The sequence below is a fragment of the Mytilus galloprovincialis genome, chromosome 4 (assembly GCF_965363235.1).
Source record: "Mytilus galloprovincialis chromosome 4, xbMytGall1.hap1.1, whole genome shotgun sequence".
NCBI classification, from domain to species: domain Eukaryota; kingdom Metazoa; phylum Mollusca; class Bivalvia; order Mytilida; family Mytilidae; genus Mytilus; species Mytilus galloprovincialis.
The window spans coordinates 78,362,311-78,506,125 of record NC_134841.1 but is presented as its reverse complement, the minus strand read 5'-3'; the positions used below and the strand labels follow the sequence as shown (position 1 = coordinate 78,506,125).

The window sequence follows — 143,815 nt, the reverse complement described above, 5'->3', positions numbered from 1 at the left end:
TAAAAGGGTTTCTTTGTTGTAGACCAAGTAAATTTGACATTTTCCATCTCTTATTCGTCTATTTTTTTTTTGCTGCTTCTTTAACAGGGACGTTAGAAAGAACCAATGGAGCACATCTTTAGTTTGGCTGCATCATTTTCCTATGTGGGTTGCTTCCCAAAAAATGAAACCAGATAATCTCCAGAAAACTTCAGCATGACATCTCAAAGTCCCCTTCTACAGGCATGGGCAGAAAGCCTGTAGCTGTCGTAGGCCGCTAGCGAACATCCGAGGCCGCCTGTCCTCGCGAGTCAACGACGTGGGCCATTCTCAACATTCATGACTGTCGTCCCATTTGGAGGTAACCAGCTACTTTCAGGAAACGCCACAAGCAGCAAAATCACTTAATCCTACTTACATTGCCTATATTTCTTCTAGTCTTTCACTGTAGGCTGCTAATCTTCTGTCCTCCTTGGTAGAATTGGAAATAAAAGAAAGTCATTATTATTCAGATTAATGTACACAAATCAAAATATTTTTATACACAAATTTTTTTTTTACTTAAACATTTTCTCATTGTTGAAGGACTGGTCTGTGAACTTGAATATGAAGAACAGCAATAAAATAAAAGGGTTTCTTTGTTGTAGACCAAGTAAATTTGACATTTTCCATCTCTTATTCGTCTATTTTTTTTTTGCTGCTTCTTTAACAGGGACGTTAGAAAGAACCAATGGAGCACATCTTTAGTTTGGCTGCATCATTTTACTATGTGGGTTGCTTCCCAAAAAATGAAACCAGATAATCTCCAGAAAACTTCAGCATGACATCTCAAAGTCCCCTTCTACAGGCATGGGCAGAAAGCCTGTAGCTGTCGTAGGCCGCTAGCGAACATCCAAGGCCGCCCGTCCTCGCGAGTCAACGACGTGGGCCATTCTCAACATTCATGACTGTCGTCCCATTTGGAGGTAACCAGCTACTTCCAGGAAACGCCACAAGCAGCAAAATCACTTAATCCTACTTACATTGCCTATATTTCTTCTAGTCTTTCACTGTAGGCTGCTAATCTTCTGTCCTCCTTGGTAGAATTGGAAATAAAAGAAAGTCATTATTATTCAGATTAATGTACATAAATCAAAACATTTTTATACACAAACAAAATATTTATTTAAACATTTTCTCATTGTTGAAGGACTGGTCTGTGAACTTGAATATGAAGAACAGCAATAAAATAAAAGGGTTTCTTTGTTGTAGACCAAGTAAATTTGACATTTTCCATCTCTTATTCGTCTATTTTTTTTTTGCTGCTTCTTTAACAGGGACGTTAGAAAGAACCAATGGAGCACATCTTTAGTTTGGCTGCATCCTTTTCCTATGTGGACTGCTTCCCAAAAAATGAAACCAGATAATCTCCAGAAAACTTCAGCATGACATCTCAAAGTCCCCTTCTACAGGCATGGGCAGAAAGCCTGTAGCTGTCGTAGGCCGCTAGCGAACATCCGAGGCCGCCCGTCCTCGCGAGTCAACGACGTGGGCCATTCTCAACATTCATGACTGTCGTCCCATTTGGAGGTAACCAGCTACTTCCAGGAAACGCCACAAGCAGCAAAATCACTTAATCCTACTTACATTGCCTATATTTCTTCTAGTCTTTCACTGTAGGCTGCTAATCTTCTGTCCTCCTTGGTAGAATTGGAAATAAAAGAAAGTCATTATTATTCAGATTAATGTACATAAATCAAAACATTTTTATACACAAACAAAATATTTATCTAAACATTTTCTCATTGTTGAAGGACTGGTCTGTGAACTTGAATATGAAGAACAGCAATAAAATAAAAGGGTTTCTTTGTTGTAGACCAAGTAAATTTGACATTTTCCATCTCTTATTCGTGTATTTTTTTTTTTGCTGCTTCTTTAACAGGGACGTTAGAAAGAACCAATGGAGCACATCTTTAGTTTGGCTGCATCATTTGCCTATGTGGACTGCTTCCCAAAAAATGAAACCAGATAATCTCCAGAAAACTTCAGCATGACATCTCAAAGTCCCCTTCTACAGGCATGGGCAGAAAGCCTGTAGCTGTTGTAGGCCGCTAGCGAACATCCGAGGCCGCCCATCCTCGCGAGTCAACGACGTGGGCCATTCTCAACATTCATGACTGTCGTCCCATTTGGAGGTAAGCAGCTACTTCCAGGAAACGCCACAAGCAGCAAAATCACTTAATCCTACTTACATTGCCTATATTTCTTCTAGTCTTTCACTGTAGGCTGCTAATCTTCTGTCCTCCTTGGTAGAATTGGAAATAAAAGAAAGTCATTATTATTCAGATTAATGTACACTAATCAAAACATTTTTATACACAAACAAAATATTTATTTTAACATTTTCTCATTGTTGAAGGACTGGTCTGTGAACTTGAATATGAAGAACAGCAATAAAATAAAAGGGTTTCTTTGTTGTAGACCAAGTAAATTTGACATTTTCCATCTCTTATTCGTCTATTTTTTTTTTGCTGCTTCTTTAACAGGGACGTTAGAAAGAACCAATGGAGCACATCTTTAGTTTGGCTGCATCATTTTCCTATGTGGACTGCTTCCCAAAAAATGAAACCAGATAATCTCCAGAAAACTTCAGCATGACATCTCAAAGTCCCCTTCTACAGGCATGGGCAGAAAGCCTGTAGCTGTCGTAGGCCGCTAGCGAACATCCGAGGCCGCCCGTCCTCGCGAGTCAACGACGTGGGCCATTCTCAACATTCATGACTGTCGTCCCATTTGGAGGTAACCAGCTACTTCCAGGAAACGCCACAAGCAGCAAAATCACTTAATCCTACTTACATTGCCTATATTTCTTCTAGTCTTTCACTGTAGGCTGCTAATCTTCTGTCCTCCTTGGTAGAATTGGAAATAAAAGAAAGTCATTATTATTCAGATTAATGTACACAAATCAAAACATTTTTATACACAAATTTTTTTTTTTATTTAAACATTTTCTCATTGTTGAAGGACTGGTCTGTGAACTTGAATATGAAGAACAGCAATAAAATAAAACGCTTTCTTAGTTGTAGACCAAGTAAATTTGATATTTTCCATCTCTTATTCGTCTAATTTTTTTTTTGCTGCTTCTTTAACAGGGACGTTAGAAAGAACTAATGGAGCACATCTTTAGTTTGGCTGCATCATTTTCCTATGTGGACTGCTTCCTTAAAAATGAAACCAGATAATCTCCAGAAAACTTCAGCATGACATCTCACAGTCCCCTTCTACAGGCATGGGCAGAAAGCCTGTAGCTGTCGTAGGCCGCTAGCGAACATCCGAGGCCGCCCGTCCTCACGAGTCAACGACGTGGGCCATTCTCAACATTCATGACTGTCGTCCCATTTGGAGGTAACCAGCTACTTCCAGGAAACGCCACAAGCAGCAAAATCACTTAATCCTACTTACATTGCCTATATTTCTTCTAGTCTTTCACTGTAGGCTGCTAATCTTCTGTCCTCCTTGGTAGAATTGGAAATAAAAGAAAGTCATTATTATTCAGATTAATGTTCACAAATCAAAACATTTTTATACAGAAATTTTTTTTTTTATTTAAACATTTTCTCATTGTTGAAGGACTGGTCTGTGAACTTGAATATGAAGAACAGCAATAAAATAAAAGGGTTTCTTTGTTGTAGACCAAGTAAATTTGACATTTCCCATCTCTTATTCGTCTATTTTTTTTTTGCTGCTTCTTTAACAGGGACGTTAGAAAGAACCAATGGAGCACATCTTTAGTTTGGCTGCATCATTTTCCTATGTGGACTGCTTCCCAAAAAATGAAACCAGATAATCTCCAGAAAACTTCAGCATGACATCTCAAAGTCCCCTTCTACAGGCATGGGCAGAAAGCCTGTAGCTATCGTAGGCCGCTAGCGAACATCCGAGGCCGCCTGTCCTCGCGAGTCAACGACGTGGGCCATTCTCAACATTCATGACTGTCGTCCCATTTGGAGGTAACCAGCTACTTCCAGGAAACGCCACAAGCAGCAAAATCACTTAATCCTACTTACATTGCCTATATTTCTTCTAGTCTTTCACTGTAGGCTGCTAATCTTCTGTCCTCCTTGGTAGAATTGGAAATAAAAGAAAGTCATTATTATTCAGATTAATGTACACAAATCAAAACATTTTTATACACAAATTTTTTTTTTATTTAAACATTTTCTCATTGTTGAAGGACTGGTCTGTGAACTTGAATATGAAGAACAGCAATAAAATAAAAGGGTTTCTTTGTTGTAGACCAAGTAAATTTGACATTTTCCATCTCTTATTCGTCTATTTTTTTTTTGCTGCTTCTTTAACAGGGACGTTAGAAAGAACCAATGGAGCACATCTTTAGTTTGGCTGCATCATTTTCCTATGTGGGTTGCTTCCCAAAAAATGAAACCAGATAATCTCCAGAAAACTTCAGCATGACATCTCAAAGTCCCCTTCTACAGGCATGGGCAGAAAGCCTGTAGCTGTCGTAGGCCGCTAGCGAACATCCGAGGCCGCCCGTCCTCACGAGTCAACGACGTGGGCCATTCTCAACATTCATGACTGTCGTCCCATTTGGAGGTAACCAGCTACTTCCAGGAAACGCCACAAGCAGCAAAATCACTTAATCCTACTTACATTGCCTATATTTCTTCTAGTCTTTCACTGTAGGCTGCTAATCTTCTGTCCTCCTTGGTAGAATTGGAAATAAAAGAAAGTCATTATTATTCAGATTAATGTACACAAATCAAAACATTTTTATACACAAATTTTTTTTTTTATTTAAACATTTTCTCATTGTTGAAGGACTGGTCTGTGAACTTGAATATGAAGAACAGCAATAAAATAAAAGGGTTTCTTTGTTGTAGACCAAGTAAATTTGACATTTTCCATCTCTTATTCGTCTAATTTTTTTTTTGCTGCTTCTTTAACAGGGACGTTAGAAAGAACCAATGGAGCACATCTTTAGTTTGGCTGCATCATTTTCCTATGTGGACTGCTTCCCAAAAAATGAAACCAGATAATCTCCAGAAAACTTCAGCACGACATCTCAAAGTCCCCTTCTACAGGCATGGGCAGAAAGCCTGTAGCTGTCGTAGGCTGCTAGCGAACATCCGAGGCCGCCTGTCCTCGCGAGTCAACGACGTGGGCCATTCTCAACATTCATGACTGTCGTCCCATTTGGAGGTAACCAGCTACTTTCAGGAAACGCCACAAGCAGCAAAATCACTTAATCCTACTTACATTGCCTATATTTCTTCTAGTCTTTCACTGTAGGCTGCTAATCTTCTGTCCTCCTTGGTAGAATTGGAAATAAAAGAAAGTCATTATTATTCAGATTAATGTACACAAATCAAAACATTTTTATACACAAATTTTTTTTTTATTTAAACATTTTCTCATTGTTGAAGGACTGGTCTGTGAACTTGAATATGAAGAACAGCAATAAAATAAAAGGGTTTCTTTGTTGTAGACCAAGTAAATTTGACATTTTCCATCTCTTATTCGTCTATTTTTTTTTTGCTGCTTCTTTAACAGGGACGTTAGAAAGAACCAATGGAGCACATCTTTAGTTTGGCTGCATCATTTTCCTATGTGGGTTGCTTCCCAAAAAATGAAACCAGATAATCTCCAGAAAACTTCAGCATGACATCTCAAAGTCCCCTTCTACAGGCATGGGCAGAAAGCCTGTAGCTGTCGTAGGCCGCTAGCGAACATCCGAGGCCGCCCGTCCTCGCGAGTCAACGACGTGGGCCATTCTCAACATTCATGACTGTCGTCCCATTTGGAGGTAAGCAGCTACTTCCAGGAAACGCCACAAGCAGCAAAATCACTTAATCCTACTTACATTGCCTATATTTCTTCTAGTCTTTCACTGTAGGCTGCTAATCTTCTGTCCTCCTTGGTAGAATTGGAAATAAAAGAAAGTCATTATTATTCAGATTAATGTACACAAATCAAAACATTTTTATACACAAATTTTTTTTTTATTTAAACATTTTCTCATTGTTGAAGGACTGGTCTGTGAACTTGAATATGAAGAACAGCAATAAAATAAAAGGGTTTCTTTGTTGTAGACCAAGTAAATTTGACATTTTCCATCTCTTATTCGTCTATTTTTTTTTTGCTGCTTCCTTAACAGGGACGTTAGAAAGAACCAATGGAGCACATCTTTAGTTTGGCTGCATCATTTTCCTATGTGGGTTGCTTCCCAAAAAATGAAACCAGATAATCTCCAGAAAACTAACTTCAGCATGACATCTCAAAGTCCCCTTCTACAGGCATGGGCAGAAAGCCTGTAGCTGTCGTAGGCCGCTAGCGAACATCCAAGGCCGCCTGTCCTCGCGAGTCAACGACGTGGGCCATTCTCAACATTCATGACTGTCGTCCCATTTGGAGGTAACCAGCTACTTTCAGGAAACGCCACAAGCAGCAAAATCACTTAATCCTACTTACATTGCCTATATTTCTTCTAGTCTTTCACTGTAGGCTGCTAATCTTCTGTCCTCCTTGGTAGAATTGGAAATAAAAGAAAGTCATTATTATTCAGATTAATGTACATAAATCAAAACATTTTAATACACAAACAAAATATTTATTTAAACATTTTCTCATTGTTGAAGGACTGGTCTGTGAACTTGAATATGAAGAACAGCAATAAAATAAAAGGGTTTCTTTGTTGTAGACCAAGTAAATTTGACATTTTCCATCTCTTATTCGTCTATTTTTTTTTTGCTGCTTCTTTAACAGGGACGTTAGAAAGAACCAATGGAGCACATCTTTAGTTTGGCTGCATCATTTTCCTATGTGGGTTGCTTCCCAAAAAATGAAACCAGATAATCTCCAGAAAACTTCAGCATGACATCTCAAAGTCCCCTTCTACAGGCATGGGCAGAAAGCCTGTAGCTGTCGTAGGCCGCTAGCGAACATCCAAGGCCGCCCGTCCTCGCGAGTCAACGACGTGGGCCATTCTCAACATTCATGACTGTCGTCCCATTTGGAGGTAACCAGCTACTTCCAGGAAACGCCACAAGCAGCAAAATCACTTAATCCTACTTACATTGCCTATATTTCTTCTAGTCTTTCACTGTAGGCTGCTAATCTTCTGTCCTCCTTGGTAGAATTGGAAATAAAAGAAAGTCATTATTATTCAGATTAATGTACATAAATCAAAACATTTTAATACACAAACAAAATATTTATTTAAACATTTTCTCATTGTTGAAGGACTGGTCTGTGAACTTGAATATGAAGAACAGCAATAAAATAAAAGGGTTTCTTTGTTGTAGACCAAGTAAATTTGACATTTTCCATCTCTTATTCGTCTATTTTTTTTTTGCTGCTTCTTTAACAGGAACGTTAGAAAGAACCAATGGAGCACATCTTTAGTTTGGCTGCATCATTTTCCTATGTGGGTTGCTTCCCAAAAAATGAAACCAGATAATCTCCAGAAAACTTCAGCATGACATCTCAAAGTCCCCTTCTACAGGCATGGGCAGAAAGCCTGTAGCTGTCGTAGGCCGCTAGCGAACATCCAAGGCCGCCCGTCCTCGCGAGTCAACGACGTGGGCCATTCTCAACATTCATGACTGTCGTCCCATTTGGAGGTAACCAGCTACTTCCAGGAAACGCCACAAGCAGCAAAATCACTTAATCCTACTTACATTGCCTATATTTCTTCTAGTCTTTCACTGTAGGCTGCTAATCTTCTGTCCTCCTTGGTAGAATTGGAAATAAAAGAAAGTCATTATTATTCAGATTAATGTACACAAATCAAAACATTTTTATACACAAATTTTTTTTTTATTTAAACATTTTCTCATTGTTGAAGGACTGGTCTGTGAACTTGAATATGAAGAACAGCAATAAAATAAAAGGGTTTCTTTGTTGTAGACCAAGTAAATTTGACATTTTCCATCTCTTATTCGTCTATTTTTTTTTTGCTGCTTCTTTAACAGGGACGTTAGAAAGAACCAATGGAGCACATCTTTAGTTTGGCTGCATCATTTTCCTATGTGGACTGCTTCCCAAAAAATGAAACCAGATAATCTCCAGAAAACTTCAGCATGACATCTCAAAGTCCCCTTCTACAGGCATGGGCAGAAAGCCTGTAGCTGTCGTAGGCCGCTAGCGAACATCCGAGGCCGCCCGTCCTCGCGAGTCAACGACGTGGGCCATTCTCAACATTCATGACTGTCGTCCCATTTGGAGGTAACCAGCTACTTCCAGGAAACGCCACAAGCAGCAAAATCACTTAATCCTACTTACATTGCCTATATTTCTTCTAGTCTTTCACTGTAGGCTGCTAATCTTCTGTCCTCCTTGGTAGAATTGGAAATAAAAGAAAGTCATTATTATTCAGATTAATGTACACAAATCAAAACATTTTTATACACAAATTTTTTTTTTTATTTAAACATTTTCTCATTGTTGAAGGACTGGTCTGTGAACTTGAATATGAAGAACAGCAATAAAATAAAACGCTTTCTTAGTTGTAGACCAAGTAAATTTGATATTTTCCATCTCTTATTCGTCTAATTTTTTTTTTGCTGCTTCTTTAATAGGGACGTTAGAAAGAACTAATGGAGCACATCTTTAGTTTGGCTGCATCATTTTCCTATGTGGACTGCTTCCTTAAAAATGAAACCAGATAATCTCCAGAAAACTTCAGCATGACATCTCAAAGTCCCCTTCTACAGGCATGGGCAGAAAGCCTGTAGCTGTCGTAGGCCGCTAGCGAACATCCGAGGCCGCCCGTCCTCGCGAGTCAACGACGTGGGCCATTCTCAACATTCATGACTGTCGTCCCATTTGGAGGTAACCAGCTACTTCCAGGAAACGCCACAAGCAGCAAAATCACTTAATCCTACTTACATTGCCTATATTTCTTCTAGTCTTTCACTGTAGGCTGCTAATCTTCTGTCCTCCTTGGTAGAATTGGAAATAAAAGAAAGTCATTATTATTCAGATTAATGTTCACAAATCAAAACATTTTTATACAGAAATTTTTTTTTTTATTTAAACATTTTCTCATTGTTGAAGGACTGGTCTGTGAACTTGAATATGAAGAACAGCAATAAAATAAAAGGGTTTCTTTGTTGTAGACCAAGTAAATTTGACATTTCCCATCTCTTATTCGTCTATTTTTTTTTTGCTGCTTCTTTAACAGGGACGTTAGAAAGAACCAATGGAGCACATCTTTAGTTTGGCTGCATCATTTTCCTATGTGGACTGCTTCCCAAAAAATGAAACCAGATAATCTCCAGAAAACTTCAGCATGACATCTCAAAGTCCCCTTCTACAGGCATGGGCAGAAAGCCTGTAGCTATCGTAGGCCGCTAGCGAACATCCGAGGCCGCCTGTCCTCGCGAGTCAACGACGTGGGCCATTCTCAACATTCATGACTGTCGTCCCATTTGGAGGTAACCAGCTACTTCCAGGAAACGCCACAAGCAGCAAAATCACTTAATCCTACTTACATTGCCTATATTTCTTCTAGTCTTTCACTGTAGGCTGCTAATCTTCTGTCCTCCTTGGTAGAATTGGAAATAAAAGAAAGTCATTATTATTCAGATTAATGTACACAAATCAAAACATTTTTATACACAAAATATTTTTTTTATTTAAACATTTTCTCATTGTTGAAGGACTGGTCTGTGAACTTGAATATGAAGAACAGCAATAAAATAAAAGGGTTTCTTTGTTGTAGACCAAGTAAATTTGACATTTTCCATCTCTTATTCGTCTATTTTTTTTTTTTGCTGCTTCTTTAACAGGGACGTTAGAAAGAACCAATGGAGCACATCTTTAGTTTGGCTGCATCATTTTCCTATGTGGACTGCTTCCCAAAAAATGAAACCAGATAATCTCCAGAAAACTTCAGCATGACATCTCAAAGTCCCCTTCTACAGGCATGGGCAGAAAGCCTGTAGCTGTCGTAGGCCGCTAGCGAACATCCGAGGCCGCCCGTCCTCGCGAGTCAACGACGTGGGCCATTCTCAACATTCATGACTGTCGTCCCATTTGGAGGTAACCAGCTACTTCCAGGAAACGCCACAAGCAGCAAAATCACTTAATCCTACTTACATTGCCTATATTTCTTCTAGTCTTTCACTGTAGGCTGCTAATCTTCTGTCCTCCTTGGTAGAATTGGAAATAAAAGAAAGTCATTATTATTCAGATTAATGTACATAAATCAAAACATTTTAATACACAAACAAAATATTTATTTAAACATTTTCTCATTGTTGAAGGACTGGTCTGTGAACTTGAATATGAAGAACAGCAATAAAATAAAAGGGTTTCTTTGTTGTAGACCAAGTAAATTTGACATTTTCCATCTCTTATTCGTCTATTTTTTTTTTGCTGCTTCTTTAACAGGAACGTTAGAAAGAACCAATGGAGCACATCTTTAGTTTGGCTGCATCATTTTCCTATGTGGGTTGCTTCCCAAAAAATGAAACCAGATAATCTCCAGAAAACTTCAGCATGACATCTCAAAGTCCCCTTCTACAGGCATGGGCAGAAAGCCTGTAGCTGTCGTAGGCCGCTAGCGAACATCCAAGGCCGCCCGTCCTCGCGAGTCAACGACGTGGGCCATTCTCAACATTCATGACTGTCGTCCCATTTGGAGGTAACCAGCTACTTCCAGGAAACGCCACAAGCAGCAAAATCACTTAATCCTACTTACATTGCCTATATTTCTTCTAGTCTTTCACTGTAGGCTGCTAATCTTCTGTCCTCCTTGGTAGAATTGGAAATAAAAGAAAGTCATTATTATTCAGATTAATGTACACAAATCAAAACATTTTTATACACAAATTTTTTTTTTATTTAAACATTTTCTCATTGTTGAAGGACTGGTCTGTGAACTTGAATATGAAGAACAGCAATAAAATAAAAGGGTTTCTTTGTTGTAGACCAAGTAAATTTGACATTTTCCATCTCTTATTCGTCTATTTTTTTTTTGCTGCTTCTTTAACAGGGACGTTAGAAAGAACCAATGGAGCACATCTTTAGTTTGGCTGCATCATTTTCCTATGTGGGTTGCTTCCCAAAAAATGAAACCAGATAATCTCCAGAAAACTTCAGCATGACATCTCAAAGTCCCCTTCTACAGGCATGGGCAGAAAGCCTGTAGCTGTCGTAGGCCGCTAGCGAACATCCAAGGCCGCTCGTCCTCGCGAGTCAACGACGTGGGCCATTCTCAACATTCATGACTATCGTCCCATTTGGAGGTAACCAGCTACTTCCAGGAAACGCCACAAGCAGCAAAATCACTTAATCCTACTTACATTGCCTATATTTCTTCTAGTCTTTCACTGTAGGCTGCTAATCTTCTGTCCTCCTTGGTAGAATTGGAAATAAAAGAAAGTCATTATTATTCAGATTAATGTACACAAATCAAAACATTTTTATACACAAAATATTTTTTTTATTTAAACATTTTCTCATTGTTGAAGGACTGGTCTGTGAACTTGAATATGAAGAACAGCAATAAAATAAAAGGGTTTCTTTGTTGTAGACCAAGTAAATTTGACATTTTCCATCTCTAATTCGTCTATTTTTTTTTTGCTGCTTCCTTCACAGGGACGTTAGAAAGAACCAATGGAGCACATCTTTAGTTTGGCTGCATCATTTTCCTATGTGGGTTGCTTCCCAAAAAATGAAACCAGATAATCTCCAGAAAACTTCAGCATGACATCTCAAAGTCCCCTTCTACAGGCATGGGCAGAAAGCCTGTAGCTGTCGTAGGCCGCTAGCGAACATCCAAGGCCGCTCGTCCTCGCGAGTCAACGACGTGGGCCATTCTCAACATTCATGACTGTCGTCCCATTTGGAGGTAACCAGCTACTTCCAGGAAACGCCACAAGCAGCAAAATCACTTAATCCTACTTACATTGCCTATATTTCTTCTAGTCTTTCACTGTAGGCTGCTAATCTTCTGTCCTCCTTGGTAGAATTGGAAATAAAAGAAAGTCATTATTATTCAGATTAATGTACACAAATCAAAACATTTTTATACACAAAATATTTTTTTTATTTAAACATTTTCTCATTGTTGAAGGACTGGTCTGTGAACTTGAATATGAAGAACAGCAATAAAATAAAAGGGTTTCTTTGTTGTAGACCAAGTAAATTTGACATTTTCCATCTCTTATTCGTCTATTTTTTTTTTTGCTGCTTCCTTAACAGGGACGTTAGAAAGAACCAATGGAGCACATCTTTAGTTTGGCTGCATCATTTTCCTATGTGGACTGCTTCCCAAAAAATGAAACCAGATAATCTCCAGAAAACTTCAGCATGACATCTCAGTCCCCTTCTACAGGCATGGGCAGAAAGCCTGTAGCTGTCGTAGGCCGCTAGCGAACATCCGAGGCCGCCCGTCCTCGCGAGTCAACGACGTGGGCCATTCTCAACATTCATGACTGTCGTCCCATTTGGAGGTAACCAGCTACTTCCAGGAAACGCCACAAGCAGCAAAATCACTTAATCCTACTTACATTGCCTATATTTCTTCTAGTCTTTCACTGTAGGCTGCTAATCTTCTGTCCTCCTTGGTAGAATTGGAAATAAAAGAAAGTCATTATTATTCAGATTAATGTACACAAATCAAAACATTTTTATACACAAAATATTTTTTTTATTTAAACATTTTCTCATTGTTGAAGGACTGGTCTGTGAACTTGAATATGAAGAACAGCAATAAAATAAAAGGGTTTCTTTGTTGTAGACCAAGTAAATTTGACATTTTCCATCTCTTATTCGTCTATTTTTTTTTTGCTGCTTCTTTAACAGGGACGTTAGAAAGAACCAATGGAGCACATCTTTAGTTTGGCTGCATCATTTTCCTATGTGGACTGCTTCCCAAAAAATGAAACCAGATAATCTCCAGAAAACTTCAGCATGACATCTCAAAGTCCCCTTCTACAGGCATGGGCAGAAAGCCTGTAGCTGTCGTAGGCCGCTAGTGAACATCCGAGGCCGCCCGTCCTCGCGAGTCAACGACGTGGGCCATTCTCAACATTCATGACTGTCGTCCCATTTGGAGGTAACCAGCTACTTCCAGGAAACGCCACAAGCAGCAAAATCACTTAATCCTACTTACATTGCCTATATTTCTTCTAGTCTTTCACTGTAGGCTGCTAATCTTCTGTCCTCCTTGGTAGAATTGGAAATAAAAGAAAGTCATTATTATTCAGATTAATGTACACAAATCAAAACATTTTTATACACAAATTTTTTTTTTTATTTAAACATTTTCTCATTGTTGAAGGACTGGTCTGTGAACTTGAATATGAAGAACAGCAATAAAATAAAACGCTTTCTTAGTTGTAGACCAAGTAAATTTGATATTTTCCATCTCTTATTCGTCTAATTTTTTTTTTGCTGCTTCTTTAATAGGGACGTTAGAAAGAACTAATGGAGCACATCTTTAGTTTGGCTGCATCATTTTCCTATGTGGACTGCTTCCTTAAAAATGAAACCAGATAATCTCCAGAAAACTTCAGCATGACATCTCAAAGTCCCCTTCTACAGGCATGGGCAGAAAGCCTGTAGCTGTCGTAGGCCGCTAGCGAACATCCGAGGCCGCCCGTCCTCGCGAGTCAACGACGTGGGCCATTCTCAACATTCATGACTGTCGTCCCATTTGGAGGTAACCAGCTACTTCCAGGAAACGCCACAAGCAGCAAAATCACTTAATCCTACTTACATTGCCTATATTTCTTCTAGTCTTTCACTGTAGGCTGCTAATCTTCTGTCCTCCTTGGTAGAATTGGAAATAAAAGAAAGTCATTATTATTCAGATTAATGTTCACAAATCAAAACATTTTTATACAGAAATTTTTTTTTTTATTTAAACATTTTCTCATTGTTGAAGGACTGGTCTGTGAACTTGAATATGAAGAACAGCAATAAAATAAAAGGGTTTCTTTGTTGTAGACCAAGTAAATTTGACATTTCCCATCTCTTATTCGTCTATTTTTTTTTTGCTGCTTCTTTAACAGGGACGTTAGAAAGAACCAATGGAGCACATCTTTAGTTTGGCTGCATCATTTTCCTATGTGGACTGCTTCCCAAAAAATGAAACCAGATAATCTCCAGAAAACTTCAGCATGACATCTCAAAGTCCCCTTCTACAGGCATGGGCAGAAAGCCTGTAGCTATCGTAGGCCGCTAGCGAACATCCGAGGCCGCCTGTCCTCGCGAGTCAACGACGTGGGCCATTCTCAACATTCATGACTGTCGTCCCATTTGGAGGTAACCAGCTACTTCCAGGAAACGCCACAAGCAGCAAAATCACTTAATCCTACTTACATTGCCTATATTTCTTCTAGTCTTTCACTGTAGGCTGCTAATCTTCTGTCCTCCTTGGTAGAATTGGAAATAAAAGAAAGTCATTATTATTCAGATTAATGTACACAAATCAAAACATTTTTATACACAAAATATTTTTTTTATTTAAACATTTTCTCATTGTTGAAGGACTGGTCTGTGAACTTGAATATGAAGAACAGCAATAAAATAAAAGGGTTTCTTTGTTGTAGACCAAGTAAATTTGACATTTTCCATCTCTTATTCGTCTATTTTTTTTTTTTGCTGCTTCTTTAACAGGGACGTTAGAAAGAACCAATGGAGCACATCTTTAGTTTGGCTGCATCATTTTCCTATGTGGACTGCTTCCCAAAAAATGAAACCAGATAATCTCCAGAAAACTTCAGCATGACATCTCAAAGTCCCCTTCTACAGGCATGGGCAGAAAGCCTGTAGCTGTCGTAGGCCGCTAGCGAACATCCGAGGCCGCCCGTCCTCGCGAGTCAACGACGTGGGCCATTCTCAACATTCATGACTGTCGTCCCATTTGGAGGTAACCAGCTACTTCCAGGAAACGCCACAAGCAGCAAAATCACTTAATCCTACTTACATTGCCTATATTTCTTCTAGTCTTTCACTGTAGGCTGCTAATCTTCTGTCCTCCTTGGTAGAATTGGAAATAAAAGAAAGTCATTATTATTCAGATTAATGTACACAAATCAAAACATTTTTATACACAAATTTTTTTTTTATTTAAACATTTTCTCATTGTTGAAGGACTGGTCTGTGAACTTGAATATGAAGAACAGCAATAAAATAAAAGGGTTTCTTTGTTGTAGACCAAGTAAATTTGACATTTTCCATCTCTTATTCGTCTATTTTTTTTTTGCTGCTTCTTTAACAGGGACGTTAGAAAGAACCAATGGAGCACATCTTTAGTTTGGCTGCATCATTTTCCTATGTGGACTGCTTCCTTAAAAATGAAACCAGATAATCTCCAGAAAACTTCAGCATGACATCTCAAAGTCCCCTTCTACAGGCATGGGCAGAAAGCCTGTAGCTGTCGTAGGCCGCTAGCGAACATCCGAGGCCGCCTGTCCTCGCGAGTCAACGACGTGGGCCATTCTCAACATTCATGACTGTCGTCCCATTTGGAGGTAACCAGCTACTTCCAGGAAACGCCACAAGCAGCAAAATCACTTAATCCTACTTACATTGCCTATATTTCTTCTAGTCTTTCACTGTAGGCTGCTAATCTTCTGTCCTCCTTGGTAGAATTGGAAATAAAAGAAAGTCATTATTATTCAGATTAATGTTCACAAATCAAAACATTTTTATACAGAAATTTTTTTTTTTATTTAAACATTTTCTCATTGTTGAAGGACTGGTCTGTGAACTTGAATATGAAGAACAGCAATAAAATAAAAGGGTTTCTTTGTTGTAGACCAAGTAAATTTGACATTTCCCATCTCTTATTCGTCTATTTTTTTTTTGCTGCTTCTTTAACAGGGACGTTAGAAAGAACCAATGGAGCACATCTTTAGTTTGGCTGCATCATTTTCCTATGTGGACTGCTTCCCAAAAAATGAAACCAGATAATCTCCAGAAAACTTCAGCATGACATCTCAAAGTCCCCTTCTACAGGCATGGGCAGAAAGCCTGTAGCTATCGTAGGCCGCTAGCGAACATCCGAGGCCGCCTGTCCTCGCGAGTCAACGACGTGGGCCATTCTCAACATTCATGACTGTCGTCCCATTTGGAGGTAACCAGCTACTTCCAGGAAACGCCACAAGCAGCAAAATCACTTAATCCTACTTACATTGCCTATATTTCTTCTAGTCTTTCACTGTAGGCTGCTAATCTTCTGTCCTCCTTGGTAGAATTGGAAATAAAAGAAAGTCATTATTATTCAGATTAATGTACACAAATCAAAACATTTTTATACACAAATTTTTTTTTTATTTAAACATTTTCTCATTGTTGAAGGACTGGTCTGTGAACTTGAATATGAAGAACAGCAATAAAATAAAAGGGTTTCTTTGTTGTAGACCAAGTAAATTTGACATTTTCCATCTCTTATTCGTCTATTTTTTTTTTGCTGCTTCTTTAACAGGGACGTTAGAAAGAACCAATGGAGCACATCTTTAGTTTGGCTGCATCATTTTCCTATGTGGGTTGCTTCCCAAAAAATGAAACCAGATAATCTCCAGAAAACTTCAGCATGACATCTCAAAGTCCCCTTCTACAGGCATGGGCAGAAAGCCTGTAGCTGTCGTAGGCCGCTAGCGAACATCCGAGGCCGCCCGTCCTCGCGAGTCAACGACGTGGGCCATTCTCAACATTCATGACCGTCGTCCCATTTGGAGGTAACCAGCTACTTCCAGGAAACGCCACAAGCAGCAAAATCACTTAATCCTACTTACATTGCCTATATTTCTTCTAGTCTTTCACTGTAGGCTGCTAATCTTCTGTCCTCCTTGGTAGAATTGGAAATAAAAGAAAGTCATTATTATTCAGATTAATGTACACAAATCAAAACATTTTTATACACAATTTTTTTTTTTTATTTAAACATTTTCTCATTGTTGAAGGACTGGTCTGTGAACTTGAATATGAAGAACAGCAATAAAATAAAAGGGTTTCTTTGTTGTAGACCAAGTAAATTTGACATTTTCCATCTCTTATTCGTCTAATTTTTTTTTTGCTGCTTCTTTAACAGGGACGTTAGAAAGAACCAATGGAGCACATCTTTAGTTTGGCTGCATCATTTTCCTATGTGGACTGCTTCCCAAAAAATGAAACCAGATAATCTCCAGAAAACTTCAGCACGACATCTCAAAGTCCCCTTCTACAGGCATGGGCAGAAAGCCTGTAGCTGTCGTAGGCTGCTAGCGAACATCCGAGGCCGCCTGTCCTTGCGAGTCAACGACGTGGGCCATTCTCAACATTCATGACTGTCGTCCCATTTGGAGGTAACCAGCTACTTTCAGGAAACGCCACAAGCAGCAAAATCACTTAATCCTACTTACATTGCCTATATTTCTTCTAGTCTTTCACTGTAGGCTGCTAATCTTCTGTCCTCCTTGGTAGAATTGGAAATAAAAGAAAGTCATTATTATTCAGATTAATGTACACAAATCAAAACATTTTTATACACAAATTTTTTTTTTATTTAAACATTTTCTCATTGTTGAAGGACTGGTCTGTGAACTTGAATATGAAGAACAGCAATAAAATAAAAGGGTTTCTTTGTTGTAGACCAAGTAAATTTGACATTTTCCATCTCTTATTCGTCTATTTTTTTTTTGCTGCTTCTTTAACAGGGACGTTAGAAAGAACCAATGGAGCACATCTTTAGTTTGGCTGCATCATTTTCCTATGTGGGTTGCTTCCCAAAAAATGAAACCAGATAATCTCCAGAAAACTTCAGCATGACATCTCAAAGTCCCCTTCTACAGGCATGGGCAGAAAGCCTGTAGCTGTCGTAGGCCGCTAGCGAACATCCGAGGCCGCCCGTCCTCGCGAGTCAACGACGTGGGCCATTCTCAACATTCATGACTGTCGTCCCATTTGGAGGTAACCAGCTACTTCCAGGAAACGCCACAAGCAGCAAAATCACTTAATCCTACTTACATTGCCTATATTTCTTCTAGTCTTTCACTGTAGGCTGCTAATCTTCTGTCCTCCTTGGTAGAATTGGAAATAAAAGAAAGTCATTATTATTCAGATTAATGTACACAAATCAAAACATTTTTATACACAAATTTTTTTTTTATTTAAACATTTTCTCATTGTTGAAGGACTGGTCTGTGAACTTGAATATGAAGAACAGCAATAAAATAAAAGGGTTTCTTTGTTGTAGACCAAGTAAATTTGACATTTTCCATCTCTTATTCGTCTATTTTTTTTTTGCTGCTTCCTTAACAGGGACGTTAGAAAGAACCAATGGAGCACATCTTTAGTTTGGCTGCATCATTTTCCTATGTGGGTTGCTTCCCAAAAAATGAAACCAGATAATCTCCAGAAAACTAACTTCAGCATGACATCTCAAAGTCCCCTTCTACAGGCATGGGCAGAAAGCCTGTAGCTGTCGTAGGCCGCTAGCGAACATCCAAGGCCGCCCGTCCTCGCGAGTCAACGACGTGGGCCATTCTCAACATTCATGACTGTCGTCCCATTTGGAGGTAAGCAGCTACTTCCAGGAAACGCCACAAGCAGCAAAATCACTTAATCCTACTTACATTGCCTATATTTCTTCTAGTCTTTCACTGTAGGCTGCTAATCTTCTGTCCTCCTTGGTAGAATTGGAAATAAAAGAAAGTCATTATTATTCAGATTAATGTACATAAATCAAAACATTTTAATACACAAACAAAATATTTATTTAAACATTTTCTCATTGTTGAAGGACTGGTCTGTGAACTTGAATATGAAGAACAGCAATAAAATAAAAGGGTTTCTTTGTTGTAGACCAAGTAAATTTGACATTTTCCATCTCTTATTCGTCTATTTTTTTTTTGCTGCTTCTTTAACAGGGACGTTAGAAAGAACCAATGGAGCACATCTTTAGTTTGGCTGCATCATTTTCCTATGTGGGTTGCTTCCCAAAAAATGAAACCAGATAATCTCCAGAAAACTTCAGCATGACATCTCAAAGTCCCCTTCTACAGGCATGGGCAGAAAGCCTGTAGCTGTCGTAGGCCGCTAGCGAACATCCAAGGCCGCCCGTCCTCGCGAGTCAACGACGTGGGCCATTCTCAACATTCATGACTGTCGTCCCATTTGGAGGTAACCAGCTACTTCCAGGAAACGCCACAAGCAGCAAAATCACTTAATCCTACTTACATTGCCTATATTTCTTCTAGTCTTTCACTGTAGGCTGCTAATGGTAGAATTGGAAATAAAAGAAAGTCATTATTATTCAGATTAATGTACATAAATCAAAACATTTTAATACACAAACAAAATATTTATTTAAACATTTTCTCATTGTTGAAGGACTGGTCTGTGAACTTGAATATGAAGAACAGCAATAAAATAAAAGGGTTTCTTTGTTGTAGACCAAGTAAATTTGACATTTTCCATCTCTTATTCGTCTATTTTTTTTTTGCTGCTTCTTTAACAGGGACGTTAGAAAGAACCAATGGAGCACATCTTTAGTTTGGCTGCATCATTTTCCTATGTGGGTTGCTTCCCAAAAAATGAAACCAGATAATCTCCAGAAAACTTCAGCATGACATCTCAAAGTCCCCTTCTACAGGCATGGGCAGAAAGCCTGTAGCTGTCGTAGGCCGCTAGCGAACATCCAAGGCCGCCCGTCCTCGCGAGTCAACGACGTGGGCCATTCTCAACATTCATGACTGTCGTCCCATTTGGAGGTAACCAGCTACTTCCAGGAAACGCCACAAGCAGCAAAATCACTTAATCCTACTTACATTGCCTATATTTCTTCTAGTCTTTCACTGTAGGCTGCTAATCTTCTGTCCTCCTTGGTAGAATTGGAAATAAAAGAAAGTCATTATTATTCAGATTAATGTACACAAATCAAAACATTTTTATACACAAATTTTTTTTTTATTTAAACATTTTCTCATTGTTGAAGGACTGGTCTGTGAACTTGAATATGAAGAACAGCAATAAAATAAAAGGGTTTCTTTGTTGTAGACCAAGTAAATTTGACATTTTCCATCTCTTATTCGTCTATTTTTTTTTTGCTGCTTCTTTAACAGGGACGTTAGAAAGAACCAATGGAGCACATCTTTAGTTTGGCTGCATCATTTTCCTATGTGGGTTGCTTCCCAAAAAATGAAACCAGATAATCTCCAGAAAACTTCAGCATGACATCTCAAAGTCCCCTTCTACAGGCATGGGCAGAAAGCCTGTAGCTGTCGTAGGCCGCTAGCGAACATCCAAGACCGCTCGTCCTTGCGAGTCAACGACGTGGGCCATTCTCAACATTCATGACTGTCGTCCCATTTGGAGGTAACCAGCTACTTCCAGGAAACGCCACAAGCAGCAAAATCACTTAATCCTACTTACATTGCCTATATTTCTTCTAGTCTTTCACTGTAGGCTGCTAATCTTCTGTCCTCCTTGGTAGAATTGGAAATAAAAGAAAGTCATTATTATTCAGATTAATGTACACAAATCAAAACATTTTTATACACAAAATATTTTTTTTATTTAAACATTTTCTCATTGTTGAAGGACTGGTCTGTGAACTTGAATATGAAGAACAGCAATAAAATAAAAGGGTTTCTTTGTTGTAGACCAAGTAAATTTGACATTTTCCATCTCTTATTCGTCTATTTTTTTTTTTGCTGCTTCTTTAACAGGGACGTTAGAAAGAACCAATGGAGCACATCTTTAGTTTGGCTGCATCATTTTCCTATGTGGACTGCTTCCCAAAAAATGAAACCAGATAATCTCCAGAAAACTTCAGCATGACATCTCAGTCCCCTTCTACAGGCATGGGCAGAAAGCCTGTAGCTGTCGTAGGCCGCTAGCGAACATCCGAGGCCGCCCGTCCTCGCGAGTCAACGACGTGGGCCATTCTCAACATTCATGACTGTCGTCCCATTTGGAGGTAACCAGCTACTTCCAGGAAACGCCACAAGCAGCAAAATCACTTAATCCTACTTACATTGCCTATATTTCTTCTAGTCTTTCACTGTAGGCTGCTAATCTTCTGTCCTCCTTGGTAGAATTGGAAATAAAAGAAAGTCATTATTATTCAGATTAATGTACACAAATCAAAACATTTTTATACACAAAATATTTTTTTTATTTAAACATTTTCTCATTGTTGAAGGACTGGTCTGTGAACTTGAATATGAAGAACAGCAATAAAATAAAAGGGTTTCTTTGTTGTAGACCAAGTAAATTTGACATTTTCCATCTCTTATTCGTCTATTTTTTTTTTTTGCTGCTTCTTTAACAGGGACGTTAGAAAGAACCAATGGAGCACATCTTTAGTTTGGCTGCATCATTTTCCTATGTGGACTGCTTCCCAAAAAATGAAACCAGATAATCTCCAGAAAACTTCAGCATGACATCTCAAAGTCCCCTTCTACAGGCATGGGCAGAAAGCCTGTAGCTGTCGTAGGCCGCTAGCGAACATCCGAGGCCGCCCGTCCTCGCGAGTCAACGACGTGGGCCATTCTCAACATTCATGACTGTCGTCCCATTTGGAGGTAACCAGCTACTTCCAGGAAACGCCACAAGCAGCAAAATCACTTAATCCTACTTACATTGCCTATATTTCTTCTAGTCTTTCACTGTAGGCTGCTAATCTTCTGTCCTCCTTGGTAGAATTGGAAATAAAAGAAAGTCATTATTATTCAGATTAATGTACACAAATCAAAACATTTTTATACACAAATTTTTTTTTTATTTAAACATTTTCTCATTGTTGAAGGACTGGTCTGTGAACTTGAATATGAAGAACAGCAATAAAATAAAAGGGTTTCTTTGTTGTAGACCAAGTAAATTTGACATTTTCCATCTCTTATTCGTCTATTTTTTTTTTGCTGCTTCCTTAACAGGGACGTTAGAAAGAACCAATGGAGCACATCTTTAGTTTGGCTGCATCATTTTCCTATGTGGGTTGCTTCCCAAAAAATGAAACCAGATAATCTCCAGAAAACTAACTTCAGCATGACATCTCAAAGTCCCCTTCTACAGGCATGGGCAGAAAGCCTGTAGCTGTCGTAGGCCGCTAGCGAACATCCAAGGCCGCCCGTCCTCGCGAGTCAACGACGTGGGCCATTCTCAACATTCATGACTGTCGTCCCATTTGGAGGTAACCAGCTACTTCCAGGAAACGCCACAAGCAGCAAAATCACTTAATCCTACTTACATTGCCTATATTTCTTCTAGTCTTTCACTGTAGGCTGCTAATCTTCTGTCCTCCTTGGTAGAATTGGAAATAAAAGAAAGTCATTATTATTCAGATTAATGTACATAAATCAAAACATTTTAATACACAAACAAAATATTTATTTAAACATTTTCTCATTGTTGAAGGACTGGTCTGTGAACTTGAATATGAAGAACAGCAATAAAATAAAAGGGTTTCTTTGTTGTAGACCAAGTAAATTTGACATTTTCCATCTCTTATTCGTCTATTTTTTTTTTGCTGCTTCTTTAACAGGGACGTTAGAAAGAACCAATGGAGCACATCTTTAGTTTGGCTGCATCATTTTCCTATGTGGACTGCTTCCCAAAAAATGAAACCAGATAATCTCCAGAAAACTTCAGCATGACATCTCCAAGTCCCCTTCTACAGGCATGGGCAGAAAGCCTGTAGCTGTCGTAGGCCGCTAGCGAACATCCGAGGCCGCCCGTCCTCGCGAGTCAACGACGTGGGCCATTCTCAACATTCATGACTGTCGTCCCATTTGGAGGTAACCAGCTACTTCCAGGAAACGCCACAAGCAGCAAAATCACTTAATCCTACTTACATTGCCTATATTTCTTCTAGTCTTTCACTGTAGGCTGCTAATCTTCTGTCCTCCTTGGTAGAATTGGAAATAAAAGAAAGTCATTATTATTCAGATTAATGTACACAAATCAAAACATTTTTATACACAAACAAAATATTTATTTTAACATTTTCTCATTGTTGAAGGACTGGTCTGTGAACTTGAATATGAAGAACAGCAATAAAATAAAAGGGTTTCTTTGTTGTAGACCAAGTAAATTTGACATTTTCCATCTCTTATTCGTCTATTTTTTTTTTTGCTGCTTCCTTAACAGGGACGTTAGAAAGAACCAATGGAGCACATCTTTAGTTTGGCTGCATCATTTTCCTATGTGGACTGCTTCCCAAAAAATGAAACCAGATAATCTCCAGAAAACTTCAGCATGACATCTCAAAGTCCCCTTCTACAGGCATGGGCAGAAAGCCTGTAGCTGTCGTAGGCCGCTAGCGAACATCCGAGGCCGCCCGTCCTCGCGAGTCAACGACGTGGGCCATTCTCAACATTCATGACTGTCGTCCCATTTGGAGGTAACCAGCTACTTCCAGGAAACGCCACAAGCAGCAAAATCACTTAATCCTACTTACATTGCCTATATTTCTTCTAGTCTTTCACTGTAGGCTGCTAATCTTCTGTCCTCCTTGGTAGAATTGGAAATAAAAGAAAGTCATTATTATTCAGATTAATGTACACAAATCAAAACATTTTTATACACAAAATATTTTTTTTATTTAAACATTTTCTCATTGTTGAAGGACTGGTCTGTGAACTTGAATATGAAGAACAGCAATAAAATAAAAGGGTTTCTTTGTTGTAGACCAAGTAAATTTGACATTTTCCATCTCTTATTCGTCTATTTTTTTTTTTGCTGCTTCTTTAACAGGGACGTTAGAAAGAACCAATGGAGCACATCTTTAGTTTGGCTTCATCATTTTCCTATGTGGACTGCTTCCCAAAAAATGAAACCAGATAATCTCCAGAAAACTTCAGCATGACATCTCAAAGTCCCCTTCTACAGGCATGGGCAGAAAGCCTGTAGCTGTCGTAGGCCGCTAGCGAACATCCGAGGCCGCCCGTCCTCGCGAGTCAACGACGTGGGCCATTCTCAACATTCATGACTGTCGTCCCATTTGGAGGTAACCAGCTACTTCCAGGAAACGCCACAAGCAGCAAAATCACTTAATCCTACTTACATTGCCTATATTTCTTCTAGTCTTTCACTGTAGGCTGCTAATCTTCTGTCCTCCTTGGTAGAATTGGAAATAAAAGAAAGTCATTATTATTCAGATTAATGTACACAAATCAAAACATTTTTATACACAAAATATTTTTTTTATTTAAACATTTTCTCATTGTTGAAGGACTGGTCTGTGAACTTGAATATGAAGAACAGCAATAAAATAAAAGGGTTTCTTTGTTGTAGACCAAGTAAATTTGACATTTTCCATCTCTTATTCGTCTATTTTTTTTTTTGCTGCTTCTTTAACAGGGACGTTAGAAAGAACCAATGGAGCACATCTTTAGTTTGGCTGCATCATTTTCCTATGTGGACTGCTTCCCAAAAAATGAAACCAGATAATCTCCAGAAAACTTCAGCATGACATCTCAAAGTCCCCTTCTACAGGCATGGGCAGAAAGCCTGTAGCTGTCGTAGGCCGCTAGCGAACATCCGAGGCCGCCCGTCCTCGCGAGTCAACGACGTGGGCCATTCTCAACATTCATGACTGTCGTCCCATTTGGAGGTAACCAGCTACTTCCAGGAAACGCCACAAGCAGCAAAATCACTTAATCCTACTTACATTGCCTATATTTCTTCTAGTCTTTCACTGTAGGCTGCTAATCTTCTGTCCTCCTTGGTAGAATTGGAAATAAAAGAAAGTCATTATTATTCAGATTAATGTACACAAATCAAAACATTTTTATACACAAACAAAATATTTATTTTAACATTTTCTCATTGTTGAAGGACTGGTCTGTGAACTTGAATATGAAGAACAGCAATAAAATAAAAGGGTTTCTTTGTTGTAGACCAAGTAAATTTGACATTTTCCATCTCTTATTCGTCTATTTTTTTTTTGCTGCTTCTTTAACAGGGACGTTAGAAAGAACCAATGGAGCACATCTTTAGTTTGGCTGCATCATTTTCCTATGTGGGTTGCTTCCCAAAAAATGAAACCAGATAATCTCCAGAAAACTTCAGCATGACATCTCAAAGTCCCCTTCTACAGGCATGGGCAGAAAGCCTGTAGCTGTCGTAGGCCGCTAGCGAACATCCAAGGCCGCCCGTCCTCGCGAGTCAACGACGTGGGCCATTCTCAACATTCATGACTGTCGTCCCATTTGGAGGTAACCAGCTACTTCCAGGAAACGCCACAAGCAGCAAAATCACTTAATCCTACTTACATTGCCTATATTTCTTCTAGTCTTTCACTGTAGGCTGCTAATCTTCTGTCCTCCTTGGTAGAATTGGAAATAAAAGAAAGTCATTATTATTCAGATTAATGTACACAAATCAAAACATTTTTATACAAAAATTTTTTTTTTATTTAAACATTTTCTCATTGTTGAAGGACTGGTCTGTGAACTTGAATATGAAGAACAGCAATAAAATAAAAGGGTTTCTTTGTTGTAGATGAAGTAAATTTGACATTAAATAGGAATACCCTTAAAATTATTAATTCCAATATGAATAATGACATTGCCTATTGTTTTCAAAAAAAAATTAAGAAAATTACCAGCCTTTAACATGGATATTGGAGAAATTGTTGCAAACAGTGAAACTTTAAAATTTCAATCCTCACTTTTTAAAACATAAATGGTTTTTTTCTTGGAATTTTTAATTTTAATGATTGGTTATGTCACATTTTTCAACATATACAATGTTAGATTTTGATTCAAATTTTTTTTTTAAATCTTTATTTTGAAAATTATAAACTATTTTTACAAAATTAAAAGCTTAATTAAGGGGGTGGTAGCCAACACCTTCACTAAACCTAAGTTGGCTCGTTGAATTTTCATAAAGTTTTGACAAAGTATTTACTTTGACCCTTTGACAAAAAATATAAAAATTCTTTAAATTTCAATCAAGTTGTAATATGTTTATAGTACCCTTATTGCCTTTCTATTTGAATGAAAATAAAATATTTGAACCAACCTTTTTCAAACATGGTGATGGACTGTGAAATTCAGGTCAGGAGATTAGGAAATTTTGGTCAGATTAGGACTCAGATCAGGAGGTTTTTTATGGACATAAATTTTGTCGTAAATGTAACTGTATGATGTAGAAATTGTGTTTTTTCTTCAAATTTCCATCAAATTGTAATATGTTTATAGTACCCTTATTGCCTTTCTATTTGAATGAAAATAAAATATTACGAAGAATCTGTTTGTTGTTTTGTTTTGTTTTTGATAATTGATTGTTCACTGCTTGCAAATAAATCATTATATTTATTTATCTTATCTGTATTGATGTCTCCATCTCCATCATTGGTAACTGTATAGACAAATAAGAAAGAAATATGCTATACATGTATATTTGCAACATGATAAATTAATTAAAAAATAACAAACACTAACAATAGTACTGCATGGTTTTTAAGTATTATGAAAGTCATATTTCTACAAAACTTAAAGACTCAAACAGTGTAAAATGTTTTGCTATCTTTAGCATGTTTAGCTAAATCAATAAAATCTTATATACCTACATAAACAATCATTGATCCCAAGGTTTTAGTAGGAATTAAACTACCTAGGATTTATTCAGTCTTATTTTTCTATATCCAATGGCAGCAGTCCTCAAATAAATAGACAGACTTATTATATAAACTTCAATTTAATACTTGAAAAGAAGTCTAGATTGATAAAATAATTTATAACTTTTATATTTTTTTATTTGTCCCAAAACATTTAAATTCATTTAACTACCATCCTTTGATGATTATTTGATTGAAATATTCATTTATAGTCTTTTTTACAATTTACATTTTTAAAAGCAAAATAACTTAAAACAGGATAATTCAAAGGGACGTAACAATAATGTATTTCAATTATTTCCAATACACATAGTTTTTATTACACAACGAGAGTTATCCAGAGGTAAAAATCGTTGATTACCAGTATGTTTGACACCCAAGCTGTCAAGTGAAGCCATATAATTATACATCTTCTTTGATTTACAGGTAAAATTTAACACAGGTGTCAATTACACCCATATGGTAGTAAGAATTTATCAAATATTGCGGCTGAATATTTTCATTCATGAAATATTTCATACACGGGAGTTTTTTTCACCTAAACGGGAGGACGGGAGGAGACCCCTGAAAACGGGATTATTGTACTCCCCTCGGGAGGTTCACATGTATGCTTTTAATCAGAAAAATTACATTGGTTATATAGCAGCTTGACGAACACTTATTTTGATCATTGAGAAGCTTAATATTCCCTTAACAAGACAACATCATTAAAACATTTAGCTGATTTTACAGAGTTATCTCCCTCTAGTGTTAGGTACCACCTTATGCACTATAATATTTGGTCTTTTCAATTTCAATTACTATCAAATATCAAATGTATATCATTTCAAAATTACATAAAAAGATCCCTCTGAATAACACACACCACATCCTGAAAAACAAGATACCACTGAACTATCCATAGAACAAAAGCAAGAAACAGACAATAAAACCTGACCAATCAGAACTAGCTCAGAAAACAACTATGTTAATTGTTAATTGTTAGAAAAGACTTTGCTCTTGAAGCACAATGTATTTCTGAAATGATCATTTGATATTTGTTCTGTCAATGGCAAATTGTTTTCAAATTAAGATAAATATTCTGTTGCAAAATTCTACTATTAAGGTGGTACATCTGACCTTAGAAACAGAGGTACTCTAAAAATAACCCCTGGTTTTCTGGAAATCTTAAATTAGTATACTATGGAGCACATTAATGCTAAATTTAATGCAAACTGATGAACAAGTGAATTTTGGCTCAAATTGGTCGAAATATATTTCTCTTTCACCAAAAGTTTCATTTCTGAAATTTGTTGGTCAAATTAAGTAAACAATGACATCAAAACCACTATTTTGTGTTAGAGTAGGCCTTCTTTTACATATGTTCTAAATTTGAGGGAGTAACTAGTGGTCTGACGCCTACATTACACTTAGGAGATAACTCTGTAAAAAACAGCTGGACGTTTTAATCACATTCTTTAGTTACGGAAATATTAAGCTTGTCAATGATAAAAAGTCTTTGTCAAACTGCTATATATCAAATGTATTTTTTTCTGATAAAGTGTGTGGCTTAAGTTTTTTGAGATTTTTATATTTTTGTCAAAGAGTCGAAGTAAATATTTTGTCAAAATTTTATGAAAATTAAAAGAACAAAATTTATTTTATTCAAGCTCTTTAAATCAGTTTCAATTAATTGTTTTACAATCTATCACGATGCACTCAATATACCAAAATCTGAAAAGAATTCGAATATATTTGCTCTGTGTTGATTTTAAATATTAAATAAAACACTGCAAATATGTACTCATTTTACAAACCGAATAAACCCATTTTAACTTATAAAAAAAGCCAACCAAACATATCTCTATTAAATCAGTTTACTTACATTGCCTTTATTTCTTCCAAGTCTTTAGCTGCTTCTTCTGTCCTCCTTGGTATTGTTGGAATAAAAAAACTAGAGGCTCTAAAGAGCCTGTGTCGCTAACCTTGGTCTATGTGAATATTAAACAAAGGACACAAGATGGATCCAAGACAAAATTGTGGTTTAGTGATGGTGATGTGTTTGTAGATCTTACTTTTCTAAACATTCTTGCTGCTTACAATTATCTCTATCTATAATGAACTTGGCCCAGTAGTTACAGTGGAAAATTTTGAGAAAATTGTTAAAAAATGACTATATAAAGGGCAATAACTCCTTAGGGGGTCAATTGACCATTTTGGTCATGTTGACTTCTTTTAAGGTCTTACTTTGCTGTACTTTATTGCTGTTTACAGTTTATCTATAATAATATTCAAGATACATGTAATAACCAATAACAGCAAAATGTCCTTAAATTACCAATTCAGGGGAAGCAACCCAACAAAGGGTTGTCCGATTGGTCTGTAAATTTCAGGGCAGATAGATCTTGACCTGATTAACAATTTTACACCTGTCAGATTTGCTGTAAAAGCTTTGGATTTTGAGTTATAACCCAAAAACTGCATTTTACCCCTATGTTCTATTTTTAGCCATGTCGGCCATCTTGGTTGGTAGGCCGAGTCACCGGACAATTGTTTTAAACTACATACCCCAAAGATGATTTTGGCCAAGTTTGGATTAATTTGGCCCATTAATTTCAGAGAAGATTTTTGTAGAAGATTACTAAGATTTAGGAAAAATGGTTAGAAATTGACTATAAAGGGCAATAACTCCTAAAGGGATCAACTTACCATTTCGGACGACGGATGCAGAGTGATGGGAAAAGCTCACCTGGCCCGAAGAAAACCTTTGTGCATTTGACATTTTCCCTCTTCTATTTTTTCATGCATGTTGTTTTCAACATCCATGACTGATGTCTCATTTGCTCATGGCACAACAGTGATTTTACCATGATTTTAACAGGAGAAAAATTCATTATATTTGGAACAATTTTTCTAAAAGAGGGGTCAAATTATTTTTAATAATAAAGAACATACGAGTCAAGGAATTTTACAAAATTCTTGCACATGTTTTGACCATATAATACCAGATAGCTGTATAAATAACAGTGGTGGATCCAGCCATTTCAAAAAGGAGGGGGTCCCAACCCAGGACAAAGGGGGGGGGGGTACAACTATATGTCCCCATTCAAATGCATTGATCATCCTAACGGACCATGTAATACTCACAGAATGTTTGTTTATATAAAAAATTTGCTGAAGTCTTCAGCTAATATAAATTGCAATTTGTATTGCTCAGTTGATTATAAAAATAATTATTCTACAAACTAACAGAGTGAAGTGATTTTATTTCTTACAATTATTTACCCTTATCGATTTAAATGCACTTTAAAATTCTAAAATCAGCATTCACATGTATAGCGGTCTACTCGATTCCCATATAGTAGCTCATTTAAATATGTTAACTTTAAATTTCGCATATTTGATCATTTAACTTTCATTTACAGGAGATATGACTTGATATGAATATCTGGAAGACTGGTAAAAAAGATATAATCTAGCCATAAAAAGGAGGTATGTCATACAAATTTTTACTTGTTCTCGTCATTCAACCTAAACATTCATAAATTAATATCGGTTAACATTAAATTACACAGTAACAGGGGCATTTTGTGTCATTAGAGAAAGAATAACACTTACCTGTCTGATAATATAATGAATTTCCAGCCACAAAGTCAAGTTATCAAATCGTAAATAGGAGTTTTAGATTTTCTTGCGTTCCAGTGTTTATAGATCATGACTTCCGGTTTCGACAGAAATTACCCGCCAAATACATTAACCAATAAATGGACAGCGGCTTAATGGACCGTGAACAGGGAAATGCGTACGGTGAAACCAAACAAAAAAACAGGATTCTATCGATGTGTTGAGTTTTTTGGTGCACAGTGGCGGATCCAGAGGGGGGGAGGGGTGCGTAGAGGGCGTTTGCCCCCCCCCTTTGCTCTGACTTTTTTTTTTGGTGAAATGATTAATCAGACTAGACTTCGTGAACTTTGCCATTTTCCATGTACTGTAGTATTTTAAAATTTTTATGCGACAATTCTTTACTTATAAAGATATTTTTTGCTGGAATTTACTGATTGCCAAAGTCATGTAATTCTCTATGGTGGAGTTGAACAGTGCGTCGAAAAAAACGTCGCTTAGTCATTTTGAAATTCAAATTACAACAACACATTGCTTAAGCTGAGGATGACAATCATGACACCTTCAAAGCGACACAGGATTGAGCAAGAACTTATTAACTTCTACTTCACTATTCCACCAAACAATCTATAGACTATAACACTCACATGAAAAAAAGTTCCATGGCAATATTATTTACCTACGAAAACATGTTTAACTCCAAACGCCCCAGCCAATTTTGAAATAACATAGCTGAATAATGATCCCCAGTCAGTATAAGCTCTAGATATATTTAAAGTCTAAGGAACGAACCATTTGATTTGAGGAGACAGTCTGAGATATTTGAGAGAAAAAAATAACTTTGATTTTTGCCTTGAATTCTGGCTGTATCTGGATTGACAACAATAATCATGTCCACTGTTTTTGCTATTAGAATCAAAAATTTCCAACAGAATGATTTAGCATTAAATGAACATGATGAATAAAAACGGTCATTTTTTTTTTTGGTAGCAGGGGTTTGCATGTCTGAACGGAATGTCCTGTGTACCCGAACTGATATATCAAATACTTTTTTCAAGACCAGACTGCAACCTGCCTAATCGGTGTGGCCTTTATGTCTCCATTTGTCCACCGTCATTCATAAATTCGTTGTCATTTCAGACTCATTCTTAGCCTTTGGTTGATTTGGAACCCCTCACTTCCCTTAATTTTGTTGGGTGAAACATATCAACCAAACATTTGGATAAGAAATTGCTTGTTTGTCTTTTTTAACTTGTGCCGGCCGTATTGTAAATTTCATTGAATACCCCGGCGTATATCTTGTTTACAACAAGAAATCTGTGAAGTTCAGTATGATAACTTAACTAACAACAAAACAACGAGAATTTTCCAGGTCTATTTTCTATTGACAAGTCCCACATCAAATTTATCAGTTCATAGCTTTGGATCCATACTATCATTTTATGATAGACAATTAATAGAGAGAATATAGCAACGAAAATATCCAACCCTTACACTTTAGAGCAACTACAAAATATATATGCCCCACGCCAGTAATCGTTTGAAAAGTGCATATTACACTTATTTTATGTTTTTAACCCCAAAAAGGTCCCAAACATAAAACTTCGCCCCCTTTCCAAAATCCTGGACCCGCCCCTCACGGGTGCATGACGATAAAATGTGCATGTTCTTTTAGACGATAAAATAATCGAATTATTTTGACGAATCACGTTATTTTTTTTTACAAAATACACAGTAACGATAATCATTTGAGACCTCTGACGAATCACGGTAAAATTTTAATCAATTTGATGCTAACGGTAGCCGAAAATGAACGTTTGACGCCTGTCGGTAAAGGGCATTACTACCCTCATATATGCCTGTCTTGACAGGTGCGTCTCCATGATTTTGGGCCTCAGTGATACTCAAATGTTGGGAGTGATACATTTACTTGTAAAAAAAATTAATAGTATGCTTTTAAGACCCATCTAATTAATTATAGGAATCAAAACAAATCTTTATAGTGAAAAAAACATAGCTTGACTGATGAAGGCATGACTTGAAATCATATAATCACAGCCTACTTCTTTCCTATATAAGCATACAGAATATGGCGAGATTAACATGTTAGCAGGCACCCAACCCTCCCCTCTCAACCAACAATCAGCCAGTACGTACGCGTGTCATTAACACATAAAGGGGTCTAGAAATTGTTCAGTACCAACTTTGAAAAGTCTCATTTTTTATTGATTACTATAAAGACATGCAAGATGCAACAAAGCAAATGTCTAAGGTAAGGTAATCTTGATGATTGATGCTTTGCTCAACCGTATAATTTACCGATAACGCCAAGGGTAACAGCTGTGGAATATAAATATGGTCCCTTAAAGTTTGGTCTTCTCCGAAATAAGTCAAAATTTCAATGAAATGCATATGGATGGGTATAGACTTTTTAAAGATGCTTAAAATAACAAAACTGACCAATTAGTTAGATTTTGGCATTACATTAGAAAGACTGAATTGTTCGAGGAAATTAAAAAAAAAACCTAATCGAAGAAAGCAAACCAGTTTACATTAAGAATTATCTTTTCATCTCCATATCTCCACGTTAAAGAAACTTTATTACTTATCAACGGTGGCTATATAAATTACATGTTCATTGTATACACATACTCTTAAGTCTTAATGTAACTCTATTGTAATCCATGACCCCCTTGGACTCGCCTCTGCTATTCAGGCCAAAAGCCTACAATCCATTGATTATTTTTGATTGCTGTCTATATCAAAAAGATTTGTTTTTAATACAACTCTTCACAAGATACCAAAAGACACAAAAATGAACAACTATAGGTCAACATACGGCCTTCAACAATGCGCAAAGCCCATACCGCATAGTCAGTTATGCAACACACCGAAATGACAAATGTAAAACACTTCAAACGAGAAAACTAACGGTAAAATTTAAAATAGTGAACAAAAAAATATATATAACCACTGAACTTCTGGCTTCGGACAGGCACATACAGAATATGGCGAGATTAACATGTTAGAAGGCACCCAACCCTCCCTTAACCGGGGACAGTGGTGTATCCGTACATTGAATGTCGTATGGTAAATACTTTAAAAAAAATGATATCAAATAAGAAATCGGACCTGTGTATCTGTATGCTCAGTCAGTGGTATTTGCATCTCGAGTAATTGTGCTTTCCTACCAATTTACACTTTCGTATACATAAGGATTTTTTTTTTTACATGTACAAAATACCTCCAAGAGTGTTTTGACAATACAATGGATATTATGGGTTGCTGTCTGCATGTTATGGTGGTAAATTATTTTTTCAAAACTTTCAAAACATGTATATTGGTTAAAATCATATTAAAGCATAATTTCATACATGCAAAATTCATTGCAAACGCAATATTGTCGCAACGAAGCGTACAGTACAAAAAGGTGTTATGACAACGAAGCGTACACAACATGAAAATGAAGAGACTTTTAAACTTGTATTTTTTTTTTGTTTCTAGATACAACATAAACCAACGATCTTTATAAGTTTGTTAATTTTAAATTATGAAATTTTCAAAAATGTATGTTTTAAAACTATTAGGCACGAGAAACATTAAGTTTTGAAAATTTTAAAAATACCAAGGACGTTTTATCATCAATATTGTCGTGCGTTTTGCGATGTTTGTGTACAAAAATGTCACAAATTTCAAAAACCTTGGATTAAGTAATGAGAATGATGGCAAAGAATATATTGAAGCAGAATATGCAAAGAATAGATATTGGATTTTAGTTTAAAATATTAATTCCTTACTGTCTGAACTCAGTGTTACACGGTGTGTTCGATTTGAACGCGTCAACGTCCGGTTTCATCTGTATCGGGGTTATACAGGGTGCTAAAGGTTGGATGAAATGTCAATATACTATCCTATATAGTTACAAAAAGCAATTACAGGTCACTGAACGGCGGCGTTTAGCAATGAACAAACATAACAAACTGTAAATAAAATTGAGAATGGAAATGGGGAATGTGTCAAAGAGACAACAACCCGACCAAATAAAAAACAACAACAGCAGAGGGTCACCAACAGGTCTTCAATGTAGCGAGAAATTCCCGCACCCGGAGGCGTCCTTCAGCTGGCCCCTAAACAAATATATACTAGTCCAGTGATAATGAACGCCATACTAATTTCCAAATTGTACACAAGAAACTAAAATTAAAATAATACAAGACTAACAAAGGCCAGAGGCTCCTGACTTGGGACAGGCGCAAAAATGCGGCGGGGTTAAACATGTTTGTGAGATCTCAACCCTCCCCCTATACCTCTAACCAATGTAGTAAAGTAAACGCATAAGTACAATACGCACATTAAAATTCAGTTCAAGAGAAATCCGAGTCTGATGTCAGAAGATGTAACCAAAGAAAATAAACAAAATGACAATAATACATAAATAACAACAGACTACTAGCAACATATTTAACAAAGGGGGAGAGTTGATTAATGACAAAACGGAAAACAGATGTAACAATTTAACAGCAAGCAACCATACAGACTTGTGACATGCATGCAAATTATTTGGCATGGTTTAATGTTTGTGAGCGCTCAACCTCTCTTTATTAAATAAATTTAAAAAAATGGTATATCCAACAGAGCGCCAATAAAAAAAAGTATATAAACATTTTAAAACAATCATTCGTAAAAATATTGTATTGATTCTTACTCTTGTTTTTAGTGACGGATCCAATTTTTTTTTAAAAGGTGGGGGTGCTGACCTAAGAGGGGGTCCGCTCCAGTCAAGCTTCAGTGCTTCCCTATATAACCAACCAAAATTTTCCCACAAAAGTGGGAATGGCTGGATTCGCCTATGGTTTTAGATGGTTTATATTAGAGTCTAAACAAATGTGTGTCCTATGACCCCCCCCCCCTCCCCCCCCCGCCCCATGTAAGATTTTTCATTTTCACTAAAAGTAAGGGACTGATTATTCATTTTCACAAACTATATTTTTGATATTCGAAAACATACAATCAATGAACAAAAGACAAATAAATAAGAAACATTGATCCCAAAAAATCAGGGCTATAAGTGTGAGGGAAAGCAGAACTTTCTTCTTGCAAGGCCGTGAACACAATTTGATATGGAGACAAGCGTTCGGTTTTGAAATTTCCTACATGTAGTTACGGCCCTGTTAAAATAAAAGTGAGGTAAGGTTCCTGAGACAATATACCTCAGTTAAATAAAACCAATTTTCAGACATTTCAAGTATATTTAAATAATATTTATACTTTTGTTATTAAAAAATTTGGGAAGTGATTTTTTTGGGGAAAAAATGTGAATTTATGAAGAATCTGGTGCCATCTCATACTTTCGATTAGACCTGCTGAGTTATTTATTTTCCATACATTGCAAGTCAGGTAATTTATTTTCAAACTCCCACAGAACAAACCATTTATTTTTGTGATTATCAAGGCTTAGTTATTTATTTTCAAAATCCTCCTGGCCCCCAGAAAATCAAATGGTCGTCTCCTAATGTATGTCTTCAAATAAACATCTTGTTTATATTTACGTGTTTTACGTAGTTTGTCCAATATCCCTGAACTTGGGTAGACAACGGGGATATATATGATATCTGATGAATGGACAACAGGAGACATTTTAGTCCAAATAATTATGACGTCTTGAAAGGCTATTATAATTTTTTTTTACACCTTACTTCGACGTTAGGCGTCAAAGAAAAAAATTATAATAGCCTATATTTTAGAAGGTGGAAGACCTGGATGCTTCATACTCTGTATATAGATGCCTCATGTTACGAACTTGTTTCCATCTATCACATGTCCATTTTCCTTGACCTCATTTTCATGATTCAGCGACTACCGTGAAAAAAAGTTTGCACTGGACCTGACCTCAACCTCATTTCATGCATCAGTGAACAAGGTTCAGTTTTGGTGGTCAAGCACATATCTCAGATACTATCATCAATAGGTGTAGTATATTCGGTGTATGGATGGACTTTAAAGTGTACATGTCCAACTGACCTTGACCTCATTTTCATGGGTCAGTGGTTATAGTTAAGATATTGTGTTTTGGTCTGTTTTACTTATACTTTAAGCAACAGTCCTACTATATTTGGTGCACGAAATGATTGTAAGGTGTACATGTCTAGCTGACAGATGTCATCTGACCATGACCTCATTTTCATTGTCCATTTGTCAAAGTTAAGTTTTTGAGTGTTGGTCTTTTTTCCAATACTATATTTAGTAGGTAAACTATATTTAGTGTATGGAAATATTTTATGATGTACATGTCAGTCTCACAGGTTTTATTTGACCCTGAACTCATTTTCATGGTTCATTGCTCAGTTTTAAGTTTTGTTTTTGTCTCTTTTTCTTAAACTATAATCAATAGTTCAACTTTATTTGTTATATGGAAGAATTGTAAGTCTTACATGGCTTCCTGGTATGATTCATCTGACCTTGACCTCATTTTCATGTTTCATTGGTCAATGTTAAGTGTTCTTGGTTAAGTCTGTTTCAAAGAAACTAAGCAATAGGTCAACTATATTCAGTGAATTGAATGAATGTAAGGTGTACATGTATTCTAGTTTGGTTTATATGACCTTGACCTCATTTTCTTGGATCATGTTAAGTTTGTGTGATATGTGTAGTTAAGCTTTATATTTAGGACTATCAACATAATATCAATGATTAGTAATGTCCGCGTCACACTGTCCCAATTTTTATATACGATGGACACCTGAATGCGAAAATTGTAAGTTTGTACGAAGTTGATCCCAATCTCGTTAAAATACCAAAAAGTGACCGAAGCAAGTAAGATGAATTACGAAGTCTATACGATGGTGCCGAAATTAAATACAATAGCAAAAGTTGGACATACGAAGGTTAACTGAAGACGGGTATTTAAGCTTCATATCTCAGCCGAAGCCTACACGATGGATCACGAAGGCTACACGATGGATTACAATGATCAGTGTTCATATTTGTCCCCAATATGTTACATACGAGGGGATGCCACAGTCGGCATTGCCTTGTTCGAACTGTAAAATGTGTGCACTAGTCTGAATAATCACCCATAATTATGCCCATGTTAACTGATCTATCTTAAATGTAAGGTAATGGGTTCGTTGATCCCTTTTCGTGTGACTACAACTCAGACGATACATAAAAAATCAGAATAATGAAGAAAAAGTTGGTTTCCTTATATACGTGTACCTGCAGTGTTGGTGTACGAGGCGCGTTTATGATTTTCATTATGTTACTTGATATGAAAAATTGACAAAAAATAATATTTTTCTTGTAAAAGTAAATCCTGAGCCTGTAATAGCTGCTTTTCTTATTCCATTTGAATTAATAGAAACAAGGCTGTCGCCTTTCTTGTTCTCATAGAATCATATGATATGAGCTCCTTGTTTTTAGAACTTCTTTCTTAACTGTCGTATTAGACTGACCAGTGCATATCGCGCATGGCACTTTAAATGTATTTTAGCGTGAAAATTAACTTACATTTAGCTGGATTTATTGCCGTCGTAGTTCAATCTTGTCGCCTTCGTACTTTTATTGGATGGCAACACGATGGGACTACGAGGTCTTCATGAAGTCGTGTTGCCATTGTAAGACCTTCGTGATTCATTCGTGTAGACATGGTAATGTCAAAACTGCCTGATGGAAACGATGGAAACACAAATGCATTCCCAGTGACATTACGATGGTGAGGATGGTGATACGAACTCAATACGAACCCTCAACATCGGACGCACCTTCGGGGATTTTTTAACATGTTAAAAAATTTAGAACCCTTCCCGAAGTTGTCCATGAAGTCTAGAAAAAGTGGCCAATGGTTCTACAATGGTGAAAGATGGCACTACAAATAGCTCGGTCAGGAAAGTATCTGTCCCGATTTTGAAAATTTCCATAATCGTGTTGCCATTGGCATAAAAATTGGGACAGTGTGACGCGGGCATAAAAAAGGCAAGACATGTTAGTGTGTGCACTCTTGTTTTTTGTTGGCAACAGTTGATGATGTATATCATATTGCTTTTTCTTCTATTGTTTTGTACATATAGCAGGTTGTTAGTTTTCTCATTTGAAATGTTTACATTTGTCATTTCAGGGCTACAGCGCTTGGTCTTGGGTTCAGAGTTATCTCATTGGCAATCATGCCACATCTAGCTATCTTTATATTTATAATCTATGTGTTAGTGTGTACACACACCAAAAGTTTACATTGTTTAAAACATTAACACATGTAGAAAGGAGGGCTAAAATATAATTAAATATAGTTACTCAACCTGTAACAATAGTTTTCAATCACACATTGTGCAATCTTTACCCTCTCCCCCCCTTTTGCCTCCCCTAAAACTTAATCATATCTTTAGCACCTGGTCCTCTGGAAAGGGGTTAATCTTCTGTACTTTTCTGTTTAACTACTGTTTAACTACTGTTTAACTACTGTTTAACTACTGTTTAACTACTGTTTTCATATACATTACATGTAACAATTTAATGTTTGGAGCATACATTGAAGTTTTTGTTTAATAAGTTATTCTTTTATGTCATGCTATGTGCCCATTTTACATTGGTAGGCATTATGTTTGTCAAGATCTTTATACCAAGTGTTAGACTTTTATATAACAAAAGCTAAACATAAATAAGGGGGTTGAGTATTTTAGTATCAGAGTTCAGTATGGCATTCATTTTACTGAAGTAGCATACATAATGGTTAAGGGGCTACCAGGTGAAGGATTTTATCACGATGTTGAAGAATCATTGGTGGCAGTGGGCTGTTGTCTGCTCTTTGGTCCGGTTGTTGTGTCTTCGACACTTTCCCTGTTTACATTATCTATTCTATCTGTGGAATTCATACATAACTTGTCTATTTTTAAATTGGTTTAAATGTATTGTTGTGACATTACTTCTTAAGACTATATTTTACCTCCATACTTCTTTTTCTTAATGTCAGACACCAACAACACGTGACATTAAAACAGCAATTCTAAATATTTCAAAATAAAAAAAACGGCATTTTGATAAAAAACACAACTACTTTCAGGATAAAAAAAGAGAAGTTTAATTCCAATAAATAATAGACTTCTACACTTACTATAAAAAAAAGCAATGGAATAGAAAAATCATTATTGTTTGCAAACAAAACAAAATAACCTTCAAAACAGATATTTTCTACAATTCCCTTAGATAGGATTACTACAAAAAAATTGTAGATTTGTTAATATGGCCACTATTTCTACATATCACATACAGATTTATAGGGTATAATTGTTATAACAAAAAATGGATCGAAAACAAATGCTTCCTTTATAAATTATGAAGAAGCTTTTTTTGGGGCATCAAAATGAGTAAATTTCACTTTTAAAATGACTGTTATACAAATATGTATCCAAAGAAAGTATTCAGTTTATTGCTCCCAAAATCATTTTTTTGTTTCCTTTTTTGTTTCTTCTTTTGCAACATCAAAAAGTCAGGTTTCTTTTTAAGAATGGGGAGCTCATTATAAACATTTGGTTTTTAATTGATATTAAAAGTCAGGTTTCTTTTTAAGAATGGGGAGCTCATTATAAACATTTGGTTTTTAATTGATATTATCAGCCTTTTAATGAAATGATGCCTTGAGATAGACAGCATGAGAATTGTTATAACTTGTATCTTGGTTTTGTCGAATGGAAGAAAAGCATTACTTTATACATATATATATACAAACAAGAACTACTAACAAATAAAAATGGAAAAAATTGTATTTGTATGGTTGAGGTATGAAAAAAACCCACTTTTTAATGCTTTCTATTTACCCTGAATGTTCTCCTTACATCTCTGAAAAAAATCTAAATACTTGCTTTATTTTAAAAGTAATTTCCTGCCAATGTGAAAAATTAGGTTTAATGTCTGCTTTACTCCTTAAGTGTTTCAGCCAATTCTAAAAGAGCAATTTCTTATTCCATGAAAACTAGTAAAATATTCAGCAGCCAACCTTTGATTTTATTTTAAAGTTTAATTATTTGTGGCCTTTATTCAATTGGTAGTAGGAATCAAGCTTTTTGAGAGATACACCTACATCTCATACAAACATCTTTTTAAAATGTTAGACTGAAACATTGTGTTATGGATGATTTAGTCTTTTAAATTTATTTTGAAAAAGGATGGTATCTGTGCATACAAGGTTTTGTAATGCCCTTTATTTGCTGCCAAATACATACTTAATTGATACACATACATGTAAATAAAAAGAAGTTAAAAAGTAAAAACAAAGTCAAGTGTGTAAAAATAATAATTCTTATCCCCGGCTTAGTATATATCCAGGATTTTGATTGGTTAACGCACGTCGTTACAAAACCCATAGCCCCTGGGTGTTGCTAACCCATATCCCCGGACGTTGCTAACCATTATTCCGGGGAACTTCACGCAAGTTTTCCTTAGTTCCATGATTGCTCCTTGTGAAATATTGAATTCTGTAGATTATCCATAATGTTTGTAATTAAATATTTGATTCATTAACGATTTTGTCCTATTATGCCGATTATTTACATTCATTTCATTAAATGCATCACTTGACTGCAACATATTCAAGGAATGGGACTACTGACCTAGCTATGCAAATGACCCACGTTGACGTCACACCATCTATGGCGTAACGCTCACAACATTGAGCGCCAAATTTGACTCTATCCAGTTTCTCTGTCTCCGTATTAAAAACGACTTATATTTGACTACCTGTAGGGTTCTACCAAAGGTAGTACCCTACAACCCGTAAAAAATATGTAAAATTTCCAAATTTCAATAAAACTTTTTTAGATAATGAAAAAAACGTTGTTTTCGCGTTACAGTTTGTACCCGAATTTCCATAAAACTCGCCCGATTCGGACTAAGACCGGGGATAAATTCGTTATCTACGTTCATATCCGTAGATATGGATATTTTAACACCCTTCAGTACCCTGTACACCCTTCGGCTACGCCTCATGGTGTACTGGGGTACTTCATGGTGTTAAAATATCCATATCTACGGATATGAACGTAGATAACTTATAATGTTGGATCATATCTTTGTTCCTAAGTTGTTCTTCTTTTAACTGCATGATTTTTTCTGAAACTATGCAGATCCATTTGTATGTGGTGAATATAACAAAATGTTTGATAACTATGGGCAGTGATCAGAATGAGTATTTGTTCAATTAACAGATACAAGTAATTGTACAGTAGATCATATATCTAATGCTATCCAATGAGTGTGTAGGTAAAGGTAATCTCTTTGATCAGCTTGCTTGTAAGCTGAACCGTGGAGTAATTTTTAGGCATGGTATACTACCCTCCTTTTGAAGTAGCGTAGTCCAAAAGACAGATAGATTGACTTCCTGATGAACTAGTCTACTCTTAAAGGAAGGTTGTTTTACTAACCTAATAATGACTTCATGTTTCAGCTAAAAAGCAAGCTAATGAAAGATATTACCTTAACCTACACAATAACATATCTCTTAACTGTTTTTATTTTTATTTTTTATAAAATAAATAATATTTAAGTGCAGAGATTTGGACCAGAGATTCTACTAAAAGTTTTGAATAGTCAGACATGCTGTTATATTGGTTGTCAAACTAGGCACCGTTCAATTTTCAAGATGTTTTTTTTTTTATGGGACAATGTTCTATGATAAAGGCTTCTTCTTTTTAAATATTATAAAGTCCTGAATTTATAAATATAAGTCATCCAAGAATATTCTTACAAATATTCTATGATTGTCATTTTGTAACTTTGATTATACATATTATAAACTTGTTCAGACATAACAGACATTGCAAGCAATTAACAAAAAATATAATTTAAAGCATAAAATTGTTTTTGATAAATATGGCTATATATAAGTCCAAATAATTATGACATTTTGACACAATATAAATGTATAAACAAAATAGATTTATGTTGGGTTTAACAATACAAGGTAACATATTTACACTAAAAACTGAACAAATACTTAATGATATGGTGATGTTTAAAGCTGTAAAAATTATATAGAAATTATATATAAAATTTTAAAGGACATCTTAAAACAATACAATTACAATTGAGTTCAAAGAGGTCATATTTATCAGTCATGATCTAAATTGAGACCAAAAATGAGTGAGATAATATTCAGAATTATGAAGACAATCATGTTGTTAGTTATTCATCTATAAGAAATGAAAAGAATCAACTAGTTAGCTATTTAAAAACCTGTCTGGCAATAAAATAACTTGAAAATATAATGCAATACACATATGGTTCCTTAACAAAATGAAACAGGAATGTATATTTCTTGGTAGCAAAAATCACAGTACATGTAATTGAGAAAATATTTGATACTGATATTTCAGAAAGTCTAAGGGACAAAACCACACCATTCATATTTTGCAGACATCTTAAATGTAAAAATTATATCACTCATATTTTCAAAAATCTTTGTATTCAAAATGGTTGTCCAAGTTTCAGAGAAGATGGCATACTGACCCTTTGGGCTATGTGGGCTAAGAATGAAAAAGAAAAAGTAATAAAATTGAGATATTTCTTAAAGTCAACATGTAATTCAAATAAGGATATTTCTAGAAACATACAGGCTTGAGTCTGAACAAGCCAGTGCTTATACTTGACAAAAATGAACACAAAGACAAATGTACCTGTATTAGGGACAAAAAAGTGCCAGCACAAGTAAGCTATAAAAGGAATGACTTATTTTTATACACAATCATAATGTTTCTCTCTAGTCTATTACCACTATTTCACCATAACAACAAAACTTTAAAGGACAATTCATTCAACAAAAATGGCAACATGTTCTTGAAAACCTGATATAAAACCATTGGCTTAAAATCAAAATGCAATTAAAAGGAAAACACTGCGTAGCAACACACATCTACTAGATCACATGGGCTTAATTACTGAAAATTCAGAAATTGTGTGCATTTATTATTGTGATTTTGTTAATTTTGACTAAAATGAGATTTTAAATTTTGCAATATTCCGAAAATCCTGTGAAATTCCTATTAAAAAAATCAAAATGCCAGTTTAAATTTTTGCGATTTTAACCCTGCCGCATTTTTCGCAATAATAAAATCATTGCAATAATTTCTGAATTTTACAGTATACTAAATTTTAAAAATATGAAATTCTAATTCAACCACTAACCACTAAGCTAATAAATATATGATATGATACATCACCTAATAATACAACTTAATTAAGGTGGTACCTAACACTACAGGGAGATAACTCTGTAAAAACAGCTAAACGTTTTAATTACGTTGTGTTGTTAAGGGATTATCAAGCTTCTCAATGATCAAAATAAGTGTTTGTCAAACTGCTATATAACCAGTGTAATTTTTCTGATAAAACGGTTGGTTCAAATTTTTTGAAATTTTTATATTTTTGTAAAAGGGTCAAAGTAAATACTTTGTCAAAATTTTAAGAAAATTAAACGAGCCAAATTAATTTTAGTTAAAGTGTTGGGTACCACCTTAAGAAAACAAACAATGCATAAGCCTTTTTTTTTCTAAATCTTTGGTCCCTTATGACGAGGTAGAAAAACTGTATTTAGCAAGTTCTTAAAATTGAAGTTATACTTAAAAAAGCTTTATAAATATTTTATCTATACCTTAGTTATGATTCAGTTCAAAAACATGAAACCTACCCGACATTTTATAAATGCAGCGCTCAATCAAAATGTCTTCTTTTAATCATTTTTTTCCCATTTGATAGAGGAATGTATTAAAGATAACAATGTGAAAACTGGATATCTTAGATGAAACATTTACTTTAAAATGAAAGCATCTGCATTCCTTGCTGTACTTTAAAATAACAAAATATTTCAACATACAGCTATGATTAATGCAGCTTCAAAGCTATATTTTTTAGATTTTTGAAAAATTATTCAAATTATTAATAGAAAAAAACATAAATTTCAATATAACAACATGTTGTATGATTTGTAACAAGGGAGGTAATAACATAACAAAATAAACTTCAATTAACCAATGGTACGGTATTTCAGTCAATATGATGTTGGCATTTCATAAAAATATTTATAAATAACAAAAAACAATTGGATTTAAACATGAAAAAATAAGTTAAGACATTTAAGAAAATATATAATTGTATATAATTTTAATTAACAACTTTCTTTTTTGTAAATGCTTATGGCATGTATGATTATTTATCTAAATAAATACATAGCTTTTTCTGAAGTTCTATCTTTTTTCCCAGTTTTTTTTTAATATAAAACGTCATTCATTGTCTTCCAAAACCTGAAGCCAGATAGCAAATCAATACAATATTCTGCAACTCGCATCATAGCAATATAACAAGATAATACAATATAAAGGTAAGCTTCATAAGGATATTGGTATATATGTAACAAAAAATATATTGGTAAATAATATTATGCTATAAATAAATAAAACATACATCAATTTAAATATGTAAAAGTATAGCACATTTAACATAATATGTATTTGTAAACATCATGAGAATGTGATCTTTGTACAATATCTGGAAATATTGAGGAAGCTGAGATTGGTATAATGATATGTTTCACATTGAATTATACTGGAGATACCTATATTTTGCCAACCTATATTTTGCCAAAATGGCTTTGGAAGAAAAAAAAACAGGGTTTCCCTAATCTAATCTACCTCTAATATTATCGTTTTTCTCTCAGATTTTTTGTTTTAATCTGATAAGCTCTCTTCATCATCCATAATTTGTGTAAGCTGGTGAGGTGTGTTTGCATACAGATGAGGTACAGTACTATCTGATCTATGTAGTCTCTTCCTCCTTTCTTCAGCCTGTTTGAAGTCTCTGGAGCGACTGGCCATCACCTCTGCTTCTTCTGGTAATCTGTCTTCATGTCGTACTGTTGACTCATGAGGCATCTATATAAGATACATCAAAAATACAGATACAAATGACTTTTCAAAAGAATGCTCAATGGCAATTGTTTTTAGAATGGTTTAAAATAAAAATAAATAAATTTTTCTGTTGTAAGAAAAGCTTTTGTCTTAAAAAGCATTTCTACAGTAAATTATAGTGTGTTTTTAAGCTGACACAAAATTTACTTATTTTAGCTGGTACAATTTTAAGGGTTAATTTCTTTTTCAGCATATTTTATGTAAAAAAAAAATAGGGCTTAAATTCTCTGTTTGAATTTTTCAATGTATTTTGCAGGGAAAATATCAACTCTTTGTGAGATTCTAATTTATAGTTTTTCATTTGAAAGAAGATCCTAAGAAATTAATTCACCAGTAAATAATTGACAGCACACATATTACATACCAACATAGCAGGTGACCTAAATACATATGAAAATGGATAATGAAGTAAATTGAGGAAAGAAGCAGCATACAGATCAGCATATCTCATCACTTGGTTACCAAAAAATGTCTGTCGAGAACCTAGAAAATCAAACATTAATTAATCTAACAGAGATATAAATTGTGCATTTTTAAGAAATGAATAAGCACTGTTCAAGGCTAAATGTTAAGGTACAATGTGTAATATCACAGATTTTATGTAAGTTTTTATATCATACTGATTATCAAAAAATTTGTAAATAAACTTGTTTTCTTTTTAAAGTTCTAGCTTCAAAACATTTAAAAGGTCTAGCCAGACAATCCATGTACCCTATACATAATTCCCCAACATTTTATTGTGGCAGCATTTAAAAATCAAGGTGCTTGTAAGCGCTGAAAGATTGCTTCAATTTATCAGCATTGTCAATTATAATTCTAGACAATGGGAGATAACTTCAATTAAAAAAAAAGATTACTTTAACAATGACATCATTTATATTTTTAGAACAGATATTAGATTCCTGCACATTGCAAAAGTTATGTAATTTTCTTGACAAGTGTAAAAACCTTGTTTTGTGACTTTAATATCTGGGCATATATTTACATTGATAAATTCTATAAATGTTCATGGGTAGGATGTACAAAGTGTTTTGATCTATGCACTATATTTTGTGTATCAAAAAGGTAGTGATAAGCCTTAGAAGATTCAGATATCAAGTCAGTGACATAGGGTTTTGATTGCAATTCATGCAATCTTTACCCAAAAAGCATATACATTGTGTAGCAGGAAAAGGAAAGTTGTCTTTTTTTTTTTTAAATTATTTAGTTTAGTTTAACAAATCTAAATTGTATGCATAATCAGAACGTAAACTGACAGACACTTCCTTCATTCAAACCAATACAAACTTCAAGCTATAATTTCGGATATTGCAAGTCACAGACTTTTCAAGCCAGTTCGCATTGGAAAAGATGAAAAAGAGAAAAGATCTTTTCTAAATCTTTCCTTTGCCAACAAAGGTCTCGATGGCGTCAACCTAGGCAATATCCTTCATCATAAATTAGTTCAATCGAAAATACCTCCTTATTTCAAAGACCAGTCTGCACCAATAATTTCTTATACCTATACCAAACCTATTGCAACTAAAATTTTCAATTACAAACGCGTTTTGCAGAATCTCGATATTGACGACTTCAAGTCTAAACCTCCTGATTGCACTTGTGCTAATTCCCAATTCATATATAATCCTGCTGGCCACGTTATTACCGGTGACCTTAACATTGTTAATAACACTTCTCTACGAAATGTGTTATCGAAAGGTCCGAAATATCGTGAGCCTAAATCCATCAATTGGAAATACAACTTTAAAATTTTGATGGACTCAGTCGAGGATTATGCCAGGCAATGGGCTAAACGTGAAAAGGAAGACGTAGACACTCTATCCGAATGGATTAAGGCAGTGAGGTCGTTAATACAAATCAGAATCAAGAAACTGAATGGGTCCATCAATGCCCATGCTACGTCAATCTTTAAAGACCCAAATGTTGCTAAACACTTATCCGACCTCCATGATAAATATGTTGTTGTCCCCGCAGACAAAGCCCCAAATAACATCGTTTTTGTCTGTAAAAGTCACTACATTAATTGCTTTATAAACGAATTAGGTATAGACAATTCACTTGGAAACTCAACATATACCCTCACGACACTTACAAAAGAGGAAATCCTGGATAATCATAGGTCTGTTATTTGTTCCTTTGGTATTTCAACCAAAACTGAAGAACTGGATCTTCCATCACTGTATTGGATACCTAAACTACATAAGTGTCCTTACAAACAACGGTATATTGCTGGGTCTTCCAAGTGCTCCACGAAACCTCTTTCTAAATTATTAACATCTATTTTATCAGCAATCAAAGACGGGCTTCAAAGTTATTGTGAAACTGCCTATTCAAGAGGTGGCGTGAATCAGATGTGGATACTTAAAAATTCCAAAGATCTTTTAGAGTACATACAATCTAACTCTCTTTCATCTTGTAACAGCATTAAAACATTTGACTTTTCTACTCTTTATACAAGTATTCCACATTCCAAACTAAAAGACAAATTGAAAGAGTTGGTATTACTTTGCTTTATAAAAAAGAATGGCCAACGTAGATACAAGTATCTTGTCTTAGGGAGGGATAAATCATACTTTGTAAAGAATCACTCTGATTCAAACAAAAAATTCTCTGAAACCGATATTATCAAGATGCTTGATTTCTTGATTGACAACATATTTGTAACGTTCGGAGGACGTGTTTTTCAACAGACTGTCGGCATCCCAATGGGAACAAACTGTGCCCCTCTACTTGCCGACTTGTTTCTTTATTATTATGAGGCTGACTTCATGCAGGAACTTCTTAGGAAGAAAGATAAGAAGTTAGCAATATCCTTTAACTCTACTTTCCACTATATAGATGACGTTCTTTCACTAAACAATTCAAAATTTGGTGACTATGTGGAACGCATCTATCCCATCGAATTGGAGATAAAGGATACTACAGATACAGTTAAGTCGGCTTCATATCTTGACTTACATCTAGAAATTGACAATGAGGGTCGGTTGAAAACAAAACTTTACGACAAAAGAGATGATTTCAGCTTTCCAATTGTGAACTTTCCATTTCTAAGTAGCAACATTCCAGCAGCACCTGCATACGGGGTATATATCTCCCAATTGATACGATATTCCCGTGCTTGCATTTCCTATCATGATTTTCTTGATAGAGGGTTACTGCTCACAAGGAAGCTATTAAACCAAGAGTTCCAAATGGTGAAGTTGAAATCATCCCTTCGTAAATTTTACGGACGCATCACGAGTTGGTTGACCGTTATGGAATAACCGTTTCACAAATGATATCGGATATGTTCCTTACGTCGTAACTACAATTCCCTTCCCTTTCCTGAATATGACCTACCGAATTAGACTATTTACCGGATTTGTAATCACATAAGCAACACGACGGGTGCCACATGTGGAGCAGGATCTGCTTACCCTTCCGGAGCACCTGAGATCACCCCTAGTTTTTGGTGGGGTTCGTGTTGTTTATTCTTTAGTTTTCTATGTTGTGTCATGTGTACTATTGTTTTTCTATTTGTCTTTTTCATTTTTAGCCATGGCGTTGTCAGTTTGTTTTAGACTTATGAGTTTGACTGTCCCTTTGGTATCTTTCGTCCCTCTTTTCTTTTCCAACCATGCCAAAGCGCATGCTCATATTCTACAAACTTACCACTTCTAAAGAGACTTCCAAGCATGCCATAGGCCATGTCCATGTGATGAGTTACATCCTAGAAAGTATGATTAAAAATAGTATGTATAAAAATCTATATTGACCACTTGCAAGAAAGTAAATAAAAAGAATGTATGACCTCTGCTGTAGAAATATACACGAATTAAAAATAAATGAGAATAAAACTTATTTCATTTTATCTTAACTTAATTTGTTCTAATTTCTATTTGTTTACAGATAAAAAAAAGTTAAATAAAGACTAAAAAGTACAAATGACTCTACTATTGATAAGAGCCTTACCCTAATAGCTTTCTGAATATTACTGATGTCAGGCTTTTTATTGGAACTGCTATCTAAATTTCTGAAAAGTTAAAACATATTTGATATAAAACAGTGTAATTTCAAAATAACTTAACAGTTGTCAAAAGCTACTATATTTACTGAAGATTTGGACTGCTTTAGAAAATAAAAGGAAATAAAAAGAACCTGAAATAGCATTTTTCCACAGCCTACCATGTAAATTGCAACCAAGATCAAGAGTAAAAAGGCAAGCTCACAGTTAAATAATTTTATGCTTTATTTATATATACTAGAAGATGCCTGCAAAATCACAGTACAATACTGGGCAAGTAGTGAAACAAAAGAGTTTGTAAATTTTGCAGGAAGTACATCGACTGAGCATGAGCTAAAGCATATAATGGTATCCCAAATAGGATATTTTCTCAAAATGTGGCGTTTACTGTGAAAATGACTGTTTCAAAGAACTAAAAAGCCTGTGTCGCTCACCTTGGTCTATGTGCATATTAAACAAAGACACAGATGGATTCATGACAAAATTGTGTTTTGGTGATAGTGATGTGTTTGTAGATCTTACTTAACTGAACATTCTTGCTTCTTACAATTATCTCAATTTATAATGAATTTGGCCCATTAGTAAAAGAGGAAAATATTTTGTTAAAATTTACAAAATTATTAAAAAATTGACTATAAAGGGCAATAACAGCCTTCCTTTTGTGGTCATAAACCTTGTGTTTAAATATCATTGATTTCTATTTACTTATACTAAAGTAATAGTGCGAAAACCAAGAAAATGCTTATTTGGGCCCTTTTTGGCCCCTAATTCCTAAAATGTTGGGACCAAAACTCCCAAAATCAATCCCAACCTTCCTTTTGTGGTCATAAACCTTGTGTTAAAATTTGATAGATTTCTATTCACTTTTACTGAAGTTATAGTGCGAAAACCAAGAAAATGCTTATTTGGGCCCTTTTTGGCTCCTAATTCCTAAAATGATGGGACCAAAACTCCCAAAATCAATCCCAACCTTCCTTTTGTGGTCATAAACCTTGTGTTAAAATTTCATAGATTTCTATTCACTTTTACTAAAGTTAGAGTGCTAAAACTAAAAGTATTCGGACAACGACGATGACGACAACGACGACGACAACGCCAACGTGATACCAATATACGACCAAAAAATTTTCAATTTTTGCAGTTGTATAAAAACACTAAAAATGGGTAATAAACAGCTGCGCCATGAGCGCATGATACGCCCGACGTCTTGTGTGGAAGTTTTATGCAATAATCATAAATAGTTTCTGAGAAAGTTTTCAGCCATATATTGTTTTTGAGACACGGCGGGACATGTGAAACCCCCAACCCTGTTTTTTTTTTTACAAAAAACTAAATATCACTAAAATAAAATTTTGAATCAAAACCAAAAAGTATACAGATCTTTAGATTAATATAACAAAGAAGTGTGTAAAGTTTTAAGCAATAATCATAAATTATTTTTGAGATACGGCGCGACATGTAAAAAAACCCTCCCCTGTTTAACAAAATACTCAATAACTCCAGATAAAGTTTTGAATCATCACCAAAAAGTATACAGATCTTTAGATTAATATAACAAAGAAGTGTGTAAAGTTTTAAGCAATAATCATAAATTGTTTTTGAGATATGGCACAACATGTAAAAAAAAAACCTCCCCCTTTTTTTACAAAATTCTCAATAACTCAAAAATGAAATTTTGAATCATCACCAAAAAGTATACAGATCTTCAGATTAATATAACAAAGACATGTGTAAAGTTTTAAGCAATAATCATAAATCGTTTTTGAGATATGGTGCGACATGTAAAAAAACCCTCCCCCTTTTTTACAAAATACTCAATAACTCAAAAATAAAATTTTGAATCATCACCAAAAAGTATACAGATATTAAGATTAATATAATTAAGAAGTGTTTAAAGTTTTAAGCCATAATCAAGAATCGTTTTTGAGATACGGTGCCACATGTGAAAAAAACACACCCCTGTTTTACTTACAAAGTGCCGTAACTCAAAACGTTTTAATCTTATTTTCACCAAAAAGTGTACAGATCATTTGACTATCATAAGAAACAACTATGTTAAGTTTCATGAAATTTGGATAAGTCGTTCTCAAGTTACGGTGCGACATGTTTACGCAAGACAGACAGATGGACGGACAGACAGACGGAGGGACGGACAGACGGACGGACACCGGACATTTGTATACCATAATACGTCCCGTCAAAATTTTGACGGGCGTATAAAAATTGTCATTAAAGAGTACAATAAGAGGTCTTCTGACAGTTTTGATGAAAGGGAAAATCCTATATTTCAACATTTTCAACATTTAGCTTTCTCATATCTTTTTTTTTACTATTGATAGTACTTTTCAAAATTATAGACAAAATTTGTATTTTAACCCTTTGTTGCTGTTTTTTGGCCATGTGGGCCATGTTAGTTGGCTGTAAGGGTCATTCCAATACTATTTAAACAAAATAACCCAAATGATGATTGTGGCCAAGTTTGAATAGATTGGCCAAGCAGTTTCAGAGGAGAAGATTTCTATAAAAGTTAATTAGCAACAACAACAGAAAACGGTTGCCAAGTGATGAGAAAAGCTCAATTTGCCCTGTGGGCCAGATGAGCTTTAAGGAAAAAAAACTCTATTACTTGTCTGATTACTTTGGGCCAAAATGAACAGGTCAATATATTTCCTGTCAAGCATGCAAGAACTTTTTCTATAGTAGACAGTAAACCATATAACACAAGTTATGATTGTAAGTTGTATGGTAAATCATCAATGAAGGATTGAAATGTTAAGTTCACAGTGACCTATTAATTGTGTTAAGAATACTGCTTTATCTCTTTGTTCATTCATGAATTAAGTAATGTAACTTATAAATCTTACAGTTATAATCTTCCAAATAAACTAAGATGTTAAATTTAGGTAGACAATATAGCAATGGTGTACTGACATAAGAGGTCTCTAAACACATCGGTTTGGTTAGTAGCCATATTAATTATATGTATCAGCGGGGAAAATTGAAAGCATAGAAATATAGTATTTGTCAATACACAAGCTGTTGGCATATACTACCTTGTGGATTCATTTAATTTTGTATGTATCAATTTTCGTGGATTGCTGAACACTTGCACATTCAAGGATATTTGAATTTGTGGTCTTGCCTATCTCTATATATATGGCCTATTGAAAATATGTTATTCTTTGAACATTTGAATTCGTGGTTCATCTGTTCCCACGAAACCCACGAAAATTGGTATTCAACTAATAATAATGAATCCACAGTATCTGATGTCATATTTAGCAAAGACAATGAATGACAAGATGTTCAAAGAATGATTGACCTATTTTGGTGCAAGGTTATAATCCCCCTTGGATGAATATATTCTTCAGGTTATGTGTAATGTGTACGAGGACATTATATAATTGGATCCAGACTTTATATATGTTATTGAAGAATATGCATGCAATAGGTCATTTTTCAGACTCACACATTAAATAAACACATTTATATATCAAAACCAAAACATATGGTGAGGGTTTGTGAAGTATAAAATTTAAGTGCCAAGGAAAGAAAAGTGTTTTTCCACCTCAAAATTAAACATAAAATAATATAGTCTAATTCCCTGAAATGTAGTCCAGAGTGACTAAAGTTGGTAGGTAGATGACATATCTTTAATATACCAAAAAAAATGACATGGATGTTCAACAGTATTCAATTTGCCCTCCTTAACTCTGTTCAGAGTGACGTATATCAAATAATGCATTTTTTCGCTAAACTAATAACCTTCATATGATATTAATAAATGTATAAACATACGGTCTTTGAAAAACATTTAGAAAAAGAGGGTTTTACATATCATTATTTGACCCTAACATACTTCAATTAAAACCAAGTTTTTGTTAAGTTACATTAATATCAGATTATTTACAATGATTAAAAGGGGTTCTATAGGAATACCTGTAAACATACCTTTTATTTGGCATAACAAAGTATTACTCTATCAAGTCACACTTTAAAAAATTGCTAGTCATCTAGCGTTTTGCATTTGTACAGGTACGGATAATATCATAATCATGTTACAAAGTTTAACATTTAAGAACAATAACTTTTTTCACTTCATCTTCAATAGAAAAAAGTATAAGATTCATTTCCTTTGTTGCTCAATTAAGATACATAATTCTTTTGCTAAGGAAGAATAGTTTTATTATCAAGAAGAACTTTAAACTGTTTACACTACTGTAATAAACTTGATCAAGATATGATACCTTAAATTGTATAGGGTACATTTAAATTTATATACTTTATATACCTGGCAAGGTTTATTTGGTTGTCACCTGGATACAAACCAGGAAATAGAATAGCTTCAATAATGGCGTTTTCTAAATCAGTAATTAGAAGCCAAATGCCCATTAACTGTAATTTATGTGAAACTGAGAAGAATATCAAATGGAAATGCTTGACCTGTGGAGTTCTAATGTGCAGTACATGTAAAGATAAAATACATCTGAGAATAGCTAAGGATCATAAGGTAGTAGACATAAAGAATGTGGGGCTGCCTGTTGAAGAATTGGATTTTACCAATATCAAATGTAAAGATCATTCAGAACAATCGTCTTGCCTTTTTTGTACAAATTGTGACAAACTCGTTTGCCCTACTTGCATTGCTAAGGTTCACAAGAAACATGATCTAACCGAAATAAGTGATGCATATAACTTAAAGATAGAAAGACTGAAGAATAGACAAAGTAAACTGAAAAAGGAAACAAATGAAATCATTGCGACCAAGGATCAATTGAACGAGTTTCAAAAAGCTGAGAATTCAAATTATGCCAAAGTAAGCACAGAAATTCTTAACCATGAGAGAGATTTGAAAAAAGCAATTGAAAAACATATCGCAAAACTAAGAAATGAGTTAGACCAAAACCACAAAGCATGTACCAAAGCAAATGAAGAAAGTATCAATGCAATTTCTAAGAGTGAGGGACAAATAGAGGAAAAGTATAGGGATGTTCAGGATTTCATTGATACCATCAACATTTCTAAATTTTTCCAAGGTGTCAACAAAATTGAGAAATCAACAGAATTATCTGTTCCAAAACCTGAAATATCACGAAGAAAAACACTTCAATTTCATCCAGGAGAGATAACTCAGTCTAACATTGGAGTTCTACAAAGTGTAAACATACCATTACCTGAGTTAAAGGTTTCTCTGAGTGTAGTTAATCAATATCAGACTAATCTTTCTATGGTTGCTCATTTATCTCCATGTCCTGATGATTCACTATGGGTAGCTTGTCCCATTGATGAAGTGTTACAGAAAATAAAACCTGAAGGAACCGATCTGAAGACAATATCAACCTTCAACATCAAGGTCTATGGTATGGCAATACTTGCATCTGATGATCTACTTATGTCAACAGGGAAATCCAGACTACAAATGATCAGCAGTACCAGTGGTAAAGTAACAGACAGTGTGTATGACATTAGTCCTCTCCTTCCTACAGCAGTTCATATCACCAGTGGAGGTCAGGTCATTGTAGGAGGTTATAAGGAAGAAGGAAGAGGAGCAGTGTTTGTAATAAATAAGAAAGGAGACCATGAAGCTGTGTATGAACATGACAAACATAATCAACCTATATTTGATTATCCATACAAAATTACTACAATCAGTAATGGTAATATACATGTGGCAGACTATTGTCCAGGTGAATACAGTGGTAAAGTGGTAGTGTTAGGTAAGGGAGGTGATGTGATAAATATATATAAAGGGGATACAGAAATCAACAATAAGAAACCATTCAGACCAGAAGGAATAGTGACAACACCAAGAGACAACGTCATTGTAACTGATATGAATACTGATACCCTCCACATCCTAAACAACTCTGGACACCTGATTACATACATAAAGACAACAGACAATGGAATAGAACGTCCTTGTTCCCTTGCTTTCACTCCGACAGGACAGCTCTATATAGGATGTACTGCACCTGAAGACAGTGCAGCCAAGGATGCCAAGCTATACAAAGTGAATATATCAGGGTGCTGAAGTAATCCATAAACAATAAATTGGAACACTCATATGTCAACTTTGGGTCAACCCAATTCAGTAACTTTATATCCCCAAAAAGAAAAAGGAAAAGGTTCTTATTTTATTCATCTGTTGAAATACTGACTAATCAGACTGATCATCAAATCAATACTTGAATGCATTCTAAAAACAAAATCTCTTTGATCACATTAAGAGCCTGTGTCGCTCACCTTGGTCTATGTGCATATTAAACAAAGACACAGATGGATTCATGACAAAATTGTGTTTTGGTGATGGTGTTGTGTTTGTAGATCTTACTTAACTGAACATTCTTGCTTCTTACAATTATCTCATTTTTTAATGAACTTGGCCCATTAGTAAAAGAAGAAAATATTTTGTTGAAATTTACAAAAATTTATAAAATGTACAAAATTATTAAAAATTGACTATAAAGGGCAATAACTCCTTAAGGGGTCAACTGACCTTTTTTGGTCATGTTGACTTATTTGTGGATCGTACTTTGCTGAACATTATTGCTGTTAACAGTTTATCTCTATCTATAATAATATTCAAGATAATAACCAAAAACAGCAAAATATCCTTCAAAATTTTCAATTCAGGGGCAGCAACCCAACAAACAGTTGTTGGATTCATTTGAAAATTTCAGGGCAGATAGATCTTGACTTGCGAAACAATTTATCCGTGTCTGAATTACTCTAAATGCTTTGGTTTCAGAGTTATAAGCCAAAATCTACATTTTACCCCTATGTTCTATTTTTAGCCATGGCGGCCATCTTGGTTGGTTGGCTGGGTCACTGCACACAGTTTTTTAAACTAAATACCTCAATGATGATTAAGGCCAAGTATGGTTAAATTTGGAACAGTAGTTTTAGAGGAGAAGATTTTTGTAAAAGATTAGAAAAAATTACGAAAAATTGGTAAAAAATGACTATAAAGGGCAATAACTCCTTTTAAAAGGGGTCAACTGACCATTTTAGTTATATTAACTTATTTGTAGATCTTACTTTGCTGAACATTATTGCTGTTTACAGTTTATCTCTATCTATAATAATATTCAAGATAATAGCCAAAAAACGGTATAATTTCCTTAAAATTGCCAATTCAGGGGCAGGAACCCAACAACCGGTTGTCCGATTCGTCTGAAAATTTCAGGACAGATAGATCTTGACCTAATAAACAATTTTCCCCCAGTCAGATTAGCTCTAAATGCTTTGGTTTCAGAGTTATATGCCAAATTCTACATTTTACCCCTATGTTCTATTTTTAACCATGGCGGCCATCTTGGTTTGTTGGCAAGGTCATGCCACACATTTTTTAAACCAGATACCCCAATGATGATTGTGGCCAAGTTTGGTTTAATTTGGCGGAGTAGTTCCAGAAGAGAATATTTTTGTAAAAGCTAACGACGACGGACGAAGGACGCAAAGTGATGAGAAAAGCTCACTTGGCCCTTCGGGCCAGGTGAGCTTGAAATTTAGGAACTACAAAACATAATATCCATAAATCATATCACAAATATGTCTGATTTTGTTTGGTTTCAGACGGGTTGTGGCTCAAAGAAATCAGTCACTTTCTTTAGTAGTATAGATACTTAATAAAACTTGAAATTATTCCAGTGTTTTACCTGTTATTATACATAAACACTTATGTTAATGTTTGATGTCATTTTCATATTTCTCCGCCTGATATGAGGCCTTTTTGAAAGGGGATTTTCCCCTAATATTCAAATCAAATAAATAACATTAACACATTAAACAACAAGTGAAAATGTGTTTTTCTAGATTAAAGTATAAAGACAATAACAGTGCATTGACTTGACATATCAACAATATAAGGATTGGGCCCGAAACGGGGAAAAAGCTTGGAAGAGTCTTGCATTTGCCCATTTCTAAGCCTCATCCTTATATCATTGATATGTCAAGTCAATGCACTATTATTGTCTATTTATTGGATTACAAGCCTTTTACCTTTCAAATGAACTGTATAGTATCAAGATAAGACATACCTATATATCTCGCCTATATTAGCATCAAAATCTTCTAGTTGTGTGAAGAAGTCCTGTTTTTCTGTCCATACTCTTAGTTCATGTGCTAATTCTGGTACAATAAGGAATGTTCTCCAACCTCTCATTTTCTTTGATTTCAAAATGTCACCAAATATATGGTCTCCAATATAAAGAACTTCCTTGTCTAAAACTCCCATGATATCAGAGAACACATCAACAGAACCTAAAATGAACACAAACTTGAAATTTAAAGCAAAGTTTTAAGTCGTGTAACACATAAACAACACAGGTTTGCAAACAACAACTGCTTGTCAATTTTATCACTTTGCTTCAAAGCAACTAAAAAGTCTTTTGTGGACTGTAAAAAAACACATATTCAAAATTTGAAAGGCAAGGGAGATAAGTAAAAATTGTGTGATAAAAAATTTCAAACATTTTTTTTTTAAATCAACATTCTAAAATGCTACATGAAGTATTGCTGCTAATAAATTAATTAAATTTTGCAGTATAAACTACCAAAACTTAAAACATGGGATCATTTTTGTTCAATATACAGGCCAATTACAATACACTTCAGTTAGAACTAGATGCATTACTTAAGCTCTGTTGTGTTTTGTAGTAGACACTTAAGGAAAAGATACATATCATTAAAAGAGAATTTTACCTCCAGAATAGATCTTTCCAGATTTAATTGGTCCTGTATGTGAACCTATCTGTAGTTTTCCAGTGTCCTGAAAAATAAAAGTTTGAATGTTATTGCTATCATATACAATTTTATGAATAAGTTTTGTGGTTGGGTGAAAAAAATCCCATATAGTCAAAACAGTGTTTAATTTCTAATGTATTTTGCTATGCATAATTATGTCTATGATCTTAAACAGATTCTGTCCAAGTTTACAAAAATATTCAGAAAGGTTTGCCAAAGCCTTTGATGTCTGATAATCTTTAACCTTAGACTGTATCTTATATTAAGCATACTACTGGTCTTTTTAAGTAAATATATCCTTCTAAGAATCTTATTGTCTATAAAAATAATGATGTACATTATATTAATTTTCTTATTTTTGCCACTTTGAAACAGTTACAATGGCTAATTTGTACTTTAAAAAGAGTTCTATTACAACAGATCCTTTTCCCCAATACAATTCTTAATGTTCAATTATATATATATGAGAAAATGAGATGTAAGGTAAACATCATCAAAACAGCAAAAATACAACCCCCTAAAAAAGCTAAACATAAAATACAAATGATGCAGCTACTTAAATGTTCAAAATGTGCAATGACACAAAAGACACACAAAAAAGAATGAAATAAAACAGTTATCTTACCCTAACTACTTCACGTAGAATAGTTCCTCCTTCAAAGAATAAAGGTTTTCTAGCATCGACCACAATGTAATCAAAATAATCTGTCCAATCTCTCTGAAATAACAAAAAATAAATATTTTATATTAAACGACAGGCTTATTATAGTCTGAAGTGCTCACCAGTCAAAAATATATCTTGTATAGCTGACAATTTATACTGTTTAAAGTTTCCATCTACCCCATTATTAGGATTAACATTTTACATAGGGGTAAACTAGTGTACACTTATAAGATTGAAACAGAAAATAAGAACTTTGCTTCCATTACATTCAATCACATGAATAAGTTAGAAATAAAATGTAAGAATAATGCTCCCTGATTACAAATTCTTACTCTTACCTTTTTATCATAATCAAGAAGATAATTCATCACTTTCTGAAATAAAAAATATTTTTTTTAAATTTTTACTGGTAATATAATATAAAATATGACACAGATGATGCCCAAGCTTTCATATAATGTTATAAAGGGACATAACTCAAGAAAGGTATAGGCCATAACTTTAGAACAGTAAAAGTGATGCCAAAATTCTTATTCCATGTTTTGTTGGAATAAGCATTTAATTGTGTATAAGTTTCATAACATTTGGTAAAGGCAAACTAGAAACCAATTTTGGGATGTACATAATTCGTTATGTGTTTAATACACTAAGACAGTCAAAAATTTAAAACTTCTAACTGTTGACAGTTAAGAAAAATTAACCACTAGTTGATGAATGAAGAAATGAGATAAAACAAACAACACCTTTATTAATAAATTAAAAAAACAATTCGCAGGCGAAACAAAAAAAAAAGTAGGTACAAAAATCAAGTTCAGATTGTTTGTGTGTATTGTGGCTGTGTTATATTCCTATTTTGTTTTATAATCCATTTGATTTTTAGTAAAAGAACTTTTTTACCTTTTTATATATACTTACATTTGTGTATGTGTAATCACTATTTGTTGCTAGAAAGACTTTAGATCCATGTAGTCTCATTCTAAATATAAAACAGGAAAATAAAATATGTAAACCAATGTTCCAATACCCCTCATCATGGAACATATTATATTTATCCAAGGGCAACAACTCCAATAATTTTCCTTTCAACTGCAAAGTTCATTCAGGTTTCAAAGATTTTGCTCATATAAACCTTTAATAACAGTTAAATATAACAAGAAACAATGACATGTGGCCACTGTTGTATGTCAGCTTGGTATGGTCAGGACGTTTGGTAAAGTTAACATACTTTTATGAGAGTTATCTCTCCTTAACCAGTCTTTGGTGTATTGATATGCGGATTGCATTCCGTATTTGTATTATATGTTAGGTTGATTTGTTCTCTTGATTTATTGTTACCATTCCATGTAGATGTGTTTTGAAGAATAGAAGGATTATTAATTTGAACTGTACTTTAATTACTTATACCAAGTAAAGCATAAAACTACTAACAAACACAATATTCCATATAGTTTCTTTGGTAAAAAATAGTTGCTGATTTTCCGACTTGTAAATTCAGAAATTTTTGCGAGGTTTTATCATGGCGAAAACCACCACAGAGTTGTAAACGCAATAATTTAAACTCGCATTTTGAAATATTTTATGTGAATTAAACAGGATTTTTTCTCAAAATCATAAAAATTAAAATCGCATTAAAGTATAAATTGACAAAATCGCAATAATACATGCACGCAATAATTTCTGAATTTACAGTATAATTAAAATTAAAAGTCACAACACGATGATTTAAAGCTGGTAGCTTCCTCTGTATATCTGTGTAAGTCTAGTATCACGCTAAACCACATCTAGTCTGTAAGCAACCTCTTGTTCCAAATTACCTGCTTTGTCATTGTAAGTGCACAAAACAGTTTTTTCCTCCATCTTATTCCATCAGACAGTTGTGGACAATTTATTACAATGGTTTATAAATGCATCTCAAACAGAACAATTTAAATATAAGCAATCTGCATATTCTCACCTGTCTAAAAGAACTGGTAATCTGTCATCTTTAATAACATATTTCTCTAAATTTTTTGCCGTTTCTGTTTTCAGAGGGCCCTGAAAAAAATATATTCTTACAAAGTCTATCCAAATTATTTTTGCAAAGAGTTCCACTTAAGCTGGTGCTAGGGGTCATCTAAAACTTGCAGTGAGGTGAGAGTTTTTTTTTCTCCGTGTTGAGGCCTCACTGTGACTTTGAGATGAAGAACAGCAATAAAAGTGCTGTTCAATTGCATTGTTTTTTTGTTGTGCATGTTCTGATATTGTGTCATGGATGGATACCCACATCCTTTGATATTCTGATTAATTTTTCTATTACAAATAACAGATGCAGACAAAGAATGGCAAAGTAATGTTAAATTTTCATAACAAATTAGAGTTATCTTCCTTTGGTTGCAATTTTGTAAATATCAATTATTTTGGATCCAAAGTTTTGTAGGTAAAAGTTTTTTAAATGACTCTTTTATTCACAAAATAAACATCCACTTAGTGTCACAACTTGACATTTTTGTTAAAAGTGGTACTGAAATCAAATGGGAGTCAAAAGATCTATTTGTTTTATATCAAAATAATCTTTAGGAAGTACTATTGTGACTGTAAAAAGTTTAAAATACTTTAATAAAATGAATCTGACACTGACTTATTGGCTGACTTAGTTGGGGGGACTCCTAATGATTCAAGGTAAGTAGTCCTGCAAGGAAATAATTGGCCCTTCAACATGTCAATTTGCAATTCATCTTAATTTAAACAGTGATAAGGAGTACCTTTATACAAAATCAGATATGAAGTGTTGAACCATGTTCTTTTTGTTTAATTGCAATCAATATAAATAAAGGCATTCACATAACATATACCCTATATTTTTTTCTTTTCAATCACTACTTTAAATTTCAACTGCCTCCTCATTTCTATTTTTCCAAATTCAGTCCGCTGTTCTTAATACATTATACAACTGATCATGATGGTTACAACAAAAATTGGTTATACATAATACTGCTTTGTTTTGTTTGATTGCCATATATCTTACATTGTCATGTATAATCGTAGTTTTCTCATAGATAAAGCATGTCACAGTAAACATTATTTCCAGATAAAAGCATAACAAGGGATGACTGCTTTCTAGTAAACATGTCTAATACCTAAATTGCAACAATATTACACTTAAAAATATTTATAACAAGAATGTGTCCATAGTACACAGATGCCCCACTCACACTTTCATTTTCTTTATTTTGTGGACCTGAAATTAAGGGTAAAAACTCTAATTTGGCATCAAGATTAGAAAGATCATATTATAGGGAACATGTATACTAAGTTTCAAGTTGATTGGACTTCAAATTCATCAAAAACTACCTTTACCAAAAACTTTAACCGAAAATTTGCACTATCATTTTCTATGTTCAGTGAACAGTTAAATTTGGGTCAAAACTCAAATTTGGCATTAAAATAAGAAATATCATATCATAGGAAACATGCGTACTAAGTTTCAAGTTGATTGGACTACAACTTCATCAAAAACTACCTTGACCAAAAACTTTAACCTGAAGCAGGACAGACGGATGAACGGACAGTACGACGGAAGGATGGACGGATGGACGAACAAACGGACCCACACCCAGAAAACATAATGGCCCTCTACTATTGTAGATCGTAGGTGGCGCATAAAAATAAGGAAGATGTTGTATGATTGCAATAAAATAATTTAATTATCATACTGAGCTCAAACAAGTCATAGACTTGCTTCTAAAATCACAAGCAAGTTTACATTCCCAAGCCTATATATCTGATGTTCAGTCGCATAACTCTCAAATGAAGTATTTTTCTTTAATCAACCACTGTGTTATTTTTACCAATTCCAATAATTATGTGAAGATTCCAGTTAGTCAATCCAATCAAACATAGGTTATGGTAACACAAGTGAAATATTAACTTAAAAACTCCTAAAAAAAAGTCCTATTCTCTAAATGACAAACAAGAAAATGGACAAAAATGGATACAGAGCTTTCATCTGTCAATCTTAATGTTGCATTAAAATAACATGAGAATGAAAACTACGTTTTTTTTATGAGTGATTATTGAACCATGTTACAGTGAGTTGACTGTTAGTGTTGCTCTCCACCAATTGCAACTCATTCAAAATTTTGACCCAATTACAATTTGTTTTTTAAAATCAAATTGTTCAACTGGTCAGAAATTTGAACCAACTGCTGTAGAAAACCACAGCCAAGTCATGAAAGTGCAAGGTGATAAAATAAAATATACTTACAATCCTATAAGACTTTAACTCTACTTTAATGATGTTGTGACTAAATTAGTTTATCAGTTTGTATAGTTATATTATATTCATTTCCATGCTGAAGGGGAACTGTTTATTTTGAATTGCTATTAAATTGTCCAAACTAAGCTTTCATATAGTTTTTCTTTCTAAAAGTATTCTATATTTATAAGAATCAGATATCATTTTAAATAAAACATCATATATTCAGTAAAATATGTGTGAAATAACAATATGCTATTGATAAATTTTCAGGGGAGATAACCTAAAATATTATTCTTTTGAATAAAGACTTTTTGAAAGAAAAGTTATTATCTCCCCCATGGAAACTTCCTACAAACATAAATTGCAATTTTACACATATTTTACTGAATATGAAATGTTTTAATTCACATAATATCTGATTCTTATAAATACTAGAACACACCCGTCAACAGCATTGTCCTATATTAGTCATAAATAAAGTTGAATTCTTTGATTCGCTGTTTTACGTCATGCCCGCTAACAAATTGAAAACTGTACCTATACGCCTTATTTTAGTCCAGATTTTTAGTATTCGTATTGTTATCTTAGAAAGTGTAACTGATTAAAATACTACAATAGGTAACAATTTGACAATTAAGTAGTGTCAACCATGTGATTATGACCTGTGTAATACAATATAACATATTAATCCTGAATACACCGTTTGGTGGTGCGCCTGTCGGATGCGGAACGTACAGATAAGGTAATCGGTAACAGGTGAATATACTATTGGTATCGGTATCGGACTCGACCCGGAACTTCTTAATTATTGGCAATATTAATTACGTGGAAAACAAAAGGGCCTGGAGTGGTGTAATTTTTAATCTACACCTTTGTACTATATTAGTTATATATAAAGTTGAATTTTTTTATTCGTCGTTTTTACGTGATGACGGCTGACAAATTGGACCTCGTAATTTTAGTATTATAGATAGAATACTTTTAGAAAGAAGAACTATATGAAAGCTTAGTTTGGACAATTTAATAGCAATTCAAAAAAGTATTCTATATTTATAAGAATCAGACATCATGTGAATTAAAACATTTCATATTTAGTAAAATATGTGTAAAATTGCAATATATGTTTGTAGGAAGTTTCCATGGGGGAGATAATAACTTTTCTTTCAAAAAGTCTTTATTCAAAAGAATAATATTTTAGGTTATCTCCCCTGAAAATTTATCAATAGCATATTGTTATTTCACACATATTTTACTGAATATATGATGTTTTATTTTAAATGATATCTGATTCTTATAAATATAGAATACTTTTAGAAAGAAAAAACTATATGAAAGCTTAGTTTGGACAATTTAATAGCAATTCAAAATAAACAGTTCCCCTTCAGCATGGAAATGAATATAATATAACTATACAAACTGATAAACTCATTTTTGTCACAATATCATTAAAGTGGAGTTAAAGTCTTATAGGATTGTAAGTATATTTTATTTTATCACCTTGCACTTTCACATTTTGACTGAACAATTTGTTCAATTTTCTGACCAGTTGAACAATTTGGTTTAATAAATCAAATTGCAATTTGGTCAAAATTTTGAATGAGTTGCAATTGGTGGAGAGCAACACTAACAGTCAACTCACTGTAGTTCAAGGACATAAACAGACATATGCCAGATGAAACCTCAAGACCTGAAGGAATCTGTATACATTGTACCAGGTTTGTTTTCAGCTCTTTTACAACCTAAAATATGAAGCTTTAAACAAAACTTTCAGATTGCCCAAACGGATGAGCATCCTTTTTTCTTCTTTTTCTGACATTAGTTTCAGGTGAGGAAAATCGGTTAATCACTGCTGGTATCAGACAACTTTATACTTTGGGAAAATAGCAGGGCCAGAAAAATGCCCTGAATATGCAAACAAATACATACTGTTTTTGTATGGACATAATCTGTAGCAGCTAGTACATCTTGGTATATAGACATGTAAGTCATAGTTATGTCCCCTGATTTCACACCATTGTCAACTCTGAAATACATAAACAGAATAAAATTTACATAAAGGGTTAAGCATTGAAATACCACTGCTCTATTATAATTGATTTCTGAGAACATTAAGTGCACTTTAAAAACAAGGTCATAGTTATATCTTATGATTGCACACCATTGTCAACTCTGAAAAATAAATTCTTTATACTTAAACAGAACAAAACTTACATATGTCATGAAAGGGATGTAGCATAGACAATACCACTGCTATATCAAAATGGATTCTAAGAACTTTAAGTGCACTTTAAAAACAAGGTCATAGTTATGTTTTATGATTCCACATCATCCTAAACTCTGAAAAGATATTTATCATATATAAACAGAATAGAATTTACATAATATGCACATGACAGGGCTGTATCATTGAACTACCACTGCTATATCATAATGGATTTCTGAGAACTTTTGGTGCACTTTAAAAACAAAGCTTTATAATTAACTGCAACAGACAGATGGACACATTTAGATCTTAAATCCTGGAATAAGACCAAAACACATGTGGATTATATAAACTATTTTTGGCGATCCAAATCAAAAATGAAAACGTTTTGCGCCATGTTCCATCCGATAAACATCTTGATTAATTCTGAAATGGACACCATTAATGATGTTCTTTTCTTTCCATTGATGTAATTTGCTCAAACAGATTTGCTTACAGCCTTCTTATCTAAGACTGATTTTATTTGATTAGAGATATTTTAATTTAATAGATATTAACCTCTATTTATGATGTAACATTCTTTTTCTGTTTCTCTGGGATAAAATTTATCTCAAATTTTTCTGCTGCAGAAAAAAAGCTAATGTTTTTAATACTGAAATGACAAAGGTTTGATTATAACTTAATTATTGAACTATTTATAATAATGCATTCTTGCAAATCATTAAAGAATATCAGTGCTATTTTTAGGAATTAGTCAAAGAATAAATGAATTTGCATTGTCTGTTCAAAGTCTCATGTAGCACTTTTTTAATTTATATTTTTCATGACATCTCACATGCACCCTAACAAATGACTTTATCAAAGTCATTCACTAGTGAATTATAGGTCAGTGGTCAAATAGTCTAAGGAGTCGAACTACTGTATCACAGGAGTTTCAAGTCTGAAGTTGTGAGTTCAAATCCTGCACTTTGAAGGTGCACTCAACTCCAATCTTAATTGACAAGGATTGTAAATTTTCTTCCTAAATGTCTGTGTGGTTCTCATCTTGCAAATCGGCTGACTCCACACACAAAAAAAACTGACCACAACAAAATGGCACAATACTAATAGTGTTGAAAATGGCTTTAAAACTCCAATCAATCAATCAACTATAGTGACCCTATTTTCACAGAAATGCTTTGTAACTTACACACAGGAGTGTATAATCTAATCATGTAGATTTGTAAATTATTATTTGACAAGAAAATACACAGTACTAAAAAGATTAATAAATTTCATTATTTTCCCTTCTATCTATCTATCTATCTTATGATTTATTTATCTATTCTTAGAATCATCTATATTGTTTTAAAAAATTGATCATGACCAAATCCATATCCTGTCCGCCCAGACCCCCCCCCCCCCCCCCCCCCCCCTTTATTTGAATAAACGTTTTTCACACAAGGCAAATGTCCCTATCATTTCATAATATATAATGCTTTAAATATTAAAGTGATTTTTCAAAAATGTCAAAGTTTAGACATCTGATAATGGTAGAGATCAACAAGTTTTATCTAATATTCTTTCCATGAGAAGGCAGATTTATCAAAATATAAACTGTTTTATCAGTTATATCACGCCATCATATCTTAGGAAATACTCCAGGTTAGCTTCATCTTCAGATAGCAACTAATACGCAAATTTATAGATTCTTTTAAAATAGTGATTTCAAAAAATTCAAAATGAAATTATAGGGAATTATAAGCTTGCAATACTAAGCCCACATAATCAGTTTATCAAATACATTACACTTCAGACTAAAAAGACCACACCAATAGCAAAGATCATAAAAAAGATTTACTTTAAAAGAAAAGATATTCTGAATAATATTAAACTGAATTTCACAATACTACTTTATGAAATGATTTCCTATTATTACCATAGTATACATAAGTGTAGGAGTCAAATTTGGTAAAACTTCAATGTGAAATGTCTAGTAAAACATAGCTTGGTCCAGTACAGACTAATTAATCACTTGAAAAAATTAGCAGATACAAATTAGAGACATTTCTTAAACACTCCCTTGATTGTCAGAAATTGAAAATTGCACATTCCCAATTTCCATTCTCAATTTATTTATGTTTACTTTTTGGGAAATTGAAATCAATAATTTTTGCCTTTATATGTTATTCAAACAAAAGCAATATACAGACAGTTTTTATAAGACAGTTCAACTTGATCTACAAAGACAATAGTCTGAGATTGATTTTGCATAACTCTGTTAGTCTTTGTGCTTGTATCAGGCTATGTGAACCATATGTTGTGTGTTTTAGCCTGCATCTATTCAGGCTAACTGGACACATGTTGTTTATTTTTGTGTCTGTATCAATTCAGGCTATAAGGACCATGTGTTGATTGTTTACCTCCCTGTTTTTATTCAGGCTATGGCTATAAGGACCATGTGTTGTTTGTTTACCTCCCTGTTTTTATTTAGGTTATGGCTATAAGGACCATGTGTTGTTTGTTTACCTCCCCGTTTTAATTCAGGCTATAAGGACCATGTGTTGTTTGTTTACCTCCCTGTTCTTATTCAGGCTATGGCTATAAGGACCATGTGTTGTTTGTATACGTCCCTGTTTTTATTCAGGCTATAATGACCTTGTGTTGTTTGTATACGTCCCTGTTTTTATTCAGGCTATAAGGACCATGTGTTGTTTGTTTACCTCCCTGTTTTTATTCAGGCTATTGCTATAAGGACCATGTGTTGTTTGTTTACCTCCCTGTTCTTATTTAGGTTATGGCTATAAGGACCATGTGTTGTTTGTTTACCTCCCTGTTTTAATTCAGGCTATAAGGACCATGTGTTGTTTGTTTATCTCCCTGATCTTATTCAGGCTATGGCTATAAGGACCATGTGTTGTTTGTTTACCTCCCTGTTTTCATGCAGGCTATGGCTATAAGGACCATGTGTTGTTTGTTTACCTCCCTGTTCTTATGCAGGATATAAGGACCATGTGTTGTTTGTTTACCTCCCTGTTTTTATTCAGGCTATAAGGACCATGTGTTGTTTGTTTACCTCCCTGTTTTTATTCAGTTATAAGGACTATGTGTTGTTTTGTTTATGTGCCTGTATCAATTCATGCTATCTGGACCATGTGTTTTTAGAAATTTGTGCCTGTATCAATTCTGACTACCTTGATCCAGTTTTGTTTGTTTTTGTGCCTATATTAATTCAGACTATCTGGACCTGGTTTTTGTATCAATTCAGGCTATCTTGATCTGTGTTTGTATCAATTCAGGCTATCTGGACCTGGTGTTTGTATCAATTCAGGCTGACCTGGAGTTTGTATCCATTCAGGCTATCTGGACCTGGTTTTTGTATCAATTCAGACTCTCTGGACCTGGAGTTTGTATCCATTCAGACTATCTGGACCTGGTGTTTGTATCCATTCAGACTCTCTGGACCTAGTTTTTGTATTGATTCAAGTTATCTGGACCTGGTGTTTGTATCAATTCAGACTCTCTGGACCTCGTTTTTGTATCAATTCAGGCTATCTGGACCTGGTGTTTGTATCAATTCAGGCTATCTGGACCTGGAGTTTGTATCAATTCAGGCTATCTGGACCTGGTGTTTGTATCAATTCAGACTCTCTGGACCTGGTTTTTGTATCAATTCAGGCTATCTGGACCTGGTGTTTGTATCCATTCAGACTATCTGGACCTGGTGTTTGTATCAATTCAGGCTATCTGGACCTGGTTTTTGTATCAATTTAGGCTCTCTGGACCTGGTGTTTGTATCAATTCAGGCTATCTGGACCTGGAGTTTGTATCCATTCAGGCTATCTGGACCAGGTTTTTGTATCAATTCAGGCTATGATAACCATGTGTTGTTTTTGTTTGTAAATCTATTCTATCAGAGGAATTTGGTGTTGTTGGTTGGTGAGATATTTTTGGTAATGCCTTTTATATACTTTGGCCTCTGGCCTCTGGCCTTTGTTAGTCTTGTATTATTTTAATTTTAGTTTCTTGTGTACAATTTGGAAATTAGTATGGCGTTCATTATCACTGGACTAGTATATATTTGTTCAGGGGCCAGCTGAAGGACGCCTCCGGGTGCGGGAATTTCTCGCTACATTGAAGACCTGTTGGTGACCCTCTGCTGTTGTTTTTTATTTGGTCGGGTTGTTGTCTCTTTGACACATTCCCCATTTCCATTCTCAATTTTATTTGAAAGTATAAATTATAAATCGTTTGGTGTTATTGGTTGCTCTTAGTATACACTGATCTTGATGGTAATCCTTAACCTTCAAATTATGTAGGACAAATAAAAACATGCATTCTAACCACAAGTAACATGAAAATAAAACACCTAAGAACAAGATGTTACATAACTGTTTTATTGTTTTCTAGATTGAGATAAAGTGAGAATTTCTGCAAAAATAATACAATTATCACCTAGAGACCAAATTATTTTGGAAATATGTTTAATAAATCAAAAATTAACAACAAACCACTGGGATGATAAATCCTATCATCTATTTCAACCCAATCCATTACCATTTAGAAACCATCAAATTTAATATGTTTGTAGATATAGATAAGACTATTATCTATTTTTGATGGATAGAGCTCCCATTGGGATTCCAGGATAAAGTAGTAAGCATTATCATATTATGATATAGCTGTTGTATTTTTGACATTTGATATTTTTTGTATTTAAAAAAATCTATTTTATGTATGTTTCAAATCTAAGCATTCACACTGATGTAATAGCTATTATGCAACTTCGTAACCAACTGAAGCACAAAATTCAAGACAGACTGTTTATGCTTTTATTATCCTTGTCACTGTACAAAGGTGCCTATGACATATTAAAAAAAACAGTCTATAAAAAAAAATTGAAGTTGATCTTTTTGAACTTTGAAATAGATTTTCATAGTTACAGGGTTGTGAAAGCACTGATCAATCACATGTTTTAGTATGTTGTTCTTCTGTACAATGATCTGAATGAACCTCAGCAATATCTCAATACTTCAATAAAAATACAGAACATGTATCAAATTTTTCAATGAAGAAGTACTGTTACTCATACTTTTTAAATGTTTTTGGTATTTTAGCCATATATTAAAAAAAGAATAAGATGTGGTTTAATTGCCAATGAGACAACTCTGTTGAAAAGACCAATAGACACAGAAATTAATAGCTTGATGTGCATAGATAACCCATAATCCACTCAGTTTTTACTTTTTAACCTGAAATGCACACTAAATCGTACTTACTTTTTAAAATCTTCATGGTTGGAAAAGAAATCTACTATACAGGCAAGTATATAAATACCTGAAAATACAGAGAAAAGATGGCATCAGTAATCTAATATTCTTAAAGAAAGTGAGCCATTGATATACCTGTACTGAGGAAACATCTACTATAGTAATGTGACCACAGAGGGCCCTGCTACGTGTCAATGAATAATTGAGATCTAATTCTCAAAACTCCTGTAAAATCTTATCAAAATGATGGTAAAATATTGTCAAAATGAGGGTACAATATGGTCAACTACACTTGATGTTAAACAATCTTATAACATATGAGAACTTTTTGTCCAACAATCTCAGAGGAGTTGTATTCACTAGGCGGCATTATTGTTGGTGGCAGAAGTATTGACTGAATACTACAGGCCTAGCTTCCACTGATTGATTATGGAGCCCCAAATCAATTAGGGAACTTTAAGCAGAAACATACACAGCACAAAGACCAATAAAGACTAAACTTTTTTTGTAATCAATCCCCCTGAATTTATGTTACTAATCCCCTTCTCCCCTTCAAACTCTAAGTTGGAAGATTTCTTTTTATTTAGATTAATTATACTACTACTTTTCTCTCTCTCCTGGACGAATAACAATCAACAACCAGAGTCCCAAAATAATATTTGAACTGAAAGAGTCTATAAACTGCTAAAATAATTTCACAATAAAGACTGTCTTTATTGTCTGAGAAAGGTAGATACTAACTACTGGTACTATCTACAAGTCAGATTTAATTATCCTTTTTTTAGAAATAAAGTAAGTGGCTTTCAACTTGTGGCATCAATTTACCTAATAAAGGTGATGAACTTGAGATATCTTTACCTGACATGCTGACAAACCTATCTCTACCACTTGACCAGAGGTCTAAAAACAACTGATACTGGGTTATATTGTCAAGGATAAAAATTCTGGTTAGTATCACATTTTACAATGCACTAATAAAAGTGCACACATTACATCAATATCATTTACTAAATTGTGTTTTCAACATAAAAAAATCTGGGTGTTGCTTTTCAATTTGCATTCCAATATATTTATTAGTAATGAAGCAAAAAATGGACTAAAAAAAAAAAAAAAATATGAAAATAAAAGAGTTGCAAAATCTATAAAGATAGCGAAAAAAATCCCAAAAAACTCATCTACATCTAACTAACCGAGTAATTATGTTCCATTCAAGAAACTTTTCTACCTGTCAGTCAGATTGTTACATTTTGTTTGTTTGACGTAAAAATATCAAAAGCGATGATCAGACTATTATAAACATAAGTCTATTTGCAGTGAATGATTTCCTGTATGGAGGCATGTATTCAATCTTAAACACTGACGTATGTTTGAGTTACACACCTTCTACAATTCAAATTGTTTGTTCTAAAGATGCAACCACTGCCAAAAAGGTAGAATTAAGGATGATTTTGTAGTAAACACCGAGGTCATATGACCTTTGACGTTGTACAATAACAGTACAAATCCATTCTGGAAAATATTATTTATAAACATTTATAATTAAACCTATCCTAGCTGCCTAAGAGGAAAGTATGTCTAACATATCTCTCCAATCAAATATTTCACCTTCTAAAAAACTCAGAGAGAGAGAGCAAAAATCTTTCTAAATTAATTAATAGTAAGCATACCAAACCTAAAACATGAATAAGTTGATATCTGATATGTTTTTAGTTAATTCTGTTTTTTTTTAAATATCAACTATGCATTGCACAAAAACAAGCCAAAACAAACCAAACCTTGTGATAATAGCCAACGTGAACTTATCAAATTAGTCCAGTTATCAACTTTAAATAAGAGTTAAACAAATGTCTACCAGCTCTGATACCTTGAATATAACACTGGAAAAACAAAAATGGCAGCACTCATTTGATATATATAATTCAATGAACAAAATATGATCCCAAAAACATTTAAGCTTTAAGTAATAATTCTAAGAAAATCATTCAAATTTTTTTTATTTTTTTTAAATTGTTCTTTAATTTTTTAGGGAATGGTGGCAAATCCCTGCTCCACCCCCTCTGATTCTATTTATCTTAAAATGAACAAAAATGTAATAAGGGTTTTATGATACACATTTTCATTGAAAAATGTTCTGATTACCACTTAAACTTTTCCTAACACAGAATCATAAGTAAATTACTTAAATTATGAGGCAACAACCTCAACAATCTGCGTCATCAAATTTTGAAGAAATTATTAAAATGATTTCCATCAATGCCAAATTGTTGTATAATCATTTTGGCAAAAGTAAATTTTTGATGAATAATTTCAAATTAATGCATTAGGGATGAATTGTGTGATGATAGGTTAGTAATCGTTGGCAGATAAAATACAAGATGGCTAATTTACTTTTGGCAGACGACAGTACTAACAAGGTTGTATATCTTTAAGGTTAATTAACACTTCACATTAGCTCTTGTCTAAAATCCACAAAATTGTCTCTTATCCAAATACTGAACATCACAGACTGGTGGGATCAATTATGAAAAGATTACAAAACATATGTGTTTGGGTCACTGTCTTGACCACAAATATGTAATCTTGTCAATATAAATATATCATTACCAAGAGTACATCTACATGCCAAGAAGTTAATGCAGAACAAAATGTGGCCATTGGAAAACAATTATGCATACTACCTGTCCAATTAATACTTGTATTTAGCTGCCAGATTCCAATCATTCTGATCATGTTCTGCTATTGAAGTAATAACATGGATTAGAATGCTTATTTCTATAAAGAATGGGGTGTATCTCTTGCTAGTATATATGACTTAAACCGAGCAATAGACATGGGTTTAGTCTACAAAAGACTCAACATTGTGCTTGATTCGAAACAGTTGCAGGCAAAAACAAATACAAAGAGCATAAAGAGCATAGAAAACCAAAAAGTTCCAAAAACTGTGCCAAATATGACTATTGCCAAACTATGACTAGGGGTAGAAAACCCTATATATTGAGAGTTTTTCAACACATTCTTTTTAAATAGTATATCTACAAAAAAGAATGTATCTATGACATTTTATATCAACACAGAAGTGCTAACTACTGGGTGTTTGTGATACCCTTGTGGACAAAATGTCTAACCACAGATGCATCAAACCAGTGGTTGAAAAGATTCATCAGAAATAATAGGCTTATAATATGCTATACCAGACATGTTTTGTCACACAAGACTCATTAATTATGCTCTAATCAAAAGTTTCTGGCAAAATCAAATATGAAGTTGAAGACAGTCTTCCAACTAAGCCCTTCAGAGTGAAAATTTCATATCTTCTCTCAATTATAAAATGGTTAAGTAGAGGTATAAATATGTCATCCACTACTGATTAGGGACAGATGATATTACATAAAACAGATGTTTAAAACAAAAACTGAGTGTAAATTTTTGATAAACCCTCAAGTAAAGAAATTACAAAGTAAAAAGTAAATATTCTGATTTAGTTTTACATCTACACATTACCTCATCAGATATTAAAAAGAAGAAGCACGAGTTTTGAATAATGTATTATTTTTCATAGTTTTATATGTTATATTTAAGCTTTGAATCTTTAATATGGTAAATTTCAGTAAATTTAAACAGCTTAATTAAGTTCATTACATATACATTAATTTGTTGTTACTAAAATACTATGAGAGCTCAGCCACACCCTCTTATTGCATGTATTGATAGATTGTCAAAAGATGTTGAGAAGAAAAAAAAAATATAAGAAGAACTAGTATCTCAATTGTTTGTAAAACAATTGAAAGGTCTTTCCTGTAAAAGTGATGTTTTCGTAATGTACTTTGTACGACCTTTCGTTTGATATACGACAAACATACCTTCTGAAACTTTTCGCTTTTTACACTTAATGACCTCATCCGCCTACATTTTTGAGATCGGAATTATAATATATGGAACAAAGTAAATTAGCTTTCATTTGATATGCTACAACACCATGTTCTAGAAAGTTTGATTTTTGCACTTAATTACCCTATCCAACTAATTTTTGAAGGTCGGGGAATTTGATATTTCAAATGTACACATCATGACCTTTCATTTGATATACAACAACCCTACCTTAAAAGAACATTTATTTTTTGCACTCAATGACCCCATCCAACCCATTTTTTAGAGACGTCAATTTTAAATTTGAAATGTACGCTTTATGTTCTTTCATTTGATATGCGACAACTTTACCATCAGAGAAATTTGAATGTTTGCACTAAATGACCCCACCCGTCCTCCTGGGATGAAAAAGGGGGTTTAAAATATTCATTTTTAAGTAGAGTTTATTTAGACCTTCAATTTGATATATCAGATGATCCCATTTGATAAAGTGCAAAAAATGATGCAATATCAACGATATAAATAGAAGTTATGAAACTTACAAAGTCAATGCAAAACATGAAAATTTCAAATTGAATTTTTGGCGTGTTTTTCCATGGAATGTTTTTGGTATTTGGTCAAACATAGAACTATGTTAACCTCTTCAATTTCTAAAACATTTTTTAAAAGAGGTATGCTCTTGTTGATTCAGAAATACATGCATCCGCTCGCAAAACTTCAAACTGCATTATCTCTACAACGACAATAGATATCTCAAATCTGTTAAATGATAAATGATCTACAGTTGAAGGACAACATTATAGAAAAAGAATTAGGACAATTTCAAAGTTCACCAAGGTCACAATTAATCATCAAATATATGATGCAATACCAAACTTTAGAACCGGTAGTCGTAGAGACATGGGACTATCACCATTCAACTCAGGACCACCTGACCTTTCAAATATCACAAGGTCAAGGTCATAGTATACTGTGAAGGTCAAGGTGAAATTTCATCATGACCTGACATTGACCTCAAATTGAAGGTCTTGAATTACTGATCATCTTTGCAGTTTATAGTAGGTTGATATCTGTTACCTTTAAAAAGATATACACAAAATACTATACTTTAAAGAATCATCCCGTTGTAACTTTTGAACAGACGGTCGGACCTTTAAGGGCTAATTATATAAAATGTAGAGCTCGTCGAGAGGAACATTTTATACGCTGTATGTATGCAGCAAACTCTTATCGTTTTCCTAATATGTAAGCTTGAAATTGCAGCGTAATTTTATTCTGCACTCGGTGACCTTTGACCTTGGGTGCATATTGAAGGTCACATGAATTAAAGATTATTGGTGAAGGTTCAAGGTCTCTATGACTTCCGGTTCTGAAAATAGAATTTTTCAAAAATTATTTATAATTTTTAAAGGGAAATAACTCCTTATAAGGGTTAATAACAAAATGATTGTACATGTTCATTAACATTGCCATCTGTTCCTGTACATGTTGCCGTTTTCAAATCGATTCTATGTCTTATACTTTTTGAGAAAAATGCAAAGGAAAGAAATTGTTTCAAGGGGATATAACTCTCATAGGGGACGATGAAATCCTATTCAGCCTCACATGGTAATACATCATGATAATATCTACATTTCGTCCAATTAAGTTCATGATATCTTTAAAACCAACGAGGGAGGGCCATGTTGAAAAAAATCAATAAAAGGGAGATAACTCATCAAAGGAATGATCAAATCCTTAACAGAGTCATTTGGTAATACACCTTGGTGAGGTCCAGCGATGGTCCATATTTGGTCTTAATAACTTCAACAGAAACAAGAAGCGGGCATGTCAAAAAAATGTTGGAAGAAAAAAAAGAAAAAACTAGTATCTCAATTGTTTGTAAAACAATTGAAAGGTCTTTCCTGTAAAAGTGATGTTTTCGTATTGTACTTTGTACGACCTTTCGTTTGATATACGACAAGCACACCTTCTGAAACTTTTCGCTTTTTACACTTAATGACCTCATCCGTCTACATTTTTGAGATCGGAATTATGATATATGGAACAGAGTAGATGAGCTTTCGTTTGATATGCGACAACACCATGTTCTTGAAAGTTTGATTTTTGCACTTAATAACCCTATCCAACAAATTTTTGGAGGTCGGGAATTTGATATTTCAAATGTACACATCATGACCTTTCATTTGATATACAACAACCCTACCTTAAAAGAACATTTATTTTTTGCACTCAATGACCCCATCCAACCCATTTTTGGGAGACGTCAATTTGAAATTTGAAATGTTCGCTTTATGTTCTTTCATTTGATATGCGACAACCTTACCATCTGAGAAATTTGAATGTTTGCACTAAATGACCCCACCCGTCCCCCTGGGATAAAAAGGGGGTTTAAATTTTTCATTTTTAAGTAGAGTTTATTAAGACCTTCAATTTGATATATCAGATGACCCCATTTGACAAAGTGCAAATAATGATGCAATATCAACGATATAAATAGAAGTTATGAAACTTACAAAGTCAATGCAAAACTTGAAAATTTCAAATTGATTTTTTGGTGTTTTTTTCCATGGAATGTTTTTGGTATTTGGTCAAACATATAACTATGTCAACCTCTTCAATTTCTAAAACATTTTAAGTGGTAAGCTCTTGATGATTCAGAAATACATGCCTCCGCTCGAAAAACTTCAAACTGCATTATCTCTAAAACGACAATAGATATCTCAAACCTGTTAAATGATAAATGATCTACAGTTGAAGGACAACATTATAGAAAAAGAATTGGGACAATTTCAAAGTTCACCAAGGTCACAATTAATCATCAAATATATGATGCAATATCAAACTTGAGAACCGGAAGTCGTAGAGACATGGGACTATCACTATTCAACTCATGACCACTTGACCTTTCAAATATCACAAGGTCAAGGTCATAGTATAATGTGAAGGTCAAGGTGAAATTTCATCATGACCTGACATTGACCTCAAATTGAAGGTCTTGAATTACTGATCATCTTTGCAGTTTATAGTAGATTGATATCTGTTACCTTTAAAAAGATATACACAAAATACTATACTTTTAAGAATCATCCCGTTGTAACTTTTGAACAGACGGTCGGACACTTTTGAGCTCAATGTATAAAATGTAGAGCTCATCGAGAGGAAATTTTATAAGCTGTAAGTATGCAGCAAACTCTTATCGTTTTCTTAATATGAAAGCTTGAAATTGCAGCGTAATTTTTTTTTGCACTTGGTGACCTTTGACCTTGGGTGCAAGTTAAAGGTCACATGAACTTAAGATTATTGGTGTAGGTCCCAAGTCTTTACGACTTCCGGTTCTCGAGATACAATTTTTCAAAAATTGTGTATATTTTTTCAAGGGAAATAACTCCTTATAAGGGTTAACAACAAATTGATTGTATATGATTATTAACATTGCCGTCTGGTCTTGTACATGTTGCCGTTTTCAAATCTATTCTATCTTGAATACTTTTCGCGAAAAATGTAAAAGAAAGAAATTGCTTCAAGGGGACATAACTCTCATAGGGTTTGATGAAATCCTTAGCAGCCTCATTTGGTAACACATCATGATGAGATCTAACTATTGTCCAAATAAGGTCATGATATCCTTAAAAACAACGAGGGGGGGTCATGTCGAAAAAAAACAATAAAAGGGAGATAACTTCTAAAGGGGATGATGAAATCCTACACAGCTTCATCTGGTAATACTTCATGATAAGGTCTATCGATGGTCCATATTTGGTCTTGATAACTCCAACAGAAAAAAAACGAGGGGAGGCCATGTCAAACAAATGCTGGATGAAAAAAAAAAAAAAAAAAAAAAAAAAAAACAGGAGAAAAACTAGTATCTCAATTGTTTGTAAAACAATTGAAAGGTCTTTCCTGTAAAAATGATGTTTTCGTAATGTGCTTTGTACGACCTTTCGTTTGATATACGACAAGCATACATTTACCTTCTGAAACTTTTCGTTTTTTTTACACTTAATGACTCCATCCGCCTACATTTTCGAGATAGAAAGTATGATATAGGTAATGTAGACTTGATGATCTTTCATTTGATATGCGACAACGCCATGTTCTAGAAGTTTGATTTTTGCACTTAATAACCCCATCCAACTAATTTTTGGAGGTCAGGAATTTGAAATGTACGCTTTATGTTCTTTCATTTGATATGCGACAACCTTACCATCTGAGAAATTTGAATTTTTGCACTAAACGACCCCACCCTTCCCCCTGGGATGAAAAGGGGGTTTAAAATTTTCATTTTTGAGTAGAGTTTATTGAGACCTTCAATTTGATACATCAAATGACCTCATTTGACAAAGTGCCAAAAATGATGCAATATCAACTATATAAATAGAACTTATGAAACTCACAAAGTCTATGCAAAACCGGAAATTTTCAAATTGATTTTTTGGTGTTTTTTTCCATGGAATGTTTTTGGTATTTGGTCAAACATATAACTATGTTAACCTCTTCAATTTCTAAAACATTTTAAGTGGTAAGCTGTTGTCGATTCCTAAATACATGCTCCTGCTCGCAAAATTTCAAACTGCATTATCTTGCAAACGTCAATAGATATCTCAAATCTGTTAAATGGTAAATGATCTACAGTTAAAGGACAACATTATAAAAAAAGAATTGGGACAATTTCAAAGTTCACCAAGGTCACAATTAATCATCAAATATATGATGCAATACCAAACTTGAGAACCAGAAGTCATAGAGACATGCGACTACCACCATTCACCTCAGGACCACTTGACCTTTCAAATATCACAAGGTCAAGGTCATAGTATACTGTGAAGGTCAAGGTGAAATTTCATCATGACTTGACATTGACCTCAAATTGACGGTCTTGAATTACTGATCATCTTTGCAGTTTATAGTAGGTTGATATCTGTTACCTTTAAGAAGATATACACAAAATAATATACTTTTAAGAATCATCCCGTTGTAACTTTTGAACAGACAGTCGGACATTTTTGGACTTATCGTATAAAATGTAGAGCTGGTCGAGAGGAACAATTTATACGCTGTATGTATGCAGCAAAGTCTTATCGTTTTCCTAAGATGTAAGCTTGAAATTGCAGCGTAATTTTTTTTGCACTCAGTGACCTTTGACCTTGACGGCATATTCAAGGTCACATGAATTAAAGATTATTGGTGAAGGACCCACGTCTCTACGACTTCTGGTTCTCGAAATACAATTTTTCTAAAATTATGTACAATTTTTCAAGGGGAATTACTCCTTATAAGGGTTAATAACAAAATGATTGTACATGTTCATTAACATTGCCATTTTTTCCTGTACATGTTGCCGTTTTCAAATCGATTCTATCTCTTATACTTTTTGAGAAAAACGCAAAGGAAAGAAATTGTTTCAAGGGGATATAACTCTCATAGGGGACGATGAAATCCTATTCAGCCTCACATGGTTATACATCTTGATGAGATCTACATTATGTCCAATCAAGGTCATGATATCTTTAAAACCAACGAGGGGGGGCAATGTTGAAAAAAATCAATAAAAGGGAGATAACTCCTAAAGGGGATGATGAAATCCTTAACAGGGTCATTTGGTAATACATCTTGGTGAGGTCTAGCTATGGTCCATTTTTGGTCTTTATAACTTCAACAGAAACAAGAGGCGGGCATGTCAAAAAAATGTTGGAAGAAAAAAAAGAAAAAGAAAAAACGGAAGAAAAACAATAAGGTCTTTCCTTTGTAGAGGAAAGACCTTAAAAAACATTAGAAAAACAATAAGGTCTTTCCCATGTAGGGGAAAGACCTTAAAAAAAACATTAGAAAAACAATAAGGTCTTTCCCATGTAGGGGAAAGACCTTAAAAAAAAACATTAGAAAAACAATAAGGTCTTTCCCATGTAGGGGAAAGACCTTAAACAATTAGGTCTTTTCTCATCTAGGGGATATATTTATAGATCCCATTGATACTAAATGATACCTCAATATTTTTATGGTAGGGGTGTGCCATTCTGGCCTAAAAAATGTATCAATTTTAATATACATGTAACATAACATTCAGCACCTATAGTCAGGAGCAGATCCAGAACTTTTTGTAAAATGGGGGGGGGGCTCCGACTGACCTAATAGGGGGCCACTCTAGTCATCAGTGATTCCCTAAATAATGAACCAAATTTTTCCCATGAAAAAAAGGGGGGGGGGACATTTGGAACTTATTCTGAAGGTGAACATATTAATTCATATATTAGTTTAATTTAGTATATTATAATTTTAAGATTCTGAATAGCATATTCTTATATGAAATGAAGACCATACATACCCCAAATCAATATATAGTTATCAAACGTAATTGCATTTTTATATAGTATGTTATAAAAAGGAGGGTCATTTTTATATAAAACCTCTCAAAAAAGGGGGAGGCAGTATCGTGTATTTTTACTTTTAATCCATTTACTAGTATGCAACAATTACCACTTGTGGATCAGGATAAAATAACATGTGCTTCCTGTCATCTAACAAATTTTAATTGGAGTGACAGTTTAATTTGAAATTATGGTGTTTTTCTAAGTGGTGCAGATGATAAGCCCAACATCATTTTGATGTGATTTCTCGGGCTTAGTTGTAAGACTGAAGAGTATTGAAAACATAAAAATTAAACAAAGTTAAGCTGATTATGTAAGGCCGTCTAATATCTAGAAAAAAACTTAAAATTTAACATTTTATGAGCAGTTGAATTACAAAAAAATGGAACATATCAGTGATGTTTCATGTTAATAAAACTGTTTGACTACTGGGTTGATGATACCCTTTAGGACTTTTAAAACATGTTCGATAAAAATCATCAGAGATACCAAGAGGACTGGTGTACTTGTGGATGAAACATGGTTGGTATAACTAATAAGAGATACCTAGAGAACTGGCACACTTTTGTCTACAAGAATAATGTGTAGATCACATAATGATAAGTTTTATAGTGTATTTAGAAACAATTACTTATAAGAGATGTGTAAAGAGCATCTCCCTAATGAAAACGTACAGTTTAAGCACTGCATATTCTTTAGTAATGAAAATTGACATCAAAACATAATAAATGACTTAATCATTGATGTAAATATTATCAGTAATTAGTAAAACCATGTATACTACACTTAAAAGCCAACTTTATGATTCTTTCGACGCATGAAGTCATTTATCTTTTAAACCTTTTGAGTAACAAAAATAACTCTGCTGTAGATAAACTCCTGCTTAACAGTCTAGAAGAAGCTGCATTCACAAGGTGTCATTGTGTAATTACCCGTAGTCCAAAAAAGTCCTGTTATACGGGTAAAAATGTTAAAAGTCCCATTCTTTTAGAAAAAAATATGAAATCAAAATGATGGTACAGAATTTTCAACACAATATGATGAAAAATAATCCAAGTATGAAAGTTTTTTTAAAATGCCCCCTGAGTACTGTTGTGTTTTGAAAGAGCATATAATTTGTTATAAAGAACAAAACTGAAGAACAGTAAAAGTGCCACTACTTGAGACAAACTTAAGTTGGAGAAAGGAAACCAAAAAAAATTCCTCAATTTTTAAAGGGAAATAACTCTAAGAAGGGTAAAAGTGACCCCACCAAAATTCAAACTTGATCTGTGTTTTGTGGTAATATTAGCATTGTGTATAAGTTCATAATATATGGTTAAGGCTAACTAAAGTCATAGAAGGGAAACTAACTTTAGGACGTGGCGAGGGCATAAAAAAGTTAGAATAGGTCATTTGGGCTTAAAACGAATGACTGTTGACATCACAACTGCAGTCAGAATCTTCAACATGTATGTGATTGTGAGTTAATTTTGTTTTTTGTAAATATATGAAGATCACATACTTACATTTTTAAGATTTCTTTTTTTTTAAATTCTAATGATAAGGTTGTGGACAAACTATAAACTGGAATTCGCTTGTATCTTGTATTATCGCTATTTTCTGCATTTTTCCTTTGATCTTTTTTTGTGATAAATTTTCATATCATGCTACTCGCTTGAAATGGAAAATTATCGCTAGAAACTAAGCAGGCACGTGGCGTTGCTAATGAAATTGACATAAAATTGACAACGTCGTCATAGGTAAAATAGCGATAAACAAATTATCATTGGTCATCTCAACTCGATTGCCTTTCTCGCTTGAGCCGAGACCCATCCCGGCTCAAGCGAGAAAATCAATTTCTTTGAGATGATCAACAATAATCTATAACTACGCTTCACTCTATGAACAAAGTGTAGTAGTAAGTCGGAAACCAGCTAAGACAAACTAATGTCCAAACCTTTCCACATAATATTTTTGTGGGGAGAGTAAGTTAACTGAACTAAATGATCATGTCTTGAATGGAATAATTATAAGGTTTTTTGAGTGCAGGCACATTAACATGATTTTTTTCAGTTTACATGATCTTTTAACAGCACTAATTACTTCAATGCTTTAAAAGTCATAATTATCAAAATCAAAAAAGGGTGTGAAAAACTATTTCAATTCATAAATAATGGAGGAAAGAAAATCCCTAGAAGATCAAAGGAAAAATTCATAATTAATTAGAATTCTAAGAAAGTTGTGTGTATATTTATCCTGTCTGAATAATTAATATTTGTTCAAGCTGTAAATTGTTAGCATACTTTCTCAATCAAAAATCGCTTTTTATTGCATCACTAAGAATCACTCTTCCACAAAACAATAAACAATATAAATGAACAATTACAATAGGAGAAGGTAATTAATCATTTTGTTTTTCAATTAATTACGGGAAACATAATCAATGTGTGTTTTAATTAATATGGCTCAATACAGGAGGTAATATTTCAATGAAAAATTCTTCAATGTCATCTGTGACGTGAATTAAAATAAAAATCGTGACAACACTGTCTTCTTGTAGAGTAGATACAGTGATTTTCCAAATTCAGACATATAAGCCCACTAGAAAGTTGACTTTGATATTTTTTGGGGGTTGAAAAGGAATGCAAATTAACCATACCACATTAGTTTTATTTTAAACTACTACTGTCATAAAAAGCTGTAGTTAAAAGAACACTTTATACCTCACAATTTTAAAGTGATTTGTTCCACTACTATTGGTTTGAGCAATCTTGATGAAGAGTAATCTCAAAACTTGCTTAAAATACAACAAAAAAGGGCATTTCTGATTTAAACTTGACAAAATCACAATCTAACAGACAAGCTACACATAAAACCAGATGCTCCGCAGGGCGTAGCTTTATACGACCGCAGAGGTTGAACCCTGAACGGTTGGGGCAAGTATGGACACAACATTCAAGCTGGATTCAGCTCTAAATTTGGATTGTGATTAAATAGTTGACACAGCATAGGTTTCTGACACAGAATGAATGCGTTCTAATGAACTTAAAATTTTTGTTTTCTCTTAGAGCAATTCACTATGCTGTTGAATATTAATCCTCTCAAAAAAATGTTTGAAGAAATTTTCTTTTTTATTTATGAAATTCAAATGAGAAAAATTGAACCCAATTTTTTTAATCACATCCCCCTTTCCCTTATTCCAAAACTAATCTCAATTAAAATTTCTAATGGAGTTTGCAACAATAACTACTCATTTAAATACATCATAAAATATTAAGATGTAAAAAAACTGCTTGTTATCACTGAATGGTAAAGATTATTTTAATTTATCAGTTGGTAGTAAAAAGTGAATATACATTATATATTGTATATAACAAAGATTTAAGTTGATTCTGGACAAAGAAAGATAACTCCAATTAAAAAAAAAATCTTGCTATTGCACAATATTTTGCAATTAGATATTTCTTGCTTACTATTCTGGACAAAGAAAGATAACTCTAATTAAAAAAAAATTTGCTATTTCACAATATTGTGCAATTAGATATTTCTTGCCATTGTGCAATACTGTGCAATTGAAAAGACTTGCTATTGCACAATACTTAATATAATAATTTTAGATCCTGATTTGGACCAACTTGAAAACTGGGCCCATAATAAAAAATCTAAGTACATTTTTGGATTCAGCATATCAAAGAACCCCAAGATTTCAATTTTTGTTAAAATCAGACTAAGTTTAATTTTGGACCCTTTGGACTTTAGTGTAGACCAATTTGAAAACAGGACCAAAAATGAAGAATCTACATACACAGTTAGATTTGGTATATCAAAGAACCCCATTTATTCAATTTTTGATGAAATCAAACAAAGTTTAATTTTGGACCCCGATTTGGACCAACTTGAAAACTGGGCCAATAATCAAGAATCTAAGTACATTTTTAGATTCAGCATATCAAAGAACCTAACTGATTCATTTTTTGTCAAAATCAAACTACTGTGGATTCATTAATATTCGTTGGATATCAATTTTCGTGGATTTCGTTGGTACATGGAAACCACGAATTTAAATATTCAACGAATTGCAAATTTTCTAAAGGAATCTTTGCAGACTTTGCCAAAACCACGAAATTAAATATCCATGAATATACAAGTTTTTCTTAAACCACGAAAAATTGGTATCCACGAAAATAAATGAATCAACAGTAAGTTTAATTTTGGACCCTTTGGACCTTAATGTAGACCAATTTGAAAACAGGACCAAAAGTTAAGAATCTACATACACAGTCATGACAGTTAGATTCGGCATATGAAAGAACCCCAATTATTCAATTTTGATGAAATCAAACAAAGTTTAATTTTGGACCCTTTGGGCCCCTTATTCTGTTGGGACCAAAACTCCCAAAATCAATACCAACCTTCCTTTTATGGTCATAAACCTTGTGTTTAAATTTCATAGATTTCTATTTACTTATACTAACGTTATGGTGCGAAAACCAAGAAAAATGCTTATTTGGGTCCCTTTTTGGCCCCTAATTCCTAAACTGTTGGGACCTAAACTCCCAAAATCAATACCAACCTTCCTTTTGTAGTCATTAACATTGTGTTTAAATTTCATTGATTTCTATTTACTTAAACTAAAGTTATTGTGCGAAAACCAAGAATAATGCTTATTTGGGCCCTTTTTTGGCCCCTAATTCCTAAACTGTTGAAACCAAAACTCCCAAAATCAATCCCAACCGTTCTTTTGTGGTCATAAACCTTGTGTCAAAATTTCATAGATTTCTATTAACTTAAACTAAAGTTATAGTGCGAAAACCAAGAAAATGCTTATTTGGGCCCTTTTTGGCCCCTAATTCCTAAAATGTTGGGACCAAAACTCCCAAAATCAATACCAACCTTCCTTTTGTGGTCATAAACCTTGTGTTAAAATTTCATAGATTTCCATTCACTTTTACTAAAGTTAGAGTGCGAAAACTAAAAGTATTCGGACGACGACGACAACAACGCAGACGACGACGCCAACGTGATAGCAATATACGACGAAAAATTTTTCAAATTTTGCGGTCGTATAAAAATGAAGTAATGGCTCTTCCCTGACTTTAACAATACATTTTAAACACGGACATATGCTTGTGTAAATTTCAGAGTTATCTACCTTTGTATGATTTTTACAGTGCATTCTAATGAATTTACATCTCCTATTCATTTTGCTACAGAAAAGAATAATATAAAATAAACATATATAAGGAATGTATCACTTATTCCTCTAAAATTAAAATGAAATGGGACAGTATTTGAAAAAAAATACAGCTTTAATTTTAAGAAATATTTGAATATTGTTTTTTTTATGTAAAAGTTCACATTTGACTGTAAGTAAAGATTTTTAAACAGTATTTTTTTCTGCATTTTGGCCAGATTGTTGTCTCTTTGACACATTCCCCGTTTCTATTCTCAATTTTAAACTAGCAAAAAATAGTTGTTATCATTTGCATGTAATGCTATGACTGGAAAAGTTATTCACTGTATATTCACTGTTATCTCTGCAAACTCCAACTCAAGGTTTCTTTTGACACTACAACTGTACAAGACTTCTGACTATCTGTATAGGCCTTTTAGTAAGTTGCACTTCAATGCTCCCAAAAAAAATCAGCATTTCAGACTTCAGACAGTCTACCTTAATTATCATATGCATTTTTATGCATATGTTTATTCTTAAACATTTATATTTTACCTATTTATGAAAGATGACAAGTAATTGCTTTGATGGACAAGTTATTAAAATTATTATTTTGATAATTGAATTTTCGCCCATCAGAGAAGTCATTAACAACATTGTTTCCTGGCTATTTATGTAGCATTGGTGTATTTATAATGAGTTTATTAACATATTAACCCTCAAATAGATGACAGCTCTCTGACATAAAGTGACAGTCAATTGAGACGTATTAGGGTTCATTTTTTATCCTTATCCATCTTGAAACAAATATACAAAGTCTAGAGGAATTTCGATATGCTAAAAATGACTATGATCACTATCCATAACACATTTTTACTTAAGAATTGAATGCCTTTTTATGATCTACCGGTATGTTCAAAACATATACAGTACACATAACCTGTATCTAAATGTTGCCTTGCAGAAAGCAAAGAACACTGTTTCATTCATGACTTGCAATAATCAATTAATGTTTGGCATTTGTCTCTTTTTTATCATTTAGTAACACCTATCAGATTGTACAAAACTATACATTTTCTTATGGTTTTATACCCAGAAATCTACACAAATGGTATCTGAACAAACTGTTCACACATATACTGAGTTTTTTTCCATAATAACCATGATACACGTATACTGATGATTATGGAGTAATGTCTAACATCCAAAACAAATCTCTTGCACTTGAGGAAAGCATGCTACCATGAAACTAATGAGGGCGGTTAACAACTTCATTATGTTATTTTGGACTAAAGCCCTCCAAACTTCTTGGAACCTGTGTTACATTCTTACAATCTGGTAAAAAAAGAGGGTGTAAAATAAATTGCTTCTCAAGACAGGCATGGGCAACTAAAGACCTTTTTTCCGTGTGAACTAAAAAGGTTTTTATAGACATGTAAGTTTTCAACATGAACAAAAGTTTTAACACAATACAACTTATAGCTTTGATCAATGGACTAAAGGTGTCTACATGATAAATTGGTAATACATATTTCTATAATCTGGGAGGTGTAATTTAGATAAATTATAACACTATATCAACTTAAATAACAAATGTGCATATGTATCAAAGTGGGAAAAGTACATTAGAAAAACAATGATAAAATGATACATCTCAACTTCAATCGTGTCCCATAAATTTTTATTTAGCCTCATAAAATACTATTTTTATTTGGTCTACTTATACTGAAAAAATGTCTTGGTTTGCATAATAATGTTTTTTTTTGTATTCAGAGTGCAATGTGCTAAGCCTTACTCATTTAATTAAAATTTAACAGATATCAGATCTTTCAGGTAGATGAAAAGACATTACATAAATAACATATAACAAAGAACAAGTCTTCATATACTTACCTGAAACTAGACAGCCTCATATTTTAAAATGACCATTTAATGAACACAAGATTTATTTAAAGAGAAAAAAAAAAGAAGATAAAATACTCTAACTGATTATAAGTACAAAGTTAGAGCCTTTGGACCAGGTAAAGTAACTACAGCTATGATAACAATTTGTTTGGTTATCTTAAAAAACAAAGTTCAGTAGAAAAAGCAACATGACAGACCAGCACTTTATAAACCTAAATCAAGTTAAATATTTTTCTAGGACATCTCAAGTTTGTTTTCTTAAAGCTCAGTGTCTTGTAGCACAACAATTTCATTGGTCCATGGTGCCATATTTATAACCATGGTGCTATATGAATATATCTTATATTGAAGTGTAATAAATGTGGTACTATATTTAGGAAATCAGTGCTATTTCAAGTCACATGGTGCTATTTAAAAATATTGAAGCTTAACTATTTTAGATTGTTCATTCCATGTATAATAACAGAAACTGTATGTTACCTGGTAGTTCATACAAGGTGTTGAATATTCTGAACCTATTAGGGTCATCCTCTCTGTTCACAAACTTGTTAGGGTAGATTTTGTGGATTTCATGTCTGAAAGAACAAAAAATGTTATTCATCAGTTCACAGATTTGACAAATTAACTTAATTTAATTATATTACAAAATATAAATAATATGGTCTAACAAGCTTAATTTGGTCACCAAAACCATGAAAATACAAAGGGAAAGATATACCTCAATGTCTTTTTGAACTCTTTTAAAAAACTAAACTACTACAAGAGGAATTGTGGCTTATCATTACCCAAATGAAGGATAACTTATAACAGCCCTGTTTCATGTTTATTAATTCTCTGTTTTTTTATTGACAAAAAGCAACTAATTTGCCTGTAGTGTAACAGTAGTCAACACATTATTTTCAAGCTTTTTTTTTTTTTATCACAATTTTATTTTAATTTTATTTTTTTACAAATTATTTGGGTAATACCAAGGATTTATATAATCTTTCTATATAAATCCTTTGTAATACAAAGAAATCATTGTAAAACTCACAAAAAAACAAACAAGAGGATTTGTTTTTATGAAGCATCTTATAGCATGGCACCATAGAATTTATCAAGTTACATAAACCTCATTTAAATCAAAGTCACATTTTAATTAAGTTTAGTCTGTTTCAATTTTCCACCTTGCTACCTTCTAATCAAAATTTGTTATTATTAAATGATAGAAACCTTATAATGTTTACTGAAGACTTAACCATTTAAAAGTCTGCAAAATTGGAAAGTAATTTTACACATTTGCTTTCATGCTTGTCCTGCCAAATGCATCATTTATTTAAGATGCAAAAAAAATTATTAATGCTAAAAGAAACTGAAGGCATCTGTCTACTTTTATGAAACGATATGCTGTCTAAGAGTGCATTTTAAATTTTGCATATGCCATGATTAAATTATTTTCACTTGCATGACGCATGACCTAAACTGCTGTTTTCTATATTTCACGGAACATAGAGAAAAGGCTACTGGACTTTTCTTAGCACCTTCATAATTACCAGCGTGTAGGTTTGAGATGATTGTTAATTTCACTGATTAACGATGATGTTGTGAATTGCATCTGTTAAAATTGAATCATTTTCACCACAACAAATCATGCCTTCGCTCATTAAAAAGCTTGAAGGATTGTCTGCTTCTATAATGTCTAAAAAAATCTAAATTTATTTTAACTTTACATCTTTAATATACTAAATCCTAAGTGCAAAGAACTAACTTTTGTTTAAACTGTTACAGACTTGTTGGAAGCATTTATCTTAACTACTTAGTTAGGAATATTCCACCTTTCCCTTATTAATTCTAAGTTCCTTTTTAAGCATTTCCTGAGGAGGGACAGGACCTTTTTCGGGACATCAGGATCAAGTGTTTTTCAGCTTAGGATTTCAGGATTGACCCTTTTGGATCCGGGGTTTGTTTTTTTTCAAATTTCGGGATGTCGGGATTTAATTTTTTTTTAAACCTCAGGATTTCATGTTTTTAAGCACTGGATTTCGGGATCAGGACCCCCTCCCCCCCCTTTTTGCATGCTACAGCTCTAAAACAACATTTTAAATCCTTTTCATCCTATTACACATAAACTGATATGTAAAGTGTTTAACCTTGCTAATGGTAAGAACAATATTAAGTTGTTTTTCTAATCTCTGTATCTACCAAAAATTGTTCATGCCTCCCCATACACATTTATGGACACTATACGAAAAATGTTGTCAATGCATTGTATAAAGTAGTTGTGTCTGAACCAGAGCATCCAAACAAAATCTGAGGCAGCCATACATTTTTTTAAGTCTAATTTTTATAAATAGACTTTGTAACTAAAGGCATTGAAGCCAATTAAGGTTATAATTGGGGAATCAATGGCAAAAAATGGGATCACCACACATGAAAATTGTTACTTAGTACTTTTTAAAATCAAAACTAGTGGAGTGTATAGGTCAAACTACCAAAAATAGTAAAACTACTGAAGACACCACTATTTTTAAAAAATCAAGGTTAAAAACTTATTTCTGATCAAATTCATGAGTTATGGTGAAGTCATTCATTAAATCATACAAATTCTAAAAAGTTTTTTATACCAGTTTAGACAATAATATATCTAAATGATTAAAAGGTCAAATAACGTCTTCATCAATTCATAAACTGACATCTTAATTCCCTATTATAAAATGGAGCCAGAGTGCCCACATTATATATTTTAAAAATGATTTACTTTGAAATATCAGAAGAGGTTATGAAAATTAAGTTATTGTGTTAAGATTAATAGTGTGTGGATCCATTTTTATCCAATTTCAGTACACACAATAGGACCGTAATGGACCTTAATGATACATGATTATTTTCCTTTTTTTAAAAGTTCCCATGCTGATCTCCCATTTATAATTTAAATGTATTCCACAATAATAAATATTTTTTTTAAAGTTATGGTACATTGGATATAGTAGCCATTGTGATAAGTAGGGAAAGAAAAGGTAATAAAAAATTCTTCAATTACATGTCAACTTAGAGAAATGGACATGGTGTCTACATGGTCAAATAACCGAAACTCACAGCAAAGTGACATCTATTGTCATAGTACCACTAAAAGTAAAAATTGACTAACAACAAGGTCACCTTTGTTTTATTATCTGGAGATATCACCTTTTTGTTATGGTTGCCTAATTTGCTAATAATGAATTTCCTCTAACTAATAAGGTTGCTATATTTAAATTAATGAAAGTTGTTTGATGTGGCAGACACTTGTAATTAAAAACATCCGGTAATCTTTTCATTTACAGGGTACAATTATCTTAAGACAATAAACAATTTTTCCTTTCCAAAACAATAAAATTTGTAGTTTTAATCATTTTGGAAAACCTGAGTATTCCTCAACAAATGTATTTATCTTAAAGGGTTATAGGGATAAGCCCCTGATATATAACATGACATTGACTAAAAAAACTAATATTAATGAATTTCTTATATTATTCTTATTTCTGATGCATTTGATATTTGTCATTGGTCAACCTTTAACAGCAATCCATCCAATATATTCCCTTAACTTTAAGCTGCAGTAAGACAGTGGTCTAAGTATTTAAACTATAGTGGATTACTAGCATGTCAACACTGAGGTAGTGAGTTTGAACACAGCTTTGACAAGGGGGAAATGCATCAGGATTGCTAGTTGCACTTATAGCTTCCATGGCCAACTTTTTTCAACTGTGGCATTCGTAGTGTAACAGACAATACCATACCAAAATATTTTAAACATAACAGACATTCAATAGTCTTCTAAATATTACACTCATCACTATAAAACTGAATAACTTCAATACCAGACAAATATAGGAAAGGACTCAGTAGAAAAAGAACGGGAAGCATTGTGCTTCACCACTGAAACATTCTTTTATTCGTGGGTTACCAATTTCTTAGTTTTCGTGAATGGCTTTAAACTATATATATATATTGATAGAAAAGAAAATATTACAAAGGGGTAGTACTGACGTACAATCTTTTGAAGTTTTGCCAGACGAGTGTGTTTTGTAGTATCTGTTTTTTATATTAATTATTAAAACAGCATTTCAACATCATTCTCATTATATCATTTAATATTATACAACATAAATATTCAAAATCTATAACCTTTGTGTCTGAGTCAATCAAAAGTATTAAGTAGCTTTTCATCTGCAAATATCTTGAAAATATAAATGAATTGTGAAAACTCTTTATTATCATTTCCGTACAACATCTACTGTTTGTATAAAATTACAAAAATAACAAAATATAGACAACAGATATTAATAATCATCAAACAAAAATTTTAATTCATATACAATAAATAAATAAATGAATTCTGAGGATATGGCCTGATATTTGTGATCGTTATTTTTTATTAGCTTTTAAAGATGATGATGAATGGATGACTGTTATGTCCAGTGGCAAAATCAGATCAAGATTCAGGACAAGAACCAGTTCATATAATTTAAATAAGAATTTTACTTGGTACTATACTGACAAGCTGAGCAATGTTTTTAATGTACTAGCATAATTAGTTAAACTAACATTTAACAAAAAGACATGTCACTTTACATTATTCTACCAGTCTTTACTTTAAGCAAAGAAACAGCAAAAATGAAAATTTTCAGATTTCATTTTTTTTTATCCAGCTTTGGATCAAACCTACAACTTCAAACGCTTTATAACACACGCTCTACCATCACAAGCTTATATGACTTTTTTTTGAAAATGATGCCTAAAATCCTTATGAAAAAAGAAATACCAACACTTTTGTCCAGGAATAGAAACCTTAACTTATGAAAGGTTTCAGTTTAGAGTTATCTTCCTTACATTATTAAAAGGCTTCAATTTGTAGTTATATCCCTAACCTTATTAAAATGCTTGAATTTATAGTTATCTCCCTTAAGTTATCAAAGGTTTCAATTTAGAGTTATCTCTCTTGAGTTATTAAAGGTTTCAATTTAGAGTTATCTCTCTTGAGTTATTAAAGGTTTCAATTTAGAGTTATCTCCCTTACCTCATTAAAGTGCTTGAATTTAGAGGTATCTCCTGTACCTTATTGAAAGGCTTCAATTTTGAGTTGTCTTCCTTAACTTATTAAAGGCTTCCATCTAAAGTTATCTCTCTTGAGTTATTAAAGGTTTCAATTAAGAGTTATCTCCCTTACCTCATTAAAGTGCTTGAATTTAGAGGTATCTCCTATACCTTATTGATAGGCTTCAATTTTGAGTTATCGTCCTTAACTTATTATAGGCTTCCATCTAGAGTTATCTCCCTTTACTTGTTAAAAGGCTTCAATTTTGAGTTATTTCTCGTAACTTATTAAATGCCTTCAATTTATAGTTATCTTTCCTAACTCATTCCAATTTTAAGTTTAGCTAATGGAAATTAAAACCATTTTCAGCACATTCAAGCCATTAAATGACATTATTAATGTTTCACAAATGAAGAGGGTTTGTCTCTGACGCATCCCAGTAATTTCTTTGTAACTCACAATGTTCACCTTGCCATTGGTTTAGTTTTAAGAAATTTTCAAACAGATCATTTGTATTTAAAGTTTTTATTGTCTGATCATTCTCCAGTCACTTAAGGAATGCAAGAAACAATATACAAAATCTTCAATCTATAAATTCTTCTTTTAAATTTTCCCATGGAGGAATGTACATCTGGAAAAAATATTGAAAAATCAATGTTTAAATGATAGTTTGTAGGTAATAGGGCTCTATGCTTTTGTAAACATATAAACAAACTATAGTATGCATGTGTTCATTAGTAGCAATAACACTGAAGCAAGATGTTTCCACCAGATGACTGGTATTACTTTCCTCTCAAATTATGTCATTTTTGGCCTGTTTAATAATATTTCAACATGAAAAATAATTATGATTTTAATTACTACATTCCAGAAAAATTAAGACATCTAGACAGTGCATATATCTGCAATATACTTCCAGTAAACAAAGAACAAAGGTCTAGAATGTCAAACATCTTAACCCTTCACTCACTAATTGAGCTAAGTTTATGACTATGATTCTTTTTGTTTTAACTTTATTTCTCATTTACTAAACAAAAACTTTCTGTACTGTAATCAAAGAGTCACCAAATACAATACAATGTACAATGTTTTGACAACAATATTCCTGTACAGTCAAATGGCAAATACTTCATGGATATTGGAAGAACAAGAGATGAAATGTCTACGTTTTGACTACCATACTCCTGTACAGTCAAATGGCAACTACTTCATGGATATTGGAAGAACAAGAGATGAAATGTCTATGTTTTGACTACCATACTCCTGTACAGTCAAATGGCAAATACTTCATGAATATTGGAAGAACAAGAGATGAAATGTCTACGTTTTGACTACCATACTCCTGTACAGTCAAATGGCAAATACTTCATGGATATTGGAAGAACAAGAGATGAAATGTCTATGTTTTGACTACCATACTCCTGTACAGTCAAATGGCAAATACTTCATGGATATTGGAAGAACAAGAGATGAAATGTCTACGTTTTGACTACCATACTCCTGTACAGTCAAATGGCAAATACTTCATGGATATTGGAAGAACAAGAGATGAAATGTCTTGATAAACACATTAGCACAGTTTCTTGTCTGAAAAAGGACAACTTGATCATATTTATATACATGTATGAAGTTTTTTCAAACATATTTTACAATGAAACATATTTATTTTCCTCCAAAATACAAAATTACATAGGACAGGACTATAAAGCACAGGCACTTGTCTCAGAAATAAAATTTCCTATATACCTTAATATATTTGTCTCAGAAAAATAAATACTAAGGTATATAGGAAATTTATTTTTTCTGAGACAAGTGTCTGTGCTATAAGGTCAGAGGGGAGCTGTGTCCCTCTTTTGGTGCTAGCTTGGACATTGAGGACATGTTATTGTGTATTCATCAAGTGTATAATATCAATCCCTTTAAATAAATAGACCCACACATAATAAGCTTTCTAAATTGTGTATAACTGTACTTTTTAAATTCTAAAAGGGACAATCAGGATTATTAGCCTACTTCGTACTATTTATAAATAGGACAGACACAGTAAAATAGCGTCATTACTGCTATAGTAAACAAAACACTTCATTGACAAATATTTAAATAGTAATCATAAGATGCAGAAGAAGGGTTAAAAGATAAAATCCGATTATATGGAGACCATTGGTCTGAGCTTTGATATGACCTAAATTTCACATGGAGCCCGTAGGTCTGTAATGAGCTATGATATGACCCAAACTTCACTAAAGTACAACAAATGTTACTTCAATGAAATATGAAGGAACTTTGATGTGACACTGTAGTAGCATACCTGCCAACTTTACAAAATCTCTAAGGAGTGATTTTAGTGCGATAGGACCTAAAACTCCTCTTATATTGTCTTAATCTACAACTATATTGTTTGAATGAGTATGTAGGTGCTAAAATACTTATTTAAATCATTTAAATGCCTGTTTTGAGGTCTTCTGTTTTACCATTTAGCCTTTCTTTGCTGATTGGTATCAAATTGTCCTGTGATTTTAGAATACATTTTTCAAAAGGTACAGTTAGTTGTAATTTAACAGACCATGATGAACTCAATGTACCAAGTGAAGCTAAAATCCCGCCTCAGATGGGGTTTTGTATCATATTGAAAACTATCTAAAAAGCTATTTAACTCAAATCCCCTGGATATCATTCACATTTCTTACATAATGAAATAAAAAAAAATTGACACTTTTTTCTCATGCCATTTCAAAGCAAACTGTAATACAATATAACCAGCAATTACAATTTCTAATTTCAAAACCCCTTATACATTCTAAAAAATCTCTTCAAACAATTTTCATTACAAATAACATTAGATTTTTATAATAAAAATCTCTGGGGGTAATACAATATTTTTTAAGCCATTAAGATTAGATCACCATCAGGATGTGAAATCTTAACATTTAAATTATGTTTACTTTCAAGGGTAATAGAATACATAATATTGTCACCAAAAAGTCTCTTGTACATGTCAAACTGTTTTCAAATAGTTTTACAAGGTAACTGTATCCGTTAAGTACAGTCCTGCACCTGTCAAGAAATCCGGGTATTTCAAGGTCACAGAGGTCATTCAATATGCAAATCTTATATAAACGTTAAATCTTTATTTCAGGTTTGTTACCTTGCGTTTTATCGGTAAGATACCGTTACATGTATTTAAATTTTGGCCTCCAAAGCATGCCAATGAATATGTTGATATTCAAATAAGGACACATAAATTCCCATTAAGAACATATGCTATCTGTAATTTTGTTATGTGGGTGTTTTAAAATTTTACACAATTTATAAATTCTTATAAATTCCTAAATAGGTAGAGTATGCAGTGGTTAGATTTATTTACAATGATTTTGCAATCCTTAAAAGACAGTATGTGACCATTTTTCAAATATGTGTTTTTTTATGTGTTTATTTCACAGTTTTAAAAGCAAGATTACATTGCATTCACAAAGAAAAGGTTTTGTTTTTAGTAACTCTTCAATCAAGATTGATTTTTTTTCAATAAATGGAACACATTAACCATTTAGTAAAGTGAAGAAATTCTTGTTAAAAAAAATCCTTGGCATCAGAATTTTTTCCAGTTAAAAAAATGCAGGCCTCTTCCACTCACTTAAAATGGCTAAAGCTTATTAATGACTTCTAATGCCTTAATGTCTACAAGAACCACCTGAATTCACAGGTGTAACAAGTTTAAGCAAACAAAAACAAACAAAGTGATCTGATACAATATCAGACAACTTTCTCCCCCTCTTATCCAATAGTGATGAGTTATAATGAATAATGTCTGTAATATATGGTTTTCCAATCAAAGGCCTGTTACTTTCAATTTACTTCATTGAGCCATCATGGCAGAGTAAACATAAATGATGGAATGGAGATTTAATGATCCTCACTAATGAAAGTGGTAGTGTTTACGTCAATCTTTCCGTTACCGATTCTTTCTTTTTTTCCACAAAAAATACACAAAATGTCAAACTTTTTTAAACTCATAAAGCCCCAAAAATATACATTTTTTCCAATAATTTCCGTTTTTTAATGAAAAGAAAACTACTTTTTGTTATTCAATTTATAAACATTTCTTCGAATATAAAGAAGAAATTGGTTAATTGACTTGTAGTTCTCTTGGCATGTTTATAAATTCATGAAAAAAACAAGACAAAAATGTTGGTCATAGATTCCTAAATGCTGTTCAGAAGCACATGTGCCAAAGTGTTATGCGAGGGAAAAAAAGCAGTGAAACCTCATTGAAAATTTAAAATAGATTTCAGAGCAAATTCTCACACATAGAATGAACTTTTTATTCAGAAATTAGTGCATGCATTTATTTGAATGACTGCTAAACAATAGACAAATCGGAAATAAATTTAAGCAATTTCAGGAATTGCTGCATCAAAATAGCGCTATATGAGCAAAGTCTCACATGTAGAATGAACCTTTATTCAAAAATTATTGCATACATTTATTTAAATGACTGCTAAACAATAGACAAATCGGAAATGAATTTAAGCAATTTCAGGAATTGCTGCATCATATAGTGCTATCAGACTGAATTATTATGTACAGTGATATTCTTCAATTATGTCACAATTATTTGCAGTAATAATAAACATCCTTTAATGTTCTAAATCTATGTTATGTAATAAAGAACCAAATACTATAAATCAACACTGTAATGGTAAAATACAAGGAAACAGAAGTGCAGTATGGGCTTTGCTTATTGTTAAAGGCCTTACAGTGACCTATAGCTGTTGATTTCTGTTTCATTTGGTCTCCTGTGGAGATTTGTACCATTGGCAATCATATCACATTTTCTTTTTAATACAGAATGCAAAAAGTTTCTGAGAAACATATCCTTTAAAAAACTTAACCACATTCACTCAAACATGATATATAGGTCTTTATGATCCAACATTGTTGTATTCTTTGTCATTGATATATTATTTTACAATATTCATAGGAATTTAGCTGGAAAATCATTATCAATGTGTCAGAATAATTGGACAGCATTGCTCTGGTAGGATTTATAGAAAACTTTTCCTTATGTAATAAGTGTGCATGCTATTTATAGCATTAAAGTAAAATTACCTAAATGAACAAACACATAAATGAAACTTAATGGAATCATGACAACTATATGACCAAATCAGACTTAATAATGTACCATTTTAAGCATGATGGTTATTGTTAATTGGACAGTACCAAGGTCAGAGACTTAAATAAGTTTTAACATACTTTAATCCTTGACACCAAATGAACTTTACACTTCCCATAAACTTTGAACTTGCAAAAGGCCCACAATTAAAACTGGCTGTTGTAATATGCTCCTAATAACTTAAAAGATTAGTAAATGGATTATGTTTAGAGCCCAAATATTTTTTAAAGAATATTTATTATCATAAGAAAGACACTACATTTTGTTAAATCACTTAAATTTAAGACCACACAAAAAGCTTATTTCAAATATTTCTGTTTTTTCTATACCTTTTTGAGTTGTGGTTTTACATTGGATAAGCATTTAAACAAATTTAACAAGTTTTATCATAACATATACATGGTTTTTTTTTCAAAAATAATTGTTATTGCTTTTCAACATTTTACTACAAAGTGTAACACCTGGACTGTCTTATTACAAAATTAAAATATTTAAATTTAATTTTCAAGCCACGTGTTTACTATAAGAACATTTTAAACTTTTTAATTTCGAAAATATTTTTCCTAAGGATTATTAAAATGACAATTTCCTCTTTCTCTATAATTTCTATTAAACAAACACAATTCCCATATGCCTGAAAGGTTCAAGATCTCTTCTTTTGATCCCTTATTAACCACAATTTCAAGAATTAATATTTAAACTTTTAATAAAAACATTTAAAGTTTCCAAGTTCAACTTGGGTGAACAGTTCAGGCACCTAACATTAGTTATTATACTAGATTACAGCTAGAAGCAAAACTCATTTAAATTTTAGAAGTACTTTTTGTCATTCTTTTTCTGTATAATTATTTGGGTTCAACCTTCAGATATCAATACCCATTTGAATAGCATCTCATATTTGTTAAGTGAGCCCTGATAAAATCTGTCATCACCCAAACCTACTTAATTTTCATCTATTTCCCCTGATCTTCTTTCTATTTTTTAAATGTCTCCATTGAACCATAGAGTATAGTTAGACAACATTGTGTTGTAAGGTCATAATGTCGAACAGCTCTCAGCTAAATCTCAAAAGATATGACACCCTACAATACTACCCCAACTGAGCGGTACAATATATTATATCAACAGAAAAAAGAAGAAAGAAAAACTTTAGAAAACCTGTATTTCTTCTTGAAATATATAGCTAATCTATCTTTCAGATGAAAAATATAAAGATTTAATATGAATGGGTATTTGTTACAGAAAACCGCAAGTCAATCCCAGAGGTGACGACCTTCAGTTACTGTTACCTGTGTACCTGGTATATAGAGATTAGGGCCTTAATCTGGACCATATACAGGATACATAATATCTCTCTCTTTTATTGCAATTAAAACAATGTTTTGGAGGTTTTTATTGACCATTTGCACTCATCTAAAATAATCCAATATCAGAAGAATAAAAACATAAGAAATTTTTATTTCACTGCACAATTTATGCTACTTTGAAAAATAATTCAAATGGGACCTAGAAATGACAGCATCTAAGTATTAACTTAATGATATTCTTATGAAATATTTGTTAAGCAAGGAACAGGACATTAGACTCAATATTCCATAGACAATTTGGTTTTTATGTTCGATGTCACAAACCAGACTCTAAGTACATTTTGACAGTTCATGAATTAAAATGAATATAAAAAAATTAAGTAAGAAATAGAAAAAACTGAAAAATCATTTATCATTCTACTCAGAGAAATATGTTGAACTAACAGCATTAATTGAAGTAATTTCCAGGATTAACACTTATCAGTAACAAGCCAGTTAAAAGCTCAGTGAAATTACGAATTTTCTGGTTTTACTATTTATTTCTACAAGAACTGTTTGATAGATACCCAATTTTGTAATTGGCTAAACTTGAATAATTAAAATCTTAAATAATGTACATGTATTTGAACTTTTGTAATTTACTGGTAGATCATAACATTTAAAGTAATTTTGGGGGAGATTTTTCATTGGTATATGTCTAAAAATGATACTATAAATTGTATTAGTACCTCTGGGTAGCAAGGTAATCTCTCTTATAAACCTTTGACTTCCATCAATGATTGTACCTCTCTATTCACCTACATTCATATAAATCCTGCACAATTACAAACAATAATATTTGTTTGTATAGACTATACAACCCTAAAATAAGAAAGTTCAAGCCTGGATTATCACTTCTATAAGCTGGTCAACTACCTTTCATACAAAGAATTGTCAGGAACTGCACATATGACAAAGGTCAAAGGATTACTTGTATCTTAAAGGTAGGTTAATGTGCTGTGAGACATTATCATACAGGGCCTTATTCTAAGATACAAAAATGTCTGTATATACAAATTTTGAACCCAAAAATTCAAAACCACATATTTTAATATGAAAACTAAAATTGGAATCAGCAAATAATACTTTGCTTTTGGAAGGTACAATGTATTAGAAAATTATACAAGCAGTTTAGAAAATAAAATAAAAACTGTATGATAGAGGGAATACAGTCAGTCCAAATCCAACAAAAAAACTAGGGAGCAAGGTATTAATGATGTGTAGTCTCTAATTGATTGATTGATTGTTGGGTGATTAAGGTTCAGTGGCAAATATTCAGTCTCTAATTCACAACTATGCTATGATCAGGGTGATTTTGTATCAGAGTGATTTTGTGCAAGAGTAACTATAAAGACATCATTTGTTAGGCTGTATATTAACCTGAAAATGTATTTTTGATTTTTCTATGTCATTTGGTTGCTGTATCCTGTATGTTAACCACACATCCTTTATATCTTTTTGCTATTTCAATAATGTATAAGAAATTCATATAGCCTTCTTAAAAATATATTATGTAATAGAAGAAAACTGTGTCAGTCGTACAATGATTACGCTGATATATATCATGAAATTTTATTTAGGAGAATCTGATGTAGAGTTCAAGGGTACTCTAGATTGTCTTTGTATATTCAGATGGTGTATGGTGAATTTCAACAGTACTGTATTACAAAATACATGTACAAGGAGGTATTTGATTCGAGAAAAAAAGTTTAACCCAGCCACATGTTCATGTGCCTGTTGTTGCCTTTTGATATTTTTCATTGTTTTAGGAAAATGTTTAAAAATGACCAGGTAGATCTTTGAAAATCACTAATAAATTTCTTCACATGTTTTCTGGGCTTATTTTAGTCTTCCTCTACTCATTGTAAGACCTGTCTATTGTAAACATCTAACCATTTTCTTTTTGCTTTTTGACCTTCAAATGCTGTTCAATTTGACCTTCAGTTGCTGTTCAATTTGACCTTAAGTTGCTGTTCAATTTGACTTTCAGTTGCAGTTCAATTTGACCTTCAGTTGCTGTTTAATTGACAAACAGGAATACCCACATCCTCTTTTATTAACAGTGGTATTATTGTCATTGACATTGCACTCTCCAATGAGTATTCAACAACTTTCAGTTACATAAAGCAAGATTTATCCTATCTTTTATTTAAGCCATATTTCATTACATTAAAGATAGTACGCAGCATCCTAGCTATCATCACAACATATGAATACAATTTTTATCATGTTAAAGTGTTTATATTGATTAATAAACAACTCCCTGAAAATAATTTGCCAAAATTAATACTCAGCATACTGTGAAGTACTCCATAGATACTGGCATTTATGATTGACAGCCTCCAATTTACTTTTTAAATTATATGGAATTAGGAGCATCCACCTTTAATCAAACAATAGATTATAAAGTAAAAACACATCTTAGAAAAATATACTGTTGTTGGGGACTTTCTCAAAAGTTCAAAACAGTTTTTAGTTCCTTTGTTACCTACCGATTAGAAGAGAGATATACTAGTTTAACACATTTTTATTAAAACTTACATTACAACAAATAATAAAAAGAACAATGAAAGATTCGTTTATTTTGTGATAACCAAAATTATCGCTATTTTACGAAATTTTCTTTGATTTTAATGACACAGTACAGTGATATAAAAAATTATTGCTAGAAACAAAGGGTGCACGTGCCCGTTGTCAAAGAAAATAACAACATAATGGGTAAATTAGTGATAAAGAGTAATATCATGGGTTATAGCATCTCAAGAAAACATCCATGTTAACAGCAAGTGTTCATCTTTAATCCCCAAATCATATTTATCGTGGAAAGAAACCGATCTTTTGAGACAAAACCTCTGAGGAAAAATGAACACTTAGAATTAACAACAGAATACTAGCCACAAGAAAGAAGAGAATTACGACAAAACAAACAGATGGTTTCAGAAATGTATTAATGTATAGAAGCATGGCAAACTTTAGACTGATTTGAAGAACACTTGTTCCTTGGGAAGCAGGAGGCTTATCCAAGGTCATTGAATTACAAAATTTACCATTGAAAACTTGGATTTCAAGGATTTAAAAACATTTCACACCTGTCTCACATCCTGGTTGTGTATCTAGATAGACACGCCCTACTACCAGTCAGGGTGTAACAGCCAATGGAATAGGAAACACAGATTAAAATCTACAGGACACCATTGCAAAATCCATTGTATTTCAATGACACCTAGAACCGCAGACAAAAATCTTCTCTACACAATAGAATAAACAATTGTTTTAAATGGCAATCTATAACACAGATCCTAATGTATCTGTTAAAGTGATAGCCAGTAATAGGGTGTGATAGAGGGGTGTTTAAAACATTCCACTGTAACTATTGAAAGGAAATATTTTTTTCAAAACTATCAATGCTTTTTTTTTTAATAGATTAGACTGTTGTTTTTCCTGTTTGAATGGTTTTACACTAGTAAGTTTTGGGGCCCTTTACAGCTTGCTGTTTGGTGTGAGCCTAGACTCCATGTTGAAGACCATACCTTGACCTATAATTGTTTACTTTTATAAATTGTGACTTGGATGGAGAGTTGTCTCATTGGCACTCTGATACCACATCTTCCTATACCTATTAACTAAAGCATAGATGGGTGTTACATCTATGACTAAACTAACAAATAGATAAAGACTTCTTTCAAAAGGTGAATCAATAGTCAAAACTAGAAGTTTTATATAGCTAACAGGAAGGACATTATTATCACCATCAATGATCATCAATGGTATCATATATTTATTTCTACAATTATTTGGAAGTTTTTGCTAATTGAACAAAAGAAGATTGTAGCACACCTTGATTTTGGACGGTCAAGGTTATTGCATGGTCACTGGACACAGGTGTTAAGTTTTGACCATTTGTTTGATGTGAAATAAATGATAAATCCATCATTGAAAATACTTCAGTCTGTCACCATTATGCAAAGGATTAAAATTAAATATCTATAAAAATAACTTTCAACTAATTATCAATCATTTAAGTAACATTTCTTTTTCAGGTATAATGACCTTGTACTTTAAAAAGAAGGACTGTACCAAGCTAATTCGATGCAGGTGCTTGTAAAAGGAGAAAACTTACAATGACAATGCAAACACATTACATAACTTAGAACATGTGGCGCAATAACATGCAGTCATTAAAATTGTACAAATGTACTCCTGAGTGTCAAGGTTTTGTGACAAAATTAAAAATAAATTTAAAATCCTGAACACATTGCCTTTTTTGTAGAAATCCACATTTTTATGCAAAGGGGTTGAAGGCATATTAACAAAATAAATTAAAGATCTTGACTAAGATTGCCAATTTTCCTATTGAAGGTCATGGTCCTTTCAAGGCATTTACAGGCACTCCTACTCCCTCCATGCACCAATACAACTGTCCTCAAGTAAAAAAAAGCTGAAAGTTGCTAACAACACCAACGATCAATCAATCAAGCTTCATATAAACTCCTCAGGTTCCTGCTTGACCATACTCTATTTCTATCAAATATTACTGCAGTGGCTTCTGTTGATCTTTGGCTTCATCCATTATGACACAAATTATATTATGACATTCTGGAAAAAAGCCATGTTCTAATTCCAATAGAATATGGACTGCATGTGGTCGTTGTCATGGTTATTAAAACTGCAACGTCAGTAGTATTTTGAAGAAAACTAGAGATCAAAATGGACATTCATGTTGAGTTTGCTCTCTGCAAAATTATGTAAAATCTTTCCGAAGTAACTTTACATATATCTATTTTTTTGAGTTGCTGTCTCATAGAGACTCACACCAAAAGTACTTTGTTAATCATAGCAATAATATTGGTTATTTTTTTACAGAAATACTCATGAATTTACAAAAAAAATTGCATTTTAAGCAAAAAAATATCCTTTTTCTATTTCCATAACACATTGTGTAATTTTTTTTGTGAAATATATAAATGGTCTACAGTTAAACATGTTGAAAAAAAACTAAGGAAAAAAGAGACTGATTTGACATACATTTGCATATCATAAAACATTTTAACAGAAAAGTATTATATTGAATTTAATAAACTAGGAATCATTTCAACTAATTGAGAGAAAAAAAAATCAAAAGAAAAAATGTAAAACTCTGCAAACACTGGCAGAGAGTTATGGGAAATTTTTATTTTTTTCCAGCTTTATTTCTATGACCCAAGTGCTGTTCTTAAATAAACAAATGACTTTTCATGAAATATGTAATTTCTAAACAAAACAAACTGAAGTTTTCAGAGTTTATAATGAATTCCATATGACTGACAGGTGCTAAACACTAAAATAGATATATCAAGTAGCTCTTTCTATGGATTTTGTGATCTTCTATAGTACATAGCCATATTGCTTCTTTCTGCTTCATCGTAACAAACGTTTGTTAAACTCATTTAATGAACAATTATTCGCACCTTCTACTCTTGAAATTGTGTAAGATAAGTTATGACTTCCTCCAAAACAAAGCACACCAATCATAATTTTATGAAAAAGTGTCTTTATGAGAAATTTTCTCATCATAATTTTCAACAGCATCTTCAGTTTATGTTTCATACCACATATATCTATATAGGACTCCTACAGCTTTATGATAGAACATGTCATATCAAACGATTTATGAATTTATGAATAGAGAAGAAAAGCTTTTGTTTGTAACTCTTTTTCATCAAAATACTACTTGTTGTTTATATAAAATTCAGGTCATGGGTGATCATATTATATTTTAATAATACTATGGCTATTTCCTAGAATTTCAAATCTAGATTGCCTAACCTGTGCCAGTATCAAAGTTCATTAAAGTCTTAATCTTAAATTTGTATGATTGATTGATTGATGGTTAATTAAAATCTTAATTTAAATTTGTATACTTTCCATGAAAAAAGTAAAGGATTCCACATGAACATAAACACCAGAGATCAACCCTGGTTTTTGATTAGGATTGAGTTGCTCAGTTACTTTTTAAGCAGTGTTTTGAGGACTGTTATCTTTTCGTTTTGTATTCTTTTGCAATGGTATTGTCAATTTTTCTATTTCTTAAGATACTTGATTGTGTTTTACCTCATTATTATAAGCAAAGTTCTGAGAGTTGACAAAAATGTGATGAAAATATTTTTTAAACTTACATAAATTATATTGAACATGTAAATACATACCTTTTGTTTTCTGAAATAGTGTCATCTGCTTGAATCTTCTTGTCGTATCAATTATCAATTGGAAAATAAAATTAAATCACTTACCTATTCATAAACTTGAAACCATGAACACAAACCATGATGTTTCCAAATGGATCACATTTCAGTAGATTTCCATACGTGGAATCAAACCACAGGCCTCTGAAACAAAAATAAAATGTATCAGCAAGAGTTAATAGACATGCTTTTTATAAGAGGAGATGAAATAAAGCTACAAAAACCATGGTGATTCCAGAGGATATTGATGTCTGCATCCTGAACAAAAATCTGAGAAAAAGCTACAACTTTGGTCAACATGCAAAGGTCAACTAGACCATCCCATACAATAAATGCATGTCATTATGCAGAAAATTGATCAAAAGATTCTGGAACAAAAAAAGGGGGGGGGGGTCCCCAAAAAAGTCCATACAAGCAAGTGCACAACTACATGTAAGTGTGTAATATTTCCATGGTTTCAAGGATCTGGGTGGTAAAATGTAGACACAAAATATCTCCAATGTGTTGAGCAGTTTCATAAGACTGCAATGATGATATTATCTTTTGTTTATGAGAAACAGATTAACAGAATCTATTCAATATCAGATCATTTGATTGCCAGAATACAAGTTTTAATTCAAAACAAATCAACTATTTTATTATAGCAATCATATGGACCCACTGGGGGCAATAACAGATTAAACCATCATTATCAATATAAACAATCCAGTACATACAACACCAATATAGAATGCAAATGATCATTTGTTTGGCAAAATTGACACTTATAGGGCCTGCTTATATGAGCCAGCAATACAACTAAGGGTGCATGAAAAACTGAAAATTCCAAAATTATTGTGACTTTTTCATTATAACAACAAGAGAGCACAGGCTGAAATGTCTCGCCTTCTTTACTTATCATTGATACTATGTTGATAGTCCTAAATATAAAGCTTTATTACATCTGTCACATACAAATAACATTAACCAAGAAAACTAAACATTGACCAATGAACCATGAAAATGAGGTCGTGGTCAGATGAATCATGCCAGGCAGGCATGTACAGCTAACAATTCTTCCATACAACAAATATAGATGACCTATTGTTAAAAGTTTAAGAAAAACAGATCGAAACACAAAAACTCAACACTGAGCAATGAACCGTGAAAATGAGGTCAAGGTCAAATAAAACCTGCACGACTAACATATAGATCATAAAACATTCCCATACACCAAATATAGTTGACCTATTGCATATAGTATTAGAAAAAAAGACCAAACTCAAAAACTTAAATTTGACCACTGAACCATGAAAATGAGGTCAAGGTCAGATGACACCTGCCAGTTGGACATGTACACCTTACAGTCCTTCAATACACAGAATATACTATACCAATTGCTTATAGTATCTGAGACATGGACTTGACCACCAAAACTTAACCTTGTTCACTGATCCATGAAATGAGGTCGAGGTCAAGTGAATACTGTCTGACGGGCATGAAGACCTTACAAGGTACGCACATACCAAATATAGTTATCCTATTACTTATAATCAGAGAGATTTTTAACATTACAAAAAATTTGAACTTTTTTTTAAGTAGTCCCTGTACCATGAAAATGAGGTCAAGGACATTGGACATGTGACTGACGGAAACTTTGTAACATGAGGCATCCATATACAAAGTATGAAGCCTCCAGGTCTTCCACCTTCTAAAATATATAGCTTTTAAGAAGTTAGTTAACGCCGCCACCGGATCACTAACCCTATGTCAAGCTTTCTGCAACAAAAGTCGCAGGCTCAACAAACTAGAGGCTCTAAAGAGCCTGTGTCGCTCACCTTGGTCTATGTGCATATTAAACAAAGGACACAAATGGATTCATGACAAAATTGTATTTTGGTGATGGTGATGTGTTTGAAGTTCTTACTTTACTGAACGATTTTGCTTCTTACAATTATATCTATAATGAACTTTGCCCATTAGTAACAGAGAACTATATTTGGTAAAAATTTACATATATTTACCAAATTAATGAAAATTGTTAAAAATTGACTATAAAGGGCAATAACTCCTTAAGGGGTCAATTGACCATTTAGGTCATGTTGACTTATTTGTAGATCTTACTTTGCTGAACATTATTGCTGTTTACAGTTTATCGCTATCTATAATAGTATTCAAGATAACCAAAAACGGCAAAATTTCTTTAAAAATTACCAATTGGAGGGCAGCAACCCAGCAACCAGTTGTCCAATTCATCTGAAAAATTCAGGGCAGATAGATATTGACTTGATTAACAATTTAACTTCTTGTCAGATTTGCTCTAGATGCTTTGAATTCATAGTTATAAGCCAAAAACTGCATTTTACCCCTATGTTCTATTTTTAGCCGTGGCGGCCATCTTGGTTGAATGGCCAGGTCATCGGACACATTTTTCAAACTAGATACCCCAAAGATGATTGTGGCCTAGTAGTTTCAGTGGAGATTTTGTAAAAGATAACTCCGATTTATGAAAAATGGTTAAAGATTGACTATAAAGGGCAATAACTCCTAAAGGGGTCAACTGACCATTTTGGTCATGTTGACTTATTTGTAGATCTTACTTTGCTGAACATTATTGCTGTTTACAATTTATCTCTATCTATAATAATATTCAAGATAATAACCAAAAACAGCAAAATTTCCTCAAAATTACCAATTCAGGGGCAGCAACCCAATAACCGATTGACCGATTCATCTGAAAATTTCAGGGCAGATAGATCTTGACCTGATAAACATTTTTATCCCATGTCAGATTTCCTCAAAATGCTTTGGTTTTTGAGTTATAAGCCAAAAACTGCATTTTACCCCTATGTTCTATTTTTAGCGGTGGCGGCCATCTTGGTTGGTTGACCAGGTCACGCCACACATTTTTTAAACTAGATACCCCAAAGATGATTGTGGCCAAGTTTGGATTAATTTGGCCCAGTAGTTTCAGAGGAGAAGATTTTTGTAAAAGATTAATTTAATTTATGAAAAATGGTTAAAATTGACTATAAAGGGCAATAACTCCTAAACGGGTCAACTGACCATTTTGGTCATGTTGACTTATTTGTAGATCTTACTTTGCTGAACATTATTGCTGTTTACAGTTTATCTCTATCTATAATAATATTCAAGATAATAACCAAAAACAGCAAAATTTCCTCAAAATTACCAATTCAGGGGCAGCAACCCAACAACCGATTGACTGATTCATCTGAAAATTTCAGGGCAGATAGATCTTGACCTGATAAACATTTTTATCCCGTCAGATTTCCTCAAAATGCTTTGGTTTTTGAGTTATAAGCCAAAAACTGCATTTTACCCCTTTGTTCTATTTTTAGCCGTGGCGGCCATCTTGGTTGGTTGACCAGGTCACGCCACACATTTTTTAAACTAGATACCCCAAAGATGATTGTGGCCAAGTTTGGATTAATTTGGCCCAGTAGTTTCAGAGGAGAAGATTTTTGTAAAAGATTACTTTAATTAACGAAAAATGGTTAAAAATTGACTATAAAGGGCAATAACTCCTAAACGGGTCAACTGACCATTTTGGTCATGTTGACTTATTTGTAGATCTTACTTTGCTGAACATTATTGCTGTTTACAGTTTATCTCTATCTATAATAATATTCAAGATAATAACCAAAAACAGCAAAATTTCCTCAAAATTACCAATTCAGGGGCAGCAACCCAACAACCGATTGACCGATTCATCTTAAAATTTCAGGGCAGATAGATCTTGACCTGATAAACATTTTTACCCCATGTCAGATTTGCTCTAAATGCTTTGGTTTTTGAGTTATAAGCCAAAAACTGCATTTTACCCCTATGTTCTATTTTTAGCCGTGGCGGCCATCTTGGTTGGTTGACCGGGTCACGCCACACATTTTTTAAACTAGATACCCCAATGATGATTGTGGCCAAGTTTGGTTTGATTTGGCCCAGTAGTTTCAGAGGAGAAGAATTTTGTAAAAGTTAACGACGACGGACGACGACGGACGACGGACGACGGACGACGACGGACGACGGACGACGGACGCCAAGTGATGAGAAAAGCTCACTTGGCCCTTCGGGCCAGGTGAGCTAAAAATCAGATGGGATATATTTTTTTCAGAGAAAAAATTGTATTGTTGGCATTTCCTTTTTTTTATCCTTTATTTGACATACTAGAAAGTAGTATGTTTATGTTTAAAAATCTTACATCAAGGTCATACTGAAATAATATGTAACATAACTTGAACAATTTCTTCCGGAAATCTTCATACTTCAACTGCAGGGGTGATATGAAAACCCAAGTATTTTATTTTCTGCTTCCAATTATCACATATGAAATTTCCATTAAATTTTCTTTACAGTGTCAAGATTTCAAGCATGCTTATCTTTAAAATTACAGCATAAACTGGCAGGAAGTTATTCACAAATGATGACAGTTTCAGATTCCAACAAATGTCACAAATTTTCTTATCGCAAAATCAAATTTTGACTGAAAATTACAAAACAGTAAAAAGCTCTCTAAACAGGAAATGCTATAAAAACTTCTTCACTTTTTGAGAGTAAAAGTTAAAGACTATTAGTGTTCCTTGTAATTAATAAGAACAGCTGACTTTTAAAATGCTTCCAGTGTAAACACTTAAAAAAACATGAATAGCATCCTTTCTACTCAGACATTAGGTCGCAGAGAAACAATCTTAAAAATGGACAAATCTAGAAAATTTGATCATGATGTTCACAGTTTGGCCATTTCCTGTCATCTAAGTCAATGTCAATTCAACTAGAATGATATTTAAATGAAAAAAATCTTAAATTTGTGTTAATTAGTTTATCTCTATTTTATAAAGTTAAAATGTTCCCTGTTCTTGAAGATGTTTCAAAACTATTGGCTATATATCCTAGGTCAGGTTTTATTGGCCCAGAAAAAAACGTAGTGTACAGAGATAGCCTCTGGAGGAATGTTGACAAAGGAAGTTGGCAAATTGAATCTAAAAGTCTGACCCCTTGATGCCACTAAATAATGACCATGGGTACAGTTTCAGGTTGACTTCATCTTCATGGTAAATGTTACCTTCAACAAAATTTTTTAATGTCAGTTAAACAAATCTTTAACTTAGGGAAGGAAAGAAGTACTACCATAGACAGGGCAAAAAGAATTCTGAATACAAAAGGTGCAAAATTGAATGTCAAATGTAAAACTTATAGTTTATAATTTAAATGTCTCTGTTATCATCGTTCTAACTCCAAGATAAGTAACACCCCCCACCATGCTCATAATATGTAACTGCAAAATCTCTCAATGTATAATACTTCTAAAAATTATCTTTAATAGAAAGACACAATACTGCAGAGTTTGTCAAATTTTTAATCAGTTTTATCTATAAAAAGGTTTTAAGATTTGTTTTAGTTAAAGATACAAAAATAGCTCTTTTGAAAGCCTTTCAAACTCCTTAATCCTTAGAAATCTATTGCATTACTTTTGTTATGCAAGAAGATCAACAGTTTTATCATTTACAGTAAAAGAGAGGCGAAAGATATTGAAGGACATTCAAACTCCTAAGTCCAAAAATATACTGACAATTTCATGGCTAGAAAAGAAAAAAGACCAACAGACAAACAATAGTACACAATACAAAACAACTTGAAAACTAAAGACTGTCTCTGCAACACAAACCCCACTAAAAACTTGGGGTGATCTTGGGAGCCTAGGAAAGGTAAGCAGATCCTGCTCTACATGTGGCACCATCTCTTTAGGTGAAAAGAGTATGTTGATATGTCCAATTGTTTGTCACAAATCGTCCTAAACCAGTCATTGAATTTCAATACATTTCAATAAATCTTCAGAACGCAACTTTCTGCAATGAACCTCTCAATTTTTACTTTTTAATCAAAATGATTTTTAGGTTTCCAACAGCAAAATTATGCACTTGTCCATCTTTTTGTATAAAAGATATATATCTGCTTACATTTTTCTAGTTTTCCTCAATTTCAATAAAAGTAAAATGCTTTTTGACAAAAGAAGGATATATCTTACATAATAATTCTTACTACAGAATGGTTTTTAAATGCTAATAATATATTTCAATTCCATTTTTTTTTATTTAAAAGACTTATTTTGATATGTTTTTTTACTGATATTTTGAAAACTTGTTCTCTCAACAATTTAGCCTACCGGGTATATGTTCAACTTCCATCACTCAACCAATCAATCAATGACTCATTTTCACAAAATTGCTTGACAAAATCATTGATACCATCAGTATTCTATTCTAATTCATTGAGATCAAGGTAAACTATTTCAAGAAATTAAAGAAAACTAAATTGTCCAATAATAAGGTATTCAACAACCTAAAGCATTCGCCAGAATTCACTATTGGCCAATTAAAAACAACCATATCATTGAATCAGAAACTCTAGCTATCAAAACCAACAAACAGTATTGTGTAATAATAGATCTCTCATCTATTATCTAATGTCATATCTTAATTTCCTGCAAATTGAAACATGTAAAGACTGCTAGCTCTAACGATCACAAAAATCTTAATACACATAATTACCAAAGATAAAAAAAACACCCGCCAAATGCTGCACAAATTGTTTGCATAATTCTATCAATGTAGCATGAAAGTGAAAAAAAGATGAAAAGTCAATAATTGCCAGCTCTTCAACTGCCGATGAGTAAATGCATGAAATTGCACCGTGCATACCATTCCTCAATATCACTCTATCTTCCATTTGGCAACTTTCACAACATGTGTAATATATTGTTACTGTTTTAAAAAAGATTTATGGGGACATCAGAACCATTAAGTTTTGGCATGGCTGGTAGACACCTACTATACTCAGTAGTAATACAACAGTATGCTTTTAACATCATTTGATACTAAGCTGTGAGCCTTTCACCAGGCTTCTTCAATCATAATGTCACAATGGTACAGCAATAAAAAAGAAAAACATACAGTACTAAATCATTTAACTTACAACTGAAATCATACATGCCTTAACAAATTTATCCTTTTACTCATCTTCTGACTAGAATTTTATCTACATCTCTTTAATCCATTTTTTTGTAATGTTTCCTGTTGCTGACAATCTTCAGTTTTCAATGTTGTGTTTTGTGTACTATTGTTTGTCTGTTGGTCTTTTTCTTTTCAGCCCTGGCATTGTAACTTTATTATTGAATTATGATCTCCATTGTCCCTTTGGCATCATTCACCTTTCTTGCAAAGTCTTGAATTTGTTATAGGTGTCATAGGCGGATCCAGGGGGGGGGGGGGGGGCCTGGGGGCCCGGGCCCCCCCTTTGGTGGGAAAAATTTGGTTGATTATATAGGGAATCATTGAAGCATGACTGGAGCGGGTCCCTCCTTAGTTCAGTCAGTGGGCTCCCCTTAGGAAAAGTTCTGGATCTGCCACTGGGTGTCATGAGAACCAGCTTACTATCAATGATTTTGATTGTGATTTACTGTACATAAATTTAACCTGAAACAATTTTGGAAAGCTAATCTGAATAAAAGATTAGCTGTTCTAAAGTATACATGAAAGATTGAAGTATTTGACAGCTCTGTTGGCAACTGCATGAAAGGTGTTTGTAGAAAACTTTTATATACACATGACCAAGACAAAAGATAGTACCTACACAGTTCTGCAATTCAAATCAAGTTTTTATTTCATGGATATGTCTTTTTTTAATTCTAATTTAACCTTTTATCAAACTTTTTTTAAGGATAATTAGATGATCCTATTAATAAAAGAGTGTGGTCAGCCCAGTCATAGTAAGAGAATTCAAAAAAGCTTTTCTCACCAATCAGGATAATTTGACAGGTGTCAGAAAAAATAAATAAACTGTCTAGAACAAATGTTCATAATGGCCAATTCACCAACTGACCATAACACTTTATTACAATTCTATGTTCTCTTTTGTAAATTAAGACAAAGAATTATTTTATTGCACAAATGTGCAGTCAATTTGTTATCTTTCTGGCTTAGATTGACTACTTCTTGAAAGGTGAATGAAACATACAACTTGAAGTGTCTTAATATGTTCATTTACTTCTGTCTCTATGTTTCTCCTAGCTATAACTACTGTTTAATTGGCAGTCTTAATAACCTTTCACATCTGTAAATCATCACAAACAATAATGTTTTTAGCAATCTGACCTAATTTCCATTAAAATAACGATAAAAATTATTGAAATTTTGACCTAAAAATTACTTATTAATCACAGTGCAATAAAGAAAATGCACAGTAATAATAACAAAGACATTTGGGAGACTGCATCCTCTCTGAACATGATTATTACTTATAATAATAAAAAAAACTATGTTTCCACACTTTTGACCTTGACATTGACCTTCACCTTGATAGTTGAAACATAAGATCAATCTGCAAAGATACAGACAAGTTATGTAGCAAAGTAAATTTCATTCTATAGGTATATATTATTGTTTTCACACTGTCTTAAACCCAAGACAATCAGATCATATTTTTAAGCAGTGTTAGCTTTGTTGTCTAGTTACAATGCTTCAAAATCAAAAATCTAAACAGTTTGAACCACATTAACATCAGAAAGTCCATAATTTTATTGAAAAACGCTTGGACAGATCTAATCAATTTTTTTTTCAGAATTTGGATGGAAAACAATTGGTGAATACTATTTTTCACTTGTAAGTAAGAATAATGTTTTTTTATTTCTTGGTATTCAAACCTCAATTTTCAAACTTGGCTCAAAGATTATTTTAAGTGTTTTGATAGTTAGTGCATTTCATAAACTGTATACATTTTGACTTTAATGTCTGCATGTTGCAACTGCAATTTAACAAAAATTGAAAATCCATGTTTCAAACGAATTGGGAGTTCTTGGCTAAGTTCGAAATGCCTCTTTAACTCTTTGTAAAACTTTAAACGATTACTTCTAAACAATACATGCAGTTGCAGCTCAAAGCTATATTTCTTTTAACCACTGAATCTTAAACAAAAGTTTATGGTAAGAAGATTGATTTTACAAACATCAGGACTGAAAGCCATTATATAGTAATTTCGTTGTGCCTAACATCTGGTTTGCTAAAATAAGACAGAAATTAAGTTTAAAGTGAACGTTTATGTAACTCTGGCGGGGAGATTAATTAAGCCAATCAGAGAATATTTATTTTGATTGGTGAAGGGAACCACTTTAATCTTCAGGTGCCAAAAACTTTTTCTTTTCCTTTTTTTTTTTTGGCAAACTTTATTCACCTGTGTTAGATCTGTTATAAACAAACACCATTACTTGGCCATTCTTGCTAGTAAGTTAAAACCTTCAGTCCCCCAACCTTTTCAGTCTTCAAGATGAGGGACATTATTTGGTCAAATTAATTTTACAGAAAAGAAATGGTAAATAAAGAATCATAATGCCACTAAAATTGCAAAAAAGTATAAATCTTTGATAAAAAACTGTTAAAAAACAGAATAGGAAGATATTTTCCATCTTTAGATTGTGTTCATCTAATATTACCCTTGACTTTTGAATCCTTTTGGATGTGCTCCTCAATAGCAGGAAGAAGTTACAGAAAAGAAGAAGATGTGGTAAAAGATATTCTAGTGTAGAAATATCAGTTTTTACCCATAGTATTTTGTAAAGTTAACTATGAGATCTGTCTCATCCGCAAATATATTCTTATACATTAATATCTGTCAATAAGACGTTTTTATAGTAAAAAATCTTTTAGGGTAAGGTTGTTGCAATATCTGAATATTTACTACAAGACCTCAAAATGACACTATTTTGGCAGATTTGGGGTTATTTGAAATTTTAAAATCTTAGCAGATATAAAAGACAATTTAAGTTCAAAACTATAAATATTGACATTTGACAACATCTGACAGAGGATATTTGATAATTCCTTATACTTTTTGGGTCTTTAAAAATCTAAGAGTTACAAAAAAGTTTGAATTGAAGATTTCCATTTTCTGTATTAAAGCTGAGTATCATAAAATTTCAAATGAAAAGATGAACTTCACAAGTCAAGATTTCAAAGTAAATAAGGTGGTGACATCATACAAAAGCAGTTTTCCCTTTTTTTTGTAGAAGTACATATAGACTCAAACACAAACTTTTCAGATATTTATGAAAAACAATTAATCGAAATCCTGATTTTTAAATCAACAAGACTCTAACCTACTAAGAGCTGCAATCAATTAAATCAGTTCAAACTCATATAAGTATTATAGATTTTGAAAATTTAATTGTCTATTAATTGAAGTGCAGATGTTCTAAGAAAGCATCTGCCAAAATCTGTAGTACACATCTTGAATTATTCATTTCAAGTACTAAATGGTAAAAACAAAGTGACCTTTAGATCTTATGTGATACATTTTGTGGATGATTTCAGGATGTCACTAAAACAAATTATAATATCATATTTGTAGACTGAGGAAAATCTGTAGAATGCTGAATCAGCATAAAATTAAACAAAATTAAACCCCAAGAAAAGTCCTTTTGTAACAGTCTGTGATGGGAGACAACAACCAATACCATTTGTGAAAAGCCATATATTTATACTGGAATCTAGATCAGATGTGTATAAATGCTAGTGATCTTTGATTATCTGTCACCAGCATGAAGAAAGCAAAGGCAGTTTCTGTTAATAGGCCAAATACAGCACCAATGACGGAAACCAAAATATTGCCAAGTACAACAGCCACACCAACCACCAACATAGTACACCTCTAGTACTTATAGATGCACACCCTAAATATAATATAAAACTAAATAGCTGAACTAAATACATGCACAAAATGAGGTGGGCTGAAACCATTCACATGTATATGGAATAGATATGTAAGTAACAAAGTTCTAATGAAAACCCTTTGATTTTCATAATTGTGCAACAATTTTGTACTTCTGTTTACAATAAATCCTCTATTACTTCAATAAAATCACCCACTGACAACTGTATTCAATTAAACAACAAATATAAATCAATCAATTGAAAAAAGAAAACAAAACACATTTTCTTCAGGGATATGATACCATTCAATGCTCAATTTTTGTGCAGTAAATCGCAGCATCAATATCAATGTTCTAAGGGGTAATAAATACATGATATTAAACAATTAACTCAAATTTCATCATTAATTTAAAGCTTGGCAGTGATGGGAATAATTTATATTCCTATAATGAAGACTGTCAAGGTAAAGAGGGTTTTCTAAATCTCTATAATGATGTGCTACACTCAATAAAGAGTGAGAAAACATCTTAACCTTAAGTGACCATTGTTGATGTGCTTAGGTTTGTTTGAAGTAAACATCAACTTTGATAGGTGGAAGTCAAACTTTTAAGAGGGTTAATAAAAAAATACATGGCATCAAAAGTTTTCACTAAAAAGAATGCTTTAACTGTCTGATTTGTCTCCGGAAGTAATAAAAAAACATTGTTACTTGACCTGTACTGAAAGGCTGGAGACCTGGGGTCATCTGGATTCATTTTGCATTACTGTAAACTTTTTCTTAAAATATAATGTTTCAGATTGAAATTTTCTGCTGGACAAACCTTAGTTGAAATAAAATATAAGTATACATATACACGTAACAGTAAAATTGAGAATGGAAATGGGGAATGTGTCAGACAACAACCCGCCCAAATAAAAAACAACAGCAGAGGGTCACCAACAGGTCTTCAATGTAGCGAGAAATTCCCGCACCCGGAGGCGTCCTTCAGCTGGCCCCTAAACAAATATATACTAGTCCAGTGATAATGAACGCCATACTAATTTCCAAATTGTACACAAGAAACTAAAATTAAAATAATACAAGACTAACAAAGGCCAGAGGCTCCTGACTTGGGACAGGCGCAAAAATGCGGCGGGGTTAAACATGTTTGTGAGATCTCAACCCTCCCCCTATACCTCTAACCAATGTAGTAAAGTAAAATATCTTCAATGTCTGTTTTCATCCATTACATTTGCTATTACATACAATTAAGTCCCTTTTGTGCCCTGGAAAATTTTATGTCAAAATAGAATCTTTATCTTTTTGATGTAATTGTCATTTCCATCTATCTCATGGAATATTTTACTTGTATTCATTAATTTTATAATCTGCATTTATTAATCTGTAGGCAAGTTTATAATTTCCTCAGAGTTTGGTATTTTTGTTATTTTACTTTTCACATATCTCTCTCTTTTTCTCTATGTGAGAATTTTCTATACAAACCTTATTGGGAATGTTGGATCATATTCAAACTCTCCAATAGGTTCAGGGTAACCCATCTCTAGCAGCTTGTTCTTTATCAAATCAAATCCTAGGGTTTCATATTCTGGAGATTTGTACACTGAAAATATAAGAATTTTAACATGTATACATTATGTATATCCAAAAATAAAAAGAATAATTAAACATTGGTAAAGCAAATCAAATGTAATCAAAAATTGATTGAATGACATGACTAAATTTGTTGCAATCTTTAAAAACTTCTAAACTTTCTTCACTGAACCGATTGAAATTGAACATCAGAGAGAGAAAACAAACTGCAGACAAAAAAAATCAAAAACAACTTCTATGTTCAGTCTGGAAATTGTAGACAACTGGCAAAGCTAAATTGAAATAAGTTGAAAGTACCATCAGCATGATCAGTCTTTCTTCTTATAATAACTATATTTATCTTAAAATACCAATTTTAATTATTTATACCCTGTAAAAAAAAATATCAAATCAGTCTTTTTTTTATATATCTAAGCTTCTGATCTTAGTATGTGTAACAGCTATAGTGAATGTGGTTTTTGGTAATGCCAAAAACAGATAGAATAGGTTTCCTTTAAAAAAAACAGCAAACATTACAAAAGCAGTCAATGTGATGAGTTTTGTAAAGTGAATAACATTTATTACAACCAATGTAACTTTTGTGTTGCTTTTTGTTTCTTTTATTAAAGATTTAAGTGATGCTAAAAGAATCTACAAGGGATTTATTTCTAAGAACAACTCTCTCTGATTATATTGACTCTTTGATCAATGAGTTTCTTTAGGTATCCCATCTTTATAACTTAAATTTGCTTTGAGGTTGCAAACATATGAAAAACAGCATTTTCATTTGAACATAATGCTCTTTTTATAAAGCTTTTCACAAAGACGAGACATTTTATTATTCAACTTTATTTACATTGATTTCCTGTTTTATATTTTTATTACATTTGAAGTAAGGGTCAGTTTTATAGACTTAAAATACTTTTTCCACAATATTAACATCATCTGTACCTTCCAACTTGCACATCTTAGAAGGGATTCTTTTGTATTCTGTCATCAAAAACATCAAGGTGCATTTATCCTTATAAAATTATCAATAAATGTCAATTTCTGAGTCATTAATTGTCAAATATCTATCACATGAAAGAAGCGCAAAAAAAAAACTTATTTTAATATCATATCAATTTTAACATGTGAAGATACTTCCTAGTGCATTTTGCGGTCTACAATGTAAACTTGTCTGCTGAAGATTTTGATGAAGGTCAGGACTCTCATGGGCAAAAAATAGAAATAATAGAAGCAAGTGTTTTTTTCAAAATGCTTACTTAATGATATAATCAATTAAATAAGAGGGGTGTCATAATTTAATTCATAACAGGGCTATTTACTTTAAATTTCACAGTATAATAAGGGGACAATCACTTTATATTCAGGGGCAGGAGGATATCTTGGGGTTGAGTCAACATTTGGAATTTCATATGTTGCTATGCATGTTTTTTTTTTTTATTTGTGGACATTTTTTTTGTAATTTCAGCTTTTACCAGGCCTCATATTATCTAAAAAATGGTTGGGAGACCCTAAGTGTACTTTTGAAACTTTTAAATATTCAAAGTTAAGTGAATTTCAGTAACTTCCTGATTTTGATACAAATACACAAAAATTGACCATACATCATTCCAGTGGATGACTGACATTTTAAACTTATACAATTAGTACTGTTATGTATGTAAATTTTCAGGTCTAAGATTAATAATGTCTATTGCATGTCAATTATATTCTAAATTGATACATATAAGACATGTATTGTTGTCTCAGATTAAGGACAACTCAAAAGCTTGGTTATAACATCAAAAATAACTGAAGCACAACATTCAGTGACAGATCTAGGGGGAGGATTCTATGTGTTGCAACCCCCTCCCCCCTTTTTAAAAAAAAAAAGATCAATGCATTTGAATGGTGAAATATAGTTGGTACACCCTTTTTCTTCTGGGTAGGGAACCCCCTTTTAAAAATGACTGGATCCGTCCCTGACATTTATTCATACTCTTCTTCCATCATAAGAACTCTGGCATGTCACATTTGAAATTTTTTAGCTAAAAGAATTAAAGCAATATTTATGTTATGCAGCACAAATCAATGAATGTACAAGTGCTTCTAACCTTTGGATTATGCAGGAGCACCACTTTATTGGCATGATTTTTTACCCTTTGAAAAAATATTAGAATTAAGAGATTTAGATTAAATAAATGTTAACTAGAAACAATAATCCTCAAAGATGCAGTTGTTCAGTGCACTTCAAGGTAAAGATTTCTATTTGAAGATTGAAATAACGTCATTACGACATACGTTTCAAGCCATTATACAACTTGATCTTTTAGAATTTTGACAATCCTTAATAGCCATTATAATTGCTTGAGTCATGTGCTTAGTGCATCCCAAGATACTTTACAAAACTAAAAGCTATAATACTTTAAAAAATAAATTTTCCTCCCCCAGATCTTAACTGACTTAATTCTGGCGCAGTTGTTATACTCTCATTCATTATATTAATTTATGAGTTAAATTCCTATTGAAACCATACTGATTGGGCAAACTGCCTAAGGGGGGAGAAATTTTTATTCTGACTTATAATGTATAAACATGTCTCTCCCCAACCAAGAACAAGTAATTCAGTGGTTGTTGTTAGTTGGTGTCTGCCATAATGTTTTTTCCCTTTATTGTTATCAGGAGTATAAATATGTTCGTTGGTTTTTTCTTTTGAATTGTTCCACATATTGCCATACAAGGACATTTTATAGCTTGCCATATGGAATGGGAATTGCTAATTTATGAAGGTTGAATGGTAGTTGAATGGTAGCCTATATTTTTTTTTCAAATCTGTGTCTTCTGTCCTTTAAGGTCGGTACTAGAGTTGTCAAACTGACAAGTATACCACATCTCCTTGTTTGTATACATAACTAACAAGGAAGATAACCAGGGTATTGTCAGAATAAAAGTTACATTCCAAGTTTCAATTGTCACTACAGAAATAAAATAACACACAAATTATGATCATATATATAGCAAATGATAACCTTACTTTAAAATTTGTCAACTCAGAATAAAACTTTATGGTGATTTTCATAAATGACAGTAATTTTTTATAGAGAGAAATTTTTGTTATCCCTGAATCTAATTTCCCTAAAAGAATCAAATTTCCTGAGTGTATTTTTCTCATTTTTATCGTAATTGCGTAATTAGCAAAATTTCTTCCCTCCCTTAATCAGTCACTTTACAATAAGGGATTTTGAACTTATGCTTTCTTTTGTCTAGTGGCAATATAAGTACACTGGAATAGCAATGACATTACAGAAGTGTAGACTTTCACATTCTCTCATTAGTTCAAAAGCACTGTTCAAAAGTAGCATGATATGCACAATTCTTTAATACTAAATCATTGCCTAAAACAAAACTTGATATATGATTCAAGCTTTATAGTTGCACAATAATTTCCCTATATTTGCTTTTTTTTACCCTAAGTAGGTGGAGCACTTTAAAGGATAAAAAAGACGGAGATGAAATTTCTACGCGTAAGCTACATCTCCAGACATCTTTACATCTTGTCATCACGCTAATCACTCAAGCTATTGATATTGTCTACAAAACACCCTGAATTTCGGTTTTTGTGAAACTAGATCACTAAACCAATCACTACATCTTTAAGATAGAGTAATTTTCATTATCTTGTTCTGACATTTCATAATTTTATCATTTGGAAAATCATATTTTGGTAATTGTTGCATTGATGACCACATAAAATAACAATGTTTTGCTTTTCAAAAGATTGCATGTCATACAGAAAAATCGTCATTTATAAGTATTTGTAAATTTTTGAAAGATAACCTTTGTCACCTGAAAATAGGCGTGAATTCAGGTGCAATGAAAAATCACGGAACATCTGGTTGAAAGGAAAAAAAAAGAAAAAAACTTTAAATATATAATTTAACATAATTTTGTAAATGAAATATATTACTAGTGCAAGTTGTTTTAGATTTTTAAAATTTTGGTACATACTCCTTGGATACGGTAAAAAATAGTGATAGATTTGGGATAATTTTCAAAGTTACAAATGTACTGTAAATTTATCACTTGTTAGATACCATTTTTTATCGATTTTGTTGGTACACATGAATGCAACAAAAAATTTTAACAAAGTAAAAATTTACAAATAGCATGAATGCATACTATAGCATATATATTGACCGCTGTATGTTTTTAGGTTTTAGGATTTGATAGGTTGCTGTCCGATTGACATGTTCCCTATATTACTTTTTATCAATTGCTTTGAACATGCCTGAAATATTTGCCACTGGAGGTTAAGTAAACATCAATCAATAATTTATACAATGCATATACTAAAACATACAGTTGTATTCTTTAACAACGTTGATGGTTTTTTCTGTAATGATTTATCTTGTCGTGCAGGCATGTTGTCCAGGTGAAAAGAAACTCACCTAACAAACAAAAAATCTCATGAAGATAACACAAGCTTACGATCATACTTTTGTAGAGAGCGAGGTGTACTCTTGAAATTCCTCTGAATGATTCAGCAAAGGTTTACATTTTTCCTAAGATGTTTTAAGTACTATAAGGAATATTAAAACATAGCAATTTTCATTTTAGTTGTCAAGCACGAGCTACGTGATTAAAATAATGCACAATTTAAAATTTCTTATCTACTGATTCGTTGGTCTAGTATTCTGTATTGCATCAAGTTTGTTTTTATTGGTGAAACAAAAGTTTTCAATTTAAATTTTCAAATGTGACGTATATATCTAAAACAACAATTTTGTGGTATGAAATTTTCCAAAACATTTAAATATCAGTAGTTTCTTGTATAAAACATTTTCAGCAAACTGACAAATATTGTGAAAAATAAATTCTAAGGACAGATTTTTGTACAAATAAAATAGATGCTTTTGAAAATATTCCATTTATCCCATTTTCACTTAAGAATCGTCCTCTTCATTCATTTTTTCATTTCAATGTGTGCTTGCAATTTATCCCAAAACATGAAAAAAATAATTACCTCTTCTTTCATCTCTTTCCCAGAGTTAATGATCATGATATCACCAACAGAATTATTTCATAAATTTGAAATTTGAAATGGGCCCCCTGCCACCCTCTAAATATGCCTGCTCAAATGCTGCTTGCTTTGCTGACAATTTTTTTTCATCAAAACAAAAACTGGTTAAAGAAAAATCCCCCAAAGCTGTCTGGTTAATTCAATTAATTTGCAATGATTTATGATTGCATATATATCTAAAATATGTTGTAATATTTTCACCTTTTGACATTTGAATGCATCATCTTATTCTATTACAAGAAATGTACTAATAATAATACATAATCATGTTTAAATGTGTACTTTAACATATTCTTATGTTGAAAACAAAAGAATTTATATTCTTTTTACAAGTGAAACTGACATTGGTAGAAATTTTAATAAATGGTCTACTAGTAAGGTCACTGTGAATTTGTCAAATAAGCCAAGCATTAATAATGCTCTCTGACGTACTGCCATATTTAGTTCAAAGTGTGATACAAGTCAGGCTGAAATAATGGCTCCTGTCCTACTCCTGTTTCTGTTCAAAAGACAAACAGGAAGACCTTGTCATAATAAAGCCATAACTTCTTGATGTTATTCAATAAAATGTTACCATCTTCATTTATCATGAGTTTACAAGGGGTTAAAAGGGGATATAATTTGACAAGGACAATATAAATACAAAATGAGAGGGTTGGCAAGGGTTACCCAGGAGACGATGAATTGTAAAAAAAATAATATGTAAAACAAAAGTTTTTTTTATTCTAAATTTGACATTTATAGTTCAAAATACAATTAGAAGAATGCATATCAATCATTTTAGGCTCTCTTAACACTTAACATTAGTGACAACTGACAATTGATAATAAAGTCCATTCATCAACTCTTGCACCTCTTGTTACATCAGTACTCTCTCAAAGAGATTGGCATGATTTGTGCCAAGACAAACTGTCTTAAACAAGTACAATTGCTGTCCATATGTACTTGTAAAAGTAAGAAGATATGGTATGATTGCCAATAAGACAACTCTCCACATTGAAACTAAAAGACCCAGAAGTCACCATACAGCCTTCAACAATGAGTAAAGCTCATATCACATAATCAGCTTTTGCACATGCATATGCACATTTAGTGTTGTCCGCTATTTAAAGTCATCTTCCTTTACAAGTTGACATTTTATCAGGTTAATGACAAGTTCTTGTTGTAATGTACCTGTGAACATGACAATTATGACAAAAACAATAATTCTATATTTGTTTAAACATGTGGTGTAACAAGACTCCTACATTTTCTTTGTATTTTTTGTACTTTGTAGATTTGTATTTTTGTATGTTTTAAACAATTAAAAATCACTAATGGAAACCATACTTTGGCATTTATGCATACTTTTTGCCTTGCATACTGGTACATGAATTTGTATTTTTGCAAATTAACAATGAACAATTTATTAGTGGAAACCAAACCCCTAGAACATGGCATTGTGTGCATAATTATGTACCTTGTATAGTTGTTTTTTCCATGTATCTAAAATAATCAATTTTTTAAGCTCAAATACATCTTCACTGTCTGTGTCACATATTATTATTATGTGCTGCATAATTCTATTTTAAGTTATCTCCCTTGAATACTCACAATTATGAAGATATGCATTGTAATAAGTTACTTGTATTTCAATTAACAGGAAATAGGTTCAACAACATCAGATAAAGTTTGGATTTATAGTGTCTTTGGGTTTCTGTCTAACAAATATTAATATCCAGAATGGTACATGCCAATGAGACAGCAACACATACAAAAAATAAGAAATCTTAAGACAACTATTTTCACTAGTAAAGATGAAAGACACCTAATCTAATAAAAAATAGTTCTCTGCACTTGCTCCTCGTTGTTTATATGTCTCACATAAGACTCCCATGCGTAACATATAAAGAACAAGGAACAAGTGCGGAGAACTAATTTTAATTAGATTGAAGGACACCTAGAGATCAATATGGTCTTCAAAAATAGACAACTGTCTGTACAATATGTCAAGATCTGAACTGTCCCCTTATATGCACATCATTTGGTTTTTATCTCATTTGGTTGCTGGCTGATTGACGTACTGTAAAAGCAAAAAAACTTGTTGGGGTTTTAATTTCAATAATTTATGGTGAATAGATAATAGCCATGAAATTGAAATCATAATAAAATTTTAACCACCAATTAATATAATACTAGAAGCCATGAAAATTAATAAGCATGAAATCTAATTTAGTGACAAAAACGTAAAATACTAAACCACAAAAAATTTGGTTTCTACAGTATACCACAGTTCTTGCCAGTGGCGGATCCAGCCATTTTAAAAAGGGGGGGGGGGGGGGGGGGGTCCCAACCCAGAGTAAAGGGGGGTTCCAACTATATGCTCCCATTAAAATGCATTGATCAGCCAAAAAAAATGGGGGGGTTCCAACCCCCGGAACTCCCCTGGATCCGCCACTGCTTGCTACCTATCTTTAATGTATATATTTTACATCTTTTATTTATACAGAAAACACAGCCACTGTAACTGACAAAAGCCAGTGACTGTTTGAGTAGGTGTATATATTTGAGTAAAAGTTTTGCCAGGTGAACGTCTCAAGTTTACAGGAAATAACCATTTCATGTTAATTAATCCTGATTATCTCAACTCTTTAGCCCTAATCCATTTCTTGATCAAAGTTAACAAAAAAATCTTCAGATAATGATGAAATAAAAAAACGTAACATTATGAACTATGAAGGAAAAACCAAGACAGCTGGCGAAAAAACAGATCAATTAATGCTGATGAAGTTGTCCATCCCAGCAAACTATAATGCAACCCCAATCATCAAATAGACATATGCTACACTTAATTAGAAAACCATTGACATTCATCTGCTTTAAAGTTACGCATTACCTAAATATTGGTCTATATGCTGGAAAACTATACAAACAATCAAACACAGATTGAAAAACCAAACCAATTGAGAAACGATGATGAAGTTGGCACCAAACTGTTTATCGATGTAACACATCATTAAAAAATAACTTCCTGTTTCTTAAATACTTCACTGCCTCATAATGAGTACAGATACACTAGTATTAGGCAATTTGAAAGAAATCATCGTAGTAAAAGAAGATATAGTAGACTTTGAACGATTTCCTCTTGTGGCAAACCTTTTTCTTGATTATCAATTTCAGCTTCTAGCTTCGAATTGGTGAAAATCTGAATTTTGTATCCCAATTCTTCTCTTATTTAAACCAGGTAGACTATAAAAGCTTTTAAAAACATCAGATAATTTGACTAATAGTAACTAAAAATCTCTTAGGCCTGATACAATCTTTTCTTATAAATACAGATATACTGTAATCTTCTCATAAATTATGAATGGTGAGCCTATTCAAAACTGACCTCTGAAATTTTGTGGACTGCTTGAGGTTCATTAAAAATATATAATAAGAAGATGTGGTATGATTGCTAATGAGACAATTCTCCGTCAGAGTCAAAAGGTATAAAAAGTTAACAATGGAACAGAGCCTTGCCTTACTCCTAACAGTAAGCTATAAAGGGCCCCCAAATGACTAGTGCAAAACAATTCAAGTAAGGATTCCTATTCAAGTATGTCATACTGATATATATTACTATGAGTAAATATTCAGAAACCATACAAAGATTACTGTTGTAGAACAATCCCTTCCCATTTTCAACTAGCTTCAAAAATTAATTGTTAAAGAAGGGAAATGAATAATTATAGTAAAAAATTGCTCTAAAGAAGTAAAAATAGCAACATTAATAAATAAATTAAATTCAAATTTATCAATATCAAGTTATTTTAAAATTGCAAAAAAACTGTTAAAGTGATTCTATGTTTCAAATGTTTACAATTTATTACTGAAAATACAATAAGGAAATTACTTAATAATAAGACATTTATGGCATTGGACGCATTAATGTGTTCAAACGACAGATCATAGCAAAAATCTGCACAAATCTACTTGATCAAAACAGTTTTTAAAAACCATTATTTTTTTTCTACATTAAAAAAAATTTCCCAGCTTTAACAATTTGAATATAGATGTCTTTGTAATACATCATTGCATCTTCAAAAAATAACAGACGTAAAAAGTTGATGTAAAAATGATAATTAATGGCTACTTTTAATCAAACGCACCAAAACTTTTGAATGCATCATTCAAGGTGAAGTTATTTATTAATTTTTCTAATTATAATACTTCAAAACAGAATATAAAATTTCAAATGGAGCTTGGAAACAGATACACAATAGATAATCTGTCGATGGAGAGCTGTTTTTTCCGCTCGGGTGATTCCAAAGAAATGACTTCCTGTTAAGTGTGAAAATATTGTCCTGACATAACAGTAAAGATTAAAAGAACACCTACACTTTAATCATTTAAAGAAAAATATTGTAAATATAAATTTAAATTTTGATGAATCACTGTAGCCCAATAAGAATTTAAAGAAAGACGTAATTTCAAATCTGATAACCTTCAACAAAAGATAAGACATTTTTAAATAGCCACAAAGACATAACAGTACTTAAATTTCAGTAAAACCAGATTTCCCCTTTTTTGTTACTATATGACAGGGCATTAACTTTTCAGTCAGGTCATGATATAATGGCCCAATAATTATCAGGTCATGATATAACAGCCCAATAATTATTTTAAACCTAAGAAGGTCATTATATACTATATCCTGAATCGACAGTCTGCCAATAGAAGTTATAAAATACTATAAAAGAACATCCCAACCAAATTTGGTTCAAATAAGCAAAATCTTTTTAGACATTTGGAATTTCAATTACAAATGTCAGAAAGTTTTGCTTATTTGAACCAAATATAGTTGGGATGTTCTTTTAAAGTATTTTGTTAAGGTTTAGTCAACTGTAACCTCAAACCCTTGGGACTTATGCCTGAAAGGTTTAATGATTCCAGAGAAAAAACTCATTATGTATATGTCTGTCCCTAGGCAGAAGCCAGTGTCTGTTTTGGTTCCTGTTTATCATTGTTGTATACCTTTTATTGGTCTCTGCATAATCAAGCCATTGCTTTTCCTATTTCCTGTTTTACATTTTGTTATATCTGGGCCTTTTATAGCTTCCCATGTACTATGGGTTTGGTACATTTCTGGGCCTTTTATAGCTTCCCATGTACTATGGGTTTGGTTAATTTTTGAAGGCTGGCCTCAGTTGGTCTCTTATGGATAATATATAATTTATCTCATTATAAATATTAGTGACCAGTAATTGGCTAAGACTAGTTAAATGTTTTATGGTATCATTTTGCTTTTTTTTTTTTATTCACAAACCCTTACAGCTAGTAAATATCCACTATTTATGCAGCAGAAGTTCATTTGCTAAGGCCCCTTAAAAGCATTATAGAAGAAGAACATAAACAAGAAGTAAATTTTTACAATGTTCTGAAATAACATTCCAACATCCGTTCTTTTGTCATTCAAGATTTTTAAAAACAACATTGAAGAAAGATGCATAAATGTACTACAATTCAGACTAAATTTTGCATCCGTGTTAGGTTTTACACTTCAATACTAGGTATGTAATTACAGTTACAGAATGAAGCTCTAGAAATTAAACCAACACCCTGTCATCCTCAAGACAAGCACGCTTATTAGTCAATTTAGACCATAATTTCAAAGTCTGATGGGAATTTTAAATTTGTTTTTGACTGCAGTCATATAGTCATATACTGATATATTACACCAACATCCTGCCTTTTGAATACACTGAAATCTAACAATAGAAGCAGGTGCAATTACGTATATACTACAATTATGAATGCAAAGTACTATTGCAACTGCATATTTGTTTACCCCTAAAACACCAGGGTGGTAATAGTATACTTTTTTTTCATTTTATATCTGGGTCAAAACAAATGACCCGAAAAGATTCAGAATAAATAATAGCATTTTAACTGTATTTATATTAAATACAACACCTGGGTTTCCCGCCTTTTCTACTACCTGAGAAATTTACCTGTAAATAAAGTAACAAGGTGCCTGATTAATATGAGGCTTTCAACGTTTGTCATTGAGGTAGCTGATATCATATAATACCTATCTACTTATAGAGTTGTTGAGTTATTGCCCATAATCAATTTAATTCCAAAATTGTCACCACTTAGCTTGGTGTAAACAGGAAATTAGGACATTTTTATAGAGATTAGAAAGTTGTTTATATGTGAAATGAAAAGGTACACGAACAAAGCGATAAAGTGGATTGTAAACTAGTACCTGATGGAATTTTTATAGCATTGTAATTTTATGCCCTATGTCCCTATTAGAAATTATAGGTTAACTGTTGTATCATATGGTAAAATTAGAATGAAATAATCCCTATTTACTGTGCAAGCTACCTAAGACAAGAAAAGCACTTAAATGATGCAAATGCTGGAAATTATTAATGCAGGTTTTTTTTACTGTTCAAAAAGGTGAATTGGTAGTACAGGAATTGAGCCCAGAGTCAGAATAAGAGAGCATAGATTACTTTGGATTGAAATTAGCTGTAACAGTGTTCTGCTTTAGATGTAAAAATTATTGTAGCACAAATTAATACCCTTTTTTCAAGTAGCCCCTTTTCATACTGAGAAATTTATTAAAGAAGGCCACTACTGAGTGCACTAAAAAGTGGCTGTTTTTTTTTTACTTTAAAGCAAACACTTATTTAAGCAACACAATAAAATATACCCTTCTTGCTTAATATGATAGGCTAATTTTAATCATGCATCGTTGAACTTGCAACATCCTTTTTTGAAAAAAGAGAATACAAATTGCAAAAATGCACTTCACCCAGGAAAAAAATACATGGTCAAGACTTGACATGAGACAACAAACTCATTGTTTGGAAACATTTTCTGATCTTAAACATGATAAAAAGCATGTTTCTTCATATGAACAGATCAGTGCTACACATTCTCTGAAGATGGCTGACTTGATCTTTAAATTATGGAAATATTTCCCTATTGAGACCAAGGTGTGATTGTGACACTCAGAAAAGTGGCTGCTGGCAGATTCAAATATTTCTTATACTGTCAACCAGTTGTGTTTGGAAGGTCTTACTTACCTGATATTACAAATACATGTATAACATTGCTTGTTTCTGATTGGTAGACTTTTACCTGCTATAGTGTAATCCATGTCAAAGCCATAAAACTTCACTGAATCCAGCAATAGTCCTCTGTTGACAAACACTCTGTAAAAAGGATTTACATGTGCATGAGAAACTCGGCGATCATACATATGTGACATATTTCTCTAATATCTTGTAATCATATATTGTTACTTTCGGTGTTAAATAATCAAATATTGTTACTTTCAGTGTCGAATAATCAAGCTACACTAGAACATCTGATGTAATATAAAAATCACTTTCACAGTATGTCTATATTTGCTCAGTTATATTAATTGTTTTAAGGTGACTTTTCCGCTATCACTGTTCTATAATCCAACAGCTGTACCAGAACCTGATATTGACAATCAGATTTTGTCGTCAATATTTGTGTTCCTGGCCTTTTATCCAATGCTAGCACAATTTGTAGCAACAAAATTGCATGTAATTTTGAATTTGTCAATTTTCACTAATTCTTTGAAGTAAATCTAGATGAACAGGCACTTTTAATCAGTTTCTGTAAACATTTATTGCAGTGTTAAGCTGACATATATGTTGTTTTAGATATTTTCAAAATTTATTATTCCCTGTAAACCTCATTTAACATTTTGTAATGAAAGGGGGAACCAAAGGAGATTGTTTGAAATTCGAAAGAAATTTTTTTAACTAAAGATTAATGTATTGTTTCAGGTGAGGGCCATCAGGGTATTTTTGGACAATATTCAATCCATTAAGTTATTAAATCTTTAATAATCTGTTTAAATATTTTCTGTCTCAAATTTCAAATTCACCTCTGTATAAGCCTATTATTGGAGTCAACTGCATACACCCTATTAGTATAGGCATGTGCATTAAATCACAATTTAAGGTAAAGGTACAATTAAAAAATAATGTAATAAAATATTATTGTAGTCACTGTCCCTCCAAAACCTAAAAATCAATGTTCAACAAATATCAATGCTCTCAATTTAAAAATTGGTTGTATTCAGCCTGAAAGCATTTAATGACATGTAAAATGTATATTCAATTTTGCACTATAATATAAATATGATGAATTTAAATAGGCTCCCAAGAGCCTTTTGGCACCTGTTACCATGGTGCAATATCTTCTACCCTGGTGCTAACCGTACATGTATCTGAATTATACAGAATAGAGTTAGTAATAACAGGTAGACTGAATAATATGTGGTGTAATATATCTAGAAAAACAGTGCTATTTAAAATCCACAGAGCTATTTGAAAATATTGGGGAGAACATTGTATTAAATAGGTTTTGCATAAATTTGACCAATTTTGGCAAATCTTTTTATATTGCTGAATTACAGTATGTTTGTGAAATAGTCATGATTGTAGGTATGCTTAATTTACTTAATTTTATTTTCACGTTTATATTCAATGCCTTTTTCTGCACATACTAATAATTTCATTGAGGTGTTGGAGTGTTTTCTTGTTGAATGCATTTAAGGGCATATCCAACAGTTTCAGGGGAGGTAATAACAAACGTAACCGTCGTCTATTGTTTCCCGAAATTTAACGTTGTTTCAACGACGTCATAACGGAATCACCATTGGCTATAAAACTAATTATATAAAAGCCTATAAAGAATAAAAAGCCCAAAACTGCAACATGAATAAATAATACAGAGTCAGTGAGTTTTTAGACAAGTGATTGGTTGCAAAATTTCACTAGCTCTTTATTAATTTCGATATGTGAAATTATAGACGGTGTAATATAAATCAGTGTAAGAAAAACACTTCATTAATTAAATTGTAAAACTAACTGAATTGTTATCTCGTCCATATACTAGTTCATTATAAATAAGAAGATGCGATATGAGATATGAGTGCTATCAGGACAACTATCCAACAAAGTCACATTGTATAAATACATTTGTCTGCCGTCGCACTGCCTTTGAAAAATTAGCGGGGAAATATAACGTTATTTCCCGAAACGTCTTAATTTTTGGCGCAATTTGTGAGGCTTACGGAAGGGATTTAGTAAACAATATCATATTTCTCGATTTTTCTCAAAAACGAGTACGGTGACAAATATTTTTCAAAACGTTATGAAGATCCATTTTTTTCAAAGAATAACATATCTTACTTTGGCCAAATCGACACCGTTAGAAATATTTTAATAAATTAAAAATGTGCATTTCAAATATTCATTTCTTGCCGTTGTTTGGGTCCATCATAACGTTTTTGGCTTTATTTGAGTGAGAATTAATGCTTTAAATGGTAAAGTTAGATTTTTCTAACCATCTTGAATTATTTTGCTTTAATTTGAGCCCCATTATATAAGTATATGTTGATTAAAAAATCATATTTAATTTTTTTAAATAAAAAACGTTTTTTACTCCAAAATTGCAAAAATGTTCAATTTTCAGCAGTATTTTTGGAATAAACGAAATCGACGACTGATATTTTTTTTGGCAAAATTTGATTCTCTGTCAATTGAAGAATGAAATATCTTCAAGGGAAAAAATTCTCACCGTCAAAAATAAACTGTTGGATATGCCCTTAACAAGCAACTAACCTTTAGCATGTGCATTGTATTGACATAGTCTTTTTTATCAATTATAAAAAAAAATGGTATGTTTCAAAAAGGGTTTTTCTTTTATGAGATCAAATAGTTGTACATCATTATTTTGACCAGAGATGTTTTGACTGTTTCCCTAAATATTTTGAACCAAGCAAATATTTAGTGTATTGTCAACTAAATTTTTTTTTAGCCATAATACAACTAACAGATTTTGGTTTCAATTGGACCAGTTCAGAAGAGGAGATATTGGTTGAGTTTGGGCCAGAAAAGCTAAAGACATATATTGAGTAATTACCTACCAGCTAATGAAAGTGTGCTCTAGATCTGAGACAAAAATCAATAACTTAATAGTTTTGTTGCTGAGGAAAAACTAAAGAAACCAAATTTATTGTTTTGAATTCAACCTTATATTCTATTTCAGCAAACACAAATTTATACATTTGACTTTCAAGTCAAAGTCATAAAAATTACTGTGAAAGGGATTATATGCACTGCATGTATTGATAGAAATATTTACGAAACTTGATGGGACCTAACATTACAAGATAAGTTGCATCTCAGTTGTATTAATTTAGGTACCTTAATTTCTCAGAAAGAACAAATCAACTGGTAAAAAATCAAATTATATGCAGTAATGAAATATATATCCATCATAAATAAAAATCAAATGGAAAAGAACTTTATAAGAATAAATATATATTCCCTCTTCATGCCTAAATATTATGTACTGTGTTATGATGCAAGATAAAAAGTGAAGAGGAAAGGTAACACCCTGTCACCAAAAGCTTGATTTTTGTTGAGCCTAAGTGGTCTAGTTGTCTAGTGCGCCAGCATAGTGTAAGGTAATTTGGTGCCACGATATCTCAGTAGCATGAGTTCAATCATTTAGTTTATGCTATGGTGCATTATATTGCAATGGTTTTGTTTTCAAATACCACAAATGTTCTTCGCTATGATTTTTTTTTTAATAAACACATTTGTAAACAGCACTGATTGAATTGCAATACTACATGTACTTACCTTTTATAAGCCTCTCTTTTATAAACCTTTAGTTGTCGAATGTCACTTGTATCACTTGCTTGGCTTGGAAGGTCCTCTGTTATTTCACTTGGATTCATTTTTCACACGGATCTGTCAAAGAAAGCAAACACTTCCATAACGATTTCAAACCTGACAAAGGTCAATTAAATAATTCCTATGGATTAAAACTAAAATGCTATTTAGCTCTAATAGGGTGAAGAAGAAAAAACAGAATAAAATTGATGTTGAAAAAAATTGATACAGCACTAAAATCAGACTTAAATTGAGTTCCTAATACCACATCTAAGAAAACTACTGCTGGTTCAATATAAATACTGTTATTGATAAAATACCTTTGACAGCAGCTTTTATCCATAATCATGCAGCACAACTGTATTAACTAGATTTTTTATACATTAGTTTGTCAATGAGAAGATGATGTATAGTGTCTTAACTCCAATTAAATATCAGGATGTCTTGCATGGATTTTGTCTGTGCATGCATGATAATCTTTATTCCTTTGCCTAAAATCTTAGAATTGAAAGGAATCAAAATATACGAAAATGTCATATATATGTGTATTGAAAATCAAAATTGTTTCATTTAGAAGATTTGATTTTCTGGGTTTTAATGCCACTTTTAAGCACTGCTTTTGGGCTTTTTCGTGACGGCCAGTTTTTATTGGTAGGGGAAGCCGGAGTGTCTGGAGAAATCCGCCAAATAACAAGAGTGTGTCAATAGGATAAAAACCTGCTTGCATAATCACATTTCCATGTACAGAAGACCACAAAAATCAGTTAAAGATTTCTAAATCGGTATATGTCTTAAATTTGTATATCATAACGAACATGAGGGTACTAAGTTTCAAGTTTGTATGACCATATCTTCAAGGTAAACCAAAATTTTGAACAGATACAGGAAGTGAAATCGAAGTACAAACAAAAACAGACAGAAGAGTGCAGATGAATTAGAATCATGCCCCCCCCCCCAACCCCACCCCCATCTTACTATTGCAGGCAGAATAAAAAAATCTTGGGCATTCAGACACTCTAGTAATGCCCTTCTGTTTTCTTAAAGTTACTCAAAATAACCTTCTCTTATGTGTCCCACACCATTCTCTCTTTTTAGACCAGTTTGTGTACTCCAATTTTTATAAGATGTAAACCCATTATTCTTGGCCTCCAATCCAACAAACATAATTTTTTTCACTTTCAAACATGTATGGAGGCCAGGATCAATATACCTTTATTGGCACATCAGACCATACTAGTTATCAGAAATTGAATACACCAAACCAGATACTCTACATCTGAGAAACAGGCAATATATGCCCTCAAATTCCATTCAAACATATTTGTATTATTCATAATTATCAGTCAATATAATAGATGTGTTCTACAAGAATTACCAATTGTTCACAATTTTTATAACTAAAATATATTCTACATAGTGTAATATTTACATCTATGCGAAGGAACTATTTTCTTTTTAATTTCAATATGTTCTTTTTTCAGTATCTTTTTTGACGATACAGTAGCAGGGGCAGATAATAACGTTTTCAAACCTGTTTGTATTGTTTTCGCGACGTTGGTAACCAGAACGTTGTAATTTCGCGATGTTTCTAATAAGAACGTTAACATTTCGCGACTTCACTTTAAAAGAAGTCATTTTTCGCGGAATATTCACTGACGTCATCAATTTTGGTTGCGCGAATTTCAAAAAAGCACCTGCTAAAAAAGTGGCCATACCGTTTCTAAAAGACGGAGAAATCCACCGAAAAGCAGTGAGATTAAAGGAAATACTTGAGATGTACAAAAATAAATCAAATACAATTTTGCATGACGAAATTGAAGAAATGGTGATAGACACAGAAGAGAGTACTTACAGTATAACATGAAAAGACGGATGAAGAATTGTGGAGCTTTTTAGTCTGGCACTGAATAACTGCCAAAACTGCACGGCCCAGCGGAATCTGCTCAACGTAGAGAAAAAAAATTGCAAGGAATTGGGGTCTATCTTACTATTCGTTGCTTAAACTGTAACATGCTGAAAAACATTTTACCAATAACGCAATTTGGAACAAAACGACCTGCAATAGCTAATTATGAGTATTGGTAGCTGCTTAACGTCCAGCGGCAAATATTTAATTGCACATTTATGACATCCAAATGTTATTTTAATGAAACTTAAAGAAATGAGAAAACGTATGAACCCGTGATTAATGAGAAAAATTTAACAAAATCTATGGCGCGTAGGGTGACCGAATCGGGTCTGGTGTTGAAATCCATACACAAAAGTCATTACTACGGCGTGTTGTGCAGCTTTGCAATATTTTTCATGACGAAAACAGTTATTTTCATTTATTGATAATGAATTTGAAGTAAATAATACTATCTTAAATTCAAAAACGTCAGAATCAAAATAGTTAAGTTTGTGTCTTTTTTTTCTTTTCTTGTTTAGCATTTGGCAGCCTCCAAATTTTACGTAGAATTGTCATTGTAAGGCCAAATTTAACAGACTATCAATGAAATAACAAAACCGACTGCATGTGCAAGACTCTCATTGGTGGACAAGGTCGTATAACACCCCTATTCGTAAATAAAATAATAAGTAAAGAGAGTGTCTCATCCTGTTCTGGACTTGAAATTGGTACATAAAAAAAAATTGCCGATTTTAATTGATATTTTAAAAACATTTTTTTTAAAAACAGAAAAACTGTCAATAAAAGTCCGTTAAAAAGATTTCAAAAAAATATATTGGTGTCGTTTTTGGTTTGAATTTAAGCAAAATATTACCAATAGATGCAGAATTGTCACATGTTAGTTTGTTTAACTGGTTGTATTCTTTTTGTATATGAAACTGGATGTAATAGACCAAAACAAGAAAACGCCCGTTCACATGCTGTTAAAAGGGCTTGTAATAAAATGGTGTCTTTTAGTATTGTTCATCATATTTGTATTTTGTTCATTGTTTTGTACTTAAATCAGGCCGTAAGTTTCCCGTTTGAGTTGTTTTGCATTTGTCATGTAGGGGCCTTTCATAGCTTACTATGCGGTATGGGTTTTACTCATTGTTGAAGGCCGTCCGATGTCCTATAGTCGTTTAGCCATTTGGTCTCTGATTGAGATTTGCCTCATTGGTAATCATACCACGTCTTCTTATTTGTATAAGCATGTCCCTATTGTACTTCAATGTATTGAGAGATAAAAATTGAAGTATCGGCAAATGTACACTAATTGCAGATAGACAGATCAGAAAGTGTACATACGTTAAAACTCGTCGTATAGTTAGACGATCGGACAGACGAACAAAGTGTTTTCAATATAGCTCTACTTCTAAACAAACAAGTACGCCATATTCATACGTATACGCCGTAAAAAGGTTATGTAACTTAATTATCTATTGATAAAGACATCGTTCAATATTATTCTCTTATACCGGCTGCTGTACTTCCTATGAAATATTATATTACAACTTCATTTTCGGTCGATTGAGGCAATAATGGCATGAGTTAAATTGCACAAAACAGCTCTTATTATAAAACAAGAAGTACTGCTTATAATTTAAATTTGAAAGATGGTTATCTTTTGAATGTAAAAAAAATAAAATCAAAGTACGTCGGGACCTTGTAAAGTTGACGATACGGTATCGGTTTTGTCATTGTTGAAGGTTATACTGTTGTCAATTTATGGTATCGCCTCACTTAATTCATAGTTGGTTCACATTTTGTCATGTCAATAATGTTGTCTATCCTCTTACAGTACATGAAGCAATTTAGAACTAATGTCGGATGGAGATGCACCTTTATACTTCTATCAGGTTTTCTTTTTTGTCGTACATCTGACAAAGCAATCTGCTAGAATCCTTTTTTATAGTCTTTTTTTTTATTATGAAAAGGTTCCTGTCCAAATTTCGTTTCGTAAATGTTTAGCACAAATGTTTTTCTATTTTATGATTAACCATTTTATAAATGTTTATGATAAGTATCAACGCTTTAAAAAACACCTGCATATACTTGACAGCGAACTCGTGTATGGCGGGAATGATTACACGACGTTGTTGCGATTAAAACTTAATTTAACGTAATTTAGCGCCATACTGACAGACGTCGTAAAAAATTAAGGTATATGGCTTTTATTGAAAAAACAAGCACATGGACACCAATTTTTTTCTTTTGCAATCAATCAAGTACTGTTTCAAGAACACTCCGGCAAAATTTCAGGAAAAAATCAACGATCAATTTTTTTCTGCACTTCCGAAAAGACGCAAAAATATGGTCAATTTCTTTATTTCGGATATAGCAATCTAAATCCAGAACATGATGATTTGATTTAACCGAAGACTTATTTCAGCATGTTGATGCCATGGATCAAGGGAATATTTTACAAAAAACCCGGTTAAGTTATGACTTTTCGTTCAAAAGTATTGTTACTTTCTTTAAAAGTCATAATTTATGAAATTTCAGGGATTTTCTTCCAAATATGCAAATTTCGAACCAAATTATCTCAAAAAGTAAGTCATGAAGGTACTTTTTTCTTTGCATATTTGGAAAGGACACATTAAAATTGACCTTCTATCAAAATTTTAAGAAAAAATCAACGAGGGATCTCTACTGTATCGTATGCCCTTAAGCGTATCTGAATCATTTTGTAAAACAGAGCTAGAGGCTGGCTTTAACTTACGCCATGTTGTGTCTTTGGGATGAAAACAGCAATAAGAGCTGTGTTCCTTTATTTTTTTGTGTGTTTTTTTACAGTACATGCATGACATGTATTGATTTTGAAGGGAAAGTTATGACTGACAGAATGAAAATCTTACAAAAGAATTAGTTAATTACTCAGAAGCAAATTTTGTCATATTATAAAAAAAAAAAATGTTAGTCTCTTTCTGTCTACATTCAAAATTCTCCTCATTTTCTTCTTATTCTACTTCCTCATGCTTGTCATCATATGTGTCTCTTAATTGTAGAAAAGGCAATTAAGTATTTCCTACCATTTATTGTGATACGATAACCACTGTAAAAAGTGTGTTACAATTTTCTTCACTTGAGACAGATAAATTTTATAATTTAAAGGGCGAGACTAGTAAGCTTTTTAAACAATAAAAAAGTTGAGTGGAGAAATATCATATTTATTATACAGGAGTTATATTGGCTTAATCTGTTTCTCTATTGTTTTTTATCCTTACTTTTCACAGATTTGCAGAAATTTTTTCGTACATGTGAGGTCAGCAGGCATAGGGACTCCCACTCCAAACCGGAGGGTTAGCCTGTTTAGTGCCGCTTAATGGACAATAAGTTATACATAGAGGAGGGGGCAGGACCTTTAACAGGCTGTTGGAATCAGGTGTTTTTAAGTTCAGGATTTCCGGATTGATCCATTCTGGATTCAGGAATTCTTTTTTCCAATTTCAGGATGTCAGGATTTAAATATCTATATAAATCTATATATCTATATTAAATAGTGACGAGGTATTTGTGTGCTACTTAAATGCATGTAATTTGCCACTAGACATTTTACAGGCTGTCATCCTCATCATCATCATCAAGCAAAAAAACAGGTGACATTATTTTAAAAATGGCAATCATTCTGAATGAAAATAATTTTTTAATATACGTATAATTTGTTTTTTTGTTGGTTAAAAGCTCATTAGAGCTTAGGATGCATGTGTATGTCCTTATTGTATACTTTGCCGATACAATGCCGGGTCACAGGCACTTGCTTCTATCCAAGTAAAGGTCGACTATCCATATTAAATATGGATAGTCGATGTTCATATGGTCATGCACATGGATAGACCCAAGTGTCTGTGCCTGTGGCCGTGTGGGTAAGACATTCAAAGGAGTATCGATACGACGATACGATAGTAAATGCGCAAACTTAGCTTGAATTTTTATTGTTTATCACTTATCAAACTGTAGAACTGTCATAACACACAATGAAAGATAACATGTCATACTTTGTGAAGTTTCGACAAACTATTTCTCAAGTCTTGTTTTGTTTTCCTGTATCTGTTCCCATTACAGTTGTCTCTATCGAATATAGTAATTAAAAATGAAGGAAACCAGTTTGCAGATGCCATTCGGAAGTAAATATCTATTCGGAATCCATTGATTTGCAGACGAATTTCAAAGGCAAGAAAGATCAAGAAATATAGAGTTGAAACAAGAATCAACCAAGTATTTATTATCAATGGTTGAATGTCTTAGATTAATGATACGATACTCATGTGAAAAACGTTCTTGAAATGAACTAAGCATAAAAAACAAATGTGATTTAATACAAAGTAAACGTATATGAAAACAAGGACTATATTAGACGTTGTTGTCTATGACCATATATGTATTGATAAGAAGTTATCCTACCAAACAAATTAATTGCAATTAAAAGCAAAGTCAAAATTTATAGAACATGACCTTGACTTTTGACCTTCAACTCAATTTCCCTCTTATGGCCAAATGACCACAAATCAAAAAGATTCTTGGTTTCTGAGTTCCGCTGATATACTATTTTCTGTTGGAAATGAAAAATAAAAATCAATTAACCTTACAAAATATAACTTGGTTATATAAGGGTGAAGGTTGGTATCTATTAAAACGTTCAAGCCCGCTGCATTTGTTTGAACCTGTCCTAAGTTAGGAACCTGGTGTTCAGTAGTTGATGTGGTTTATAAGTGTTCTGTTGGTTTTTTTAAATAGATAAGACTGTTTGGTGTGAGCTAAGGCTCCATGTTGAAGACTGTACTTTGACCTATAATGGTTTTTCTTTTACAAATTGTGACAAATTGTGACTTGGTTGGAGAATTGTCTCATTGGCACTCATACCACATTTCTTATAACTTATTGGTACATATTGAACAGATCATTATGAGGAAGTTTTGCAGAAACCTCAAGCGATATTTTATACAGATTCTAAGGAGGAGCCCAAGCAGGAACAAAGTATACAGAGAGATATGTCAAACAGGTCCAGAGCACTGTAAGGAATTGTAACTCATATGTACTTGATCCAAGGTACAGGAGGGTTCAAGTCTATGGCTGTACTTAATATTCTGATAGGCTTAGGTAAAAGACAAGGAAGGCTTCCATAACTTAATTAACAATAACAATTCTAAGGAATGATAGTAAATCAATTTGTAAACAATGCCAAATGATAATCACTTACAGTGACTTGACTGTTAGTGTTGCTATCCACCAATTGCAACTCATTCAAAATTTTGACCAAATTGCATTTTGTTTTATAAAATCAAATTGTTCAACTGGTCAGAATATTGAACAAATTGTTCAGTCAAAATGTGAAAGTGCAAGGTGATAAAATAAAATATACTTACAATCCTATAAGACTTTAACTCCACTTTAATGATGTTATTACTAAATTTGTCTATCAATCTTTATAGTTATATTATAGCCATTACCATACTAAAGGTAAAATGTTTTATTTTGAATTGCTATAAAAATGTCCAAACTAAGCTTTTATATAGTTTTTCTTTCGAAAAGGATTTTATATTTATAAGAATCATATATCATTTAAAATAATACATCATATATTCAGTAAAATATGTGTGAAATAACAATATGCTATTGATAAGTTTCCTTGGGGAGATAACCTAAAATACTATTCTTTTGAATAAAGATTTTTTGAAACCAAAAAAGATTATCTCCCCTTCCTACAAACATATTGCAATTTCACAAATATTTTACTGAATATGAAATGTTTTTATTTACATAATGTGTGATTCTTATGAATATAGAATACTTTTCGAAAGAAAAACTATATAAAAGCTTAGTTTGGACATTTTTATAGCAATTAAAAATAAAACAGTTCACCTTTAGTATGGTAATGGCTATAATATAACTATACAGATTGATAGACTGATTTAGTAATACCATCAATAAAGTGGAGTTAAAGTCTTATAGGATTGTAAGTATGATTTATTTTATCGCCTTGCACTTTCACGACTTGACTGTGGTTTTCTACAGCAGTTGGTTCAAATTTCTGACCAGTTGAACAATTTGGTTTAATAAAACAAATTGCAATTTGGTCAAAATTTTGAATGAATTGCAATTGGTGATAGCAACACTTACAGTCAAGTCACTGTAAAAGATGATTGGTAACCTGGTAAACAGTCTTATCAATCCAATATGAGTGTCATGAGCAGTGCGAGTTAATGTCTCTTTTCCAAAAAAATGTAATGCTATTCAAAATATATACTTAAACCAAAAATTAGTCTATGTGGCAAAACATGTATAAAGTGCTCTCATTAACAAAATAAAAACTAAACGTCTTAACGAACAAAGCCTAATCAGTAAAGTTGTAATGAAAACATAAATTTTCCTTGTGACACTAATTACAATCAATATTTCTAAAGTAATTACTTTGATTGAACTGTATCAGTTTAAATACTTGCTACAACTTCTAAAGATAAAAATTAATTTAACCAAATTAAAAACAAATGTAAAAATTTTTACAAAATACAAAATTAAAATTTAAAGAAAACAAACATAATTTTTTTAACAAAATAACACTAACAGAAATATAAGCTAAATTACACACCATGAACCAACAAAGATTAAGATTAAGTAAACAAAATTATTTACACTAATTTTTGACAAAATACAGAATTTAATTTTAAAAGAAGATAAAACACATTTTTTAAACAAAATTATTTTATATAAGCCAATCAGTTTCAAAAAAATAATTACACATTTCCTGGGACTATTGAAATTTATAAAGCATGATCATGTAATTATATAAATATTTCTTAATTAGTCTATAGAAACTGCAAACACCCTTCCAACAGCATAAAGTGAGTTATTACAATACGAATATACTGAATAGTTGTCCACACTTGTGTTCCATATGCATTGACTTGAGAAAGACACTGACGGACTGACTTCATTTTCTCCTATCGATACCATCACTACCAGTTTGTATTTTTTAAAACCCTGAGCTTTGACCGCCTGTTTGATTTTTTCTGCTAGTAATTTTGATTGACCTACACAAATTTCTGGATTATATGTTTTATTCACTAGTTCATTTTCCAAAATCTCTTGAATAACACTATTAATTTTGTCCGATTGGAATTTACCATCAGGTTCAAGTTTGTATGACTTCTCATATAAATCATCATCTTTCTGTTTTTCCTTTGACGTCATTATAAGCGTTGCTCCCTTACATGGTGATACCACCATCATCTGTCTGCTGTTATCCATAGATATATATAAGTCTGGAAATATCCGATCTGTATGAAATCAACTGTTTTCTTCAGTTATCTTATGAGCCTTTATATCCAATGTCAAACTCTTATACATCCAGTGTGAGTGTTTGTTTACAAAATAACAAAAAATTAAAACTATTTATGCTTAAACCAAAAATTACTAAACATGACAAGACATGTAGATAGTTCTATTATTAGCAAATTAAAAAAAATTATCAAACAATGCCTAATCCCCCATAGTTAATGTTTTTAATATCCTAGTGACATATTAGTTATAATTAATATTTCAAAAGGTATTACTTTGATCAAACTGTGACATTTAACACATTGTAGATAATAATAAACCAAATATATTGTTTAATTTGAAAAATGAAGCATTGATTTTATTTCTAGAAAAATAGATCATGTTTTTTAGACATTAGAATATAATTAAAATTACTTTCCCATGACAGATAGCTCTTGTATGGAAACATGTTGTTTCAAAGGGCATGTTTCAAAAGCGCAATAACTGTTTGATATCATCATAGACATTGTTATATATGACTCTGATATCAAGTACCAAATATCTTACTGGCATGTTCAGAAACAAAAGCAACTTTCCGGAAGAAAGAAAAAATGATTGAAAAAAAATATGATTGAAAAAAATCAAAAAAGTTTTTCCACCAACATACATGTGGAAAGACCTAATTACTTTTATAAGTATATTAGATTGTATTGCATTTTTTGACTTGACCAACCAAAATTTTAAAACAATAATTGCAATCTCAGCAATAGCCACATCTAGGCAATACAGGGGCCGATCCAGCCATTTAAAAAAAGGGGGGGTTCCAACTATATGTCCCCATTCAAATGCATTGATCGCCAAAAAAAAAGGGGGTTCCAACCTCTGGAACCCCCCCCCCTGGATCCGCCAATGCAATATGTATCAGATATCATAATGCAGTTCTTTATAATATTGTGATACTCGTCCAATCATATTTTTTGCATTACTAGTAATAAAAACCTAACATTAATTTCTAAATTTGCAGTCACTAAATTTTCATAAAATGGAAATAAGATGATCAAGATTATATTGTCCACTTGATAGATATATTGAGAAAGCAAAACCCTTGGCATATAACCAGTAAGATGTGAACTTCTGTTCCACAACACGGTATAAGATTGATGTTAAAAACAATATTTCAGGAAATTAGCTATACTTTTGAAATTGGTTTTAAAAGGCACAGAAATTGGTACTACAAATATCATATTTTATCTATAAAGAGCAACTGATTACAAAATATTGTTTTAAAATTGTAAAATAATGTATAAAAATAAGAAGATGTGG

The 143,815-nt window shown here is 32.8% G+C and overlaps 2 protein-coding genes and 2 long non-coding RNA genes across 5 annotated transcripts; 3 read left to right on the top strand and 1 right to left on the bottom strand.

Moving 5' to 3' along the window:
• The first annotated feature begins 39,185 nt into the window (after positions 1-39,185).
• On the top strand, positions 39,186-40,277 carry LOC143073040 (uncharacterized). The gene is made up of 2 exons (XR_012977378.1): positions 39,186-39,621; positions 39,686-40,277. It is a non-coding gene; the product is annotated as an uncharacterized LOC143073040 (long non-coding RNA).
• A 4,016-nt stretch (positions 40,278-44,293) lies between these two features.
• Positions 44,294-139,325, bottom strand: LOC143073039 (cytosolic purine 5'-nucleotidase-like). The gene is made up of 18 exons (XM_076248274.1): positions 139,234-139,325; positions 133,276-133,386; positions 129,725-129,798; positions 117,460-117,577; positions 105,325-105,420; positions 87,961-88,055; positions 70,195-70,252; positions 64,660-64,756; positions 60,451-60,530; positions 59,412-59,472; positions 58,835-58,870; positions 58,458-58,550; positions 57,791-57,857; positions 57,127-57,349; positions 49,036-49,096; positions 48,736-48,793; positions 45,449-45,567; positions 44,294-45,048 (listed from the first exon to the last, which is right to left on the bottom strand). The coding sequence occupies exons 2-18, from the start codon at positions 133,371-133,373 to the stop codon at positions 44,845-44,847; spliced, it is 1,638 nt and encodes a 545-aa protein (XP_076104389.1). The 5' UTR covers positions 133,374-133,386; positions 139,234-139,325; the 3' UTR covers positions 44,294-44,844.
• On the top strand, positions 53,360-55,349 carry LOC143073038 (uncharacterized). Its single transcript, XM_076248272.1, has one exon. It carries the CDS (start codon positions 53,439-53,441, stop codon positions 55,116-55,118), a length of 1,680 nt encoding a protein of 559 aa, XP_076104387.1. The 5' UTR covers positions 53,360-53,438; the 3' UTR covers positions 55,119-55,349.
• LOC143073041 (uncharacterized) lies at positions 64,375-103,306 on the top strand. 2 transcript variants are annotated; one of them, XR_012977379.1, is made up of 2 exons: positions 64,375-64,448; positions 103,096-103,306. It is a non-coding gene; the product is annotated as an uncharacterized LOC143073041 (long non-coding RNA). The 2 variants fall into 2 exon arrangements; XR_012977380.1 differs by lacking the exon at positions 64,375-64,448 and adding an exon at positions 69,420-69,571.
• Positions 139,326-143,815: the final 4,490 nt, after the last annotated feature.

What these genes read in the sequence shown, in the direction of transcription:
- LOC143073038 (XM_076248272.1), top strand. Translation starts at nt 53,439, where the DNA reads ATGGCGTTTTCTAAATCAGTAATTAGAAGCCAAATGCCCATTAACTGT.
- LOC143073039 (XM_076248274.1), bottom strand. Translation starts at nt 133,373, where the DNA reads ATGAATCCAAGTGAAATAACAGAGGACCTTCCAAGCCAAGCAAGTGAT. An exon ending in ATTATGTCCATACAAAAACA is followed by an intron (nt 60,531 to 64,659) that starts GTATGTATTTGT and finishes TATTTTTTTCAG; the next exon opens with GGCCCTCTGAAAACAGAAAC. An exon ending in GTGATTACACATACACAAAT is followed by an intron (nt 58,871 to 59,411) that starts GTAAGTATATAT and finishes TTTTTATTTCAG; the next exon opens with AAAGTGATGAATTATCTTCT.